The sequence below is a fragment of the Rhinoraja longicauda genome, chromosome 7, assembly GCF_053455715.1.
Source record: "Rhinoraja longicauda isolate Sanriku21f chromosome 7, sRhiLon1.1, whole genome shotgun sequence".
In the NCBI taxonomy this organism is placed as follows: domain Eukaryota; kingdom Metazoa; phylum Chordata; class Chondrichthyes; order Rajiformes; family Arhynchobatidae; genus Rhinoraja; species Rhinoraja longicauda.
In genome coordinates, this window is record NC_135959.1 from 61,882,779 (window position 1) to 62,004,746 (window position 121,968).

At 40.7% G+C, this 121,968-nt stretch overlaps 3 protein-coding genes across 6 annotated transcripts; 2 read left to right on the forward strand and 1 right to left on the reverse strand.

The window, feature by feature from the left end:
• The first annotated feature begins 10,306 nt into the window (after positions 1-10,306).
• On the forward strand, positions 10,307-65,573 carry cep295 (centrosomal protein 295). 4 transcript variants are annotated; one of them, XM_078402710.1, is made up of 29 exons: positions 10,307-10,376; positions 11,702-11,820; positions 16,404-16,604; positions 17,753-17,877; positions 19,981-20,074; positions 21,411-21,524; positions 23,692-23,832; positions 24,336-24,519; positions 26,844-27,017; positions 28,738-29,001; positions 29,234-29,340; positions 30,475-30,666; positions 33,523-33,623; positions 35,238-35,889; positions 37,509-37,734; positions 42,523-42,702; positions 43,964-44,209; positions 45,327-45,424; positions 47,690-47,834; positions 48,054-48,296; positions 50,158-50,315; positions 52,878-53,049; positions 54,437-55,095; positions 57,503-57,649; positions 59,607-59,667; positions 61,410-61,592; positions 61,677-61,785; positions 63,504-63,603; positions 64,991-65,573. In XM_078402710.1, exons 2-29 carry the CDS (start codon positions 11,704-11,706, stop codon positions 65,030-65,032), a joined length of 5,235 nt encoding a protein of 1,744 aa, XP_078258836.1. In that variant the 5' UTR covers positions 10,307-10,376; positions 11,702-11,703; the 3' UTR covers positions 65,033-65,573. The 4 variants fall into 4 exon arrangements, with proteins under 4 accessions (XP_078258836.1, XP_078258833.1, XP_078258834.1 ...); XM_078402707.1 differs by lacking the exon at positions 10,307-10,376 and having other exon boundaries at positions 11,553-11,820; XM_078402708.1 differs by lacking the exon at positions 10,307-10,376 and having other exon boundaries at positions 11,553-11,820; positions 48,057-48,296.
• A 3,688-nt stretch (positions 65,574-69,261) lies between these two features.
• Positions 69,262-92,781, forward strand: med17 (mediator complex subunit 17). The gene is made up of 12 exons (XM_078402711.1): positions 69,262-69,611; positions 72,785-72,951; positions 75,194-75,404; positions 78,103-78,239; positions 78,766-78,850; positions 81,697-81,849; positions 82,912-83,042; positions 84,491-84,675; positions 86,090-86,227; positions 86,678-86,795; positions 90,082-90,241; positions 91,863-92,781. The coding sequence occupies exons 1-12, from the start codon at positions 69,365-69,367 to the stop codon at positions 92,069-92,071; spliced, it is 1,941 nt and encodes a 646-aa protein (XP_078258837.1). The 5' UTR covers positions 69,262-69,364; the 3' UTR covers positions 92,072-92,781.
• A 7,030-nt stretch (positions 92,782-99,811) lies between these two features.
• vstm5 (V-set and transmembrane domain containing 5) lies at positions 99,812-112,212 on the reverse strand. The gene is made up of 4 exons (XM_078403138.1): positions 112,143-112,212; positions 105,266-105,592; positions 101,042-101,185; positions 99,812-99,843 (listed from the first exon to the last, which is right to left on the reverse strand). The coding sequence occupies exons 1-4, from the start codon at positions 112,210-112,212 to the stop codon at positions 99,812-99,814; spliced, it is 573 nt and encodes a 190-aa protein (XP_078259264.1).
• Between the last annotated feature and the right edge of the window lie 9,756 nt (positions 112,213-121,968).

Sequence of the window (121,968 nt, forward strand, 5' to 3'; positions counted from 1 at the left end):
GTGCCGCCCAGCGATCCCCGTACATTAACACTATCCTACACCCACTAGGGACAATTTTTACATTTACCCAGCCAATTAACCTACATACCTGTACGTCTTTGGAGTGTGGGAGGAAACCGAAGATCTCGGAGAAAACCCACGCAGGTCACGGGGAGAACGTACAAACTCCTTACAGTGCAGCACCCGTAGTCAGGATCTAACCTGAGTCTCCGGCGCTGCATTCACTGTAAAGCAGCAACTCTACCGCTGCGCTTTATTCACAAAATGCTGGAGTAACTCAGCAGGTCAGGCAGCATCTCGGCATCTACCGCTGCGCTACCGTTGCCCTTCACTCGAACCATTGCCCTTCACCGAGACCTGGCTGTGTGAGTCGGCACTGGACTACATGCTGCAACTGGCTGGCTTTCAATTACACAGAGCGGACCGCGAAGCAGAGGCAGCGGGAAAATAAAGAGGTGGAATATGCTTCTATACTAACCAGGACTGGTGCAGCCTCATCACGGTACTGTCTAACTTCTGTTCCCCCAACCTAGAATCTTTTTTTTATAAACTGCAAATCCTTTTATTCTCCGAAGGAATTTGCCTCTTTTATTCTCGCTGGACTTTACATCCACCCCCCCCCCCCCCCCAAGCCTGCGTACGTGTGGCGCAAACACAACTCGCTGACCAGATATTGAGGGTAGAGAAGGACTTCCCGGACTCCATGGTCATTGTTTTGGGGGTCTTTAACAAGGATAACCTCAGTCGTGAGCTCCCTAAGTACAGACATCATGTTATCTGCCCCACCAGAGGGGAGAGAACACTTGATCACTGTTATACTTCAATCAAGAACGCATATCGCTCTGTTCCCTGCAGCTCCGGGTCTCGCTGATCATTGTTTAGTTCACTTTATTCTGACCTACAGGCAGAAACTAAAATCTGCTAAGCCTGTGGTCAGAACAACGAAAAGGTGGACAAGCGAGGGCATTGAAAAACTACAGTCCTGCTTTAACTGCACTGATTGGAATGTGTTCAGGGAAGCAACCACAAGCCTCGATGAGTATACAGACACTGTGACATCATATGTCAGCTTTTGCGCGGACAGTTGCATTCCCACTAAGACCCAGATCTGGTTTAACAACAACAAGCCCTGGTTCACAGCAGAACTCGGGACAGCTTTGCCAGTCAAAAGATGAGGCCCACAGGAGCGGGGATGCAGACCTCTGCAGGTAGGCCAAGTACAAGCTGAGAAGAGGAATCAGAGCTGCCAAGGAAAGGTACTTTGAGAAGCTGAGGAGTAAGTTCTCAGCTAATGAATCCTCTTCAGTTTGGAAAGGCTTGCAAGAAATCAATAACTACAAGAGGAAAACCCCCCGCTCCTTGGACAAATAGCACTATATATATACACGGGACGAAGTGGACCCAATGGGCCCAAACCAGACTTTACACACGCATCCCCCTCAACTCCCTTCCTTCCCTCCCCCCCTCAATCCCCCCTCCTCCCCTCCCCCCCTCACCCACTCCAACCCCCCCTCAATCCCCCCTTGTCCCTCACCACCCCTCCCTCACCCGCTCCCCCGCCCCACCGGGAGGACGAGCTGCGTTTTTTTACATCAGACCGTGTGAGCACAGTTGGGGCGACCTACAATATTTCGACTTTGCGATGGTGCAAACGGCAGCGACCCGTAGCGAGCCACAGCTCGCTTCCGGCCACGTGAGTGGGGATGGAGTGGTTGAGTGGCGAAGGGGGGGGGGAGATAAGGGGGGTTGAGGGGGGATGGAGTTGGGTGAGTGAGGGGGGTGAGGAGAGGGAGGGATAAGAGGGGGTGATGAGAGGGGGTTGAGGGGATATGGAGTGAGTGAGTGAGTGGGGGATGGAGTGGGTGAGTGGGGGGGGTAGGGGAGTTCACAGGGGATGGAGTGGGTGAGTGGGAGGGAGGGGAGGATAAAGGGGGTTGAGGGGGAATAGAGTGTGTGGAGAGGAGGAGATGGAGATAGGGGTGGTTGAGGGGGATGGAGTGGGGGGGCGGTGAGGGGTGTTTAGTGGGTGAGTGGGGGGGGTGGGGGTTCAGGGGGGATGGAGTGGGTGAGTGGGGGGAGGGGAGGAGTGGGTGGATAAGGGGGAATGGAGGGGGGATGGAGTGGGTGAGGGGAGGGGGGATAATGGGGGTTGAGGAGGGATGGAGTGGGTGAGTGCATGAGGGGGGGATTGAGTGCGTGAGTGGGGGGAGGGGAGGAGGGAGGATAAAGGGAGTTCAGGGGGGATGGGGTGGGTGAGTGGGGGGAGGGGAGGAGAAGGGGGTTATGGGGGGGTTAAGGAGGGATGGAGTGGGGGGCGGGTGGGGGAGGGGGGACTGGGGAAGGAGAGGGTGCTGGTCCAATACAGGAGAGGTTTGGGGCCAATGAAGGGGAGGGGGCTGCTGAGCCAACGAGCTGCCGCTTACTTTAATAGATGCGCTCCCCCCCCCCCCCCCCCAGGAGGACCGGCGCCAGTCCCGGCATGCCCCGCACTTGACCTTCCTCCCATGGTGCAGCGCAGCGGCAGAGGGTCCAACAAGATGATCATCGCCGCCATGCTGCAGGGGAGGCCTCGGGTCCACGGCTCACTCTGGCTGCAGCGCTGGCGGCACGGGGCCGAAGTCAGTGGCTCCCTCTCCCCTTCGCCCATCCACCGCACCGGGGTCACTCCCCGCCTGCCAATGTGCTTCGACAGTTGGAGAGGGGTGTCGGGCCCGCAGGATATTCAGTTGGGGGACGGTTGCCCCAGGAGAGATTTGGACCCAACGGGTCCACCTCAGTCTAGTTTACTATATAACCACAATATGACATCTGAAATTAATTTATTACAAATGTATAAAGTTTAAATGCAGAAACAATTGCACAGTAAAAATAACATACAGCAAGTCTGCATAAATAACAATATAATGGCAACAAGTAATCAAGAAGAGGCATTCACTCATGTGATGCAGAGGGTAGCTAATGTTATTCCACTTTTTAAGAAAGGAGGGAGAGAGAATTATAGATCAGTTAGCTTGATATCGGTGGTGGGGAAGATGCTGGAGTAAGTTCTCAGCTAATGAATCTTCTTCAGTTTGGAAAGGCTTGCAAGAAATCAATAACTACAAGAGGAAAACCCCCCGCTCCTTGGACAAATAGCACTATATATATACACGGGACGAAGTGGACCCAATGGGCCCAAACCAGACTTTACACACGCATCCCCCTCAACTCCCTTCCTTCCCTCCCCCCCTCAATCCCCCCTCCTCCCCTCACCCACTCCAACCCCCCCCTCAATCCCCCCTTGTCCCTCACCACCCCTCCCCTCACCCGCTCCCCCGCCCCACCGGGAGGACGAGCTGCGTTTTTTACATCGGACCGTGTGAGCACAGTTGGAGCGACCTACAATATTTCGACTTTGCGATGGTGCAAACGGCAGCGACCCGTAGCGAGCCACAGCTCGCTTCCGGCCACGTGAGTGGGGATGGAGTGGTTCAGTGGGTGAGGGGCGAAGGTGGGGGGAGATAAGGGGGGTTGAGGGGGGATGGAGTTGGGTGAGGGAGGGGGGTGAGGAGAGGGAGGGATAAGAGGGGGTGATGAGAGGGGGTTGAGGGGATATGGAGTGAGTGAGTGGGGGATGGAGTGGGTGAGTGGGGGGGGTAGGGGAGTTCACAGGGGATGGAGTGGGTGAGTGGGAGGGGAGGATAAAGGGGGTTGAGGGGGAATAGAGTGTGTGGAGAGGAGGAGATGGAGATAGGGGTGGTTGAGGGGGATGGAGTGGGAGGGCGGTGAAGGGTGTTTAGTGGGTGAGTGGGGGGGGGTGGGGGTTCAGGGGGGATGGAGTGGGTGAGTGGGGGGAGGGGAGGAGTGGGTGGATAAGGGGGAATGGAGGGGGGATGGAGTGGGTGAGGGGAGGGGGGATAATGGGGGTTGAGGAGGGATGGAGTGGGTGAGTGCATGAGGGGGGGATTGAGTGCGTGAGTGGGGGGAGGGGAGGAGGGAGGATAAAGGGAGTTCAGGGGGGATGGGGTGGGTGAGTGGGGGAGGGGAGGAGAAGGGGGTTATGGGGGGTTAAGGAGGGATGGAGTGGGGGAGTGGGGGGCGGGTGGGGGAGGGGGGACTGGGGAAGGAGAGGGTGCTGGTCCAATACAGGAGAGGTTTGGGGCCAATGAAGGGGAGGGGGCTGCTGAGCCAACGAGCTGCCGCTTACTTTAATAGATGCGCCCCCCCCAGGAGGACCGGCGCCAGTCCCGGCATTCCCGGCATGCCCCGCACTTGACCTTCCTCCCATGGTGCAGCGCAGCGGCAGAGGGTCCAACAAGATGATCATCGCCGCCATGCTGCAGGGGAGGCCTCGGGTCCACGGCTCACTCTGGCTGCAGCGCTGGCGGCACGGGGCCGAAGTCAGTGGCTCCCTCTCCCCTTCCCCTTTGCCCATCCACCGCACCGGGGTCACTCCCCGCCTGCCAATGTGCTTCGACAGTTGGAGAGGGGTGTCGGGCCCGCAGTATATTCAGTTGGGGGACGGTTGCCCCAGGAGAGATTTGGACCCAACGGGTCCACCTCAGTCTAGTTTACTATATAATCACAATATGACATCTGAAATTAATTTATTACAAATGTATAAAGTTTAAATGCAGAAACAATTGCACAGTAAAAATAACATACAGCAAGTCTGCATAAATAACAATATAATGGCAACAAGGAATCAAGAAGAGGCATTCACTCATGTGATGCAGAGGGTAGCTAATGTTATTCCACTTTTTAAGAAAGGAGGGAGAGAGAATTATAGACCAGTTAGCTTGATATCGGTGGTGGGGAAGATGCTGGAGTCAATTTATTAAAGATGTAATAGCGGCGCATTTGGATAGCAGTAACAGGATCGGTCCAAGTCAGCATGCATTTACGAAGGGGAAATCTTGCTTGAATAATCTTCTGGAATTTTTTGAGGATGTAACAAGTAAAATGGATAAGGGAGAGCCAGTGGATATAGTGTATCTGGACCTTCAGAAAGCCTTTGATAAGGCCCCACACGGATTAGTGCGCAAAATTGGAGCACATGGTATTGGAGGTATGGTGCTGACATGGAGAGAAAATTGGTTAGCAGACAAGAAACAAAGAGTGGGAATTAACGGGTCTCTTTCAGAATGGCAAATAATGACCAGTGGAGTGCCGCAAGGCCCAGTGCTGGGACCGCAGCTATTTATAATATATATTTATGATTTAGATGAAGGAATTAAAAGTTACATTAGCAAGTTTGCAGATGACACAAAGCTGGGTGGCAGTGTGAACTGTGAAGTGGATGCTACGAGGATGCAGGGTGACTTGGATAGGTTGAGTGAGTGGGCAGATGCAATGCAGATGCAGCAAAATGTGGATAAATGTGAGGTTATCCACAAGGCGGCAGATTATTATCTGAATGGTGTCAGATTAGGAAAAGGGGAAGTGCAATGAGACCTGGTGTCCTTGTACATCAGTCACTGAAAGTAAACAAGCAGGTACAGCAGGCAGTGAAGAATGCTAATGGCATGTTGGCCTTCATAACGAAAGGATTTGAGTCGAGGAGCAAAGAGGTCCTTCTGCAGTTGTACAGGGCCCTGGTGAGGCAACACCAGGAGTATTGTGTGCAGTTTTGGTCTCCTAATTTGAGGAAGGGCATTCTTGCTATTGAGGCAGTGTAGTGTAGGTTCACAAGGTTAATTCACGGGATGGCGGGACTGTCATCTGATGAAAGAATGGGATGACTGGGCTTGTATTCACTGGAATTTAGAAGGATGAGAGGGAATATTATGGAAACATAAAATTATTAAGGGATTGGACACGCTAGATGCAGGAAAAATGTTCCCAATGTTCGGCGAGTCCAGAACAAGGAGCCACAGTTTAAGAATAAGGGGTATGCCATTTAGAACTGAGATGAAGAAAAACTTTTTCACCCAGAGAGTTGTGAATTTGTGGAATTCTCTGCCACAGAAGGCAGTAGAGGCCAATTCACTGGATGAGTTTAAAAGAGAGTAAGATAGAGCTCTAGGAGCTAGCAGAATCAAGGGATACGGGGAGAAGGCAGGAACGGGGGTACTGATTGTGGATGATCAGCCATGATCACATTGAATGGCAGTGCCGGATCGAAGGGCCGAATGGGAAGGGAAAGAGGGGGGGAGGGAAAGAGGGGGGGAGGGAAAGAGGGGGGGAGGGAAAGAGGGGGGGAGGGAAAGAGGGGGGGAGGGAAAGAGGGGGGAGGGAAAGAGGGGGGGAGGGAAAGAGGGGGGGAGGGAAAGAGGGGGGGAGGGAAAGAGGGGGGAGGGAAAGAGGGGGGAGGGAAAGAGGGGGGGAGGGAAAGAGGGGGGGAGGGAAAGAGGGGGGGAGGGAAAGAGGGGGGAGGGAAAGAGGGGGGAGGGAAAGAGGGGGGAGGGAAAGAGGGGGGGGAGGAAAGAGGGGGGGAGGGAAAGAGGGGGGGAGGGAAAGAGGGGGGGAGGGAAAGAGGGGGGGGAGGGAAAGAGGGGGGGGAGGGAAAGAGGGGGGGGGAAAGAGGGGGGGAGGGAAAGAGGGGGGAGGGAAAGAGGGGGGAGGGAAAGAGGGGGGAGGGAAAGAGGGGGGTAGGGAAAGAGGGGGGGAGGGAAAGAGGGGGGAGGGAAAGAGGGGGGAGGGAAAGAGGGGGGAGGGAAAGAGGGGGGAGGGAAAGAGGGGGGAGGGAAAGAGGGGGGAGGGAAAGAGGGGGGAGGGAAAGAGGGGGGAGGGAAAGAGGGGGGAGGGAAAGAGGGGGGAGGGAAAGAGGGGGGAGGGAAAGAGGGGGGAGGGAAAGAGGGGGGAGGGAAAGAGGGGGAGGGAAAGAGGGGGAGGGAAAGAGGGGGGAGGGAAAGAGGGGGGAGGGAAAGAGGGGGGAGGGAAAGAGGGGGGAGGGAAAGAGGGGGGAGGGAAAGAGGGGGGAGGGAAAGAGGGGGGAGGGAAAGAGGGGGGAGGGAAAGAGGGGGGAGGGAAAGAGGGGGGAGGGAAAGAGGGGGGAGGGAAAGAGGGGGGAGGGAAAGAGGGGGGAGGGAAAGAGGGGGGAGGGAGGGGAGGGGGAGGGAAAGGGAGGGGGAGATGGGGAGGGGGGGAAGGGGAGGGTGCTGCACCATGCAGAAGTGGTTTGGGCCCACTTGGTCTAGTACAAACCTAAAATTGCCCTAAAATTATCCCGGTGAAGCAATAATAGATGTTTGCCAGCATGTTTGTTGCAGATATAACCAAACATGTAATCAATAATTACAAAGTTTCACATTGCTGTTGTAGCCAGATGGCAGAAAATAAACTGTTGGAAGTAGTTCAATGAAAAACTATCCTCAGTGACAACAGGGCTCAGCATCCCATTGCAAAAACCGAACTGTTTGCAATACCGCACACATTTTGAGTAGATCATAGATTCTTCCCAAAGAACCCACCCTCAAAGTGGTTAGTTTTCAATTCATACATGATATGGCTATTATACAAGATGTCTATTGTACCTGATAACATCCGAGTTGTAGTGCTTAAGAGAAAAAAAGACACATCATGCTGAAATAACTCAGTGGGACAGGCAGCATCTCTGGATACCACAGATAGGCAAGGTTTCGGGTCAGGACCCGTCTTCAGACCGATTGTGGTAGGAGAGGAGAAAGGAGGAAGCAAGGTGGGGCAGAGCAAAGCCTGGTGAGTGATCGGAGGATACAGGGAGGGGGCAATGGTTGGACAAAGGCCAGAGGTGAAAATACAAAACGTGAGCTTAGTAGAGGTGTGAATTGTGAGGCTAATAGGAATACAGGTGGATGGGAAAAGTGAGAAATGTCTGCAAGTCCAGGTGGGGCATGTGGAAGAGGGGGAAGATCGAAAGGAAAAAAAAACCAAGGGAGTTTGTGAGTTAGTTACCTAAAATTGGTGACTTCATTGTTCATACTGTTACATTGTAAGCTACCCAAGGAGTATGAGACACTTGGTATAAGAAAATAACTGCAGATGCTGGTACAAATCGATTTATTCACAAAATGCTGGAGTAACTCAGCAGGTCAGGCAGCATCTCGGGAGAGAAGGAATGGGTATGCTGCCTGACCTGCTGAGTTACTCCAGCATTTTGTGAATAAATCGAGTATGAGACACGGTTCACTTCTTCTAGTTTACATATTGCCTCACTCTAGCAATGGAGGAGCCCAGGAGAGAAAGGTCAGTATAAGAATGGGAATTAAAATGGTTAATAGCTGGAAGAACCAAGTGTAAGTGTTCAGTGAAATGGTCAGAGTCTATGCTTGGTCTCTACTTTTGTCCCTTCCCCCTCACCTTTCACCTATATTCCTTTCTCTGGCTTCACATTTCACCTGTATTTCACACATTTTGTCTTTGGCCTTTGCCCAACAATTTTCCAAACACCCCACCACCACCACCTGTCTCCATCTTCAGTCACCAGGCTTTGTCCTGCCCCACCTTTCTTCCAGATTTCTCTCCTCCACCAACAGTCTGAAGGGTCCCATCCCGCAATGTCACCTATCCATGTTCTCCAGAGGTCTGACCCGCTGAGTTACTCCAGCACTTCATTTTTTCTTGGTAACCCATCATACGCAGTTCCTTGTATCTCCTTGCATTCGGACCAACTTCTCCCGTTGCCTTCCACTTAAACTCCTTCCTTTGGTTTATGACTTGTGCTCCAGATCAGCTAGACCGTAACAACAAAAAAACAAAACCAAGCTGTGCCTGGGATCTCCCCTTTCAAAGGATTGTCTCGTTTCGGGTCTTCTTCTGTACCATATTATTTTCTATGGTCAATGAAAGAGAATGTGTAGGAAGGAATTGCAGATGCTGGTTTACACCGTCTGAAGAAGGGTCTCGACCCCAAAAGTCACCCATTCCTTCTCTCCAGATGCTTGCCCGTCCCGCTGAGTTACCCCCCAGCATTTTCTGTCTATCTTCAATCAATAGACAATAGGTGCAGGAGGAGGCCATTCGGCCTCGAAAGAGAATGTTTTGTACCAGCTTTTCGGTCGAGGGTGGTATGAAGATGCTGGGGGGGGGGGGGGGGGGGGTGATCTCAGATAGTAACTGGAGCAAGAGGTGTAAGTGCTCAGCAGGTCGGCCAGCACCTGCGAAGCCGTTGGCCGGGCGCTAGCGCTCGAGCTCCGCTGCTTCCTCCTCCCGCGCGAGGCACCGGCTTGGCGCTTATTTCAAATCGCGGAAGTGACGTCACAATGCGTATGCCGTTATTAAATGGCTGCGGGCGGCGCTCGGTGCCGAGCCCTGAATCGTAGGGCAAAACCCTCGGAGCAAAGGGTGGTCTGTGTGTATAAATAATAATAATAATAATAATAATAATACTCGCTCGCTGTGGGCGCAGCTCCCTCGTAAATTATTCTGCTCACCTCGGGCGGCGGAAGCTGAATAGTTGGCCGCATCGCCACAGATTCTCTCTCTTTTGAGTAAGTTTACATCGAACACAAGATGCCGGAGCAATTCAGCGGGACGGGGAAGCGTCTCTTGACTTGGGGAGAAGGGATGGGTGATGTTTCGGGTCGACACCCTTCTTCAGTTCGTAGATGTCTGCCACAGGTCGAGCCGGCGAGAGCTGAAGTTGGCCGCACATTGTGCCACATGTTGAACCGGCGAGAGCAGCCGAGGGAATCGTCCGCTGCGCCGCAACTGTGCTGGCGATTAACACGCTGAGCGATTGGTGTTTGAAAGGCTTTCAGCTGGGCTAATAGAGACCTAATGTGTAGGAATGAACTGCAAAATGATGGTTTACACTGAAGATCGACACAAAATGCTGGAGTAACTCGGCAGGCCAGGCAGCTTCTCTTTCGAGATACTGCCTGTCCTGCTGCGTTACTCTAGCATTGTATGTCTATCTGTGTTGGAGACAATTTCCTTTTATGTCTGGGAGTGAATTATGAAGTTCCTACCCTAACTTTGGTTCATCTCGTATTGTGCCTCGGGATCTGGGTACTGGGCCCAGCTGGTGAATTTGTTGATTACACAGCTTCTCTTCCTTTCGGCAACATTTTATTTCTAAGAAACAAGTATTTTCTTTGGTTTTGGGGGGAAATAGTATGATTCTTACTAAAATGAAGACTGGATGATCTGTATCTTAAAAAAATATATTGTGATAATAAGTATCAATATTTTCCATAGGCAGTGAGTGTATGGGTAATTAGATAAATGTCGGTTCCCATTCGGTCAGTGTTCAGGAGGAAGAGGGTGTGACTTTGAGTGGGGCATTTAATGGGATTCAAGAGTCTGTGGAAGGAGGGTGGGTGGTACAGAGGGGACATGTAGTTGTAATTGTGGACAGTAGACGGGTGAATTGATACAATTCTCTGTCTCAAGGATCGAGAGTCCTGAAGGCTGGATTCCAGTTTCTCATCTGATCTGCAGAGAGGGATGGGGTAGATCCAGTAGTTGTGGTCCAGGTTGGTACTAATGACATGGGTAAAACAAGGAAAGAGGTTCTGCTGAGGGAACTTGAGCAAGTAGGAATTAAGTTGAAAAGCAGAACCAAAAAGGTAATAATCTCTCACATTGTTACCTGAGTCACAAGCAAATTAGCATTGGGTCGATGAGATTAGAAAATTAAACATGTGGCTTAAAGATTTGTGCGGGAGAAGTAAGTTTGAATGTGTGGGACGTTGGCATCAGTATTTGGGAAAGACGGAGCTGTTCTTATGGGGTCGATTTCACCTGAAACATGTTGGGACGAGGGTCCACGGGTAAATTTTATACAGGTTGCATAGCTGTCATTTGGAGGAAGGCAGCCGAGTTGTTCAATGGAAGACTATTCAGCTTGGTGGAGAAGGATGGTGGTAAAGGAAGACGATGATGATGTGGTGGAGGGAAACTGGTTGGGTGTGCCTTGAGGGAGAAAAAAAATGCATAGAGCTGTGGCTGAGGCAGTCAAAAGCTTTGTGCATGTAGGTGGGAAGAGAATAACCAAGTGAAGATAGAATAGTCAAGAAATAAGTTGTTTGAAATGAGAATGTGGGTCTATTGATTTTGCATCACCATGGATTACCAAATTAACTGCCAAGGGGGCGAGGACAATGCTGCAAATCCCCTTAACATCTTCCTGTATTCTGGCACACCTGGGTTTTTTCTCCTCCAATGCATGCCCAATCCTGCAAACATCCATCCTGTATCTGAGCAACCCTTAGTTTCTTGAATGGATGCCCAAGCACTTGTCATAATGTCTATAACAAAAAGCATCCCATTAAGTGATCTCTCAAAAAAGAATACGTGTTACTTTGAAGCTAAAAGCAAACTGCAGACAGTTTGCCAGACTCAACCTGCCAGACAGCATCTGCAAAAGGAAAGACAGATGGGTTTTCTTCAGACCAAGTTTAATAAATGTAATTATTACCACAAACACTTCTGCTTTGATCACCAGAGTACTGAAGTCAAGGCAACCAGTTTATCAGGTCTTTAGAAAGAATTGCACATTGACCCTTTTGGAAAAATATTTCAAATTCGCAATGATGTGTACTCGAGGAATTTGAGACTGAATAGATACATTTGAAGGGAAATTAGTTATTTTTCTGGAAGGAAAATGTTCTAAATCCCGACATAACTTTAAAAAAGTTTAAATACAATTCAAGGTGGTCTAAAAACATCTGTGGTTTAAATTGGACAGTGAACTATAAATGTACATTCAGAAACCGTTTTGCATTGATATTTTGCATTTTAAACCCTCTTCAAAAGATGGTGAATAGAAACTTATTTTCTAACTTTTTCCCCCCAATAGATATGAGAAAAATGAAAAGAAAAGTTGCCAAGTTGAGTGGCTTCCATCTTAGTCCAAATGAAGAAGCCCTTTTGATAAAAGAAGAACATGAAAAGAGAAGGAGGTTAAGAATAAAACAGGTATGATTAATTAGAGACACCAATCAGTTGGAAATTGCTAATCTAATTAAAATGAAGATTGATGTTTAGCATTTAAGTATTTGGTTCCTTTTATGCTCCTTTTGGGGGGATATTTAGAGTCAAAATGTTGTTTTTGTTTTCTGTTTTTGTTGTGGGGATGGACTGAAATCCAGATTTGAAATAGTTAAAATTATATTCTATGGTCTTATTCAAAATATGTCGATTTTCTATTTAGGCCTTTATTCACTTGAATTACAGGTGGTTCTACTGTAATGTGATTATTGCATTTTGACGAAACCCCATATTATAGAAAATAGTCATAAAAAAACAATTGTGTCAATGGGGATAGGGGGAGGATTTGGGAGCTGGGTGTTTCAGATTCTCATGTTATTTTTCACTGCAAGATTTTGAAAAATAAAGGTATTTTTTCAACAACTATAAATTGATATCTGTTACTACAAGCTAAAATGTTGAAGGTTGTACGTTACATTGTTTAAAAGTAATATTGCACAAGTGTTAATAGAAGCAGATGTGTGTCAATTTCAATATCCTCCAATGAAAGAACAGATGTGTTCTTGAAGGACAAGGGTGTCTGATAAGTGTGGGGAGGCTAAATGGAAACATTTTTAATTCAAGACACCTTGTTTTATGCCAACTTCCAGATTAAAATTTAAGTGGTTTTCCTGTTCTCGATCAAAATTTCATTATAACCAATTCAACGCACATAATATAAATAGTGTTTCATTATTTATCGATCACATTAAATCCAATTCATATTGTGGAAATTGTATTATAGCACTGCACAGGTAGTTCTGCTATCATCTGATAGTTGTGTGCCTAGGAAACCTCGTAGAAAATCATACATTTAAAGACAATGGTGCAAATGGGGGTTAGGGGCAACAGAATTTCTGACTCAATAACAAGTAGTTCTGCGGGATTTTCAAATGTAAAGGTTTTTACAGTAGCAATAGATTTGGGTTTCTAAAAGCTAAAATTACCGAACACAATGTTACTTTGTTTAATAGCATACTGTTTGTTGCATATGTGTCAATAGAAGTGATTGCTTGTCACTTTCGATTGCCACCCACTTTTTAAGTTGTAGCTATGTTCTTAAGATAGTGTCCAAAGATAATAGAGGAGCAAGATACACCACTCGACCCTAAAACCGTAGTAGGTCATGGGTAAATTTCAGCGCCATTTTAGTAAGCAGATTCTGTGTGCTAGACTGGGTAGTGTTCACAACTCTGCGATTTCTTCGTACATAAAATGTTTGCAAACATTTATTTTTGTTCAACTTCTTGGATAAGTTGCTGCTTCGTGATCTTTAAAATTTGGATGTTACTGATTGAATATTTGCACGAGAGATCCACTCTGTCTGTATTGTGTGTGTATATATGTGTGTATATATGTATATGTGTGTGTGTATATATATGTGTGTGTTAAATCGCCTTTATGGTTTATGTACATCATGTGAAAAATAAGATGAAGAGAGGAATAGAGCGTTGCTTCAAATCAAAGTTGTTTCTGATCCATGAGAAGGAACTTTGAGATCTATGTATCTCTATCTTGTCTCTCTCTCTCTCACACACACACATACACACACTATATATAATTAATTTGTGCAGCGTGTGTGTTAGAGCGATACAAGGGAAACTGCACAAAAGAGGGAGCTGGGGAGAGGAAGGGTGGGAGGGAAATGGGCAGAAACAGTAAGAAAGAATAAAATCAGAGCAATTAAGCGGGGAAAAACATTTAAAAAGACAAATAACAAAAAAATGTGAATTGATAGATGAGATATCTTATGCATTTTAATGGTATCATCACACATACTGTTCCCCACAACACTGATTACACTACGAGAGGCATAACGAATGGTGGGTTTTGCTTACGAAAATGGTGTACGTTCCGCTACGTTGCGTACTACATTTCAGTATACGTGATTTCGACGGAGTGGTCCATCTTAGAAAAACATAGAAAATAGGTGCAGGAGTAGGCCATTCGGTCCTTCGAGCCTGGACCGCCATTCAATATGATCATGGCTGATCATCCAGCTCAGTAACCTGTATCTGCCTTCTCTCCATACCCCCTGATCCCTTTAGCCACAAGGGCCACATCTAACTCCCTCTTAAATATAGCCAATGAACTGGCCTCAACTACCTTCTGTGGCAGAGAATTCCATAGACTCACCACTCTCTGTGTGAAGAAATGTTTTCTCATCTCGGTCCTAAAAGACCTCCCCCTTATCCTTAAGCTGTGACCCCTGGTTCTGGACTCCCCCAACATCGGGAACAATCTTCCCGCATCTAGCCTCTCCAACCCCTTAAGAATTTTATATGTTTCTATAAGATCCCCCCTCAGGGGGATCTTGCTCCGCTCTATTATCTTTGATAGTGTCTCATAGGTGCGGGATGTTATCTGGAAACAGGTTTATTTTCCCCATGGTGTTTAAAACTAGGACAGTTGTTTTCTGCTTGTGAATTTCCAAAGTAACCTTTAATGATTCTCTGTTCCCAATTGAAATCGCGTCATAACCAATTTGACCTGTATAATACTTAAGGAAGTGGCTCCAGAAATCGACGCATTGGTGATCATTTTCCAAAGTTCTTTAGATTCAGGATCAGTTCCTATGGATTGGAGGGGAGGTAACGTTATCCTACTTTTTAAGAAAGGAGGGAGAGAGAAAATGGGAAATTATAGACCAGTTAGCCTGACATCAGTGGCAGGGAAGATACTGGAGTCAATTACAAAAGAAGAAATTGCGGGACATTTGGATAGCAGTAACAGGATCGTTCCAAGGCAGCATGGATTTACGAAGGGGAAATCATGCCTGACTAATCTTCAGGAATTTTTTGAGGATGTAACTAGGAAAATGGACACGGGAGAGCCAGTGGATGTAGTGTACGCGGACTTTCAGAAAGCCTTCGACAAGGTCCCACATAGGAGATTAGTGGGCAAAATTAGAGCACATGGTATTGGGGGTAATTAACTGACATGGATAGAAAATTGGTTGTCAGACAGGAAACAAAGAGTAGGGATTAACTGGCCCCTTTCAGAATGGAAGGCAGTGACTAGTGGGGTAACGCAAGGCTCGGTGCTGGGACCGCAGCTATTTACAATATACCTTAATGACTTGGATGAAAGGATTAAAAGTAAGATTAGCAAATTTCCAGATGACACAAAGCTGGGTGGTAGTGTGAACTGTGAGGAGGATGCTATGAGGATGCAGGGTGACTTGGACAGGTTGTTTGAGTGGGCAGATGCAGTTTAATATGGATAAATGTGAGGTTATCCACTTTGGTGGTAAGAACAGGAAGGCAGATTATTATCTGAATGGTGTCAAGTTGGGAAATGGGGAAGTACAAAGAGATCTGGGTGTCCTTGTTCATCAGTCACTTAAAGTAAAGCAGGCAGTGAAGAAAGCTAATGACATGTTGGCCTTTATGACGAGAGGAGTTGAGTTTAGGAGCAAAGAGGTCCTTCTGTAGTTGTACAGGGCCCTAGTGAGACCACACCTGGAGTACTGTGCAGTTTTGGTCTCCAAATTTGAGGAAGGACATTCTTGCTATTGAAGGAGTGCAGCATAGGTTCACTAGGTTAATTCCCGGAATGGCGGGACCGTCATATATTGAAAGACTGGTGCGACTAGGCTTGTATCCACTGGAATTTAGAAGGATGAGAGGGGATCTTATTGAAACATATAAGATTATTAAGGGACTAGGACACGCTAGAGGCAGGAAACATGTTCCCAATGTTGGAGGTGTCCAGAACCAGGGGCCACAGTTTAAGAATAAGGGGTAGGCCATTTTGAACGGTGATGAGGAAAACCTTTTTCACTCGAGTAGTAAATCTGTGGAATTCTCAGCCTCAGAAGGCAATGGAGGCCAATTCTCTGGATGCTTTCAAAAGAGAGTTAGATAGAGCTCTTAATGATAGCAGGGTATGGGGAGAGGGCAGGAAAGAGGTACTGATTGTGAATGATCAGCCATGATCACATTGAATGGCGGTACTGGCTCAAAGGGCCGAATGGCCTACTCCTGCACCTATTGTCTATTGTCTATAATATAAATAGCTAATTTTGTATCCTATTTGTGTTATTGAATGCTCATTGCAGCAGAACCATCTACTTAGATGTTTGCCCTTTGTGACAAGATGATTAGTTACAACTATATGGCTAGCCACTGTAGCTGATTATAAGCCTGATAATTGCAGGGTTTAAGGATAAAAAGCTTGCAGCAATTGTAAATGTATATCCATTGTAATTTATTTATCTTGAGTTTTTTGGGAAGTCTGGAATAAGTGAAGTGATAATGATCCAATGAAATAGAGTCCCAATATGCTATACCACAGGTGTAATACGATACAATAGAACTTTATTCATCCCCAGAGGGAAAATTGGTCTGCCAACAGTCACAGCACACAAGTTACACGAAAACTTGAAATTAACATTAAATTAACATTAAATTAAAAGTGAAAAAGAAAGAAAAAAATCTCAGCCATGTACTTCAAAGAAATGTACAGAAATATGTATGGTAGCCATGGTTAAGGTGAATACTTTTAAAATTCCTTAATTGGTTATGGTACAGGTCAGAGAACAAGAGCGCTTCATTGCTGTACAGATCCGAGAGAAGGTAAAGCAGTGCCGCGATGAACAACTTGAGCAACTAGCAACTGAGTTGAAGGCTGACTGGCAAATGGCACAAGGAGAAAAAACAAAGTGTCTTGAGAAATTGTATCTTAGTAGTTTAAAGACAGTGGGTGAGGGGCACAGACAAGCTCAAGAAAATGTAAGTACATTTTCTTTCTGTCCTTTATCTGGAACTAATTTGACAAGTCTGCAGAAGAATCATTTTGGCATTTAAACTTAATGATAGCAGGGGGTGATTTAAATAATCGTCCATTTGACTTCACTTTTGACGTTTGACAACATTGGTATGTGGAATCCATTGACTTTTCATAGAGTTCATGAGTCATATGAACAGAGCTAGGCCATTCAGCTTATCGAGTGTATTCCACCTTTCAATTGTGGCTGATTTATCATTTTCTCTCATCCCTATTCTCCTACCTTCTCCCTGTAACCTTTAGCACCCTTACTAATCAAGAACCTCTCAATCTCCATTTTATAAATACCCAATTGCTTGACCTCCATAGTGTCTGACAATGAATCCCACAAATTTACAGCCCTCTCACTTACGAAATTGTTCCTTCTCTCCTTTACAAAGGTACGTCCTTTTATTTTGCGGCTGTGCCCTCTGGTCCTAGGCTCTCTAACACGTGTCTAACGTGTCGAGTTACTAGTTTTTCCCCATGCAATTAGATGGTAGCTCTATTAGATAGTACATTACAGGAATTGCATTCCAGTTTGTCATTGATCACTTTTTAAGCATTTAATTAAGCATTTACTGTTTATGTTAAATGACGTATAATCAGGTCCATGCACTTTTTATTAAGAATGCTTTACGTCTAAAGATGCATATATTACACTTATTTGAACTCAAACAACCACGTGGTTTTAAGATTCTAAAAGGCTGCATACCAGCATGACTTTTCAGGCATACTACTAAAGGGTCCACGTCTTCATTTTGGATTGTATCATAGGCAAGCTTGTCTATTTAACTTTTTTATTAAACAGAAGCAATTGTATTCTTATATCCATGATAAGATTGGAATTATCATTGCCTATTTTGTTAATCAGCAGTTTCAACTTTAAAATTTAATGTTTTTTCAATATTGTCAATTGGCTAAATTTATGGCTTTTATTCTAAGTTCTAAAAAGTAGGACTAATAAAGTGAAAGCAAGATGTGATTGCTTTGCATGAAATGAATTTCTTGATCTTCATCATTGATCTTCGCAAACTGCTTATTAATACTCACCGTAGAGAATGTGTGTATGTGTCCTCATATTTTTAATTTTTTAATATATTTTTCTTGTAAGGAACCAGACTTGAAAATGCAATCAATTCGGGTCGCAGTTAATAGAGAAAAAGCTGAGAAAAGGCATAGAGAAGCATTAATGGAGTTGAAGCAACAAAGAGAAAAAAATCATGAAGCTCAAACCAGGTTTGTTAATGTTTGTATGAATTGAAATGTATTGTTTCTGTTGTGTATTTTCTTCACTATTATTTAACAAACTCAAGTATTTTGGCAAAAATGTTCTATGACTTTTAATATACCACATAATGCATTATGAGTAATCTCCACATACTTATGACTTTTGTGCACCCTACTGCTTTCAAGAAGTGTTTTGGACTTCAGGCGTGTAATTTGATAAGGATCCCAGGGATTCAATTTTTATAAAAACATATAGTAGCTTTTTTTAAAGTGGATTTCTTCCTCTTCATATTTTAATGTATGTTGAATCAATATCATTTATATTGTCATGGTACTGAAGCACAATGAGGCTGAGATTGTTGTTCTAAGCAAGATTGCAGCCAAGCTCAGGTGTTTATAACTCTTGAGCTGTATTTTAATTGGAACATTAATTAGGAAGCCGGTTGCTCAAATGTTTTTTTTTATAAAGTAAATTAAAGATGCTCTGAAGAACCCAATATACCATGAATGGTAGATTTGATTCTCTCTGTTCTGCTACCAGTGCAGATTTTTTTTTAAAAGCTAGTGAGTTGGAGAAAGGATCATAAGGGAGTGATCAGGAGCCAAGTTGAATAGTGGTTTGGACAGATGCATTAATTGTAGTGGAGGTCTGCCACATGAGGATGATGATTTCATGCAGACAAAAGATGACTTCAGAGACATGATGATAGCAGACCAGCAGACAAAAGCTGCCAAGAGTGGGAATTGGTGGTTGATCAACAGGATTTTAGTTGGCAAGTGATTGAGAGGCTAATTGTGGGACTGGTGATAGAAACAAGGAATTGTAGATACTGGTTATGGAAAAGGACACAAAGTGCTGGAGTAACTCACAGGCAGCATCTCTGGAGATGATGTTTAGGGTCAGGACTCTTCTTCAGGCTGATTGTAAGGTGGGGATGGAAGAAAGCTGGAAAGAGGAGAGGCAAGACAAAGTATGGTAGGTAATTGGTGAAACCAGATTAGGGAGATTTTTGGTAGGAAGATAATTGTAACAAAGGCCAGAGATGAAAACAGATTGAAGCGTTGCATATTGTGAAGCCAGTTTGTTGGAGGTTACCTATTCTTGGAGGGTTTGATTTTTTTTTAAATATAGGAAAAAAACAGTGTGGGACAGATGATTTTGGCCTGGAAATGAGCAGCTGGGAAGAGGATAAAAACAGTAATCATGAATGTTTTGAAGTATAAGAGGACAACTAGCTACCTGAAGAATATATCCTTGTTTTACTTCCAGGCATGGTCTGAATGGGGTGGAGGTCCTGCATTAATGTCAAAATGCTTCTCAGCCTGCTGATTAGGAATGCATCAGTTTGAAATTGTGCTGTTTGCGGCCTTTGTCTATCGTAGAATTTTGGGTCCTGTTTGACCTCAATCTGCATGCGTAGTTTTATTTTGGCTATTAACATGTTCCACAGTCCCTTTGCATGTGCACACGCACACTCTATACGACCTATCATTACTCTAATTTATTTCAATTTTACTACACAGTTTGAGTTGAGAAATTACAATGCTTGGATTAGTTTAGAGATATAGTATGGAAGCAGACTCTTCTTGCAGAGTCCACATCGTTCATCAGTTCACACTAGCTCTGTTATCCCACTTCATTACTGTATTTCTACTTAATGTCAAACTTAAGTGATGTTTGAACCCCCCCCCCCCCAATGGCTCAACTGCTGTAGACCTAAATAAACATCTGAATTTTAAAAAGGGTGTTTTCAATAGAAATTATTAGCATTTGTTTTATTACCTTGGTCTTCTGCTGATCATTAGCCATATGCTAATGCTGTATGTTTCTGTTATAAATGGTTTGCTTGGGCACAGTGCTCTCCATTTACTACATTTTTGCCCTATCCCCACACCTCTTTTTGCTCTTAAGGTACAGCAGGTGGTCTAGTGTGCTGCCCTATTTATCTTTCAAGCTGAAGTGCATATAAAGAAAGAGTACCAATTTAAAAAAAAAAAAGTACTATAAATTCTTTAAATTAAAGTTTGGTTCTGGAAGGATTTTTACGTTTATAATACATTATAGACTCATTTTGTGCTTGCATTTAAAATTATTTATATCTCTTCATTCAGACATATTAAAACTCGCAAAAAAGCATTATTGATTGAGAAGAAAAGAGCAATGACAATTGCACATCTTCCACCACCTCCACCAAATCCCTTTGCTGTAAGTACTTCAACAAAAAATATTTTTCATTCATTTAGAAATGCAATCCAATTTGACACAACCATCTAATATCTCTGCTATCTAATATCTTTGTATTGAATTACAACCAAGACCAAACTGAATCTTAAGTCGTAACACTGCAACTTTTAAATGCTAGGTCCTGACAAATAGAATGCCAGTACATGTTGCAGGAGAATGTTATTTAAATAGATGGAGATATAATTTGTCCATTTATAAAATTAATTAAAAAATGTAAAGTTTTCATTTGCTTTCCTCCTGCTTGTGAAAGCATAATTGATCAATAGCATTAGACAGCACAGCGGTAAACTTGCCACCTCACAGTGCCAGAGACCTGGATTTGATCCTGACCTTGGGTGCTGTCTATGTGGAATTGGCATGGTTCTCCCTGTGACTACATGGGTTTTCTCCCTGGTTTCTTCCACATTCCAACAATGTGCAGATTTGGAGGTTAATTGGCCTCTGTATGTTTCCCTTTATGTTTAGGGGGAGGGGGAGAAAGTGGGATAACAAAGAGCCCGTGTGAACCGATGAACGATGTGGACTCTGCAAGAAGAGCCTGTTTCCATACTATAACTCTAAACTAATCCAAGCATGGTAATTTCTCAACTCAAACTGTGTAGTAAAATTGAAATAATTTATAGTTTTTCTGTATTTTTCTCCTTTCTGCCCTCTACATATAATATTAATAGTGTTTACCCACTCAAAATATGAACAGAAATATGCCAATTGGACAGTGCCTCGATTGCCACTTCAAAGACTTGGATTTCAAACTCATTCCCAATTCGTTATAGGAAGTTGCTATATTTGTTCTCTTTTAAATTTCCAAATGTTGTATGAAATGTTTAATTTTGATAGGTCTTGTACAAAAAGCATTGAAATCCCTTCAATGGATTTGATTTTTGCATGAGAGTTTAACGGAACTTCAAGTCAAAACCTTTTTTAAAAAAAATTTTAAAAAGAAGAAATGTGATGTGTAGTTGAGAATGAAAATAAGCAAATAGGGGTTGATGGGATGCTTGCAAGTAAAATTATTAAAGTTCACAATTGCGGATTGCATCACTGGGGATAACACTGGCATTGATTGAACTTTTTTGCCTGGTTGGACAGAAAATTACAAAATTAGTTTGTTAGAACTGGAACTGCTCGTTAGAACATTTAATTAGAACGGTGCGCAATTGAATTGTTAAGTGGGTGGCGCAAAAACATTTTGAGGTTAATTTCAACAGTCTAATAATGTATGTTTTTAAAGGTGATATCTAATTGCAATTATATAATGACCTCCTTGAGGCAGTTTTATAATATTTTTAAATTATAGGATCTTGAAGTACCAAAGTACCCAACAGTGAAGATGTATGATATTGACAGCTTCTCTGCCACACACTACCATCTGCCTGAGCCTTGCGTGAACAAGGAAATAACCACAAAGCAGGTATCTGATTAACATGAACACAAAGTGCAATTTAATAATAAAAGGCACAGTAGCTAAATATTTGGCCCAACCAGACCATGTTAGGATTTTACGCTTTATTTGAGATTTCATCTTTATTAACATGGCTCAATCAGCATAAACTACTATTCTCCGTATCCTTGTGTTTATCTAGTTATTCTGTAATTATTTCTGTTCTATTTTGCTGAGCCACTCCCTTTGGTATTAAGTAACAATTTCAGGGTAAATAACTTTTAACCTGAGGTATCTATTTGATTCCTTAATGATGATTTCTGTGGATTTTATCAAAACATATCATTTTTTAACGAGGCAAATACCCAATCTTTGTCAAGTGAAATGAAATAGCGAAGGTGCATCCCTTCTTGGTATCAGCTGAGTATAACTTCAAATCCTCCCTAATCCTCCATTGCATTTCTTATTCATGAGCAGTACATAATATTCCAAATGTGGTCCAAACAAGGTTTGATATAAATTTAACTTCAGTACATTTCAATCTTCTTTGGATATAAACTAAAGTTTTTGTTAGCTTTCTCATAGCTTTACTAACTTCTAATCTCATCATTGTTTGCTCCCTGGCAAATGCTGATACAGTATTATTTTCCTATTTTGTTATTTCTGCCTGTGATTTTTGTCCCTATTGATCACCTTCTGTCACTTATTTCCTATTGTTACTGCAGAATATTTTATTTGGGTGTATGTTTCTCTTCAATTACTTTATTTCAAAGATCCTTATTGAGAGAGGTATTTGCCCATGACAGAAATATACAGTAAACAATTGACAAAATGTTTCTTGAGAGGCTGAGTGAAAATTGGGGGAGTCTGGAACTCTCTGTCAGGCGGCATCTGTGAAGGAAAATGGGCATTTCAGACCACTTGCCTGGTTTAGATGCATAAAACTGATCTTGATGGCTCTCTGTGCACTTGCATTGGTGGCAAAACCCAGACACTAATTTAGCCCTAGGCAACATTCTGCAGACGCGATGCAGCCATAATGCTTCCGTCAGCCCTTGACAGGAAAGTTGGGTGCTGTGCTTTCCCTTCTGTCAAAAGTGCTGGTGATTTTAATAGTTTTGGTATTCGGAGACACAAAAGATATGAGAATTGATTAAAGACTTATTTTCAACATTTTTAATAATATTCAGACTTTGAACAAAAATTATCGTAGAAAAATTACTTGGTTTTCCCTTTTGGCTGCTTATCCACTGACTTGGAATTTCTATTGAAAGTAGAACTTCAGGTTCCATGTCTGGCCTATTATTAGTAATTATTCTGGGGAATTGTAGAAGTGCAGGTGTGCCATAGGATTATGTGTAGAGTTTGGTAATGGAACACCATCTGCCATCCCAGTACCTCACGTGAGTCCAGTACTTGTGTTCTATTTATCCCTTTGAAACCAACCACAGTCAGCAAGATTATTGGGCTCTGAAAAGATGTTTAAATGTTTTCTTAATTATTTCCCTAAACCATTATACTCTGATCATTATTGCCTTAATGTTCCTGTATTTTTCTTATCAGCTCTGTTTCATTCTTCATTGCCAGGTCTTGCCTAAATTTTTCTCTTCTCTAATTTGGAGACACATTCATATTGATGAAACTCTATTCCCATATCTACTTTGCTGAGCCAATTACGTCTGAAGCTATTGAAATTCTTCCCAATCCAGTTACGTCACTGCCCCGATTTTAATATATATTTAAAAATCATTCAGTTCCCTATCCTTTATACATATTTCTACCCCATCTCCTTTTGGGTATTAAATGGTTTGCAGATTATTATTTCGAAGAATTGGTCCTTTATCCATTGTCTCCAGATTTGTGGGTTTTATTTTGTGTGGCTGATGGTTGTCATTTAATAAAGATGACTTTTTTTTCCCCCTTCTGCAAATGGATGGAATTTTGCAATGTTTATTTGTAAATTGTGGGGTTTTTTAAGTAGCATTTCACCTACACTGTTTCAGTTGTCTTATTCATAATTTGTGTTATCCTTTTGGTGTAGCATGTATATTATTAATCAATATCTTTGCAGACGCAAAAGGATTTCATTTATTGTTCACTGTCCTAGGTCACAGTGACCCCTTGGTCACTGTTCTCCACTATTAGTGGAAATGTTCTCTACAATGTTCTATCTGGCTGTAACCATCCCTATTCGCAGATTAGTGCTCAACTGATTGCTGAAAAGGAAGAAAAGCGTTTGGAGGAATTGAAACAGGAAGCTGACGTGGAGAGGTGTGAACAATTGGAGAAAGCAAGATTGAGAGGCAGTCATGCTCTCCATTTAGTTCATTTGACGCAGGTAATGAAGGCACTACTGTAAAATGTAGGAAGAAGCATTGTACTATAAAGTACGTCATTGTGTGGTACTAAGAAATTCATGTTTATAGTGCAAGTCCCAAGCAAATATCTGATCAACGGAACAAAAGTTTCCTGACTATTTTCTTCCGTGGCACTCGTGCAACTAAATTTTATTTTGAAAACTATATGTGATGGAGTTGTTTGATACACAAATTGAAATTTAAAAAATCTCTGGTGTGGAACAATGGGCACCCAGAACAAATCACAGAACTAAATTTAATTTAATTTCTGATGCATTCAGCATTTTGATATCTTGGTCGTAAAAGGGTCTGAAGTGGGTGCTGAATTTTTTAACAATTTAAAAATAACTCATTACTGCACAGTTTTGCATTGGTGACTGTTGAAGGATAATAATGCATTTCATAAATGATTACTGTATCATTGAGGAACAATGTGAAATGTGCCAATATGCATTCAAAAGTATTCATTTAAGTATTCTCCTAGGACAAAGAGAGACTGATAAAGGAGCTGGAACAAATGCAGCTTGCAGACCTAACTCGTAGAAGACATGCAGTTGCTCAAATGCCACAGCAGCTGTTTGAGCCACCATACAGAAGAGTGGAGGTAAAAGAGGATCGACAGAGAGAGATGGAAATTGCATTTGAGGATATGTATGCTGAGGATAAAAGTAAGTTCAAGAATTCTTGAGCGTGGTTAGTTTGAAAGTTGTATCAGAAATGATTGGGATTTCAATTTTTATATATGTGCTACTTTGTTTAGTTGAGAGAATTGTTTGCTACTTTGTTTAGTTGAGAGAATTTTAACACTTATAAAAAAAACTGAACTGAAATCTGCAAGACAAAAATTTTGTGATTAAGACCTGTGGATAATTGTCAACATTGCAGAGTAAATAATTTGTGGATTTGTGAAAGGATGCAGGGCAGTTGGAAGGATGACAGTTTTACGGTCGTAATGTAAAACTTAATTCTTCTCAGTTTGATTTTCTGAACTTGTTTTTCTGAGATTAAAGAATTCATGTGAGATATTTGGATTGTGGGATACCTCGTAAAAATGACTTAATGTTTTGATGAGTGTGAAAATAATAACTAGAAATAGATTTGTTTAAAGAAACATTCTATGTTGGCATCACTGGTAATTCCTGCGTATATGATAACTTGGTGAGATCACACATAGTGTCTTGTGTACAGTTCTGTAGCCCAGCTATAGGATAGATATCGTTAAGCTGTAAGGATGCAGAAAAGATTCACAAGGATATTATTGAGACTGGAGAGCTTGAGTTAAAAGTAAAAACGAGATGGGCTGGGGCATTCGTCTTGTAGAGTAGGAGGCTGACGGTGACCTAATGGATATATAGAAAATTGAGGGACATACATAATTGAGGTAATAGTCTTTTTTTCTAGGATAGGGGAGTCCAAAACTAAGGGCACAGATGTAAGGTAATATGGGAAAGATTTAAAAGGGACACGGGGGAAACATTTTCACACAGGATTTGGGGTATATGGAAAGAACTGTCAGAGGAGGCTGTAGAGGCAGGTACAATTACAATGTTTAAGATATTTGGATAGATATATGGATCAAAAAGGTTTAAAAAGATAATGGCCAATCACAGGCATATGGATCTAGCTCGGGTTGGCACCTTGGTCTGCAGATGCTGGTTTACAAACAACAATACCTCGGTCTGCTTAGGTAGCTTACAACCTGACAGAATGAACAACGCATTCTCCAATTTTAAGTATCTTGCCAAACCTCCACCCTCAAACTTCCCTGTGCCCCACCTCGACTCGCACTCATTCTCCCTTTCCCTCTCTTTCTACCTGCATTCTTTGCTCTGGCTTTACAATTTGCAACTCTTCTATCCTTATCTCAAACCTTTAATTTTTTTTCATCTCTCGCCTTAGTCCAACCATCAGCCTATCCAAACTCCCCTTGCCTGTACCCACCTGTCCCATACCAGACTTTGTCCTGCCCCGTCTCTTTTCCAGGGTTATTTTCACAGACACACACACACAGACACAGACCCCCCCCCCCCCCCCCCCCCCGAAACATCACCTATCCATGTTCTGAACCTGACTCCCAGAGTTAGTCCAGCACTTTGTGACTTTGTCTGTTTCTGTGTTGTGTATTTTCATGCCTCATTTTTGCTACAATGTGATAATTAAAGCTGCATGCAGTATTCCAGCTAAGGCCTATTTAGTGTTATACAGTTATAACTCCCCTGTTCTTGTGTTCTGTAAATGCACACTGTTTTAACCAGTTTATTATCCAGTTTTTTAGCCACCTTTTAACATGTATCTGCAGTATGTAGACTCCAAGGAACCTTTATATACATGTGATATGGAACTGTGTAGAAAAAAATAACTAATCTGGTATTGATATGTACCTCTTTTTTTTAAATGATTTTTTCCCCTCATTATTTTGAAGAATCTTTAAATATTTTCTGCTTTCCTTGAATTAACGATTTCATTTGGGAAATAGTTGCCTTAGTTCAATGATTTGGACTTTCCTTACCATGCCTCTTTCTTCGTCCAAGATGCATTTTTTACTAAGCTTTCGCTCAGCTGGCCTTATACTACCTTATACTTGCATGAATTTTGTTTATTGCTATCATGAAGTATTTTGATATATTTTTGTACACTATAGATCTATATACATAATTTGGCTCGCACTTATTTTATTCAATTTGTTTGATGTGTTGTTTAATTCTAGGGAGAAATTGTGGATTTGCTTATGAGCGAGAATAGATATTTGTAAATCTTTTTAAGGTCTGCTTTTCCTACTGAGTTTAGTTTACATTTTTGTGAATAAAAATGTCAAATGTTTTTAGCCATAAAAATCTTTGACTTTTCTTTTTCTGCTCTAAGTACTTAATGTACTTTTTCTTGTACAAGGGATATGGGGAGCGGGGGTTGGAAGTTTGGTAAGATACTTTACCTTGTGTCTGAATGCAGACTTCCAAGTCAAATTTGTGACGTTACTATGCATTATTTTCAGAGATCAAAGGTGATGTGGTGTTGCGTCTTGAGCCTGAACCTTTGCCAACCCCATCTGTTGAAATGCAGGATGATGATTTAAATCTCACGGTAGAATCAGAGGGATTTCAAAAGGATCATTGTGCCAAAGGTGGTCGAGAGGAGTCTGAGATGCAGCATTTTAAAAAAACAGAAGGTAATAGAATCCTTGAAATGTGAATCTTATCTGTAAAGCAATATGGTCAGATGATTTGTGTTGCAACTTTTCAGGACCTGTAATGATTTTAGATCAGTCACCTGATAATATGTAACAATTATGATTTTTCTTAAATGGCTAGCAAATTAATCCATAGAAGTATAAACCCATGATTGTCTGAAGGTCTCGACCCAAAACGTCATCCATTCCTTTTCTCCAGAGATGCTGCATGTCCTGCTGAGTTATTCCAGCATTTTGTGTTTACCTAGTACTTAATGAATGTGATCTTCCATTGGATGCCTGTTGTGGAGTAAGTAACCCACGCCATTTAAGACCATTTAAGTGGTGAGGACGGCTTAGAAAATCATCGGGACTTCACTTCCTTCCATCCAGGACATTACACACAAACGCTGCTTGACCAAGGCCAAAAACATTATTAAAGACCCCACCCATCTCCATCATGGACTGTTCACCCTTCTGCCCTCTGGTCAAAGGTACTGCAGCATACGGAGCAGAACAGCCACGTTCTGCAATAGCTTCTTTCCCCGAGCCATCAGACTCTTGAATGCGCAGTCATCCGCCGCCATTATTTTATGTTCAAGTTACTTATATTTTAATAATTTTTTATTATTTGGTGTTACATGGTGAGCCAGATGCAACAGAATTTCGTTCAAATATGCACTCGTCTGGTGTATAGTTTTGAATGACAATAAAGTTATATTCATTCATTCATCATTCAAATGGACAAAATGCAGGCAATTCCTGGGTTACGTAAATGTTCATTTTTTGTGCGTTATCTGTTTGCATGCACATTTTTGCATTGTCTTCCCCAGCCTAGTTATACTGGAATAGAATTAGATTGTCACACATCCCATGGCCTTAAAATATCAATAGAATAGGTTGGGTTGTGTGTTTCCAAAGTACATTTCTTTTGGCCTCCTGCTGTAAACCAGCCCATGTGTTCTTAAAACGTGAAATACTGCGGGGAGATTATTGTAAACAAGATTTTAAGTTGTTGATTAGTAGAATTTTGAATCAACTAGCTACTACACCTATTCCAGAGCTCCTGAAGACTTGCATTTTTTCAATCTTGAAAAATTATTCAAACATTTATGGGAAAATTTGTGTATGTCTGATGTCAACAAACCATTTTTTTGTAACCCAAGGACTCCCTATATACAGAAATGGCATTAAAACAATGTAGGGTGCTACTGTGAGTTCTTTCTGCTCCTTCCTATCAACAGAAATGCTGCATTGGGTCGCTGCTGGGTCATTGAGCCCGAGTTTATGAATTGTTGATCAGGTTCCTGATGTAGTCATGAGCTTAACAGGATCATAAATATTTGTCAACATCACTTGTTGATAAGGAGACTCGTTGAGAATCTTTCATTTGTTATACCAATTAGGAGAAAATTGTGGGGTTTTTTACGTTGCACAGTGGCTGAATTTCTGGGAATGACTCCCACAGTAAATAATATAAATAATTCCAAGAGGAATTGAGTTAGTCTTTAAGTACTTATTTAATCCAATTAAGTTGTGTATAATAAAAAACAAGGAACGGTGCTAATCTTATCATTTACGACTTCTGTGCATATTGCTGTTTTATTCTGCAGATCATTTATGGAATAATTTTGTTATAGTTGGTAAGGGAAGTGGATATTTTAGAAGCTAGGAAATGTTTGCACATTGTAACCAATTTTACGGTTTTCTTCCTCTCAAGTTCCACCATTGGTTGTAACCAGTCAGTCCTCTGCAAGCCCATCTAAAGCTGCCTTGGTGAGACTCCTTACCAAGATAAGGAAACAAAAAGACCACGGTACGACAAGATCTGAATCAAGTGATGCAAACAAAGAGGTGACTATTGAGTCTGGCTCCATTACTAGTGAAGAAACCAAACAAGGAACGTCATCAAAATCTGCAACCAATGCAAGTGTAAGCAAAGAGCACCCAGAACTGCTTTCAGTGCCTGGTCATTACAATAAGTGTAAGTTTTGTTTCAAAAAAATATTGTTTGAGATTCTTTTTAGATTTTGCTTTCATCAAAACGTGTTTGTACCTGACTGTAATGTGGCCTGGAAATTTTAATTTTTTAAATATCAAAAGTAGGAATTTCAAGAAATGTTAATTGGTGCCCTGGGTATTATGGAACGTTTTCATGATAAAATATAGATAGTTTACATGATGTTTGAACCATAATCCAAGTTGTTTTTTCATAGTTAAAACAGAAACTTCTGAAGAGACCATAGTAGCTGGAAATACCACTTTGTTCCATCCAAAGGAGCAAGCAAATAGAATTCGATCTGATGTTGGCAGATTGAAGCAGGTGTGTATGTACAAATACAATGAAAGTATTTTACTTGGTTCAAGAATCATATTTTTGTCCACTTTCTTGGTTCTGTCTTTACCATCATCAGAAATGTAATATTTCTGGCTTACTAAAAAATGCATGTTAATATTAATGTATGCCTTGCAATTTATGCTGATGAGCTTGACATTTATCTAGAGTTCATTTTTTAATAAGAGTACAAGGAACCATTTTTAAAATCTTAATAATTGAGGAGGTATACATTTAGGAGTTCACCGAATATAATTTGTTCGTTCTTCATGAATAATGTTGTGATTTCAAATTAATACAACATGTTAGGAGCCTCCTGGCTCTTCAATTTTGTTCCTATATCGAGATCATGGCTAATATCTAATTCAATACCATTTTCCAGCACCATCCGCATATTTATTTATATCCATAATTTCCAGAAATGGAACATTGTCATTGTTGAATAAATTCCATAGCTTAATACCACGAGGTAATGTTTTGTGAATTGTTCATCTGACTAAGTCTCCAATATATAATTGCAGTTGAAATCAAACTGAGAAATTAGAGGAAAGCAAATGCTGGAAGAAAATTTAACGTTGGATTTTAGGCAGGGCAACATTGTTATCAGTAATGTGTTGTGACAATAATTTAATTTGCTCCTCCTGATTGATATTCCATTGATAGCTCACCAGGCAGTGTTTAAAAAAAATTGTTTTGTAGACTTATCTTTCCAAACCCCTTGCAATGGGGAAAGTTTCTCTCTCAGTAAATTCTAATTGTTTTTTTGGATTCAATGAGCAATCTGACTACTCTTAAACCCAAAATTGCATTGTTTTACATTTGGAATGAGCATTATTTTAGTGCAATATCAAATGCAGAATTTTGTGTGTTACTGTGAGCACTGCATTGTCCCCCCCAACCCCATCACCCTTGTAATTAGTAACATCAGGTTGTATGCAATAAAGCTGTATGCTCATAGCTCCAGAATTATAGATCTGTGAAAGGTTTCTGAATTCCTAGTTTAATCTGCTGTGACATCCATCTATTTTTTATTCATTAAATGTATATAGGAAGAAAGTGTGGAAATTAAATTCCTTAAAAATAGGTATTAAGAGAAACTATGCATTCACTTTTTATCATCAGTTGCATGACTTGGAACAACAGAAGCAACAGCAGATGGCTTTGCTATGGCAAACTGAACAGCAGAAACAACGCCTCGAAGCTAATTTGCGACAAGCTTGGTTACAGCAGCAGCACGGCGAAAAACAAATGCAAGAAGGACTGAACAGTGATGTTTGTGATTTGCAAAAGCAAATGAGGCAACAACATGAACAGGTAATAGATTGAGATATCAGGGGGAAAAGGACACTGATACTGCAGTAATATGACTAATGAGGGAATCCATGTGTACAAATGTTGAGGCGAGTGAAGGCTTTAACATGAAATTTATAGCCTTGTTCATTAAATAAACATTTTCATAATATCAAGGGTGAGGCAAGACGAACTTATCCTTACAAACACTTAATATAGCAATTTCTACGGGGTATCTATCATCTAAATGCAATTGATATTAGTTTCATAATTATGATGCCCTTGTCCAACAGTTATGAGGTTCTTCTTTCCTGTCTAGATGAGATTGGGGACGGCAGGTAGTATATGCAAACTGTTGACAGCACCATGACACTGGAAACCATTCAGGTTGGGAGGAGAAGAGAAAAGTTGCATAATTAGTGTTCTTTGCAGCCGTCAGAAAATCCTGAAAGCTTTGTTGGCTGCCTGGTGCTAGGGTTAAGGACATCTCTTGTGAATTGGAGAGAACTTGGAATGGGAAGGGAAGGATACAGTGGTTGTGGTCCATGTAGGCACTAATGATAGGGCCAGCATCAGGAAGCAGGTTCTGCTGAACCATTGTGAGGAGCTTGGGGCAAAATTGAGAAACAGAACTGCAAAATTGATTACTCTCCAGTTCACTACTGGAGCCAAGTGCAAATCAGCAAAGAGTAAAGTAGGATTCGAGTGGTAAATGTGAAGGTCGAAGCTTTGCGTGGAAGAAATCTGCTCCAATTCATGGGACACCGATACCAGTACTGGGAAAGTGGAGAGTTGTTCTGTTGGAATGGGCTCTATCCAAATCCTGAGTGAATTCCAGAAATAGGGTTACAGATAGAGCTATAAACAGGAAGGGAAGGGCTGCCACGATTGGAAGGAGAAAATGAAAGAACAGTAACACGGGACAGTGAGGTCAGATATATAGAAAAAAATCTAAATCCAGAGTTGTAATTTTTTTTTTTTTAACTCAAAGTTTAATGTTTTTTATTTAAAAACAAATATCATTTGCAACAAGACAGACAAGTTCTTAGCCCAGATAGTAACATTAGAATATATTGTAATAACTATTATGGAAACATGGTTGCGGGATGGCCAGAAATGGGTAGTCAATATTCCAGGTTATGCTGTTCTAAAACAACAGGAGAAAGAAAGTAGGTGGATTGGAGCTGTTAATCAAGGTAGGTCCCAGACCAGTGCTGAGCCATGATATAAAGGCAGTGGATACTAATGTGGAATTGGTTTGGGTGATATCAAGCGGATGAAGGAAGACACTTGGAGAGTAGTCTATACGTGAAATTTGGTTAGAACAGTCCAGCACAATTGAATCTTGGAAGAAATCCTCCATGCAGGCATTCGCTGAGTTGGGGGCAATATGTTTTCTGTAACTTGAAGTGTTATCTGTGCATGTATCAAGAAATGCAAGTTGATCAATGATTTACTACTTTTCGTACAGATTCTGCGAGAGCGAATTACATTCCATATCTCAAATCTTTGGGTAGTGTTTTGTGAATTTTGTAAGAGAATTTCTGTTGCCTGAATTGCCATAGCATGGCCATTAATATTGGGCTTCTAGAGTGAGGCTAGTGAATTAACAGCAAAGAAAGAAATAGTTGATATGTTGAGGCAGGTACAATAACAATATTTAAGACATTCAGACAGGAACATGGATGGGAGGAATGCAGACTAAGGGGACCAGTTTAAATGGGACACTTTGGTTTTTTGAATTGGCGGAAGTAGCTGATGATGGGCAGTCGGCAGAGTGGCAGAGCTAACAAGTAAGGATTAAAAACGTCCAGAGTTTTTCGTCCAGTGGTGATGGTTGTTCATTGGTAATTGAAGATCAGTGAAGAAAGAGGAAATAGTTTAAACTCTTTCAGTAAGTAGAGTTTTAAGCCAGTGTTCACATTTCATACTTAAAGAGTACTTCCCAACAAATGAATATGCAATATGTCTATACATTTATAGCGGCAAGCATCAGGCTGCTTTTCCCATCTTGCTTCCACAATTCCTTGACCATATGAAAATAGGAGCAGAACCAGAAGCCTGCTCCCAAGTTCAATAAGATTTTAGCCAGCAAATATTTAGCATTTTTTCCCACCCCATTAATATTTCCTCCCTCCCCTGCCCTAACTTGCTTTTCAAAGATGTGTCCATGTATACCCTAAAAATATTTGAAACTCTGCTTCTATCACCATTTGAAGAAGTTCCAAAGACTTGTGTTCCACTGCCGGAAAAATAATTCTCCTAAACTATGTTGTAAATGAGTGTCCTTTAATTTTAAATAATGATGCCCAGTTCTAGACCCAGATGGTATGGAATTGTTAATACAACACTCCGTATTATCAACTCAGTACAGATGCTGAACACCCTTGCTATAGGAAAGATAATTTTAACATAATTTGAAGTTGATGACCAGAAAGTTTCTTCTGTTTCTTGCAGTACACATTAATCCTGTACTGAATTTCTTAATTATGCTGTGTAAATCTTATTTTGCCAGTTTTTAAAAATAATCATAGTTCTAATATTATGGATATTTGTCAATATTTTTTGTTTTGTTTGGAGATATTACATATGATGCAGTGGGACAACATTTCGTCACTTATTTATTCATATCAATAGTAGGACATATTGCCAGTTTCATTGAACCTAGGACCAAAATGCCTCTTTGCATTCACAATACTTATAGTTTATGTAATCTAATTGCCAATATGTGTAAAGTGATTTTAGTTAAACTTTTCCAGCTGTAATTCTACCTTGTTTAAAAAATACAGTTTAAATATACATAATAAACAATTGTGATGATTTCTAAAAGATTGCTTTTTATCAGCTGGATACTGAAGATTCATTTTGTGCTTTCAACAGTTGAAACATTCAAATATTTTGGTGTCAAATATGGTTTCTTCAGAAGATGAACAAATGCTTGCTATCCATCAATATCAACAGCAACTTATTGAGCAGAACAGGTAAAAAAAAAAGCTCAGTGTAAATATCTGGTTATTTTTAAAAATTGAATGCTAATGTTATCCTTTTATTGTACAGTTGATGGCATTTATTGATTAAATTATTTGAATTAGTGATAACATCTATGGAAAGGCTGGTAATGTAATTGTGCAAAATAGACTTGGACTCTAATATGGGTCCAATTTAATTTCAATAATTTATCCGTACGAGTTAAATGAAAAAATGAGGTGTCCTCGTAGTAAATCGATAAATGTGGTAAAACACTTAATTTTCTAAATTTAACAGGCTAAATTTTCTTGGGATTTACAAATGGAATTAAGCTTTATGCAGGCAAGACCTTATGATGGAAGAAAGATAATGGCTAATTATAGGTTCCAGTCAATGGTACTTGTTCCTTCTCTTCCCGCTTTCTAGCTTTACCGAAGGTTCTTTATATTCCACTTGATCTAATTGTTCCCCTGATGTTAAGGGCAGCATCTATCACTCTGTCTCTAGAACTTAACTCTCCTTGTTCATGATTGAACCAAGCTGTAGTGAGGTCAGGTGCTGAATGGTTCTGAAGAATTCCAACCTGAGAATCTGTGGACAAGTTGTTATTAAGCAGGTATTTTTCTAAAGCAAGTTGTTAGCAAACAATGTTCAAAAACACTACATAACAATTTATATTACTTCAGTCATTACATTCCCTGTATACAGAGGGGATGGTAATTAGCAGCATTAGATTTGACCTGTTTGTTTAAAATAAGGCTCACCAAGGCAATTTCCAACATTTTCGGGAGATGACCATTTTGTAGGTGTATCGAACAGTTTGGCTGCAGTTGTAGCTGGTTTTAGAACACAGAACTATTGAAATCAGCTTTTCATTCAAGATTTTTGTGCTAATTGAATGAACTAAACTTTATATATCCAAGCTATTATAGACAAAGTTTGAACATGTTTCTGAGTAATTAGTCCAAGCTTTTGCAGGTAATTTGACATGATTTTTGTTTTCTGTTGTGATAAAGAGACAATGCAATATTTTTTATAAACTGGTAATGTTTCTGATCCAACTGGGAAAGGTTTTTAATCTAGTTGATAAAGCAGTTAACCACATAGTAGTTGAGCTTTTTCTGTCTTTATTTTAGAAATTCAGCATTTGCAGTTTTTGTTAATTTTCATTATTTCAGACCCACTGCTGATTGGTTTGGTAGAAGAAAAAAAATGAGACTTGTTTAGTGATAATTATAATAAGATGTAGTTTGAGATATTGACTTGGGTTCATTTTAAATACTTTGCTTGAGCGCAATGATGCTTTTTAATATCGGTTTTTGGTTTTAAGCTGATTTGTTGTTTGCATTTGCATTTTTTCTGCGATTTAAGTTATCAATTAAACCTATTGCACTGAATGCAAAAATAAAACGTGCAGGAGGTACTCGGTGCGTTGAGCAGCATTTATGGGGATGGAATTACAGACATTTTGGTAGTGATCCAGGTCTTAAATTTCATCAAATTCTTTTTCCCTGCAGTTGGTGCTCGACACACTAAGTTCCTCCAGCAGTTTGGTTTTTTTCCTTCCAGGTTACAGCAACTGCAGTCTGATGTCTCTGTTTAATCTTTGACTATCATTTTATTTTAAGGCTGCATAAAGCATCAGTGGAAGAAACTGGAAATCCATTACAAGAATATCAATTGGAAGGGGGATTGCTGCCTATTTTATCTTCGGTAAGATGCATCTCTGGACACGACTCTGTGCATCAGTATTGCCACAAGGAGTCTGGAGGCCATGTCAATGTTAATCAAAGATTATTTGCTGTGCACAGTGAAAGCAAAAGTCAACCTGATCATCCAAGATCTGAAAGGCATGGTTTTGAAGTGAATGATCTGGAAGTATTGGAACCTTGCACAAGGATTTTGGATGCAGTTGAACCAGAGCAAGACCCGACTCAAGTAGGTTTAATGGAGGATCGATCAAAATCTGTAGAAGTACAGCTAGTAACAGCTGAAAATACAGAGGAACGGTTGAAACAGTCAATGCTTTCCATACCCTTGACAAAACCTGTTGAAATCTTAAAGAATCCAGAAATATTGTCTGCACTATCAGTGGATATTTCTGTCCAACAAGAACACCTAAAAGGATTACAGCATCAACTGTGGAGGCAAAGGGAGGATCTTTTTGCCACAAAAAAGTTACAAGAAGAATTCATTGGTAGACAAAACAAACTAAAAGATGAGATGCTGCAACAACAACAGCAGCATCAAACTGAGGAAAAGATTTGGACTGAAAATCAGGTACATCTCTTCATAGTTGTACTTTCTTTTCATAGATTGAATGTGCTGTGGAACCAGACTTATTGGATGTATGTATGTATGATACAATGTCCTAGCTTTGGAGTGACGGGAGGTGAGTTGCTTACCATTAGATGCCCTGCCCTTGTCACCACAGTGTTTGTAGTTTCTGGTTACTAAGTTTCAGTTTCTGGTTACTAAGGCTTGAATGAGTGATTTTCATAGACCGTTATTTTACTTTGTGCAATCACTTGTGTATATTTCCCTTGATGCTCACTGACTTCTATTTTATCCAGGCTTCTTGCAACTGCATTTAATCAAATACAATGTGGATGGCATTTGTTCTCAACCTATTTATAAAATTCAGCTCTTGGGTTCTTGGTATAGTCAGTGCTGTGATGACAATTGTGGTTTGCCCACAAAATTGCACATTGGTGAATAAGCTGGCTCAGCCAATGACGCCTTCATCTCTTTGCTGATACTTGAGAGTCAGCAAAGAGGGTGGCAGTTACCAGATTGTATTTGGCCTGATTTTTGTGGATGGAATGTCTACAGGTAATTTTCCAATTGTTGCCCAGCTGCCAATGTTGTAACTGCACTGTAATACAGCTAGTTCTGGAGCTTTTAGTACTGCAGCTAGGATATCATCTAGTCTCATAGTCTTTGCAAAATCCAGTACAAGTTTTCCAGGTCAATTTTTCCTCCTGTGGCCCGGGCTCTGGCACTCGGCGGGTAGATCCATTCCCATAGCCGACTTCCGAGACAGACTTTGCAGGCCAGTAACTCGGCCACTCAGCGGCCTAGTTGGTCCGTTTGATGCCGTTGGACTTCTCTCAGAGGCTGCAACCTCTGCTGGTCTGGCAAAACAAATAATCCTGAAAAGCTCTGGAATCAAGAGTGCCGGAGAATTATTGGTGGTCTTGTACTTGAATATATATTTACGATCCTAATCTGATAGGAATGGTCAATTTGAAAAAATCGGTTTCTTGTGACTTTGTCAATATCTGGATTTGTTGTTCTTGGTACAAGGGGTGGGCAATCAACCCACTTCTAGGCAGCAAGTTGGTCATTCAAGTTATAAAATAACATTGACGGTCTCTAATTAAACTGCTGATCCACTTTGCCACATTATAAAAACCTTCCCAACTGCAGTCAGGCTTGTTGATTTGTACAGGCTGCACAAGAGTATTCTCTGCTTGACATAGCCATGACGAATTCAAAATATGGAGCATATTGAGTGCAAGGGACATTGTTTTAAATGTTCACAGCATGAACTTAATTCAAAACTCTGCTTTATGCCCTCAGCCAGGCCACAACTTTTACAATGTGAACGAGTGATGCAGCCCAAGCTCTTATTTAATATATGCTCCATAACAAATTAATCTGCAAGATTTCTGAATAGAGGAAATGCTCATTATCATTATTTGTAGCATTTATTTTTCACATTTCAAGTTTACAGCTTCAACAGGCTGGTGCTATTTTTGTAAAGATTTTTCATCAATGCAGGTGCTAATATACATTGAAGTGCAGTTAAATGTGGATTTTTGTGTTTTTTAGGCAACAGCTTAAAGGAGTTACAATGTGTTAGTTGAGGCATAACTTCTAAATGTTCTTAATTCTAGTCTGGAGGCTCGACACTGCATAAAGTAATGCCTGCAAATGAAAATGTTGAGCAGTTTACTCTCATATCAAACCTGCTGCGTTCCTTGGACCATTTCAATACTGATTCAACTGATGAGAACTCTCATTCAGACAATGAAGAGCAGCTGAAAGAACCAGTGCCATTATTTCAAAGAATTGAAGCATTATTGCCTTCATGGCATTCTGATTCCAAAACAGGCCAAGCTGGTAATTTTACTATAAATTGTTTAGCTATATCCTTAATGTTTGAATTGTTTCTTATTTTTATAACTACATTTTCAATTAGTGCACCCTTGCACAATTACTATACAAGATTTTATTTGCCTACCACTTCACTCATTACCTTTGTCTGCTTTTTTTTCACTGTTTAAACATTTCATAGATGGACCCCTCACCCACGTAACCACGTGCTCCATAGTTTTGCTCTAGCTTCCCCTTTGCCCCAGATGCAACAAGGACAGAGGTCCCCTGGTCCTCACATTTCACCCCACTAGTCTCTGCATCTAACATCATCCTTCCCATCTCCACCCCTTTCCTCCTTCCACAGAGACTGCTTCCTCCTCAACTCCTTGGTGTACTCATTCCCTTCCCACACATACCACGGCCTCATCAGGTACCCTCCCCTGCAATTGCAGGTGTAACACCTGCCCTTGTACCTCCTCCCTCACCTCCATCCAGGCACTCCAGCAGTCCTTCAAGGTGAGACGGGTTCATGTGCACCTTTTCTAATCTTATTTACTGCATCTGGTGTTGCTCCTGTACATCGGTGAGACCATGCGTAGACTCGGCAACCATTTCGCTGAACGCTTGCACTCAGTCCGTCAAGGCCTACTGGGTCTCCTGGGTACACGCCATTTTAACTCACTTTCCCTTTCCTACACTGACCTTGCTGTCCTGGGCCACCTCCATCACCAGAGTGAGGCCAGGCACAAATTGGACCGAAGCTCCTGTTCCACTTGGGTAGCTTATGAATGTTGAACTCTCCAATTTTAGGTGACTTTTATAAACACTTCCCTACCATCCCCCCCCCTCCCCATTTCTCCACTAAAAGTCAGTTAACTAGTTCCACAGTTCACAACTATGTATTGGACTTTGGCTCATAATGGTCGATAGCCAAAGTCAGCCTATCAGAGAACTATCTTGCTTGGGGCCATCTGTTGCCGGCTCCAATTAGGTTTCTTGCCTCAGTTCTTCCCCACACTCTCCCTACTACAGTTAGTCTGAGGAAGGGTCCTGACTCGAAACGTCACCTATCCATTTTCTCCAGAGACACTGCCTGACCCACTGAGTTGCTCCATTTTGTGATTAAAAACCCAAGTGCTCTGTAAAATGATGGGAGGAAAGCATCAGTGTCAGTAATTGGGCAAATGTGGCATTAAACAAAATGGAATGGGGGAAAATTAGGAACTGCAGATGCTGGTTTATATATTTTTTTAAACAAAGTACTGGAATAACTCAACAGGTCAGGCAGCATCTCTGGAGAACATCAATGGGTGTTGTCGGGACCATATATCCCAGAACTTCTAAAATGTTGGCTTTAGTTGCATCTAGAGGACTATGGTTACAAGCACCATTTGGTCAATCACGAAACTAAGATTTTTCTCCCTTGGCTATTTATGATTAATCATTAAATCGTCCGGTAAAATAGATACATAAGCAAGAATTGGTCCATGTCATTTGAACTTTAATCAAGAAGTTACACCTTCAAAAATAAGAGAATAAAGCATATACACTGATGAGCCAAAACATTATGACCACCTGCCTAATATGCTGTTGATCCACCGTGTGCTGCCAAAACGACGCCGACCCACCAAGGCATGGACTCTACAAGACCCCTGAAGGTGTCCTGTGGTATCTAGCACCAAAACATTAGCAACAGATCCTTCAAGTCCTGTAAGTTGCGAGGTGGAGCCGCCGTGGATCGGACTTGACAATCCAGCACATCCCACAGATGCCCAATCGGATTGAGATCTGGAGAATTTGGAGGCCAGGGCAACACTGTGAACACTTCATCATGTTCCTCAAACCATTCCCGAACAATGTGTGGCAGGGCGCATTATGCTGCTAAAAGAGCCCACTGCCATCAGGGAATACTATTGCCATGAAGGGGTGGGTGTACCTGGTCTGCAACGATGTTTAGGTAGGTGACACGTATCAAATTGATGTCCACATGAATGGCCGGACCCAGGGTTTCCCAGCAGAACATTGCCCAGAGCATCACACACCCTCCACCGGCTTGTCGTCTTCCCACAGTGCCATCACTGCCCACGCGCATCGATGAGCCTTGGGCGCCCAATACACTGTCGCCGGTTTGTGGTTTGTCCCTCCTTGGGCCACTGTCGGTAGGTACTCACCACTGCTGACCGGGAGCACCCCACAAGCCTTGCTGTTTCAGAGATGCTCTGGCCATAACAATTTGGTCTTGTCAAAGTCATTCAGGTCTCTACTCCTACCCATTTCTCCTGCATCCAAAACATAATAATAATATGCCTTTATTGCCATTGTACGAACAGTACAACAAAATTAGAAGTGCTACATCTGAAACAGTGCGACAGTGCAAATCTTTCAAAGACAATCGCACAAACATAGGAACCAACACAACAAGTACCAATATCAATAAAAACTAATAAATAATAAATGAGTTTTACATCTAAGATGCTGAAAATATTTTAAAAAGTGCGACGAAAGTGAGAGTCACATCAAATCAAGTATTTCCATTCACAGTTCTTATGGCCCAGGGAAAGAAACTGTTTTTAAGTCGGTTTGTTCTGGCCCTTAGGCTCCTGTAGCGCCTCCCAGAGGGCAGGAGAGCAAACAGTTCATATGCTGGGTGTGTGCTGTCCTTAATTATATTTCTGGCCCTGTTTAGACAACGCGAGCTGGAGATGTCCTTCAGAGAAGGTAGTGGACAGCCGATAATGTTCTCTGCTGTCTTAATAACCTTCTGGAGGGCCTTCTGGTCTGCAACTGAGCAGCCAGCATACCACACAATGGTGCAGTATGCCAGTACGCTCTCAATGGTGGAGCGGTAGAAGGTCACCAGCAGATTCTACTTCAGTTTGTTTTTCCGGAGCAGTCTTAAAAAGTGCAGTCTCTGCTGTGACTTTTTAACTACCGCTGTAGTATTTGCAGTCCAGGAGAGGTCCTGGGAGATGGTGGTCCCCAGGAACTTGAAGGTGGAGACCCTCTCCACTTCCTCCCCATTTATAAGAAGTGGGGTAGGAACTGCTCTGTGTCTCCTAAAGTCCAGTACCATTTCTTTTGTCTTACTGGTATTCGGTGCTAGGTTGTTTGCCTCGCACCATTTGGACAGAGCACAGACCTCGTCTCTGTATGCAGACTCATCTCCTCCAGTGATCAGACCGACCACAGTTGTGTTGTCTGCAAATTTGATGATTGAATTGGAGGGGTGGATAGGAGTGCAGTCGTGTGTATACAGAGCATAGAGGAGGGGGCTCAGCACACAGCCCTGCGGGGAGCCAGTGCTGAGCGTAATGGTGGAGGAGCTGTGGGGGCCGATCTTGACAGATTGTGGGCGGTTCATGAGGAAGTCTCTTATCCAGGCGCAGGTGGATGGGGGAAAACCCAGGTTATTATACAGCTTGTCCACTAGTATGCCCGGGATGATCGTATTGAATGCCGAGCTGTAGTCTATGAAAAACATTCTTACATAGGTCCCCGGGCTCTCTAGGTGGCTCAGTGCAGTGTAGAGGGCTGTATTAATGGCGTATTCTGTAGATCTGTTTGCTCGATAGGCAAACTGATGAGGGTCAAAGCTGGGAGGAAGGATGGCGTTGATGTGTTGTGCCACAAGTTTCTCAAAACATTTCATAACAACCGATGTAAGGACTATTGGTCTGTAGTCATTTAGACTACTGACAGCAGGCTTTTTGGGGACAGGGATAATAGTAGCTGATTTTAAGCAGGATGGGACGGTGGCTTGTGTCAGGGAGATGTTGAAGATCTTTGTGAGAACCCCTGAGAGCTGGTCAGCACAAGCTTTCAGTACTTTACCAAGTACTCCATCAGGTCCTACTGCTTTGTTTGGATTCACCGTCTTTAGTACACGTCTCACTTGGTGTTCCTGTAAAGTGAGCGTGTGGGGTGTGGTAGATGGTGGGGGCAGGATGGCTGTGTGTGGCACTGCAGTCACAAAACGGGAAATGATTTAGTTCCTCTGCCAGTGAGGTATCCACGCTGGGAGTCACAGATGTTTTGCCCTTGTAGTTGGTTATCTGCTGTAAACCCTGCCACATCTGCCGTGGGTTGTTCTAGGTCAGATGGTCCTCTATTTTCCTCTTGTAGTCCTCCTTGGTTGCTTTGATGCCCCTCCTCAGCTCAGCCCTTGCCGCGCTGTATTGTGCTCTGTCTCCAGACCTGAAGGCAGAGTTGCGTGCTTTCAAAATACACTGTACCACTCTAGTCATCCAGGGTTTGCTGTTGGGGTATACCCGGATGTGTTTGTTAACAGTCACATTATCAGTGCAGCTTTTTATATAGGACAGAACAGTTCCTGTATATTCCTCTAGGTCCTGGTGTTCAAATATAGTCCATTCTGTGCGTGCAAAGCAGTCCTGAAGCTCTGAGTGCTCCCGATGGCCAGGTTCTTATAATCTTTGTGTCTGGCTTAGTTTGCCTCCATCAACTTCAAGAACTGACTGTTCAGTTGCTGCCTAATATACCCCACCCCTTGACAGGTACCATTGTAACAAGATAACCAATGTTATTCACTTCACCTGTCAGTGGTCATAATGTTTTGGCTCATCGGTGTATATCATTAATGCAGAATATTTAGTAATTTTTACATTTTAATTGAGAGTAATTTCTTATTAAAAATAAAACACGCATGGTTTTCACAAAATTGCTTCTTCAACCAGCACTGCTCCATGAATAAATTTTCATTTATCAACCCTGTGCAATATAAATCTTTCGGCATATTCTTTGACAAATTTGACTAGAATAATGTTTTTATTGTAGTTTTCCTATATTTCATAGGTGATTATCCTGCGGATACTCCAAATGTTGAAGCTGTTACAGGAGAGGTTCAACATTGGAGGCCTTCTAAACCACCTGTAACTAAGACGAGGTTGGGGCTTTGTGGATTACTTGAACAGCATGAATTAAGCTCCATTCAGGAGGTGGAATCGCCAAAAAGTGACAGGCTGTCTATGTCTGGTATGGTTTTTCAATTCAAGTATGATAAAAAGAGCAATAAGAAGTAGTGCTCCATGGTCATAAGATCCCGAGAAAGCTTTCAGAAGAAGGAATTACTTATGACTTACCGACAAAATGTTATTTTCCAAATGTTGTAGACGAGGGTGGCACAGGAATGTTGTTATTAGTGTCCCTGCTTTGTGGTGCCAGAAACCCAGATTTAATCCTGATCTTTACCGTCTTCGTGGAGTTTGCATGTTATCCCCGTGATTGCGGGTATCTTCTGGGTGTTCTGGATTTCTCCCACATCCCAAAGTTATGTGGGTTGATAGGTTAATTGCCACAGTAAATTGTCTTTAGTGTAGATGAGTGATAGATTTGGGGAAAATTCTTTGTATAAATGGCACCAAAATATGGCGACATGCATCTGCAAGCTATACAAAAAGAATTTCACTGCAGTGCTTACATGACAATAAAGAACCATTTAACTGTTGTCGTTACAGACCTGATAGGCCATAGATATAGCAGGGAAGCAGGATCTATGTCCCTATGTTGTGAAGAAATCAAAGCTTGAGTTGATTAACTTAAGAATATTATTTTTATTTGTGCACTATGCAGTTCTATCACTTGATCTTACTATATTTTGTATTGTGACTGTTTTAATTACTTGTTTGTAAATTAAGCTGTATATATATTTTAGATTATTTCTATATTTATGGTCCTATTTTCCAGCCAAGAGCTGTAGGCATGTTACTGAAGGTCAGTCTTACTGCTAATCATTTTTTCCACCTTGCTCTATGTAATCATGGATATAGCCAAGCAAATTAAACATTAAACTCAGTTTTCAAATTAAAAGTAAAATACAGTTCCAGATTGCCTTGGGGAATAAAGTTCTTTTTTGAATGTAATTTTAGCAGGGGTTATAAATTAGTGAATACTTAATCTGACCTATGCACATAGAAAACTACTTTTTGCCAGTTTGTTTGCCGCTGTCATGCAAAAATGAATGAAGAATACTACTTTGGTCAGTTGTCTTGTTAGCTCTTACAAAGTGCTTTATACCTCTGACAAATTATGTTTGTAAAGCCTGGGACTGGCTAAATTTGGTCAAGCAGCACATGGTTTCAGTTAATTTTCTGCACTGTGGATGAAAACTTGTCACCTGCCTTTTTTGGGGGGGGGGGGGGGTTGTTGTAGTTATCAGATTGTGCACATAGTTTTTATTTTATGATGAGTGCCAGCTCGTGTTCTATGGTGTTAGAGATAGCTTGCTCTTTTTCAGTTAGCAGAATGACATCTTCACATTACTGCTGTAAGACAGAAGGTGGAGAATTAATATCAAGGAGAATGGATCCATCTTATTCCCCTGAAGTAATAGAATTGGATTTGTCGAACATGTCAACAGTCAGCAGTCAGCAAAGTTCTAATGTGCCAGAAAGTACGGCAGAATCCATTCAAACAGGAAGACTGACTTGGAGAGAGAAGCTAAAATTGGGAACTAGTTGTCTTCCTGGGCAAGGTAAACAATGTGAGTGTGTATTGTGTGGTTCATTAAAACCCCACAGCTTTCATTTCAAAGCTGGTTATTTCCAGTTTCATGTTATCTCCTGCTTTCATATCTAGCCTTTAAATTGTCAGATTTGCTGATCTGATATTTTGTAGTGTATGAGCAGAAACTCCTTTTCCTACACTCTAGGTCCTTAATCACAGGCTCAATTTCTCTTGGTAACTGTAAACTGAAACGAAGAATGTCCTATTTATAGCTCAAGATGAGTTTTCAATCAGGCGCCTGTCCTCAAATCGGCCTTCCACATTTCATCCATATAAACCTTCTTGCCCTTGCCTTAATGCTCACTCTACTCTCTCCCCTATCTCCTACCCCCAGAATTAGTTAATCTGTATGTATTTCTGAATTTACAGTCATTGTTAAGGGAGAGGAAAAAACTCATCATTGCCTTTGCACTTATCTGTGGTCTTAACCCATCCATAATCTTCACTAACCTTGCGACCCACTGATATGAACACTTCTGATTCCGGCCTCAAGGCACCCTTCTGTGCTTAATTGTTCTATCATTGATACAATATTCCAAAGTGTTCAGATTTCATTAATCCAAAGAAATTGTCAATTTAAATGTTTTAATCACCAGATTCACAGCTATGTACAGTTGTATTGTTGCTAAATCCAAAAGGTTATTAATCCACATTAAAAATATTAGAGTTGAAAACAAAGAAAATATATTAAGTTATGGAAAGTGCATGATATCAAAGACCTCATGTGAGTTTTGAAATTGTTGGTCTACTTAACGGGTTACTAGATTTTTACGCCAGAGTTTGAGTTCCTTAATGGAATTTAAGATGTCTGGATGAAATGAGATTTGAACTTATTTCTTGGTCATTTGCCCAAGTCCCTTGTTAACTAGTCCAATAATATTAATCATTATGCTGCACTATAATCATTATTAATCACTATGACAATCACCTGTATGCATTTAGAAAAAAATTAAGTTTATGGAAGAGCAGATAAAATAACGTTGACCTGTTGATCTATGATCTTGATAGACCAAAAAGCATACTCTTATTTTCATTCTGTCTTCTCATTTATCTAATATCTGGCTATAAATTGAGTCTCTTTACAATGCCTTCAGCTTCTCTTTCAAAGTCACCAAGTTATTCTACCAACGTTGAAAGAGATGTGCTTCAATACAGTGACCCAGCTTCATCACCATATAACATCACTAACATGGTAGGTCATTATTTTATTTCACATTTTCACTATTTTGGAATTGTGACATGTGTTCTGATGTTTGTTACTTTTTGACCATGCATATTAGAGTAATGGCAGGTTTATGCCAGTTCCTTTTAATAATTAACAAATTGTTATGTAAATCACAGAATCAATAGTAATTTAACTCTTAATTTCTGACCCATCTAATTCAGAAATGGTACAATCAGATCTGAGTCTTAAAATGCAACAAATTAAGCTTTCTTTGGATCTCTGTTGCACATTTTCTCAATTTTAGTCAAACGGTACAAAGGATAGAAAAAATACAAAGTGCTGGTGTAACTGAGTCGGGCAGCATCTCTTGAACATGGATAAATGATGTTTTGGGTCAGGACCATTCTTCAGACTAATGTGAATGGGGGGTGCAGAGAGGAAAGCTGGAAGAGAGAAAGGGCAGGTCGAAAGGAAGACACAAAATGCTGCAAAACTCAGCAGCTCAGGCAGTATCTTGAGAAAATAGATAGGCGATGTTTCCAGTTGGGATACTCCTTCAGATCAGAGCAGGTGATATCTTTTAAATGCGTATTTTTCTTTTTTTCTTTGATATTCTTTTTTATCTGAGCCTTCCACTTTTTTTACTGGAATCAGTGTATGTTTTTGCCTTTAATGTAACATGGATGACTTTAACGTTGGAATTGGGCGACATAAAGATTAATCTTGTATGTGAAAATGGCATGGTGGTGTGGAGCTACACTAAGATTGAGGTTGAGCACATTGTGCACTAAAGTTTTTTTTGTTTGAATGATGTCAGTTCCAGCCCAGTTAACACCATGCTTTTCTCCAAGTTGAATGTTCCGGGTGCAATTTTGACTGGAGACCTAAGCGCAATCCAAAGCAGGCATATCTTTGAGCAGGCATATCTTTCTATGTAATGAATGCTTTGTGTGAGTATGTGTGTCTATGTAATGAATACTTTGTGTGAGCAGTTCTATCCTCAGTACTGAGCAATGATGTAAATATACTTACACTGATTTCTAAAAGTCTCAGTGATGTTGACTACACTTGAACTGAGCTCAGTATGTTGTATAGTTTTACGAATGTAGTGAATGTTTTTGTGTGTGCAAAATGGTGTGGCTTGGTTGAGATTGTAGTTTTTGTGCAGAATGCATGATGTGCATGTGCAACTGGCTGTTGCTTGACTGAGTGTGTTTATGTGCTGAGCAATGATGTAAATATACTTACACTGATTTCTAAAAGTCTCCGTGATGTTGACTACACTTGAACTGAGCTCAGTATGTTGTATAGTTTTACGAATGTAGAGAATGTTTTTGTGTGTGCAAAATGGTGTGGCTTGGTTGAGATTCTAGTTTTTGTGCTGAATGCATGATGTGCATGTGCAACTGGCTGTTGCTTGACTGAGACTGTTTATGTGCTGAGCAATGATGTAAATTTTTTCATTGATTTTTAAAGAAATATTTAATGATATCTATTACACTTGAACTGAGCTCAGTATACAATGGTGACTCGTTTATGTGGTTTTTGTAAGTGCATGATTTAGTGCTTAAGCTATGTTATTCTTTGCATTCTCCAACTCCATAATCAAATGTTTGAAATCTATCCTTCCAATTGGCACTGTGATTCAAATAGTTGAGAAATCTCGGTGCATGCTGCACTATATATGGATGATCATTACTTGGTTTTATCCAACATTTGTGTGGCAACTCATTGTTCACAAGTGAAATGCAAGTGAATTTTAGGGGCAGTCTTTCTTTCAATTTATCTGTTTGAAATGGTATACTGTTGCAAGATTATTTTAATTTTAGTTTGTGGTGAGCTTATTTCTAACTTGCCATTCAATACACAGTTCCATACAGTATTTTAAATACCATAATATTGATAACTTGAGTACAAGATAATGAGTGTTATAGCTGTTGTCATTCAAATATGCTTGGAAATTAGTGGTGAATTTAGACAGAATTGAAATGGAGTACAGCAGATGCAGGAGATTCTGTTTCCTGCACATGCACTTGGCATTTTCTATCCAGCAACATTGGGGGTTTACCTTTGTCCTCACAAAGGACAAGTGCTGCAATCCATTTGGGAATGATTGATGTGCATTAAATGTGGCTCTTGCCAGTGACATCCACATCTCCCCAAAACAAGTGAATAAAATGGAAGTATGATGCATAATGTTTTATCTTAAATCTGCAGCTGTAGTGTATTTGCAACTAAGTTTTTTTTTAATGGTAATACCATGATTTAGCTTTACATTTTTCTTTGGTTTAGATATTTTATCACGATTCATCTGATGACACAAACAGTTTCAATGCCAATGAACAAACCTCAGAGACAGATCAAAAGTCTACCACAACATTGTCCACTGGAAGCTTTCCTTTGAGTGAACAAACAGCTCCTGATGCTAAAAGTTCAGGTATGCAGCATTTGATGTTGAAGTATCTGGTTTCTTGTGCAATACCAATAAAGAGTACAATGTAGATGTACCTTAAATTAATCTTAAGTACTCAATTTTTGAAAACCAGATCATTTTTATTTTGCCTTGGTGGTTTTTATAGTCCAAAGTGTATTATCATATGCACTGAAAATTAATGGACAGTTAATAGAATACTATTCATATTGTCTTTATTTTCAGCAGCTCACTATCAGTGTACCGTTCACGACATTCCCAGTAGACAATCAACTCTTACCTCGTCTTCCTGTGGATCAAGTTTGCCATCTTCGCTCCCTGTTTGCAAAGAAACAGTGAAGATCCAAAAAAATCTTTCTACCTCCAATGGGGAAACACGTACTGATAATGAAAACAAAACTCAAAAAATAATTGATAAGTACATCCAAGATTTAAATAAATTACTGTATTCGGGTGGAAAATATCAAGGTAAATGGAGTTTTGTTTTTAATAGTTGAAAATCAGAATGACTTAAAATATTGAAATTGTTTCTTCACCATGACAGAAAATAATGCATCGCCTTGCTTTATGTGGAAGGCTGGTGGATCACTTTGGGGAAGAGCCTTAGGTGGCAAGTCATTGCCATCTGAGGTTTGCTTGTCATTCAGATATTATTACACATTGCCTAATTGCCCCTTTCTGGAGGCCAGGGTTGCCTTGTCTGTCCTATCATCTAGCCCAGTTGAGCACAATCGAATGTCCTGCTCATAATAAATGGCTTTTTAAAATTGTGCTTATCTTACTGATTCTGGCTCATTTTTTAAGCATTGTAGAGATACAGTAAACCCTTGTTATAGCGGACCATGAGAGCGGGGGGGGGGAGGGGGATGGTGTCCTTTATTGCTGATTGGATGCTATAAACGAGTACGGTATTATCATTGTATGTAGTTGAAACAAAGAACTGAAAGATGATGGTTAATACATACAAGAGACAAAGTGCTGAAGTAACTCAGCGGGTCAGGCAGCATTGCTGGAGAACACGGATAGGTGATGTCAGGACCGTTCTTCAGACTGATTCACTCTTTGGAGTTACTTCTGCACTTTGCCGTTTCACCTTTAAAACTAGGCACTGATACTGCATGTCTGCACCACCACAAGAAACAGCAGCTGGCGAGAGGGCAGGGAGCCCCACAGTGAACCAGCTTGTTCTGGTGGTGGCAGCGCCCCCAAAAAAGCACTGTCCCCAGGGGTTATAATGTGAACTGCAACAACAGCCGTGTCACTGGACCACGTGGTGGGTGAAGAAGGGCTTTCTGGTGCACCTTGCAAGTCAGGGGTGGCATCAGAAACTGCGACTACAAAACATCCAAAGAGACCGTGCGAGCTGGGGGTGTGTCAGCAGGTCCATCTGCTAAATCCGAAATCCGTTATAAAGGGACCCGTTAAAACCAATGTTTATTGTATTTTTATGCCATCCTGCATCATCTATTTTTTGTGCAATCACGAGAAAGAGCAATGCATTCCTAAAGGTATCAATCCAGCATATTAAGCTTAAGCCTATTCTCCAGTGATGTACAGTGTTGCAGCACAAACACAGGACCTTCGGCTATGTTGTCCATGCTGATTTGATCCCCTCCCCCAAATGCCATTGGCCTGTATTGTCTTTATCCTACGCCTTGCCTATTTGTCCCTGTCTAAATGCCTCTTAATCATGGTGATTATGTGTTTTCGACACTTCTTCTGATCGCAGATATCTGCCACTTTGATTTTTTTTAAACTTTCTCCTCAGTTCGCCTTTAAAATTCCTTCCTTTAACCTTAAACCTATGCCCTCTTGTTTTTGTTACCCCTATCATGGGAGAAAGTTACTGACTTTCCATGCGCCTTATAATTTTACATACCTCAATTATGCTGGCCTCTTGCTCCAGTGAAAACTAACCAAGCCTATTCAATCTTTTCCTTTCCTCCAAACCAGGCAACATCGAGGTGAATCTCCTTTGCATGTTCTCCATCAGAATTACATCTGTCCTATTGTTGAGAAACCCGAAATGCACACAATACTCCAATGAATTTTGGGCATGTTTTGTGGAGTTGCACTCCCAACCCTTTTGTAATTTCTGCCCAGCTTATGAAGTCAAGCATTGATGTGCATTGCTACTTTTGAGAAACTGGATAGGAATCCTTGTTCAGAATGCTTGAACAGAGAATGCTTGTTTAATTTTTAACTACCCTGTTGCAGCACATTAACTTTTTTTGTGAGGTCTTTGTTCACTTATTTTCGTCCAATGATTACGTTTGCTAAGTTTTATTGCTGTTGCTCTGTATAAGGAATGTATTGTTTTATTTTACAGGCTCTACAACTAGTGATGACATTTCAGACCCGGAATTCCCTAGCCTCTTCCTTAAGTTCCAGAATTGCCAACAGGATTCAAATTTTGAATTTCAGCCTCCAGAGACTAGACCCGACTTTAGCATTTCCAGTTCTTCATTATCTCCTACCATCAGCAAGGTGCTCAGAATAATTTTGATCTTGAACCTAAGTTGCTGATTTTTATTTATGCACATAGTATTTTGTAGTGAAACCAAGATATCGTTTGTTGCTATGGAAAGCAAGAGAGAAATTACTCTGGCTCTTTTTTTTCTCAAATCTGATCATTGAAGAATGCCAGGTGATTAGAGGACAACAAATCTGATGCCTTTGTTCAGGGGTGGCAGTAGGGAAAAGGTCAGGTAATTTCAGGCAGGTGATTCTAACATTCCTATAGAAATTATTGGAAAAAAATCTGCACGGAATTCATCTGCAATTCTGCAAAACTACATTGTCATCAAAATCATTAATATAAACGAGAGTGGGCCCGCCACTGACTCTTGCAGCAAACCTCTCTAAAAACTACCCTCCATAACTATGCTTTGATTACATCCTCCAAACCAGCTTTGATTCCAGTTGGCTAGCTGATCTTGGATTTTATGTGATCTAGCCTTCCTCTACCTACCCTCTTGATGATCTCTTTGGACAGATCAAACACATTTGAGACACTCTTTTTCATGCACCAATCCATCCAGACTAATCCTAATCAATCTATGCCTTATCCAAATCCCCCCTCGCACTGCGCTCCTATCCAGGCAGATCAGGCCATGCATGAATACCACAGGTAATGCAAAAGAGAAACTAAACTGAGTGCAGAATATAGCATTATACAGCTGCAGTGAAAGTGTAGATATCGAAAGTGCGAGTGCCACAAGGAGAGAGATTGTAAAATCAGGGATATATCCTTAGCATGCGAGAGGTTTGTTCAAGTGTCTAATAGCAGCAGGAAGGAAACTGTTCTTAAGACTGGTGGTATGTGCTTTTGAGCTTTTGTCTGCTGCCTGTCGGAAGAGGGGGAAAGAAAAAGATTGGTTGTCTGGCCGTTTGATTATGTTGGCTGTACTTCTGATACAGTGTAGATGGTCTGTTGGGGAAGGGGGAGGGGTTGGTGGTGGTTTCCGTGACGGACTGACTTCATCCATGATACTGCAGTTTCTTAGGCCTTACCAAGATGTGATGCAACTTGATAGGGTGTTTTCTATGGTGCATGTATAGAAATTGTTGAGAGTAATTGGGAACATGTCAAATGTCCTTAGTCTTCTGATAAAGTAGAAGTGACGGTGTAATTTGATATTGTATCAATATTGCTGAATGTATGAAATGGGCAAAACAACTGAAAGGGCTAGAGAATCAACGAAAAATGCAAGGATTCCTTGTAAGGAGAAAGCTGCGGTAAGGATTATAAAATGGATCAGTTGAGATTATTTGAATTGGTTTGAGACTTTATGAAGAATGAAAACTTTTAATATTTCCATGATTGTTCAAACAGCTGTGGCCCTGCAAGGTCCATTGTCTGCTTCTAACATTACATTGCTATTTTTTAATGTTAAAATGGCATATAATGTCCCCCTGCATTGTGGAGTTGTTGCATTCCTAGAAAACCTAATTTTCAACAATGCAAACCTTTTTTCTCTCCATTGAATCATGTATATAAATAGCAATGTGTTTCTATGGGAAGTTTTTCTCTCCACAGGAATTCCACTGCGGGTCACTGCAGGTTAGGGAATTCTGACTGTATTGCAGAGTGAAGAGGAAGGGTTGTGGTTTTAAATTAGCTAGAAATGTATGTTGAAGAAATTGCCTTGTCAGTTTCCAAAGAAAATTCCCTAAAGTAGCCTTGCATCCCAACCAGCAGCCTGAGTTTGTTAGTCATACAGCATTATAGCAGACCCTATGGCCTTGCTTGTCCATTCCAAACAAATTACCCATGTAAACAAATTGCCCCATCTAAACGAATCCCAATACTATGGGGTGTTTAACCTTTATTCCTCTGACACTTTCCTATTCATGTATCTGCCTTTTAAATGTTATTATACCTGCCAAAACAACTTCCAATGACAATTTGCTCCATATACTCACTACCCTTTTTGAAAAAGTTGCATCTCGGAATATTATTAAATGTTTCCCCTCTCACTTTAAACCTATGCCCTCTTAATTCCCCTACCCTGGGGAAAAAGACTGCATTCACCCTTTTTGCCTTATGATTTTCTACACCTCTTTCAGACCACCCTCAGCCGTTGTCCTCCAAGGAATGAAGTCCAAATCTGCCCAACCTTATCTGTGCACCTTTCCAGCTTAACAGCATCTTTCCTTTAGCACTGTGACCAAAACTGAACACACTACTCCAAATGGGGCCTCCTTGATTAACCTGATTTGGTTATCGATACATTTTGAGTTTTTTAACATACTTTCTGAAAGACTGATTTTTTTAAATTCTGTATCTCAATGTTTTGGTGTTTTTGTGTGAATTCTGTCAGGGTAAATTTGTGTTATCTAAACTGCTGCAATGCTATGTCCTGTAGTTTTTCTGAATGTTAGAAATCGCAGTTTTATAAAGTCTATAGGGTCGGGATGAAATAGTCAGTATTCATCTTTGTTCCAAGGATTCATTGATGTTTTATTCTCTATAAGGTGCAAACTCAATGTTGGAAAAACTTTTTAAAGTGGAAAAGCTGACAGTAACTTTTTTTTAAATCATTCTAGAATTCTAATTTCCCAAGTATTGGCAACATTTCAGGAAATCTGCATGTTAACACAGCCACAAGCTCAGAGATGCAGTTCTTCAATGATGACATTGTACTCACTCCCGATTCTGGAAGAACAGCTTCAGATATGGATCAGATTCAGGAGTGCATTCAGCACTCCTATAGTGAGGGTGAGTGTCTTGGCTCCAAATGGAAAAAAAATAAAAACATGTCTGGATTGTTAAAAGTAAAGATGCAGATTAGTTAGACAAAAGATCTGCAGCGAGGGAAAAATTTACGCCCTACAGGCTGATTTTTAATTTTTTTCTGCTACCTTAAAGAAAGTGAAACCAGCTTTAAATCGCTGGTGGAAAAGCTATTTAATGCAACAAAATATTCTACTGTAACTCCTGGAAAATCCAACACTTAAAGTGCAGCCTACCTAAGTACACAAAATAATTTGTGAAACCTGCTGCTCATTTGCACAATAAAAATTGCCTCTGTACCTAATTGCATATTCGGCCATTATCATTGGTGCTAATCATTGAAATTTAATTATTTAAAAATAAAATTTAAATATGACCTAAAGGATCCTTTAACCTTTATGACCTTTAACAATAATTCTGGAAGTTCTGGAAAACTTCTGTAGATTTGAAATTGACATTCTTGCTATAAATTTAGGCTTTCTCATTTTAAGCAAGGCAATTTTAATAAGAATATTGAATCTTGACTTTTTTAATCAATGAGGCATTGGTGACTTCATATTCTTCAGTTTGTAGATACAGTTGTGAATCTTATGATCTTGGCTCTTAGACTGACCCACCCAATGCACAGAACGATTTTCATGAGACTATATCTCGTTCCTTCATAATACAAGTCTCTGACTATTTAGCAAAACGATGGCCGGGATTGCACTGGTAAATGTCAGAAGCATTGAATTGAACTGCTGGCATTGAAGTAGAAGTCCAGGACTTGCACGCATATGGTCAAATGTGGGGAGGCCCAAGTAAACCCTTGGACGAAGATAGTCTTTCTGAAGAATCCTCTGTTTGAACAGATGCAAGATTTGAGTTGAGTTCAGTTTGAAGGGCAAAAGAAAGCAAACTTTTCCTTTAAATTATTTTTAGTTTAATATTTTCAATTTGTGATAGGACATAGAACAGTACTGTGCAAGAACCGGGCGTTCGCCCACTATGTCTGTGCATAATGCCAAGACCACGTCTTATCTGTGCACATAATCCATAGTCCTCCATTCCCTCCATATCCATATGCCTAACCAAAAGTCTGTTAAATGCCACTATTGCATCTACCTCAACCACTCCTGGCAGCACGTTCCAGGCACTCACCACCTTCTAGATGTAAAAAATAACATTTTTTTTTAATACATTTTTTTTTTAAAACACTTTGCCCCACACATCTCCTTTAAACTTTGTCCCTCTATTTTTAGATGTCATATTTACTTAGAAATTATTAAAATTAGACCTTCTACTCAACATTGAATTTCAGGGATATTTAAAAGCTTTGTAAGCTATCAATTTTTTTTATTGTAATATGACTAACGAGAATCTCATTCTGCAGAAAACAGTGATTTGGAATCTTTTCATCCAATTCTGGAAATTACTCAAAGACAATATGGCTTAAGCGTGGACCACTCTAGTGAAAGTTTAAAACATGAATATCACAATGAAACTTCAATAAGCACTGAATACATTCCTCCATGTGACCTTTCAAGGACAGGAGCTGTAGGTGCTGATTCTTTGACTGTGGACTCCATAAATCAATCATCTTGTTCTGAACCAGCCATTGAAAAGTTGAGAACTGTCGATGAAGAAAATTCTCAGGAACATGCGGGTTCATTCTTCCAACAAAATGAAACATTGAATACAGTGAGTGAGTATGAAATGTCAAACCAAAACCAAAAATGGCCAGAGGACTACAAGCCTGAAACACAGGTTGTCACATTTACCAAAAAGATAAATTCAAATGATGCAAGCACTGTGGATAATCTATCTGTTGAAACCTCTAAGTTAATGTTGTTGGACAAGGGCACTTCATTTTTTAGTGAAATGCAGCAAATTACAGAACAAAATCCCATGATACAACCTAAGCAGTCACCTTGTACAAAAGAAGGAATTGACACTATGCTGGAACATGAATGTGAGTTGGAAGTTCAGTGGGATCAGTCTCGACCATCAAACTTCACACCAGGAGTTTGCCTGTTGCAGACAGTTATACAAGTAAGTTGAAACATGCATTTGATTTAGAGAAGCCTCTGGGCCAATTTATTTTTAATTTTTTTTTGTTTTTTAAATTTATAAACAAGTTGATACCTCCATAATGGGCCAGCTATTTGTTTCTGTTACAGGGATTGAAAGTTGTTTGTTTTTTTTAGTTAGTATTTTAAAATTTACTTCTGTAACTTGGAACAAATATCTGTCTCGTAGAACATGGATAGCTGATGTTTTAGGCGGGATCCTTTTTTGAGACTGATTAGTAGGGAGAGAAAACTGGAAGAGAGGTTCAGGCGGGACAAAGTCTGGCAAGTGCAGGTGTATGCATTGGGGGGTGGGGGCGGATTGATTGCCAATGTGTAGCCACAAAAATGGCAAAATTCGGGAGAGAGCTTAAAGTAAAAACTGACATCTGTGCCACACCATTGTCAAGCAGTCACCATCTATAGTATGTGACTTCCTGAATTCAAGATTCCTTCCAAACCCCAGGTCAAGTGTTGATAGAATACTTTATCTTTATCTGGATTAATGTTAAATACCACAGCTGCCTACTTGATTGGTATGTCGTTCACTTCTACCCAAAGACATACCGTGGCTAAAGAGTTTGCAATCAAGAGTGCCCTCCATAATGTTTGGGACAAAGACCCATCATTTATTTATTTGCCTCTGTACTCCACAATTTGAGATTTGTAATAGAAAAAAATCAAGTGGGTTAAAGTGCACATTGTCAGATTTTATTAAAGACCATTTTTATACATTTTGGTTTCACCATGTAGAAATTACAGCTGTGTTTATACATAGTCGCCCAATTTCAGGGCACCATAATGTTTGGGACACATGGCTTCACAGGCATTTGTAATTGCTCAGGCATGTTGAATTGACTAGTTAATGCGGGTATACGGGTGCTCTCGGCCACCAGTCTTTCCATCACCTTTGGAAATTTTTATTGCTGTTTATCAACATGAGGACCAAAGTTGTGCCAATGAAAGTCAAAGAAGCCATTGTGAGACTGAAAAACAAGAATAAAACCATTAAAGACATCAGCCAAACCTTAGGCTTACCAAAATCAACTGTTTGGAACATCATTAAGAAGAAAGAGAGCCCTGGTGAGCTTACTAATCGCAAAGGGACTGGCAGGCCAAGGAAGACCTCCATAGCTGATGACAGAAGAATTCTCTCTATGATAAAGAAAAATCCCCAAACACCTGTCCGACAGATCAGAAACACTCTTCAGGAGTCAGGTGTGGATTTGTGAATGACCACTGTCCACAGAAATACAGAGGCTACACTGCAAGATGCAAACCACTAGTTATCTGCAAAAATAGGATGGCCAGGTTACTGTTTGCCAAGAAGTACTCAAAAGAGCAACCACAGTTCTGGAAAAGGGTCTTGTGGACAGATGAGATGAAGATTAACTTGTAGGAGTGATGGCAAGAGCAACGTATGGAGGAGAGAAGGAACTGCCCAAGATCCAAAGCATACCGCCTGATCTGTGAAACACGGTGGTGGGGGTTTTATGGGCTGGGCTTGTATGGCTGCTGAAGGTACTGGCTCACTTATCTTCATTGATCATACAACTGCTGATGATAGTAGCATAATGAATTCTGGAGTGTGTAGACACATCCTATCTGTTCAAGTTCAAACAAATGCCTCAAAACTTATTGGCCTGCGGTTCATTCGACAGCAAGACAATGATCCCAAACGTACTGCTAAAGCAACGAAGGAGTTTTTCAAAGCTAAAAAATGGTCAATTCTTGAGTAGCCAAGTCAATCACCTGATCTGAACCCAATTGAGCATGCCTTTTACATGCTGAAGAGAAAACTGAAGGGGACTAGCCCCCAAAACAAGCATAAGCTAAAGAGGGCTGCAATACCAGAGAAGACACCCAGCAACTGGTGATGTCCATGAATCGCAGACTTCAAGCAGTCATTGCATGCAAAGGATATGCAACAAAATACTAAACACAACTACTTTCATTTACATGACATTGCTGTGTCCCAAACATGGTGCATTTTTTTGACCAAACAAATTTTTTGCACAAAAATGTACATTTTGTTCCTATTACAAATCTCAAATTGTGGAGTACAGAGGCAAATAAATAAATGATGGGTCTTTGTCCCAAACATTATGGAGGGCACTGTATGTGCAATAACCCAATGCTTTTTTTTGGCAGCAGATTTTTCCACATCTTGTAACATCTTGGTTAAAAAGCAAGACCAAATTGTATCTTACCCTAGATTAAAAAATTATCATGTTATCCAAGATGTTGTTCACCCTACAGTACTATAGGATGTTCTTTCAATTGTTTGTGATGTTAACATCAAAATTCAATAATAGTTGAACTAAGTTTATTTTTCTTTGATATGTATGTTAAGTTGTCAGAAATGGCTAAATATATATATACTGTCTTAGGGGATAGAATCAAATGTTGGAATTATGGAAGAACCGGAACTGACACAATTAACGATGAATGATTCGACTTTATTAGATGATGAACTAGGCCAAGAGTTTCCAGTTGAAAATTTGACTGCTGAAAATGAAATACAATCATTTTCTCAGGTAAAATTTCGAGCATTTTTCTTTGGCTTCACAGGTTTGATTTCCACAATGTCTTGCATTCTTACCAAGAAGTAACATTTTTGTGGTTGTGTGGTTCAGGTTTTCTGCTATAATTTTGTGTAGAGCAGCTGGAAGTTGATTTATCATCACATTTTTTATGTAATCTGATATTGGATAAATATTTTGCAATGAAATTTGAAGTTTGATGCCTTTAAAAGAATATCTATCTAATGGTATTTTAACCAGAACGTTTGCATAACAGTGAGAAATAAGCACCACATAAAACATGGCACATGCAGTACTAGTACTTTGTTTTTTACTTATTATGAAGTTGATATTTTTCCATTGTGGCTGTGCATTTTGGTACTTTATACTCAATGTACTTTGCTTATTAAATAATTGACTTGTCATGGGAATGGGTTGATCAATTGCCCTGCCTGTGTTTAAAACAGAAGTGGTGGTTGAGTTAAAGTCCGAATGTTTATATTCCACCTATTTTTGGATGTCAAACTTCACCTATGGAGTTGCATGAATTCATATGGAAATTGAGCCTAAATTAAATACAAAATATTTGGTAGAATAGACAAGCACTTCTGATCATCTTAAATCACAAAGGAACTAAAAATGTGGATATATTGCCTATCTAACAGGTGCTAGCTGGAGATTTTTGTCAAAGGCCACCAATTATTCTGAGGTGCTAAAGCAGAAATGGAGAAATTAAACATGAAGATTCAACAGGTGTGATTTCAATGAAAAATGTGAGCCAAATTGTTATTCACTGTGATACAGTAAAACATGCTGTTTTACCAAATATCGCTCCACACAATTTGAATTCCTAGTTGGTGCAAAAAAAGACCAATTGTAACATGAGAAAATGACGCAATGCAGGCCATGAATAAAGACCACATTTTGAAGTTTCCAGACAGCCTATCCAATATAAATCTGCTGACAGTATAACAGACATTGAGGCTGTTCACTTTCCTGCTCAACTTTGAATTCTCCGCCACCAACAAAATGTTTAACTAAAAGGAGGAGCTGCAATCATGCTACTTGGAAATTTGGATACACTATTACGGTGCAACAGGACAAGATTTTCACTTCAAATGTTATTATCACATGAAATTGAGGCAACAATAATAACGGGTAATGCTGTTGGGGATAATGTCTATTTCTCAGGTACCAATTCTTTATTTTTTCCAGTTGAAGTTGCACTATTCCCTGTTCAACTTAATTTTGTCAAGAATATTAATAAGGCACTAGAAAAATAATTTGAAGTTGTTGGCCTTAATCTTGAAACTCAATATTTTTCCCATAGCAAGCTATATATTGGTAGCTCAAGAATTGGAGATAAAAGTAATCTGTACTTTTTCACGAGATTAAGAATCTAGAAATACAGTGTATTCTGAAGTACTTTATTATTAAAATCAAGTAAATTTAGTTTGCATTGGTACATTTGCATTGATTTATTTTCAAGTGTACCAAGGTACAGTGAAAAACATTGTTTTTCATGCTATCCAGGCAAATCATACCATACATATGTACATCAGATATGGCAAAAGAGAAAATAAACAGTGCAGACTTTTTTTTTTTCTATCTGCACTTTCTCTGTAGTTGCTGGCACAGATAAAGTGCAGGAACTGCATTGAGGTAGATTGGATGATAGGGATTCATCTTTGACATACAAACTGTCCAGTCAAGAATCTGATAAAAGCAGGGACACTATCCTTGAACTTAATTATACATATCTTGCAGCACTTGTATCTTCTTCTGTCCAAAGGGAACGGATAGAAGGAGATGATTACTGTGGTGTATATGACCTGTGATTATGTTGACTATTTTCCCCAAGGCAGCGAGAAGTATTTATGGAGTTGCCGGGGGGGAGGTGGGGGAGACTGGTTTACGTGATGGACTGGGCTGCATTCGTGACTGCAATTTCTTTGCAATTTTTTTAATGCAGGCAAATGGAGCACAACCAGTGATCCTCGGGAACACAATTTCTGATACTCAAAAATCTGAAGGTAAAGGCAAATCATTTTAAGATACTAGTTCTGTAGTTTTAACATTTCAATTTTGACTTGCTGAACTATTTGATAGATCCAAGAAAGTTCTTTGAAGTGTGATTTAATTTATTGAACAACAAAATGTTTTCGAAACATTCTTTGCTCTAAGGAGGGAGGTAGCAATGCACATTTACTGTGTTGAAGTAAATATGAACCTAATGTTTAAATGTACATAAGTGGCAACTGCAGATATTAGAAATCTGAAATTTTAAAATAATCTGGTCAGTTATTACATGGTGGTAAAACAACAGAGTTAGTGCCGGATCAATTATCTTTATTCAGAATGGAAAACTTTTAAATGCAACAGACACACATTCTGATTTACCTGAATTCCAAGTTCGATCTGGTTGTCTAAAGATATGAGGTGTTGTTCCCAAAAAAATTAGTTAGCATTGAAAAGCATGTCGGGTACCGAGGGCAGAGCATGTGTTAAAAGAACATTTAAAGGACATCCAAAAAGTGTGCTTGTAGCTGTAAGTCCTCTTCAAAGCAGCCATACCAATCTGGGCTGTGTAGAGGAGACTGTATTTGTGAACAGCAAATAGAGTATATTTACTTCTAATATACAAGTAAGTTGCTGTTTTATTTGGAAAGAATGATTAGGGCCTAGAACTCGGAAGGGAAAATATAAAAGTAGAGATTTAACATCCCCAATATTTGCTTGGGAAGATGCTCCTCGCATAGAATGTGGCTGTGGTGTAAGGCACTATTAAGTAGTGGCCTGCAATAGAAATTGTCACTCAGAATGTTCCAAGGATAGTAAAATGTGTTGGGTGATAGAATCACTTTTGATTGCATGACTGACACACATGCTCTCTATTCCCATTTGGTGCCGAATACTTGGCATTCATAGGCCCTCATAACGTGCTCTTGTCGTATTTAGCTGGAAAGATGCCACTGATGTTGGAAAGAATGTAGAGAAGATTAATGAAGATGTTGCCAGATCTCAAAGGCCTGAGCTATAGGGAGAGGTTCAACAGGCTAGGACTAGGATTTAATAGGAATCTGGGAGACAACTTTTTCCACAACGGTCGGTGGGTATATGGAACGAGCTGCCAAATGAAGTAATGGAGGTAGCGACAATTACAACATTTAAAGATATTTAGACAGGTACATGAATAGGAAAGGTTTAGAGGGATATGGGACTAGCTTATGTGGGGCATCGATGTGTTAGGTTAAATGGTTTGTTTCTGTGTTGTATGACAGACTCTAACTTAAACTAGGCTTTCAACCACTCCATTTAGGAATCTATTTGGATGTCTATAAGCATTTATTTTGCCCGTTTTTCTGTTGGGAACAGCAGCTGTGCTTCATTAATTTCAGACTTGTGTATCCAGCTGTGGCTGCTGGTGAAGTGTAGAATTTGTGCATTGAGTTCTTACTATGGCCATGGTAATATGCAGGCAAATTTTACTTGCAACAGCATTCTAATCATGTAAGTTCATATACAGTGAATATAAAGGCCTTGAAATTACTGGAAAGTAAAGCTATATATTGTTTTTGCCTCTTAGAATAGCAAACATTTTCACAAGAAACTTAATCTTTCAACTGTTTACAACTATGAAACAATTATTTTCAGTAATTTAATTCCTCTTAAAGTGGCTGAATAGAAAATTCCACAAGGACATTGTAAATCTGCTTCAAATTTAACTACAAAAAATATTCATTATTATTCTTGATATTAACTACTTATTCACCAGTTATGATATTTGAATTTAAACCATCTGCAAAGATTTTGAATGAAACAATTCTGAAGAGAAAACAGAAATTTCTGACAAATTCTGCAAAACGAGTGGAAGACTTAAAGAGGGAAAAAAATGGAAAATTGAAGTCTGAACTACACACACAAATTCCTCTTAAAGAAGAACATACTTCTGCTTTTGGTAATAATTGTGCTGCATAATTTTTACTTTTCTTTCATTCATGAATAGATAGACTAAGCTATTTTATTTTATTTGTGTCCTAAGCAGCACCATCATCAGTGGCAGTTCAATTGAAGATGGTGGGAGAAGTAAAAGTCTCAACTCCGGAGGACAGAAAAGCTGCAGAAGTAGAGATGCGACAAAGGACACACCGGTACAGTAGTTGTGGTTTATGTTTTTAAAAAAACACATCTGTTCACATTTGGAGTTAATATCTTTTTGCTGTGCAGCATTTAGCTTCAATCACTTTTATAAATAGTTCAACCATATATGGAAAGGGGATGTACAACGAGATCTGGGTGTCCTAGTGCATCAGCCACTGAAAGGAAACATGCAGGTACAGCAGGCAGTGAAGAAAGCCAATGGAATGTTGGCCTTCATAACAAGAGTTGAGTATAGGAGCAAAGAGGTCCTTCTGCAGTAGTACAGGGGCCTGGTGAGACCGCACCTGGAGTACTGTGCAGTTTTGTTCTCCAAATTTGAGGAAGGATATTCTTGCTATTGAGGGCATAGGTTTACTAGGCTAATTCCCAGAATGGCGGGACTGTCGTATGTTGAAAGACTGGAGCGACTAGGCTTGTATACACTGGAATTTAGAAGGATGAGAGGGGATCTTATTGAAACGTATAAGATTATTAAGGAGTTGGACACGTTAGAGGCAGGAAACATGTTCCCAATGTTGGAGTCCAGAACAAGGGGCCAAAGTTTAAGAATAAGGGGTTGGCCATTTAGAACGGAGATGAGAAAAAACCTTTTCAGTCAGAGTTGTAAATCTGTGGAATTCTCTGTGGAATTCTCTGCCTCAGAAGGCAGTGGAGGCCAATTCTCTGAATGCTTTCAAGAGAGAGCTAGATAGAGCTCTTAAGGATAGCGGAGTCAGGGGGTATGGGGAGAAGGCAGGAACGGGGTACTGATTGAGAATGATCAGCCATGATCACATTGAATGGTGGTGCTGGCTCAAAGGGCCGAATAGCCTACTCCTGCACCTATTGTCTATTGAAATCTAAAGATGTATGGGTTTATCGGTTAATTGGCCTCTTTCAATTACCCGCTATGTGTAAGGAATGGATGAGAAAGTGGAATAACACAGAACGAGTGTGAATGGGTGAACGATGGTAGGCATGGACTCGGTAGGCAAAGGGCCTGTTTCCATGCTGTATCTCTAAACTAAACTACCTCCAGAGTGTGAAATGTGACAAGACCTAATTTCAAATAATAGTTTTTTTTTTTTCTATAATTGAAGTATTAAGTCAAACAAGATTTCAACAACATTTCTTGGAGGTAGGTTCCTGAGGAAATGAGTGAAGAGATTTAATGGAGGCACTTTTACTGCAAAGAAACATGGAAAAGGGGGCTTGCTTTAAGCTTGCCAAACATAAAATTAAGGTATGATTACTAATTACGTGCTGTTTGCCAGGCCGACTCTGCTACAAGTTGTCTTTTGCAATTAGACTCAATAGCTGAGGAGAAGTGGAGTTTTGTTGCTGGGTCTAGGCCAATGAAGGAATGGGCATGGAGGGATTGGATGTAGGAGAGGGCACAAACTATGGGGGGAGGGCTTCAGCTCTCTGAAAAAGTTAACATAATCACTCGGTCATTATGAAGCACTTTTGTAATTGCCGGCCTCCAAGCACTCCATGCAGCAAATAGAAAATGCGATTTCTGGACTTGCTGCTCATAAATGCTTCAACTAGAAAAATAAAATTTACTCTTAAGTCTACTTTTCTCTCAATACCGAGTTCACAATTAGGAACTCAAGAACCGCAACTTTAGATATAAACTTGTTTTTTTGCAAATTTAGTTTGAAATCTTGTGATGGTTCCATATTTAGATTTCAGTTTGTACCCTTGTATTTGCATATTTTATTTTCAGTCTCTACAATCAGCTTGCAGAAGTGAAAACCAAGAAAAAAGAAGTTACCCGACAAACAGTATGCGCTAGAAATCGGGAAAAAGCAAAAGAATTCCAGAGGGTAATTTTTTCAACCTGCCTCTATCCATATAAAGTCTGTCTAAATAAAAATCAATTTGAAGGAATTGTAACAACTTGTAGTAAAAGTAAACTCCTGCGACTTGCTCTGCATGCCTCTTCCACCTTTTTGTTATTAAAGCCCAGTGGGATAGTTTTTTGTTTGTTTTGCTAAATTTAGTTTATAATTGATTACCCTTGATGATCTGCTTTCTTTAATAGTGGCACAAACTGTCCTGTTCCATTGTCTCATTATACATCTGTCTAGATAATTACAGTGCAAACAATCCCACATTACAGCAGTTCAGGCTTTGCAGAATGCACAAATCGTGCAAAAATCTGAGATAGAATAAAACATTTGCTCTCAAGGGATTTTTATTTTCAACCCTCATTTCTTGATTCTTGTGCAGATGATATGTCTTTGTGTTACAAAAAATTGTGATAAGCAAGGTTTTCCAAAAAAGCAAACATTTCCTCATAATGTATGGGTTGCTGGTATTTATTAAGATGGATTTGCACTCCATGGGTTATGCTAATGTTGTTATGCAACAAGATTCAAACCTAAATATCTGGATGGATTAAAAATTGTCATTGAATCCGTTATTTGGCACTGTACCATGTTAGTAGTGTGGACCAATACATGCACTCAATTCTAGCCGCTGTTGAAATGCTGCCAAATTCATAGAGCACCTTTCTTTGGCCATATCCTATGTAAATTCTACAGCGAATCAACATTAGCAGGAGAGCTCCAACATAAATTAAGTTTGTATTGATGAGTCCTGAAATTTAATAATAGAGCGATTAGTGGTAAATCATAAAAGTAAATGGAAATATTTTACTGAATTTTCTGGATAGCCAAAAGGAAATTGACAGTCCCTAAAGCATCAGGATTCATGATAGCCCTAGCCCTAATCCTGTGCTCTCAAGGCTCCCTTAGGGTGCTTTGATAGTGAGATGGGCAGTTTGACTTTGAGCTCTTCGCATTATCATGCTATGGGGATATTTGAAGGCAAAATCAACATCACCAGATCATGCTGATGAGATCTCCATTTTTTATTGCTTGGACATAGTCTAAGTCTTGCCTACCCCTATATTTACCTTTATCTGACTTTTTGGAATGGATTACTGATCTGTAAGCTGTGCAAGGGTAGCTGATATTTCACTTCTTCCCGACTTTATCCAATTTACAATGGCCATTTGTAGAACACCATGTGTTGAGGTCCAGGAGCAATTCCCACTTCATTGGGAAAATATATATTTTATGCCTGTGTATACACATGTGCGTCATATAAAAACTGTGTGCTTTCAATTTTATATCTACAACCAGTTTATTACATTTCAGAATAGATTTACTAAAACCTTTTTTTTCTCTCCATTCCCTCCCATCAAAGAAAACACTGGAAAAACTGAGAGCAAATAAAGTGTGCAAATGATTCTTCAGCAATGTTTGAATCAATCAAGCATAATTACATCCAAATGTATATACATATTTGTATTAATATAAGTAATCTTAGCCTTTTTTTAATTAAAATTACCCTGTTTGACTATCTTTATACAGATCATTGTACAAATCTATTGGTGAGGTTAGAATGCCGGATGCTTTTATTTTTGTAAATTTTATATAATTCATTGTATAGAACTTCTAAACTACATTTCATATTTATTTTATAAACGAATACTGTTTTGTATGAAACTACACATCCTTTATACAATCTGTAAGGTTGTTACTTGGACTGAATCACTGGATAAATGTCAACATTTTTATTGCACTTAAACCTCGAGTTCAAGTTTAAACCTCATTGGCAATATTACAGTACATTTGTGTAAGGGAGTCTATTGCATCGACAACTATAAATTGACATTCTGTTCAAACAATACAAATATAAAATTAATAGTTAATATCAACTCACATTTTTGTACAGTGTGCTCTAATGTATTTGGATGAAACTCCACAAATAAAATTGATTTGTGCTGGACTGCAGACTGCTTCATGTTAATTCATTCTTTAAAAATCACATGACAAGTATAAAGCTTTGACTTCACTGACATTTACTTGACCAAAGATTTGTTGGTGGAAAAGTCCTTCATGCTTTTTCCGTTGGTGCTTTTGTATATTTTATTGTTGAATGGCATCAAAGGTGCTTTTTTTGCTTTAGAAAAAGCAAACTTTCCAGGTACGAGGATTTTTAATTAGAAATGTATCTGCCATTTTAAAATAAATTGTACTATAATTTCAGTATCATACAAATTTCGAAAACATACATACCTGTAGCCTGCCCAACTGAGATATTACCAAGAGACTTTTTTTCTTCTAATTGAACACTTTCATCTGTCATGTTTTATACTAAAAACAAACTGCTGGAGGAACTCATCAGGTCAGGCAGCATCTGTGAAAGGAAATAGACATATGGCATTTTGAACAAATGGATTCCAGCATCTCCACTCTTGTGTCTCCATTTTTTATGGTGGAACGTCACAAGGAAAATTCAATTTCTCTGTATCTTTAACCTGGAGTTTAGTTGGGATATTCATTCAATGCAGAGGGATTGTTCTGAGGTCAGGAAACAACTGGGTATCTTTAAATTATTTTGGGATTTGTACATGCAGTTGGCTTGATTAGGGTGGTGGTATCATTTAGAAACCTTCTATGGCACAAAGCCACCAAAAGCTAGAAAAAAAAGATAAGTGGATGTGGAGAGGTTGTAGGTGATGGTGAATGTGGGCCTATGAAATATTAAAATAAGGCTTGCTATCTCATTAACATTTTGAAGTAACTAACGTTGAATAAATTTAATCTTGTGATTGAATTGATCATTGGTGTCATCTTATTTCTATTAAAACTAGAATTCAGTGGGGGTGTGATTCAAGATCTACGGTTCCAATTTTTGCATTTTCATCTGATCTCAATCTACGCATTTTGGGAATTAAGAATCAGTTTTGGGTTGCATGTAGACATAGATGTGCGAGAGAGAGGGGTTCAGCTGGTGGTGCCTTGTACATCTCCATCATAGAGTACAAAAAAGTAAGGAATTTGAAACTAGGTGTGCAAAATTTCCAGGTAATCATTGAGAGACTCCATTTTGTTAATAAACCTAGCGGATTTTGACATTGGCAAAGTATTGCAAGTGGCTGCAATAGCTGTGACAAGTTAGCATGTTTATAGTATGTGATGATTCTAAGGTGTAACTAACTTCTGAAAGAATAAAATCAGGAACATGAATGTCATGCCTTTTGTTATTTATAGCTGCAATAGCCATTTCCATCTGTAGAACTACTCTTGGCCTCAACGTCTTGTGTACATTATGGTGCATGAATATTCTTCACTGGGTAAATGAGTAATAATCACATCTTAATTACTAGAAGCTAATCTCAAAACATTATTATGCACAATTTCAGTGCAATGTTGCTATGTTTCATGCATGTGTTTATATTGCTCACCTTCTAAGATGTGGAATTTTGGAAACTTAATTAGAAAAAAGTCAGTGACTGCTTTGTTTTCTTGTGCTATTGCATGGGATCCCTGTGCTTCTTTGTATCTTGTGCAGGCATTGGATTGTTCCATGAATAGAATTTAAAAAAACATCACAAACAACAATGTGGATGAGAATGAAGTCGTCTGGGGTAATGACTTTGGTGGAATGACATTAGAAATTATGTCTAAAAGTTATGTACAAGACAATTAAACTCCTCAATGTTAATTGCCTCTTATGTGATTGTGGGCAAATCTATTTTGTCCTGTCAATTATATTATTGTCAAAATAATAAAATGTGTTTAATTTATCATAAGTTTGTTATTAATTCTTTGTAATTGCTTGTATTGGTGCCAAATGAAGGCATATTCATAGCTCCATTCTCCGTGTGGTTTCAACTTTCTTGATGTCAACGATAAGGTCATGAAGCATTCAACCACTGAAAGAAAAGGTAATGGTAAATATGGCCTGCCTGAAGATTGTGGGGTTTCCCCCCCCCCCCCCCAAAAAAAAATTCTTGTTACAGGCTCCTTCCTTGGGGAATTCACAAACTAAAATGTATTTGATCTTGGTTCAGATTTGTGACATCTTAAATTTTACATTCATCCATTTTTTCTTAAGTTCTGAAAAAAAAATCAATTGTTAAAATGATCAACATGGAAAAATGTTTGAAACAGAACAAAGTCATAGGACAAAATCCAGTTTACTCACAAATAGCATGGACTTTAAATGAAACAAAATATTGGAAATGTTAAGTTGTTCAGGCACCATCATTGAATGAGGTTATCACATTTTTATGATGTGAACCTTAGAATAGGGATTCTGACATGTGGTGGGTCTGTTAGTGTCAATAGGGACACTTGTGTCTTCTCATAAAACCATCTGGGTTTTGTGGGAATTTTGAGGAGCCAACATCACATTCTCAACAGCAATCCATTGCAAGGATACATTCTCAGCCTTCAGTATATTCCTATACATTCAGGCCTGGCCAGCCAAATTCTGCAAATTTATTGATGACACCACTGTATTGGGCTGGATCTCAAACAATGACGAGACCGTATGGGATGGAGAACTTAGTTACACGATCAAGACAACAAACTCCCTCAATCAGCAAGGTGGAAGTGCTAGTTATCAACTAGTTATCAACTTCAGGATTATGAGGTGGTGTGCATGCTTCAATAGTGCAGAGGTGGAAATGGTGGCGAGCTTCAAGTTCCTCAGTGTAAATATCACTAACAATTTGTTGTGGACTAACCATATGGATGCTACTGTCAAAACGCAACACCCACACCTCTACTTCTCTGGGAGACTAAGGGGGTTCCAATGGCTCTTACCAACTTCTACAGATGCACTGTAGAGAGCATACTATTTGCTTGCATCTCTGCTTTCTTCTGTACCTGCTCTGCCCAAGCCTGCAAGGAATTGCAGAGTTGTAGATGTAGCTGAGTGCATGGCACAGATCAACTTTCTCACCTTTGATTCCATTTGTAGAATCAATGAGCTATTCACCTAAGATAGACACAAAGTACTGGAGTAACTCAGCAAATCAGGCAGCTTACCTGAAAATAAAGGATGGGTGACATTTCGGGTCGGAACCCTTCAGACTGGGAATCACATAGGGAAAGCAGTAAAATAAGGTCTCTCCGAACTCCGACACAAATTACTGGAGGAGCCTGGCTGGTCGGGCAGGTATGCCTACTTTGAAGACATTCTCTCCCCAACGGAGACCTTCTCTCACTGCTCCACCTCTGTGATTCCCACAGTCTGAAGAAAGGATCTGACCCGAAACATCACCCATCCTTTACATCCAGAAATGGTGCCTGACCCGCTGAGTTACTCCAGCACTTTGTGTCAATCTTTGGTGTAAAATCCAGCATTTGCAATTCCTCCCTGCACAGCTTTTTCACCCCAGTCATTTCATCATCTCTCCTCTGGCGGAAAATATGTGGAAGTGCGAACCTCCTTCTCTCCAGAGATGCTCATAAGGTCATAAGTGATAGGAGTAGAATTAGGCCATTCGGCCCATCAAGTCTACTCCACCATTCAATCATGGCTGATCTATCTCTCCCTCCTAACCCCATTCTCCTGCCTTCTCCCCATAACCCCTGACACCCGGAGATGCTGCCTGTCCAGCTGAGTTTACACCAGCATTTTGTGTCCCCCTATCCTCGGTGCAACAACCAGCATCTGCAGTTCCTCCCTGCACCAGCCCGAGGAGCAGCTCCAGCTCCAGCTCCAGCGCTGCGGCCTGCGTCACACGGGTTGACGGTCGGCGCGGAGCGGAGAGGAGCCGACATGGCGGCCGGCCCGCCCGTCACCATCAGCATCGAGGCGACCTGCGAGAATCAGGTGCAGGAGGTCGCCCTCGATGGCACCGAGGCCTACTTGCTGCCGCTCTCCATGTCGGAGAACCTGGCCAAGTTAGCGCAGAAAATCGACTTTAACCGCAGCGACTCGGAGGGCGAGGAGACCCCGGCCCAGGTCCAGGCCCAGGGCGGGGAAGAGTGGGCGCAGCGGCTGCAGGACAGCGACGACGATGACGGTGAGCCCACTGTACTGCTCGCTGGTGGTGCGGGGGGCCAAAGCTCTTCACTTGCCTCCTCGCTTTGTTCCCGTTGAAGCGGCTGTTGTGCCTCACTCAGCACAGCCTGTGCTGTGTGGGCAGACGCAGCCATTAATCTCTGTACTGGGGCAAAGCCCCACTCTGGTCACTGAGTTTGAGTTTAGTTTATTGGCACATTGTACAGTGAAAACATTTTTTGCATGCTAACGTGACAGTGGAAAACCAATACATGAATACAATCGAGCTATTCACACTGTACAGATGTGTACACTAAATAAGATAAACACTACACAATTGTAATCACATATTGTCTTTCCGCTGACTGGATAGCACGCAACAAAAGGCTTTTCACTGTACCTCGTTACACGTGACAATAAACTAAACCGAGAACTCTAAATAACATTTAGTGCTAGATAAAGCTAGTAAAGTCCGATTAAAGATATTCTGATGGTCTCAAATGAGGTAGATAGTAATTCAGGACTGCTCTCTGGTTGTGGTGGGATGGTTCAATTGCCTGATAACAGATGAACCATCCTACCACAACTGCGTTGCCCGGAGCAGAGCAGGCAGAACAAGGGTCTCAATGCCAGTGGCTTGTCAGTGGCTGCAGTGTAATCACTCTGTATCTTCGGAACTGCAGAAATATGAAGGTAGATGTTATTGCTGGAGAATTCGGGGAGGTGAAGTTCTTGAACGGACCAAATGCTGGAAGAACTAATCAGTCGAGCAACTTTTTGTGGAAAGAAACCAGTCAACATTTAGGGTCAGCAATTCCTCAGAACTTGCACTTGTCGTCTTATAGTTTTGAAAAGCCGAGGAACAAGACAAAATCCCATATGGATATAGGTGAAGGTGGGAAGGTGCATGAAGATTGCCTACTAGCAAGACATTCTAACGTTAGAGTGGGAGAAATGAACATAAGCACGATCATGGAAGATGATGTGGAATTAGAGGTAACACTAGCAAGTTTGCAGATGACACAAAGCTGGGAGGCAGTGTGAACTGGGAAGAGGATGTTAGGAGGTTGCAGGGTGACTTGGACAAGTTGTGTGAGTGGGCAGATGCATGGCAGATGCAGTATAATGTAGATAAATGTGAGGTTATCCAATTTGGCGGCAAAAACAAGGAGGCAGATTATTATTTCAACGATGTCAGATTAGGTAAAGGGGAAGTACAACGAGACCTGAGTGTCCTTGTACACCAGTCACTGAAAGTAAGTGTGCAGGTACAGCAGGGAGTGAAGAAAGCTAATAGCATGTTGGCCTTCATAATGAGAGGATTATGAGAAAGAAGTCCTTCTGCAGTTGTTTCGGGCCCTGGTGAGACCACATCTGGAGTATTGTGTGCAGTTTGACCTGCTAATTTGAGGAAGGACATCCTTGCTATTGAGGCAGTGCAACGTAGGTTCACGACATTAATCCCTGGGATGGCGGGACTGTTATATGAGGAAAGATTTGAAAGACTGGGCTTGTATTCACTGGAGTTCAGAAGGATGAGAGGGGATCTCATAGTGACATATAAAATTATAAGCTAGATGCAGGAAAAATGTTCCCAATGTTGGGTAAGTCCAGAACCAGGGGCCACAGCCTAAGAATAAAGGGGAGGCCATTTAAAACTAAGGTGAGAAGAAACTTTTTCACCCAGAGAGTTGTGAATCTGTGGGATTCTCTGCCTCAGAAGGCAGTGGAGGCCAATTCTCTGAATGCATTCAAGAGAGAGCTAGATAGAGCTCTTAAGGATAGTTGAGTCAGGGGGTATGGGGAGAAGGCAGGAACGGAGTACTGATTGAGAATGATCAGCCATGATCGCATTGAATGGCGGTGCTGGCTCGAAGGGCCGAATGGCCTCCTCCTGCACCTATTGTCTATTGTCAGATGAGTGATTGATAGAAATAGACTAGGGAAAAAAAGGCAAATGGGAGTGGGAGCAGGGTGGGGGGATTGGCGGGGAGGGGAGGAGGAAGGGCGATGAATAGGGGGACAAAGGCTATCAGTCCGAGTAGAGCTTGATAATGCTAAACTGATAATGGGATCAATCTAAGGGAGAGATAAAGGGTAGATGCAACAGATAGGGGAAGGGGAAGGTGTGGGTGGATGTAGCCAGGAGGAGAAGGGGGATGAAGATGGGTGATGAGGCTTGGGAGTATGGGAAAGGGAACAACAATGGGAGGACCAGAGCGGGAGGAACACAGGAAGTAGGGATTACCTGAAATTGGAAGATTCATATCTACATTTTGGTTGTAGATTACGTGGGCAGAATAGGAGATATTGTTCTTCCAGTTTTGCATTGGATCTCACCCTGGCAGCAGAGAAAGCCGAGAGAGAACCCGATTGAGGTACAAAAGCAGATCTTATGTTTTTAAGATAAGAAGACGAGATAATTTTTTCCAACAAGAAGTTGGTTGTAATCTGGAATGAGACAGGGTCTCCACAAGGATACATTTACGTATCTAGGTGAGCGCTTGATCGCAAGTGTTGAAAAACAGGATTGATGTAGTCAATGGACGGCTTCGACATGATGCGCTAAAGGACCTTCGGACTTTGATTCAGTGATATATCATTTGTACAAAAGGTGGCACCTGAAATTGCTTGTAGTGTATCAGGATTTCATGTATGCTGAGCTTCATCCACTGAATGTTGTAAATGCAAAGGGAGGGCCATGTCAAAGAGTTAGATTGGGCTTTGTGATTAACTTAAGAAAATTCCAGGCAGACTGGAATGGCCAAATATGTTTTCTGTGCCAGAATGTTCTATTATCATTCTTTTAGTCAAGTTGTAATATTAATCAGAAGATTGTTCCTTATTCTAATCCAAGAGTTCAAACATAATAGAACCAATGCTAAAGTTCAGTACAGTGAGCACAGATGTTGTATAGTTGTCTTGGGAATATGTACATACTCTATAGAGAGCAAGGAGATTGTATCTTTGTTGGTGTTTATCCCTGAAGTAGGGCTGCTTAACCATTCAAATTGCTGTTTCTTTTCCTGTTTTTTAAAAATGTGCATATCAGATGCTGTATTCCTACACTACGTGGTACCTTTATGTCAAAAGAACTTCATTACTATGGCGTGTTTTTTCGACATTTTGAGGTAATGAAAGACACTATATATCCGCGGTCTTCCTTTTAATCCTGCTTTATTTTCTAATTTTTAGCAATGCTGAAGTTTCAGCCCTCCTTGTGGCCATGGGACACAGTCAGAAATAACTTGAGAAGTACTCTGACAGAAATGTGCGTACTTTATGATGTACTTAATGTCCTCAAGGAGAAAAAGTATATGACCTTGGACCCAGTCTCTCAGGAATCACAACCTTCCAAACAGGTATTTGCACTTTGATCCACTACATCAAATTTACAAAAGTCTCTGTGTTGGAATGAACTGCAGGTTTAAACCGAAGATAGACACAAAAAGCTGGAGTAACTTAGCATCTCTGGAGAGAAGGAATCAAGACCCTTCAGACTAGTCAGGGAAAAGGGAAATGAGAGATATAGATGATGATGTAGAGAGATAAAGAACAATGAATGAAATATATGCAAACAAGTAACTATGATAAAGGAAATAGGCCATTGTTAGCTGTTCTGTGAAAACGAGAAGCTGGTGCGACTTCGGTGGGAGAGAGAGGAGATGCCGGGGTTACTCGAACGTGAAATCAATATTCATACCACTGGGCTGTAAGCTGCCCAAGTGAAATATGAGAGTCTCTGTATGTAGTAACATAAGAAAATAACTGCAGATGCTGGTACAAATCGAAGGTATTTATTCACAAAATGCTGGAGTAACTCAGCAGGTCAGGTAGCATCTCAGGAGAGAAGGAATGGGCGATGTTTCGGGTCGAGACCCTTCTTCAGACTGATGTCGGGGGCGGGACAAAGGAAGGATATAGGTGGAGACAGGAAGATAGAGGGAGATCTGGGAAGGGGATGGGGAAGAGAGGAACAGAGGAACTATCTAAAGTTGGAGAAGTCAATGTTCATACCACTGGGCTGTAAGCTGCCCAGGCGAAATATGAGGTGCTGTTCCTCCAATTTCCGGTGGGCCTCACTATGGCACTGGAGGAGGCCCATGACAGAAAGGTTAGACTGGGAATGGGAGGGGGAGTTGAAGTGCTCAGCCACCGGGAGATCAGATTGGTTAACGCGGACTGGGCACAGGTGTTGAGCGCAGCGATCGCCGAGCCTGCGTTTGGTTTCGCCGATGTAAATAAGTTGACATCTGGAGCAGCGGATGCAATAGATGAGGTTGGAGGAGGTGCAGGTGAACCTCTGCCTCACCTGGAAAGACTGTTTGGGTCCTTGGATGGAGTTGAGGGGGGAGGTAAAGGGACAGGTGTTGCATCTCGTGTGGTTGCAGGGGAAAGTGCCCGGGGATGGGGTGGTTTGGGTAGGGAGGGACGAGTGGACCAGGGAGTTACGGAGGGAACGGTCTCTGCAGAACGCAGAAAGGGGAGGGGAAGATATGGCCAGTGGTGGGGTCCCGTTGTAGGTGACGGAAATGTTGGCGGATGATTTGTTGGATAAGCTGGCTGGTGGGGTGGAAGGTGAGAATGAGGGAGGTTCTGTCCTTGTTACGAGTGGGGGTAGGGGGAGCAAGAGTGGAGCTGCGGGATGTAGAAGAGACCCTAGTGAGAGCCTCATCTATAATGGAAGAGGGGAAGCCCCATTTCCTGAAGAATGAGGACATCTCTGATGCCCTAGTGTGAAACACCTCATCCCGGGTGCAGATGCAGCGTAGACGGAGGAATTGGGAGTAGGGGATAGACTTTTTGCAGGAGACCGGGTGGGAAGAAGTGTAGTCCAGATAGCTGTGCGAGTCAGTGGGTTTATAGTAGATGTCAGTCACTAGTCTGTCTCCTGTGATGGAGATGGTGAGGTCCAGAAACGGGAGGGAGATGTCGGAGATAGTCCAGGTATATTTAAGGGCAGGATGGAAATTGGAAGTGAAGTGTATGAAGTCAGTGAGTTCTGCATGGGTACAAGATGTATGTAATAACATGTTAGTTGTGGATACCAAGTCAAATCAATGCAAATGGTCTGTGTCTTTAAGGTATAGTTGCTGAAAGGTTTCCATAACATAAATAGTATGCATTGAAAAGTTTTAGATTTTTGATAGATGAAAGTGAAAATCTTGGGTTTTTCCATAGGAATAGGAATACTTTATTGTCATATGTGACTAGGCACAGTGAAATTCTTTGCTTGCATACACAATGTATACAAATAGCAGCCACCTATGGCACTGATTGTACATTTTATCTTCATTTTATTCCTCTAGTTGGAAATGCTTATTCTCTCAGTAATTGATTACCTTTTTAGTAAGAATATTTGTTCAAATAGCATAAATGTTCTGGGGACATGAGCCTGCAGATGTGGTAATCTGGAGTAAAAAAACAAACAGGTGGAGGAACTCGGCAGGTTGAGGAGTATTTGTGCAGGGAAAGGAAATGTTAATGTTTCGGATGCTGCATCAGAACTGAAAAATGTTTGGGCATTTGATTTTATGGGATATTTACAGTAAAAGTGCTTTTTCCTTCCTGCATGTTGATTGCCATATATTTATTTTCCATCAGGGTTTGCAACTGTGTGGGAAGAAGAAATCCCTAGCTGGAGCTGCTCAAATTCTCCTGAAAGGAGCAGAAAGATTAAATAAATCAGTGTCTGAAAACCAGGAACATAAACATCAAAGAGACTTCAACTCAGAACTACTCAGACTGCGGCAACACTGGAAACTAAGAAAAGTGGGGGACAAGATCCTTGGAGATTTGAGTTATAGAAGTGCAGGTATGCAGGGTCACAGTTCTTAACTTCCGCCAGTGTCTAACAATCTGTCAGGCTTGGTCTTTGAGTCTATTCATTCACAATCCTCTAAAGTAAATGTTCTCTTGAATTAAGAAATTTCTAATGTTAATCCTAAATACTGACATTTATTCTTGTAGTTTTTCCGCTGCATCTCGACTCTATTTTGAGGAAATCACTTTTCTGCTTTAATCTCAATCCTTTTAAGATTGAAATGTAAGAGTGTGATATAGACAATAGACAATAGACAATAGGTGCAGGAGTAGGCCATTCAGCCCTTCGAGCCAGCACCGCCATTCAATGCGATCATGGCTGATCACTCTCAATCAGTACCCCGTTCCTGCCTTCTCCCCATACCCCCTCACTCCGCTATCCTTAAGAGCTCTATCCAGCTCTCTCTTGAAAGCATCCAACGAACTGGCCTCCACTGCCTTCTGAGGCAGAGAATTCCACACCTTCACCACCCTCTGACTGAAAAAGTTCTTCCTCATCTCCGTTCTAAATGGCCTACCCCTTATTCTCAAACTGTGGCCCCTTGTTCTGGACTCCCCCAACATTGGGAACATGTTATCTGCCTCTAATGTGTCCAATCCCCTAATTATCTTATATGTTTCAATAAGATCCCCCCTCATCCTTCTAAATTCCAGTGTATACAAGCCCAATCGCTCCAGCCTTTCAACATACGACAGTCCCGCCATTCCGGGAGTTAACCTAGTGAACCTACGCTGCACGCCCTCCATAGCAAGAATATCCTTCCTCAAATTTGGAGACCAAAACTGCACACAGTACTCCAGGTGCGGTCTCACCAGGGCCCGGTACAACTGTAGAAGGACCTCTTTGCTCCTATACTCAACTCCTCTTGTTACGAAGGCCAACATTCCATTGGCTTTCTTCACTGCCTGCTGAACCTGCATGCTTCCTTTCATTGACTGATGCACTAGGACACCCAGATCTCGTTGAACTCCCCCTCCTCCTAACTTGACACCATTCAGATAATAATCTGCCTTTCTATTCTTACTTCCAAAGTGAATAACCTCACACTTATCTACATTAAACTGCATCTGCCATGTATCCGCCCACTCACACAACCTGTCCAAGTCACCCTGCAGCCTTATTGCATCTTCCTCACAATTCACACTACCCCCCAACTTAGTATCATCTGCAAATATAGTGAATGTATCTCGTTTGCGTTTGATCTCTTCTTGTATGAAAACCTCACATCTTTAATTAATCTTTAATTATGCTGCGTCCTAAGCAAATACATCCCTTCTTGGGTACTAAAGTGAAAGTGACACATTATTCTAAGTGTTCCTGAAGCCTGGTGCAATTGCATAAAGACTATTTACTTATGCATTCTGGTCTCCTGCAATTATTTGCTTGCATGATTTAAATCTTTTGTTTCCTCAAACCGTGTACCCCAGCTGTATACACTATTTCTCATTATTTAAAATATATTTTAAATGTATTTAAATGAAGGGTCTCGACCCGAAACGTCACCCATTCCTTCTCTCCCGAGATGCTGCCTGACCTGCTGAGTTACTCCAGCATTTTGTGAATAAATCGATTTAAAATACATTGTTTTATCTATTATTCTTATAAAAAAAAGCTACATATTCCCATTCAATAATTCATCCACTGTCTTTTAGACAATAGACAATAGACAATAGGTGCAGGAGTAGGCCATTCAGCCCTTCGAGCCAGCACCGCCATTCAATGCGATCATGGCTGATCACTCTCAATCAGTACCCCATTCCTGCCTTCTCCCCATACCCCCTCACTCCGCTATCCTTAAGAGCTCTATCCAGCTCTCTCTTGAAAGCATCCAACGAACTGGCCTCCACTGCCTTCTGAGGCAGAGAATTCCACACCTTCACCACCCTCTGACTGAAAAAGTTCTTCCTCATCTCCGTTCTAAATGGCCTACCCCTTATTCTTAAACTGTGGCCCCTTGTTGTGGACTCCCCCAACATTGGGAACATGTTATCTGCCTCTAATGTGTCCAATCCCCTAATTATCTTATATGTTTCAATAAGATCCCCCCTCATCCTTCTAAATTCCAGTGTATACAAGCCCAATCGCTCCAGCCTTTCAACATACGACCGTCCCGCCATTCCGGGAATTAACCTAGTGAACCTACGCTGCACGCCCTCCATAGCAAGAATATCCTTGCCCATTCAATTATCTTTGTGTATTTTCCTCATTTTATTGGGTTGTAGTCAACAAATATGCGCATGTAAAATAACTGTCTTTTCACCCATGTTGTTAATTTGGATTGTAAATAGCCGAAAGACAGGTATTGATCTTTGCATATCCCATGCATAACAAGAGTTTGTTATCTAGTTTCTTAAATATTTTAATTAATTTATTTTATTATATTCCACGCTAACTTTTTGATGTATTTATTTCAATCAGCTTTCTCATACTTAACATTTTTATGTTGGCTTTGTACAAATGTCAACATGTCTGACATTCAACGGTATAATTTGGGAAACTAAAAATAAGCATAAAACAAATAATAAAAGTAAGTATCCTCACCATGCCATTTTTTTGTTTCTGAAGTAAACAAAAGGGAATTTTCATCATAAAATTCCAGCTAAATCACCATAAACTTCAATTGTCAGATGTAGAAATCCTTTTAAACAATAAAAGCACTTTCATTAAATTTGATTTTTCTTTTCCATAGGTTCCCTTTTTCCACATCATGGGACATTTGAAGTATTAAAGAATACCGATCTGGATTTAGATAAGAAAATTCCAGAAGATTATTGCCCTCTTGATATAATGATTCCTAGTGACCTGGAGGGATCAGCATATATAAAGGTAATAACTCGTAGTGTCTAGTCTTGGATGATTAATCGTTTGTCTTGGTCCCCCCCGTCCCCCCATTATTTCATCCACATCATTACAATTATTTAAGGATTTAATGAGTGATTACTGTCCTGTCATTGCTCACCATTTCCACTTGCAGTAATTGAATCAAGTATAATATCAATATTTATAGCTTGCTGTGAATTGTCAGAAGAGGTAAAAAAGTGGGGGCTTTGGGAAAAAGTGAGGGCTTTCTGAATTTTGAAAGATGTATGGAATAAATTGTGCATTCTGATAACAACTGGAGCATTATTATTTCATTGATTTCGATGAATACAAAATAGTGTAGGAGGAAGTACAAAGGAGTTATAAATAGAGATTGGCACACTTCATGATAACAATTTTGTTTTCTAAAGTTTGGAATGGAGGACATGTATCCTGAAAAATCAATGAATACTGGTGACAGCATTTCTTTATTGAATGACTTGTGCAATTGCAACATCAGGATTATTGTAAATCTATGAATTTTCTTTCAAAGGTTTCTATACAGAAGCAGGCTCATGATATTGGAGATCTTGGTACAGTCAACCTCTTTAGAAGACCTTCACTGAAGCCAAATCCAGGTACTTAGATGTTCAGAATTTAAAAAAATGTTTTTTATCGCTTGCCTCTGTGTTTCTGTTGAATGATAAGAATGCTGGTAATAGAATGATAAGAATGCTAGTAATAGAATGATAAGAATGCTAGAATGATAGAAAATATTAGCATTTTAACTACACATTTTGTGTTTATAAGGTAGAATGGTTCCAGGAATTATTTGTTTTCCTTTAAATGAAATGTCACAACAGTAATTTATATATCACCTACCCTAGTGTATCACCCTTTGTAATATTGGCAGGTTTAGAGTTCAATATCTGAGATGTGAACATAGAGATTTAGGAAGACACTTTGGCGTATTACTTAAACTTATTGTAACAGATGATCGAGCTTTTGGGGAAAATGTTAAAACTGAATTCACCTATAGTAATAGATCCCACATTGTACTTGTACTTATGCTTAAGTTACCTTCTGCATTTTCTCACTTACAATTACTGCCTCTCAATACAAAGTTAGCTGTGAAAAACTGAAGCTTCTTTGTTTTGAAGACCCCAGGATAAATGACAAGCAAAAAAGAATCCTAAGATGCAGTCAGATGGCACAACAGCCAGGGACAAATATGGATGGCACTTTATTTGGGTGGTTTCAGCAATGTTTGCATGTCATCATTTGTGTTGGCTGGCATTTATTTGTATTGACATGTCTTCAAATAGGAAAGATTAAGTTTAATGCAAGTAGTTGCTGGTGTCGGCACAACGTTACATGCTAGTTATGTATTTTCTTACAGCAGATGGTACAGTTTTGCATCTGATTCCCTTTTCATGATTAATGGATACATCACAGTTGAAGGGAGAAGTGCATGCAGTGTTTTTCTTTTACAGATACAGCATGGAAACGGGCCCTTTGGCCCATTGTGTCTAGACCGGCCCATTTTAATTACACTGACCATCAATCACCTATTCACACTAGTTCTATGTCATCCACTTTCTCATCCACTCCATACACATTTAGGGGCAATTTAATAGAGGCTAATTAACCTACAAACCTGCACGTCTCAGGATATGGGAGAACATTGGAGCACCAGGAGGAAAATCACAGTCATAGGGAGAATGTGTAAATGCCACATAAGACAGCATCTGAGGTTAGGATCGAACTTGGGTCTGCTGCTGTGCCAGCTGCACCAGTGTGCCACAAACAATCTATTCAGATATTCAGTGGGCAAAACCATTTGACACGGGGTGCGAGCCTGGTTTCAAGCATTACCACTGAAAGTTGCATGTGTTATAAACCGTGCTTTCAAAGTAACATCTAACATTGAAATGATTTTAAAGCAACTTCCAGCATTAAAATTTAATTGACCACTACCATTGAGAAAGTCACAGGCACTTGCAGGTACAGCAGGTAGTGAAGAAAGCTGATGGCATGTTGGCCTTCATAACAAGAGGAGTTGAGTACAGGAACAAAGAGGTCCTTCTGCAGTTGTACAGGGCCCTGAGACAACACCTGGAATATTGTGTGCAGTTTTGGACTCCAAATTTGAGGAAGGACATTCTTGCTATTAAAGGAGTGCAGCATAGGTTCACGAGGTTAATTCCCGGGATGGCGGGACTGTCGTATGTCGAAAGAATGGAGCGACTGGGCTTGTATATACTGGAATTTAGAAGGATGCGAGGGGATCTTATTGAAACATATAAGATTATTAAGGGATTGGACACGCTAGAGGCAAGGAACGTGTTCCCGATGTTGGGGGAGTCCAGAACCAGGGGCCACAGTTTAAGGATAAGGAGTAGGCCATTTAGAACGGAGATGAGGAAAAACTTTTTCACTCAGAGTTGTGAACCTGTGGAATTCTCTGCCTCAAAAGGCAGTGGAGGCCAATTGTCTGGATGCTTTTAAGAGAGAGATAGATGGAGCTCTTAAAGATAGCAGAGTCAAGGGATATGGGGAGAAGGCAAGAACGGGTTACTGATTGGATGATCAGCCAAGATCACAGTGAATGGCGGTGCTGGCTCGAAGGGCCGAATGGCCCACTCCTGCACCTATTGTCTATTGAGAGCGTCACAATCTGCCAGTACCAGTCCCTGTAGCACATCATTCTTACTTTGTGAAATGTCCTTCATTGCTGGGTATAACTTTTCAGTTCAACAACAATATTGAAGAGTATTTTCTCCAGAAGGATTGCAACAAGGTACCAGGATTTTTAAAAGAGAGAAACAGGTTGAACAGTAAACATTGGCCTTCGATGATGAATGAATTCCAAAAAGAGGCATATTTCATTAAAATAGGACAATCCTGGCCTAACTCAGGGGGCAGACGGATGATTTATGACATGTTTTTGAGCATGTTATGTAGCTTTTATCACATTAACAACTTCTAAAAATACTTTCTCCACATTCCAGTGTCGAAAGTATGTTGGAAAACTTTCATGCTTCCAATTAATTATAATGAAACGTGTACACCTGAAGAATATTTTATGCTGTTGATACATATCTCTTAAAAAATTAATATGTGTAGAGGATGTAGGATTCCCACATTTTTCTGCTTCTAGCTACCTGACTGACAATTTAACAGTTTTTGTCAAACTGTTTGCCAAATCCTCTATTGTGTATCAAAGATAGGAATGTTCCCCTTATTGCGCTAAATTTGTTTTCGTGTTGGAGTGCCAAATTTACAACCAGAAGTAAATTCATCTGGAAGAATCCATTATAAAAGTGAGACAAAAACTTCTATAAAGGAGTTTGCAAATGGCAAGTATTTTTACCATAATGAAGGAAGTCAGCGTAAAATAAATGTGTTTTTGAATGTGTCTTGACAAGTAAACTTTGCATCATCCTATGTTCTGAATAGCTTTCAATCTGCACATTATTTACAGGTACTGCACACTGGCAGACCAAGCTGGAAGTAGCACAAAATGTTCTGTTATGTAAAGAAATATTTGCACAGCTGTCTCGAGAAGCAGTGCAAATTAAATCACAGATACCGCACATTGTAGTAAAAAACCAGATCATCTCCCAACCATTTCCAGGTAAAGGAAATAATTTTATTGTAGCATTTAAAGTACCATTCCCTTTTTTTTGTTGTAGTTATAACCTAACTTTTGTGCAGAGATAAAGTGCAAGATTTCGATCACATATTTATTCTGTGTTTATTTTATTTTTCAATATTAGTAGATTCAAAATATTTCAATTTTTATGTCTCAATTTTTTTCAAATATAAATGATGCTTCATGGTTTAAAAAATTAAACTTTAAAAAAATCACAATCGCAATATTGCAATAGAGGAGGTTGTGAGGAGTCTGATAGATGTATTTAAAAATAGTGAAGGATACAGACAGCAGATAGGAAGAAACTATTCCCATTAGCGGTGATCAAAAACTAAGAAATGTTGAATGAAAATGATTGGAAAAAGAAGCAGACTTTTATTGCAGTTAAATCTTTTGTTTGGGGCGTAGTAAAGTTTGGAATGTGTTGTTATGTGTGATCGTGGAGGCAGATTCAACTGTAACATTCAAAAAAGAGTTTGAAAAGGATCGAATAGGGACAATTAGAGTGATTTTAAAATTATTTCTAATTTTATTTTTTTAGTACATTTTTATCAACCTGAAGAAATCAGGCGCAAAGTACAAAAGTGGTGATCTTTTTCTGACCAATGACCAATGTACTCTCTCTAAAAGATGTCAGTAAAACTGGATGTTCAAGTTGTTTAAAAGGGTCTTGTACAATAAAACCCCGATAATCTGGCACCCAGTTGGTTTGATTTTCTGATTGTCTGGCATGTGGCTCGGTCATAGTCCAGAATGTGAACTGGGGATTTGGGGAAGGGTTCAGAATGTAAGTAGGGGGTATGGCCACTGGTTGAGATCTGGACCATGAATCTGCTGTGCAGCCTGAGCCAGCGTTGGGATCAAAAATAGTAAAATTAAAATATGTTTGGGTTTTAATAGGAGTAACATTCAATAACCTGGAAAATCTAGTAGTTCAGTGCAACCAAAATCCTACGGGTACCAGATTAATGGCGTTTTATTGGAGTATGATCTGCTTCTTTTGGATACCATATACACATTCAGTTGTATTATGACACTCCTCAGGTTTGCAGTTATCCATTTCCTTGTGCCACTTTGTGAATGATAAGAAGGCTTCAAAAGTATGTGTTGAGAAGCAACGGCCTGATGACCATCTGTATGTGCTGGAACACAACCTGCATCAGCTAATGCGAGAGGTACTGAAGATTATTAAAACAATTTAATTTGAACATAATTATCATAACAACTTCGTATTTCATTTTAATATAGGTGACTTTTCCAAGTGTAAACTGACAATGTTTGGTGAGAATAGTTAATTTTAATAAAGAACTTGGAAGAAAAAGTTAAGTTCTAATTTTGGAGTGAAGTAAAGAACGACAAATCAAGAGGGTAAAAATGGTCCATGAAATATCCTTGTAACTAAAGTTAAGTCCAATTAGGAGCAAGAAGGCAGCCGGAGAAATAGTGGATCTCCTCAGGGACCAAGGGGGTAAACTATGTGTGAGCCAGGTAATTTGGGTAAGATCAAGTTCGAAGTTCCCTGAAAATGGCAACAAAGATAACAAAGAAAGTAGATAGCATATTTACTTACAAAATTGAAGCATAGAATATAAAGTTTAAGAAATTATGTTGCAACTTTACAAAACATTGTTTGCCTCAACTTGGGAGAATGTGTATGTTTCTGGACACCACACTACTGGAAACAAGTGGTTATAAAAGTGCTGAGAAGATTCACCAGGACATTGCCTGGATTGGAGGACTTTGGTTATAGGGAGAGGTTGGATAGGCTGATCATGATTTCCCTGGACCATAGGAAAGGGTGATCTAATAGAGGAATATAAAGTTGAAAGAGGCATAGCTAGGATAGACGCTCGGATTATTTCCCATGGTAGGGATAACAAAAACAAAAGGTGTAGGTTTAAGGTGAGAGGAAGCAGCTTTAGAGGGGATTTGAATAGAACATTTTTCGAGATTGGTTGATCTGGAACTTGCTGTCAGAAGAGGTGGTAGAGTCAGATACAATCCCTACAGTTAAGAGATGTTTAGACAGGCATTGAAATATGCAAAGCAAATGAAACCTAATGCAGTCAAATGGGATTGTTGGAGATAGACATACAGGTTGGCATGGACATGGTGTGTCTCTGTGCTGTATAACTAATTCAATGGCTCTAATGGAGGCTTACTGCATCTAGGCATGTTGGGTTGTGTAATAAAGACAGAAGTTGGGAAAGTTTGCGTCGATGAGGCTTTTATCTCTGTGGAAAGATTGGATAAGTTGCTATTTCCTTTGGAGCAGAGGAGATTGACAGAAGTATCAGTTGTGATGCATAAAACTGAGTGCCCTAGACAGTAAATTTGAAGGACCTATTTTCTTGACCTGAAAATTAAAATATCAGAGAGCAATAATTTAAAATGATTGGGCAACTTCTACGTTCTAATTATATGCAGTTCTTGGCTCGAAAAGGTTGTGGATGCTCAGTTGAGTATATTCAAGGCTGGGAGCAGTGCATTAGGAATTGAAAGAACTGCAGGTCAGATGGGAGTGCTTTCTTGAGGTGCTGTATTGCTGACGATTTTATTGAAAGATGAGTTGAGTTTGAGGAACTGTATGGCCTACTTTTATTGCTTAAAATTTATCTTGCAGTTTCATAAACAGACCTTGAGTTCTTCAATGATGCCCCACCCAGCTACTGCACCCTTTGGGCTGAAGAGAATGAGGTTAGCAGGACCCCAGGCGTATGATAAAGGAGAGATCAGTACTCTACAGCAGAATGAAGGATTATTGGAGAAGATAATAAAACAGGCTAAGCATATCTTTTTGAGACGTAGGTGAGTATGATCGGGGAGCATTGTGCAAGCAGAAAAATGTTTAAAATGTTGGAAGTATCAGGAGCAGAATATTTTAAAAAATATTTGAGGATTATTTTTTTAATGTTTTTAATTAATTTGGTGAAAGTGACACTTAATATGTTGATGAAGGTTATATTTAGATCTTTAGATATGTAGATTCAACACAGGAGAAATGGCTGTTGTACACTAGTGAGCAATATATGGGTATTGTAAACCTAGAATTCTTTCAATGTTAATGATCAACAGTAGAACAATAAGTTGGCATGTCAGTCCTTGTGGGGAAAATGAACAATGGGGAACAATCCAATTACTAAACATTGTGTCGCTTTTAATAAAAGGAAAAATAAAGGGATATAATTGAAAAGTAGGGAATTTATAATAGATCAGTATTCAATTAGGATCTGAACACACTTCAATTATTGCGTAGTTCTGGTTGCCAGATTATAAACAGGATATTGATACACTGGGAGAGTGCGGAGAAAATTTACAGGGATGATACCAGAAATGAGGTATGCATTTCAGGATAGAATGAACAGATGAGGTTTTTCTTTAGGAATAAAGGGAAGGGATGGGATTAAGGGATTAAGACACGTAAAATTATGAAGAGATTTGATAAAGTGGATGCAGAGTGAATTCTCCTTGTGGGGAAATGCATAACTCAAGGCCATCACTATAAGCAGTCACCAAGATATGCAAGAGGGAATTCAGAAGAGAGGTGTTTTATCCAGAGTGGTGAAAATGTGGCATTCTGTACCACAGACAATGGATAGTCAGGTTATTATCATATCATATCATCATATATATACAGCCGGAAACAGGCCTTTTCGGCCCACCAAGTCCGTGCCGCCCAGCGATCCCCGTACATTAACACTATCCTACACCCACTAGGGACAATTTTTTAAATTTTTTTTTTTACATTTACCCAGCCAATTAACCTACATACCTGTACGTCTTTGCACACTGAGGTACATGTGCAGTAAAAATCTTGCTTGCAGCAGCAGCAGCATCTCGAGTACATAGACTCTGACACAAAAAACGTGAATGATATACAAATACTGCAGGACAGTGTAAAGAAAAAGATATTAGTGAAATAATTAAAGAACAGGCAAATAGTCTAAATACATTTAATTAGAAGGGTTGAAGCAAATAGTTTAGACATTTAAAAGGAAGCTTCGAGAAGTCAAAGGGAGAGAAGGAAATGGTCAGCCAACTGGCCTATTTTGCATCATAAATCGTATGTAGATAATCTTGTGCAGCCCGAGGCATTTATAATGTTGCTAATTTGGAAAGTATACCAAAGCATTTCATAATATAATCATAAATCACAAGCAGCTTTCAGAAATATATTTTGGGAATGTATATAGTGAATATATTTTTATGTTTTTAACTTTAGAACTGCAAGGACAATTGACAGTTTGGCCAGTCGTATTGAGGATCCGCAGATACAAGCTCATTGGTCAAATATTAATGATGTGTATGAATCTAGTGTGAAGGTGTTGATAACATCTCAAGGCTATGAGCAGATTTGCAAGTGAGTAATTGTGCAATGATAAATTTGGTGTTTATTTTTCACACCAGTGTTGCTAACATTTGAATATTTAACATTTCTTGACACGACATAGAATATGTACTATTTTCTAAGCATCTGATATAAGTGCTTGAGATGAGACTTTTCTGATCTCAAGATCCTGCTGATAATTATTTTTCGGATGGGTAAGGGGTGGGTAGTCTGCAAGTGACCATGCCCCTCCTAATTGTCCCATTGAGACCTCAATATTGATCTTTTGTCTGATATTGATTAGTCTTTTAGATTTTTATAAACTGAACAAGAGTAGCCTTCTATTTATCCAGAATGCAATATGGATGAGACTTTAATTCTACTATTTCCTCAATTCTCAACATCTATAGTTCTGTGCGTAGGTTGTTTATAATAATTTGCATTTCTGCTTGGATTTGATTTATTTTTTTCTCCTTGTCTCAGATCAATTCAGCTGCAGTTGAACATTGGTATTGAACAGATTAAGGTGGTGCACAGGGATGGTAGAGTAATTACGCTCTCTCACCAGGAGCAAGAATTGCAGGACTTCCTTCTATCCCAGGTAACCATTTGAAAGAAACTGTATAATAACGATCAGGACACAGTGAATGCAATAAAATAATTTATAATGCATAAAGATGCATTAAAAGAACAAAGTTTCTGAGATATCAGCATGCTTTTAATTCTCCTGACTCAAAACGTCACCTATCCATTTTTCTCCACAATTCCTGCCTGACCGGCTGGGTTACTTCAGCACTTTGTGTCTTTTTTTGTAAACCAGCATCTGCAGTTCCTCGTTTCTACTGTTTATATATAAACTATATTTGGTAGCTTTTACTCTTTTGAATTTGAACTAAATTAGAACATTTCATTTTTGATGCTAGCAGTGTAAAACTATATTTTATGTTGTACCTTGCATAAGAGCTATATCCACAATATATGGGGCTAGATCTTGTTCATCAACTCACTAATGGATCTGGAAAACCATGTCTATTAAATTTACTTCCTAAGGTTGAATTGGTTCGAAATGGATTGGCTCTGGCTTTCTAAATCATAGCTCACAGCTTGGCAAATAATTATACCTCTGAATTACTTGGGTTATGAATGTTTTATGGAATTCAAACACATCTAAGGAGTACTGGAAATTAATAATTTATAACTTAAATGATTAAAAATGAAAGCAACACACTTGGAAAAATTTGAAACTTTTAAATTAACTCAATTCAAGTTTCCTAATTCCATTCTCCCTATTTTAAGCCAATAAACGAATAGTTAACCTGCTGCAGGTCCAGTGGATAGGAATTGTGACAGGTTTGTGCTCTGCTTCGAGTCCAACATCAAGGTACTTTTGGCGAATCAGCAGTGAAGCGTACCCAGAAAGTTTACAACCTTTGCATTTACAGTGCCCTCCATAATGTTTGGGACAAAGACGCATCATTTATTTATTTGCCTCTGTACTCAACAATTTGAGGTTTGTAATAGAAAAAAATCACATGTGGATAAAGTGCACATTGTCATAGATTTTCATAAAGGCCATTTTTATACATTTTGGTTTCACCATGTAGAAATTACAGCAGTGTTTATACATAGTCCCCCCATTTCAGGGCACCATAATGTTTGGGGCACAACAATGTCATGTAAATGAAAGTAGTCATGTTGAGTATTTTGTGACATATCCTTTGCATGCAATGACTGATTCAAGTCTGTGATTCATGGACATCACCTGTTGCTGGGTGGCTTCTCTGGTGATGCTCTGCCAGGCCTCCATTGCAGCCATCTTTAGCTTATGCTTATTTTGGGGGCTAGTCCCCTTCAGTTTTCTCTTCAGCATATAAAAGGCATGCTCAATTGGGTTCAGATCAGGTGATTGACTTGGCCACTCAAGAATTTACCATTTTTTAGCTTTGAAAAACTCCTTTGTTGCTTTAGCAGTATGTTTGGGATCATTGTCTTGCTGTGGAATGAACCGCCGGCCAATGAGTTTTGAGGCATTTAGAAACATAGATCATAGGTGCAGGAGTAGGCCATTCGGCCCTTCGAGCCTGCACCGCCATTCAATATGATCATGGCTGATCATCCAACTCAGTATCTCGTACCTGCCTTCTCTCCATACCCCCTGATCCCTTTAGCCACAAGGGCCACATCTAACTTCCTCTTAAATATAGCCAATGAACTGGCCTCAACTACCTTCTGTGGCAGAGAATTCCACAGATTCACCACTCTGTGTGAAAAAAAACTTTCTCATCTCGGTCCTAAAAGACTTCCCCCTTATCCTTAAACTGTGACCCCTTGTTCTGGACTTCCCCAACATCGGGAACAATCTTCCTGCATCTAGCCTGTCCAACCCCTTAAGAATTTTGTAAGTTTCTATAAGATCCCCCCTCAATCTTCTAAATTCTAGCGAGTACAAGCCGAGTCTATCCAGTCTTTCTTCATATGAAAGTCCTGCCATCCCAGGAATCAATCTGGTGAACCTTCTCTGTACTCCCTCTATGGAAAGAATGTATTTCCTCAGATTAGGAGACCAAAACTGTACACAATACTCCAGATGTGGTCTCACCAATGCCCTGTACAACTGCAGCAGAACCTCCCTGCTCCTATACTCAAATCCCCTCGCTATGAATACTAACATACCATTTGCTTTCTTCACTGCCTGCTGCACCTGCATGCCTACTTTCAATGACTGGTGTACCACGACACCCAGGTCTCGTTGCATCTCCCCTTCTCCTAATCGGCCACCATTCAGGTAATAGTCTGCTTTCCTGTTCTTGCCACCAAAGTGGATAACCTCGCATTTATCCACATTATACTGCATCTGCCATGCATTTGCCCATGGCAGATGCATTTGAACTTGGGCAGATAGGATGCGTGTATACACTTCAGAATTGATTATGCTACTACCATCAGCAGTTGTATCATCAATGAAGATAAGTGAGCCAGTACCTTCAGCAGCCATACATGCCCAGGCCATAACACCCCCACCACCGTGTTTCACAGATGTGGTATACTTTGGATCTTGGGCAGTTCCTTCTCTCCTCCATACTTTGCTCTTGCCATCACTCTGATATAAGTTAATCTTCGTCTCATCTGTCCACAAGACCTTTTTCCAGAACTGTGGTTGCTCTTTTGAGTACTTCTTGGCAAACTGTAACCCGGCCGTCCTATTTTTGCGGCTAACCAGTGGTTTGCATCTTGCAACGTTGCCTCTGTATATCTGTTCATGAAGTCTTCTGCAGACAGTGGTCATTGACAAATCCACACCTGACTCCTGAAGAGTGTGTCTGATCTGTCGGACAGGTGTTTGGGGATATTTTTTTATTTTAGAGAGAATTCTTCTGTCATTAGCTATGGAGGTCTTCCTTGGCCTGCCAGTCCCTTTGCAATTAGTATGCTCACCAGTGCTCTCATTCTTCTTAATGATGTTCTAAACAGTTGATTTTGGTCAGCCTAAGGGGTTTGACTGATGTCTCTAACAGTTTTATTCTTGTTTCTCAGTCTCATAATGGCTTCTTTGACTTTCATTGGCTCAACTTTGGTCCTCATGTTTATAAACAGCAATAAAAGTTTCCAAAGGTGATGGAAGTTTTTTTGGGAATAGTAAAATGAGTTATATCGTACATAGTTCATCTACATTGTCCTTAACTCTACAACAATTGAAAGATTGTATCCAGGTGGCCATGTTATCTGGTTTGTACGTGATAAAGTATAGGGAATCGTGTTGTGTCACATGATGATTAGTCTGAGACCTTTAATTTCATATTAATGTAAAGGAATAACTGTCTGCCTTTCAAACTGATTTTACAAAGTGCAAATTTGTTCATAACTAAATCCTTTGCTGTCCCCAATAGATGTCACAGCACCAGGTGCATGCTGTTCAACAGCTGGCCAAAGTAATGGGCTGGCATCTGTTAAGCTTCAGCAATCATGTGGGCCTAGGTCCAGTGGAGAGCATTGGAAATGCCTCTGCAATAACTGTGGCCTCACCCAATGGAGAGTATTCAATTTCAGGTATGTACATCTTGTCCCACAATGCAGGAACCATCCTGATTTAAGTCCAGCAGACATGGAAATTCGTCTGTATGATATCTGATAAACACCTAGTTCAGTTTATTTGCAAATCCACATGTGTTCTGTCTACAGGTGATGGTAAGCAGAACCATGCCTAGTAGTCTTAAGTCATTGAATGGCTGGAGTATTAGCTGCGAATAGTCCGTAGTTTACAATGCTGACTCAAATTAATCTTTCCTTTTAATTTTTAAAGATAAATGGTTTTCAATGAGTGGGCAAAATCTTCAACTGAGTCATCATTGAATATGGGTGAGGTGCCAGAAGACTGAAGGGTGGCAAATGTTGTGTCTCTATTTAAGAAGGGCTGCAGGGACAAGCCTGGGAACTGAAGGCTAGTGAAGCTAACATCTATGGTGGGAAATTTACAAGAGAGTATACCGAGGGATGATTATACATGCATTTAGATGGGCAGAGGCTGATTAGGTTTTGAAAGTGGGAGATCATGTTTCACAAATCTGAGTTTTTTTGAAGATATGACCAAAAATGTTGAGGGTTGAGCTGTAAACATAAATATGGATTTCAGCAAGGCATTTGATAAGGTTGGCATGGTTGGCTGCTCTGGAAGGTTGGTTCACATGGGATACAAGGAGAGCAAGCTGACTGGATAAAAAATTGGCTTCACGGAAGGAAGCAGAAGTTGATGGTGTATGGTTGTTTTTTGGACGGGAGGCCTGTGACCAGTGTCCCTCAGGGTTCGATGCTGGGCTCATTTTTGTTTGTCATTTGTATCAATGATTTGGATGCGAACATGCATGGCATGATTTGCAAGTTTGCAAATGACACTAAAGTGGGTGGTATTGTAGATTGCAAAGATGGTTGTCAAAAATTGCACCAGGATCTTGATCGGTTGGTCAGGTGAGCTAAGGAGTGTTTAATGGAGATTAATACAGATAAGTGTGAGATGTTGCATTTTAGGATGTCTAACCGGGGCAGGACCTACACACTGAATGGCAAGGCTCTGGTGAGTATAGGAAGGATGTTGTTAAGCTGGAAAGAGTGCAGAAAAGATCTATGAGGATGTTGCCAGGACTCAAGCCTGAGCTACAGGGTCATGTTGAGCAGGCCAGGACTTTATTCCTTGGTCCACCGGAGGATGAGGGGTGATCTTATCGAGGTGTATAAGTTCATGTGAGAAATCGATTGGGTAAATGCACAGTCCTTTACCCAGAATACGGGAATCAAGCATCAAGGGGCATAGAATTTAGGTGCAAGGAAAAAGATTTAATAGGATCCTGAGGGGCATTTTTTTAAAATACAAACGGTGGTAGGTATATGGAACAAGCTGCCAGAGGAGGTAGTTGAGATGGGTACTATCGCAACGTTTAAGAAACATTTACACTGCTGCATCGATAGGATAGGTTGAGAGGGATATGGGCCAAATGTAGGCAAGTGGAGCTAGTGTAGATGTTGGTCGGTATGGGCATGTTGGGCTGAAGGGCCTCTTTCCATGCTATATGGCTCTATGACTGTTAGTTAATGAGCAACATATTCATATGTTAACTGTTTTATGGAAATATTGTGAATTTTTATGAAAGTTCTTATTGTATCTCAACTATTACAGTACGAAATGGGCCTGAAAGTGGTTGTAAAGTAGTGGTTCAGTTTCCCAGAAGTCAATGCAAAGATCTTCCCAAGAGTGATGTGATGCAGGATAGTAAATGGAATCACCTTCGAGGACCATACAAGGAAGTACTGTGGAGTAAGATGGAAGGACGCAACTTTGTTTATAAAATGGAACTCCTCATGGCAGCTCTTGCTCCTTGCCCTTAATTTATAATTTTTGTACAAATCAGTGTCTTTCTGCAGGCGCGTTCCACTTGCATTTACAGTTTTGTGTAGAGTTCTGCTGTTTTAAATAATAAGATACAAATTTGAAACAGCCATGAAATGTTTTTTACTTAATTTGTAAAGGCGTATTGCATTGTTTAATGCAGATGGTAGATTTAATGGACACTGATTATTGACAGTTGTTATGATGTCAAATATCATTTCATTTTGTGTATAATTTTCTACAGTTTGTAAATAAAGTAAAATGTTTTGATTGCAAGTTTCCATATTACTTAATAAACCCATCAACATTCAACAATGGCCTTTCAATATGCTCTGAAAGTGAGCTACAAAGTTATGTAGTTTATAACGAAAGTACTATTAAACAAAATGGACACACTAAAAATCTTCATGAGCAAGTTAGCAAGACAGTGATACTTGCACACTAACTCTGTAAATGGCCAATGAAATGTCTACATGTGAAAAAGGAACTGTCCATTGATTGACATTTCACTAATCACCAAAAACTATTATGAGATTATTGGATAATGGTGCCACAAAAGGACATTTGAGTGGACCTCTCTAATCAACATTTGATATCATATAAATGCTATTGTGGCACCATTATCCAAGAATGCAATAGCATTTATAAGTACATTTCATCTTGGCTTTGACCATTTTGGTCAAAATTGTGATATTTAAAAATATCAGTATTTTCAACCAAATCCTGCTGTATATATAAAAAGGGTATTTATAATGACATTGCGATGTATGATTTTATTTCACCGAGTTTTATTTCACCGGTCTTGCACTGCTTTTCTGCTTGACTATTTATCTTTATTGAGCCACTAATTTTAAATTAGGCATCATGTAGATTGTAAAATATGTCATTTTTGTGTTTCTGTTTAATAATTCAGCTGTATTAGAGTAAATGCCTTATCCACCTCCTAATGCAGCACGATATATTATGTATTGAAGGTCAAGTGACTGGAATTAAGCTGAGCTGCTGCATTGAATAAATGAAGTTTCTGCTCCAAAAACATACCAAGGTTTTGCTTGTGTATAAATTTGCAGATGATGCACAGGCAAACCTTGGGAAATGGTGAGCAAAATACAAAGTGCTAGGGGAACTCAGCGGGTCAGGCAACATCTGTTAAGGGAATAGAGAGAGAAGATTTCGGGTCAGGATCCTTCGGAATTTTTGCTCAAAAATTCCAGCATCTGCAGTTTATGTGTGTCTCCATCTGGCAAATGGTAAATTTGCTTCAATCCCCAATCTTTGAATTCTTCAAGCCAGCCTTTCAATGGTCTCTTCAATGTACTATTTAGAGCATATTGCAACAAGGGTACCAAAGGTAAGTCTTCCAAGTAGTGGTTTAAGTTATTGGTCCAGCAGCTGATGGTCTGTATCATTGATCCAGAGCATAAGAGTTTGAATCCCATCTTGGCATCTGGGTAATTTAAGTTCATAATTAAGTTAAATAATTATGTTTTTTTTTTACAAAACTATTAGTTTTGTTAATGGCTCCTATGAAACCACCAAATTACAAAGATCCATCTCTGGCATATAACTGTATTCAAGTCTCATCTTGTAGTTTCTGAAACACACTTAATTGCCTCTGAACTTAGGAAGCAGTTAAGCATGAACAATAACTTCCAAATTGCCATCACGATCCATATCCTGGCATTGCTGTGCAATAACGACATACAAGGAAAGTTATTGGTCATGGAAGTTGTTGATCATTTTTCTCCTGATCCAGCAGTATGATTATCTAGCAAAGGTAACAATGATCATTAATAATTTAGTTATATCCAGTTATAAAACCCATCAGTTAGATTACAGTAGTGAAACATAAAGTGCTGGAGTAATTCAGCATGCCAGATAACATCTCTGGAGGACATGGATAGGCGATGTTTTGGGTCCGGGTGTTTCTTCAGACTGATTGTCATAAAGGGGAGAAAGCTGGAAGAAATGGGGGTGGCACAAAGCTGGCAAGAGATAGGTGGGAGGGGGTTGAATGACGGATGAATGGACAAAGGCTGGAGATGAAAAGGGGCCAAAAACAATACAAAAGGGTGTCTGACAAAATAAAAAGAATGAAATGTAAGGTGAAAGGATGGATGTACATGGACAACGGAGGGAGGGGGTGGGGGGATGAGGGCAGATAAGTGAGTAGAAGTGGGTGATGGCGGGGCACAGGAAAGGGAAATAAAATTAACAAAGGGTATGTTATCTAAAATTAGATTTCAGTGTCCATATTGTTGAGTTGTAAGCTTCCGATGAATAATGTGAGGTGCTGTCCTTAACGTTTGTGGTCTCACTTTGGCAATGAAAAAGGCCCGGGACAGAAAGGTCAGTATGGGAATGTGAAGAGAAAGAATGGTAGGCATCTGGGCCTTGGCGGACCGACGCAAGTGCTTAGCTAAACAGTGCCTATTCTATGCTTGCTCTCGCCATTGTAAAGAAGGCCTGAATGCAGTCAATGAGGTTGGAGGAGGTGCATGTGAATCTTTGCCTCACTTGGAAGGGCTGCTGGAGTCATTGGATGGAGGTGTTACATCTGCAGTTGCAGGGGGAAATATTTGGGGAGGGGGGTAGTTTGAGTGAAAGGATGAGCAAATCAAGGAGTTGCAGGTTTGGGAGGGGTCTTTAGGGAAGATGGAAAGGGGTGGAGACTGGAAGATGTGATTCATGATGGTATCATGTTGCATACACTTAGTCTTGCTGTTATAAGGGAGGCTTATGCTTAGTTTACCCTGTCCTCTAGATATGCTGCATGACCTGCTGAGTAACTCCAGCACAATGTTCCACACAAATTTCGCAACAACCTGGAGCTCAATGCTCAAGACAGTGGAACTAATTGTAGACTTTCGAAGAGATCCCCCTCCCCCCACTCACCATCAACAACACCATAGTCACATCTGTGGAGTCATTTAAGTTCCTTGGAACCATCATCTCCAGGGACCTTAAATGGGGGTCCAAGATCGACTCCACAGTCAAAAAGGCCCAACAGAGGATGTACTTCCTGCGGTAACTGAAGAAACACAATCTGCCACAGGCAATGATGGTCCAATTCTATACTGCTATCATTGAGTCCGTCCTCACCTTCTCCATCATGGTCTGGTTTGGCTCAGCCACCAAGCACGACATCCGGAGGCTGCAACGGATCGTTCGCACAGCTGAGAAGGTTGTTGGCTGCAACCTCCCCCCCCTATTGACGAACTGTACACTGCAAAGGCCAGGAAGCGAGCGGGCAAGATCATCTCTGATCCCTCTCACCCTTGCCACAAACTCCGAAGCACTTCTCTCTGGAAGACGACTCCGGACTGTCAAAGCAGCCGCAGCCAGACATAAAAACAGTTTTTTTCCACGAGTGATAGTTCTACTCAATAACCAAAGTCTGTAGTCTCTTTTTTGCTCTGGTTTATTTTCACCCACATGTTTAGACTGTAATGTTGTATTATGGCGAGTCCGGAAACTTGTTGGTTGTAGAAGAAGTTTATTGCAGCCGCAATATTCGAATACAGAGTTAAACAACAAGGTAAAGGACAACCATCAAAAACTTACTGTCTTCTTCGAAGACTTCGCCGAACTAACTATTTCGGGCGCCAAACGCGCACATGACATCGCTGGCCAATCAGCGATGTCGCTCCCTGGACCAATCCCCATGGTCGCGTTCACACGTGACCTCGCTGGCCAATCCGAGGGTTCGACGACCTGGACCATTCTCTATGGTCGCTACAGTATCCTTATTGTTTTGAAGTGTTTATGCTTTATTCTTAATTGTTAACTGTATGTTTGTGTTGTCATTTGTGAGTGGAGCACCAAGGCACATTCCTTGTATATGCATACTTGGCCAATAAACTTATTCATTCATTCATTCATTCATTCATTTCCAGCATCTGCAGTTCATTGTCTCCAGTTTGACAATCATAATTTGAGATATAAAAGAATAAATCTGAAGTAAATGGAAGAGCAACAACAAAAGACATCTGTTTTTGTTGCAGACACTGGTTTTGAAGGCATTCATCTCACATGCCATTGTCGAGGTGTGCAGTTTACATAACATTTCTAATGCTTTTGATGTATGATGTAACGCAACATTGGAGTTCTTAAAACAAGGGTATTGAGAGTAAGTCTGACTGGTTCACGACAAGTAGAGAAGGTGATAATAGGATATGTTATCATGCTTGCTGGTAATATTCCTGTCTTGGATAAAAGGGCATATATTATGTGCATAAACCACACAAGTGCCTGAGCGTAGTAAAGTGAGAGTAATGCATTTGGGGAGGTGTTGCTTTTTAGATATTAAATTAAATCAGGCCTCCGTCAGCCCTTTTGGATTATAGTAAAGATAACATGCCACTACTTGGTGAAAAGTAAACCTGTGTATTTATCCTCATTTAACATACCAAACTAGAGTATCTGATCATTTATGTCATTGTTGTTTGTGGGACTTTGCTGCTACATTTTGGAAATTGTGTGTTTTGAGTTGTTATGATCTTATAAAGATGAAAAAAGGTTTTTGCCTCTGACCAGTGACAAACTAAATTCAATACGAACAATTTATGTGATGTGAAGAACATAGCGATAATGCTGTCACATTTAATGCAATTCTATTTTTGCACGCATATTTTAGTATTGCATGTGGGTAATCTTTACAGATACATATTTCTATTCAGCAATTGTTTAAATTTAATTTCCTCGTATCTGTGTTGAAGCCAGGCAGTGCTTCTATTGGAGCACTACTGGAATGCTGAACACAGTTCTGGGTTCTATAGCAAAAGGAAGGCAAGCTGATGCAGGGATGATTAATGGGTCAAAAATTATGGAAGGGTAAATTATGTGGGAAACTTAGATGATAAAGTGGCTCCTCTGAGGTAATTAAGATATTAAAATCATAGAGAAGGTGAAAACATTTAATAATTTTTCAGATTTCCTAGTAAATCCTCTCCTTCGACAAACACATCAAACACATCACCAAGACAGCCTTCTTCCACCTCAAAAACATCGCCCGTCTCCATCCATCCCTCTCCTCCACAGCTGCTGAAACCCTCATCCACGCCTTCATCACCTCCCGTCTGGACTACTGCAACAGCCTCCTCTATGGTTCACCCTCAAAAATCATCAACAAACTCCAACACATCCAGAACTCCGCTGCCCGTCTACTCACCCACTCCCCGATCCGTGACCATATCACCCCCATCCTTTACAAGCTCCACTGGCTCCCCATCCCCCAGAGAATCCAGTACAAAATCCTCTTCATGACCTACAAAGCCCTCCATAACCTGGCCCCAGCCTACCTGACTGACCTCCTCCACAGACACACTCCAACCCGTAACCTCCGCTCTGCTGCTGCAAACCTCCTGTCCCCCCCCATCCGGACCAAACTCAGATCCTGGGGGGACAGGGCTTTCTCCATCGCTGCTCCCACACTCTGGAACTCACTACCCCAAACCATCAGAGACTCCTCCTCACTCACCACATTCAAAACATCACTGAAGTCTCACCTGTTCAGCACTGCCTTCAATCACTGACCGTTACCTCACCTTCTTTTTCCTTTTCTCTTCGTTTACTTATTTATCTATTTATTTTCTTTTATGTTTTAGTAAACCTTGTAAAGCGTCTTTGAGTGTTTAGAAAAGCGCTATATAAATGTAATGCATTATTATTATTATTATTATTATAAATCGGTCAAGGCTGCACAACCCTAATCCTACCTTGACAATGGAACACAACTGAATACTTCTTGCACCACAGATAGACACAAAAAGCTGAAGTAACTCAGCGGATCAGACAGCATCTCTGGAGAAAATGAATTGGTGATGTTTCTGGTGGAGACCCTAAGACGGATTTCGACCCAAAACATCACCTATTCATTTTTTCCAGAGATGCTGTCTGACCAGCTGAGTTACTCCATCTTTTTGTGTCTTATCTTTGGTTTAAACCAGCATCTGCAGTTCCTTCCTACACACTTCTTGCACCACCATGGACTTCGATTTTTTTTTTAATTGTTTTTTAAACTAATGTTTTTTTTCACAGTCCTGTTTTTTTCCTTTTAATGCCTTGCAGTACATCTTGTTTTTGTGTGTTGGCTGAGTCTTTAATTCTGTGATACTGCTGCAAGCATGATTTTCATGAAATCTGTGCTTCATCAGGGTTGGTACAGTGGCACAATGGTAGAGTTGCTGCCTCACAGAGACCTGGGTTCTGTCTGTAGGTGCTGTCTGCATGGTTTGTACGTTCTCGCTGTGACTGCATGGGTTTTCTCTGGGTGCTCCGATTAGCTCCCACACTCCAAAGACCTGTGAGTTTGTAGGTTAATTAACCTGTAAATTGTCCCTCGTGTGTAGGATAGAACTAGTGTATGGATGATCGTTGGTTGGTACGGTTTTGGTGGGCCAAAGGGCCTGTTGCCACGTTGTATCTCTAACAGTAAAACGAAATCATACTTGTGCATGTGACAATAAACATGACGTGAAGGTGATTAATAATTGAATCTGAATACCAGAAAGGAATCTGCTTCCTTGGTTCTACAAGATGGTATTAAGAATTGAAGAAATCAGTAGCAATCTTGAAATGTGGTCTTATTTGATTAACTTTTGAGTATCTTCTCGGATAGCATGTGTTCATTAGAATTTTGAATGATCGTGGCCATTGCAATAGGTGAACAATTTTGCTAATGAACAATAAGTTTTCATCTGCTTATTTTAAGGGAAAAGGAAGTTGTCGTATCTTATTTAATTGAAACGTGTAAATCAGCAAAGATTAGGAATCGAACTCTACTGCAGGGAACATTGCCATCTTGTTGATTACGGCTATCCACTGCAACTGAATTCTCCGACATTGTTGTTCACTTTTATTACTCCAGGTGTTTTCAATCACAGCAAATTAACAATAACATACTTAATTCTAAAATTGAAGCTGTGGTGCCTGGGAATTAGGCCACTCCCTGGATCATCCCCCTCAGCACTAGTTGGACAGGGCTGGGGGAGGGCCTGTTGCTACGGGGTTTGCCTGTTGCTACGGGGTTTGCTCTAAGGGGGAGTCAGACACTTGTGTGTTGGACTCAGGAGTGAGTGGATGTGCTGTTGCTTTATTAAATCACCTTTAATAGTTACCTGGCATCTTGCCTTATTCCGATCGCGGCCAGACCCACTACAAGCTACTTTTTAATTCAACGTACAAATGTAGATATTTTACAGATTCATAACATTATCGAATATCAAAATATCTAATTTGTAGGATTTACTTCCCTCTCAAAGCAAATAATTTTGACACTGGGAAGCATGCAAAGTTTGTCGTTTTCCTTAAATTTATTTTGTTTACCTAATCATTAAAAGATTGTCATTTTAAAGAATCCTGTGATCTACTTTTACACAGTTGAACAAAATATATTCAATAGAATCTACTTATTTTAATTTGAATTAATTTGTGCTTAAAGCATGTGCTTGATATTCTACTTACAAACACAATGAAAACAGTGAGTAACAAATGCCGTCTTCACAGTACACCTTTATAAAAGCTGTTGTCAATACAAATATCACAATAGCTGAAATCATTTACTTATTATTATTATTATTTACTTATTATTGCATGGTGATCAGCTCATCAATTTTGCATGAAAGTATAAATATGTGATATGTATATTTAAAGATGTTTCTTAGTGTGAGCATGTTTCTTTTGTTTGAAATTATTTCAGTTTTAATCCAACAAATAAACTGGAATGCATCTAATGAATTTTATAATGATGTTTCTTCCATTTCTGTGGAACCTTGCCAAAGGAGAAAATAAAACACAAAGAAAATATCAGGAAAAAAATCATGCTCTTGTCAACAGAGGGAAATGGATAGTTTTGAATAAACATTGAGGTAGAAAATATAAATGCCAAATTTTATCCCACATGAATATGAATCATGATTGCATATTAATTATTCTAGTGGGTTTCTATGTATAGCATGTATTGATTTTAAGTGAGACACGAGAATCTTCACTATTAAGCATTACTCATCTTTTACTAAGAGATAACATGTTAAACTAAAGTAGAACATAATCTGAAATATTATAAATGTGTATGCTTACAAGTGTGCATTAGTCAGTATTCATTTACATTACTTGACCCACAATGTTGATTAAGGCAATTAGATAATGTATAGTTTACAACTAACCATTTCTCCTCTTTCACCTCCACCCCACCCAAATTTAATACCATTTGACTAGCTGTATCTATTTTCAATGTTATTCAACAAAACATTGTCATTAAGAGGGAGATGCTGAAATCTTCAGCAAAATAAAAAGTGCTGGAGGAACTTAGCGAGTCAGGCAACATCTGTGGAGGGAAGGGGAAGATGGCATTTTGGGTCAGGACCCTTCTTCAGATAGATTGTATGCGGGAAAAAACTGGAAAAGAGAGTAGAGGAAGGACAAAACCGGGCAAGTGATAGGTGGATACAGGTGACGGGGCGGGGTGAGCGGTGATTGGCAGATGGGTAGAGTAAGTAGGTTTAAAGGAGTGTCTTAAAGGAAGTGAAAAGAGAGAGGCAGATATTTGTGGGAATTCCCCAGAGCTAAATTGTTGAAATTAGAGCTGCTCGGTGGTTATTAAAAGAAGGTATGTGAAAGAGGCCAGAAAAATGCAGAGACCTTAAAGGGCTTGGGGGCATTGGAAAGCATGAATGACAATTTTAAAATTGATACTTTCCAGAGAGTTGCTGTCAGATAGCCAGTACACGATAAATGAGTGAATTAGAATGTGTGCAGAAGGATTTTGGATGAGCTTAAATTAAAATTTGGGTGGCTGTCAAAAGATCAATGGATTGGGCATGAATAAGGATCTTGGCAACAGATGGAGCATGTGGAGAAATAAGATAAGGAGGGGAAACAGTAGGTTTTATAGCATTAATATGCATCACACAAAAGACTGATCATGCTTTACCACAAGGGATTCTTCTATCAAACTAAACTTAGATTACCATTTGCATTCCGTGCTCTCCGCTTTATTTTGCAGACTCTCACACTTTGATTGCAGATCCACAGGAAGAACATTAGAGCAGCAGATAACGTTACAAGTGCTGTAACAATGACAGCTACAAAAAGCAAATCCTCATGAACTGGTTCTGCAGAAAAACAAATGTCAAAAGCCTATGGAATTTATACATAGAATTTTTACTTCAGTTTGATTTCTTATTAGTGTATTGCTTATTTTGCAAATTGTTCCCTCTGAAATACAGAATAAAAGATGACCTGGGAGAAAGTCACTCAGGAGACTTCAATTTCTTTCACTTTGGGAGTGGTAATCCACTATGCAACTTCTCAAAAGCAATCTTATTGTTCCTCCACAAAGGATGAAGTTTAGGCTGTAATCTAAATATACAGCAACCTTGATGAGCAGGATAGGAAGGATGGACTGGCCCAATGCTGATTGTTTCCAAGCTCCAGGTTTTTATTGGCACTCAAAGTGCTGTAATTGGCTGAAACCACGTTGCTGGCCTAAGGCGCTCGGTGATATAATACTTTGGAAGACTTTTCCAAGGAAAGTTTGTAGAAATCAATGAATTATTGCAATACTGTTAGCATTACATTCAATGCACACAAGGATCAATACCATGTTAGAAAAGGGATGTCAAAGAAGCTGATGTTGAAAATAAGCTCTTGCTTTATATTTAAATATTGAAACACTGAGTAGGTCTGGCAGAATAGATTATGCTTGTTCTTTATCCTCAGTACTTATTTTAGAAATTTTATGTATCATTTGTTTTTTATATGTCATCTGAGTCAATGTGTGTTGCCACATTTGTGGAACAAAGGAACCCCTTAGACTCTGTTCTGCAATACTCCCTAAGGCCTTACCATTTACTGTGCAAGTTCTTTCCTGGTTTAACTTGCCAAAATGCAACATCTCGTATTTGTCGCTGCTAAATTCCATCAGTTTTTCCTTTCCCACTTTCCCTGTAGGTCTGGATCCAGTTCTAATCTTAATTACCTTCACTGTCCACTGTACCGCCAATTTTTGTGTCATTTGCCAACTTACTAACCGTGCCATCTACATTCTCATCCAAATCATTAATATTGATGACAAACCATAGACCCAGCACTGATCCCTATGGCACTGGTAACAGACCTCCAATATGCAAAACAACCCTGCGACTCCTTCCAAGGACCCCGACAGTCTTTTCAGGTGAGGCAGAGGTTCACTTGCACCTCCTCCAACCTCATCTACTGTATCCACTGTTCCAGGTGTGGACTCCTGTATATTGGTGAGAACAAGCACAGGCTTGTGATCGTTTCGCTGAACAGCTTCTCTCAGTCTGCCTAAACTTACCGGATGTCCTGGTTGCTCAACACTTTAACTCCCCCTCCCATTCCCACATTGACCTTTCTGTCCTGGGACTCCTCCATTGTTAGAATGAGGCCCAGCGCAAATTGGAGGAACAGCACCTCATATTTTGCTTAGGTAGCTTTCACCCCAGCTGTATGAACGTTGACTTCTCTAACTTTAAGTAGCCCTTGCTTTCCCTCTCTCTCCATCCCCTCCCCCTTCCCAGTTCTCTGGCCAGTCTTACTGCCTCCGACTACATTTTATCTTTGTACCACCGACTCCTCTGACAACAGTCAGAAGAAGTGTCTCGGTCCAAAACGTCACCCATTCCTTCTCTCCAGAGATGCTGCCTGTCCTGCTGAGTTACTCCAGCATTTTGTGTCTATCTTTGATTTAAACCAGCATCTGCAGTTCTTTCCTACACCTCTATTACCAGCCTTTGATTCCTACCTACAAGCTAATTTTGTATCTTATGATGGATACCTCACTCCGGATCTTGTGAATTACTTTTCCGGACCAGCATACTATGTGGGACCTTGTCAAAGGCCTTGCTAAAGTCCACATGGACAACGTCTATTGCCCTGCCTTGGTCAATCTTGGTCACTTTTTTTTAGAGATATAGCGCAGAAACAGGCCCTTCGGTCCATCGAGTCCACACCGACCAGCGATCCCTGCACGTTAACAGTATCCCACACTAGGGACAATTTTTGTTACATTTACCAAGTCAATTAACCTACAAACCTGTACGTCTTTGGAGTGTGCCAGTAAACTGAAGATCTCGGAGAAAACCCATGCAGGTCACGGGGAGAACGTACAAACTCCATACAGACAGCACCCATAGCCATGATCGAACCCGGGTCTCTGGCACTGTAAGAACTGTAAGGCAGCAACTCTACTGCTGTGCCACTGTGCCGCACTTCTTCAAAAAAAACTCAAATCAAATGTGAGCTAAAATTTCCCACATACAAGCCATACTAACTATCCCCAATCAGTCATTGTCTTTCCAAATGCTGGCAGATCCTGTCTCTCAGAATCACCTCCGGTAACTGGCACACCACTGACATCAGGCTCACCAGGCTTTGGCTCCCTGGCTTATTCTTGTAGGAAAACCTTGGCCAACTTCCCACAAGTCTGAGAATACACTTAGTCAGGCCCCGAGGATTTATTCACCTATATATACCATAAGAACTCCAGGACCACCTCTTCTGTAATGTGGATGTGTTTAAAGACATCACTATTTCCTTCCTTAGATTCCCTAGCTTTTACACCATTCTCCATGCTAAATCGGGTTGAGAAATATTCATTTAACACCTCAGCATCACCTGTGCTCCAGGCATCCAAGATGACCTTGATGATCTTAAGAGGCCCTACTCTCTCCCAAGTTACCCTATCGCTTTAAATATACTTAGTTAAGTTTAGTTTAGAGATACAGCGCGGAAACAGGCTCTTCGGCCACTGGGTCTGTGCCGACCAGCTTATTTCTCCATTTATTAACACTATCCTGCACCCACTAGGGACAATTTTTACATTTACAAAGCCAATTAACCTACATACCTGTACGGCTTTGGAGTGTGGGAGGAAAATGAAGATCTCGGAGAAAACCCACGCAGGTCACAGGGAGAACGTACAAACTCCATATAGACAGTGCCCATAGTAGGATTGAACCTGGGTCTCCAGCGCTGCATTCGCTGTAAGGCTACAACTCTACCGCCGTGCCATCATGCCGCCCATACTTATGGAATCTCTCTGGATTCTCCTTTCCATAATCTGCCAAAAGTCATTGCTTGCCCTCTTTTTGTTTAGGTGCACGAGTGTACTTCTTGAGGGTACCTTGCTTGGTATGCCAGTTGCATTCCCAGGAAAGAAGTGCTCATAGAGTCAGCGGTAAATGAAGGGGGAGATGCATTACTGACAGCAGTGTTGTGCCAGGAACTTAGCACATGCCCCCCCCCCCCCCCCCCCCCCCCCTCCCCCCTGCTCTCTCCACCACTGCACACTGTTGTGGAGGGATGCTGGTGCAAATCCCAGCCCTCCACTGGCATTCCTGCAGCACCGAATTGCCCCCTGGTCTCCTGTGAGCATTGGTGAGGTGATAGGCTGCCCATTGCTGAGGTGTAGCTCAGGGCAGCATGCCAGACAGCACAGTGGGTGCCGGGTGTTGCTGGGGTCAGCAGCGATGACCCCGAGTGAAGACACACAGATCAGCCAGTTCCTACAGTCACTCTTATAACCTCTGCTGGATGTCATGGAAGCTGCTGTCTCCCTCTTTATTTGGCTGAACTGCTTCCTGCACGCAGAGGATTTCTCTCCGGCAATAAGCTCAATTCCCGGTGACCACCTTTGATCTTGTGCTGTAGAGGAATATCTAGTCTGGGAGGCTCTGGGCTATTTGTCAACATATGGATCAGTGGCTACCAATCCCTGCAATCTCCATGCAACCTACTTCTCAGCTCCTGACCACACCGGCCCACTCAATGCCAGCCCTTACAGACGGCCTCTCCTCACTGAGCTGTGGGGCCATTCATTGTGTGGAGCACCAGGTTCCCAGCCGAGCTGCTTTCAACCTAAGCAGATGTATCTTTTAAAGTACAGGTCTATTTGTAGGAAGGAACTGCAGATGCTAGTTTAAACAAAAGATAGACACAAAAAGCTGGAGTAACTCAGCGGGTCAGACAGCATCGCTGCAGAAAAGGAATAGGTAACGTTTTGGGTCAAGACTGCCCGTCTATTTGTACTTGTGAGTGTTCAGACTAGGACCAAGAGTGAGATAGTGAATCGGTGATCTGAGAGGTAATGCCTGCAGAGCACAAGTATAACTAAAGGTGAGACCACGTGTTCTGCCTTCAGGCAAAATCAAAGCATGCTCACTGCACCTTACCATTTATATTCAATATAATAACCCCATCCTTGCTGCATCCTTCAGCATCTGCTACAGTCACAGCATAACAGCCAGCATCATAGATCTGAACATTTGAAAGCTGGATGGATCCATTCCTGAACACCAGAATCCGGTTTTCATAACCCTTTGAAATGTTTTGATAGGTGCCTGGTTTCCAGACGATGATGTCCTTCATTCCCCATGATGATAAGTGCTTCCATTTGATAGAAAGTGTTCCATTGCAGCGATAGTCCATTGAAAGAGTGGCGTTCTCATTCGCTGTGGCATTGACAATAGAGTGAGGTATTGATATTCCAATTCCATTAACTGAAAAATGATAGAAACAATGCATTTGTTATATTTACAAATATGCTTCTACAATTTGCGTTCCTTCAAACCTCATGAGCATCGTAAGTACCTAATGTGGCAGGAAATTTAAGAACAGTTGTGAAGTTGCTCATTGATGTCCTACATAAAACACAAAAGAGCCTAACTCACAATGGCAATCAAGCACCAAGCAATTCCTTCAGATATTGGGCTGACCTGTCAACCTGGGCTGTCAACCTACTGTGATTATAAAACATTTCTGAGGTAGTTGCTGCTTCAGCCATGGTTTTGTGACTTTTTGTGAATGGCACATTGTGATCTGTGCAAAAAGATCTGTGCAAAAATCCGTGCATGTGTGATCTGTGCATAAAGAATTTCACTGTGCAGAGCACACGTGACAATAAAGCACCATTGACCATTGGTTTATAGTTTTGTGTTGCAACTGCAATTGGGAACTGAGAATGTGGCTCGTGTGCTCGCATCAAATTGTGCCGAAATTTTATGCTGACCTAGCTTAGAGTACAAAGATAGACACAAAATGCAGGAGAAAATCAGGGGGACAGGCAGCATCTCTGGAGAGAAGGAATGGGTGACATTTCGGGTCGAGACCTTTCTACAGACTGATGTCAGGGGAGTGGATAAGGAAGTGTATAGTTTAGTATATATATAATATCTAAATGTGTTATTGTCCAAAATTCCTAAATCTGTTATTGTCCAATATTAATTATCAATATTAATGATCAAAATTATCAATATTGTCAAAATTAATTAGAGACAATTCGCACACATTGTTAAAAATGCACTACTATACTGTTTTGGCTACAGCCCTAAAATGAGCCTGTGACCTATGGAACACTGAAGATCTTGATGGCCAAAGTCAGTGCTGTCTGGTTGTTCTGGTTTGAGTTGAAATTATGGCCATGGCAAGAACTGGATGACAATAGACAATAGACAATAGGTGCAGGAGTTGGCCATTCGGCCCTTCAAGCCAGCACCACCATTCAATGTGATCATGGCTGATCATTCTCAATCAGTACCCCGTTCCTGCCTTCTCCCCATACCCCCTGACTCCGCTACCCTTAAGAGATCTATCTAGCTCTCTTTTGAATGCATTCAGAGAATTGGCCTCCACTGCCCTCTGAGGCAGAGAATTCCACAGATTCACAACTCTCTGACTGAAATAGTTTCTCCTCATCTCTGTTCTAAATGGCCTACCCCTTATTCTTAAACTGTGGCCCCTTGTTCTGGACTCCCCTAATATTGGGAACATGTTTCCTGCCTCTAATGTGTCCAACCCCTTAATAACCCCTTAATGCCAATATAATATTTTCTGCCTGGAATTGTGTGTGACATGATAAAGAGGCCATTTTCCAAAATAGGGGCTCTTCTTGTGAAAATAAATTCTATTCGATTGTCTCAAGATAAAGAAATGTATTTAAGGTACATTTGTCCAATAATGTTTTATTCAGAAAATAAATATTTGTGGGCGATATTGGTGCCAATCCTTGGTGCATACACTATTCCAGATAGGCAATGTAAATAGGTTCTATTATTTAAGCACAGAATGGCCAAGTAAATAAAAGGTAAGTTACAATAGATTTGGCTAAGATCGTATTAAATATTTTTTTTAGATTTGTGGAGATACAGCACGGAAACAGGCCCTTCGGCCCACCGAGTCCGCGCCGCCCAGCGACCCCCGCACATTAACACTACCCTATACACACTAGGGATAATTTTTTTAAAAACATTTACCCAGTCAATTAACAAACCTGTACATCTTTGGAGTGTGGGAGGAAACCGAAGATCTCGGAGAAAACCCACGCAGGTCACAGGGAGAATGTACAAACTCCGTACAGACATCACCCGTAGTCAGGATCGAATCTGAGTCTCCGGTGCTGCATTCGCTGTAAGGCAGCAACTCTACCGCTGCGCCACCGTGTCGATGAAATGTGAAATAAATTGTTGTTGAGCATTGTGTAAGGATAAATAAGTCAGCAAAATTATTTTCAAAACCTATCATGTTCATGATTAACATGCAAGTCAACACTTTTTACTCTAATATTTACATAACTAATTCACCAAATACAGCTGTATTGAATGAATGTGGAAATTAAAATGATTGCATTAGCTATATTAAGTGTAAAAAGGAACTGCAGATGCTGGTTTAAACCGAAGATAGACACAAAAAGCTGGAGTAACTCAGCGGGACAGGCAGCATTTCTGGAGAGAAGGAATGGGTGACGTTTTGGGTTGAGACCCTTCTTCAGAAGTTCCTTCATTAATGTAATAAATAAGATCATGCTTTCTTCTTATTACACCTGCACCAAGCAGTTTAATTTTTACAATGAAATGTCAGATTAGGATGAATGGTAATTATTTTTCCACCTTGATGTCATCTGATGGTAAAAGTAGTCTGGCATGTAAAGATGGAGATCTGTGATATCCATCCTGATGGCATTAAATGGCTGTGTAATGTGAGTAGAATTGATCACACAAGTCGTGCAATGATCAGTTCTGCTTATTTAACAGCTTTTGCAAAGCCACTGTAAAAAGAGAAATCAAAGAATTTGATTCTAACCAGTGAAAGTTATTTATTTACCATTTTCACTGTCACTGTCACTGCACTGAGTAGCTCCTTCAGTGACAGACTCCTTCGCCCCAAGTGCGTGAAGGAGAGATATAGGAGGTCCTTCCTTTCTGCTGCTGTGAGACTGCACAACCAGCACTGCTCCCAGCAGATGAGTCAACAATAACAGCTAAGAACACACAGAAAACTGATGACAAATTATGTATCTTTTATTTATAATGAATGATCTCTTGCTCTCTTGCTATCCACTTTGCTGCTGTAACACTGTAAATTTCCCTGGTGTGGGTCGAATAAAGGAATATATTATTATTAATTTTTACATGACTGGACTCCAGTCGTATATACAAATGTCATTTTAGAATGTGTGGCTGAATGAAGTAGTGGAAAATATAATTTAGCTTTAGCTTTTATAGTTAACATTTGAGCAAGAAATGTTGCTAATTAACCGTCCATGAATAAAATTCACATTTGGATATTTATGTATATTAGCACAAGGGCACATTCAATGTTTGGGACGATGCACTGCTTTTAGAAATCTAGATAATTTATCACATGAATCAATGCCAGTTGATATCATTGTAAACTATTTTTGAAAAATCAATATTGGATATTTATTCACCCTAATCCGTCCAGTGCATTTACATTTTTGAAGGTGTATCAGTTGACAAATGTGATTTCCCTGGTAATAAAAAAGAACTGCAAATGCTGGCTTATATCAGAGAGGCTCAATTGCTGGAGTAACTCAGTGGGTCAGGCAGCTTCTCTGGAGAAAATGGATAGGTGACGTGAAGAGGGTCTAGGCCCGAAACATCACCGATCCATTTTCTCCAGAGATACTGCCTGACCTGCTGAGTTAATCCAGCATTTTGTGTCTATCTGTGATTTCCAAGATGTCTCATTGTCCGGACCCTTTTTACGGATTGCATTTTCCTTATTACTAATTTGTGACAACTGACGTTTAGTTCCCTTTATTCAATCTAACTATTTTTGTGCTATATTTGCCACCTTCCAGTCTCCGATCCTTCGGCTTATGTGTTTTTTAAAAATCTCTGTTTAGTTACTTGTCCATGGAGGATGTTTGTTCAATCGCATGTTCTTTTGGTGAGAATTCAAAATATAAAGTAGAGACTTCCAAAATAAATATTTTATCTGTAAGAAAATAATTAAATCAGATGTCCTAAATCTACTGCCTGTTCACCCCTCAAACCTACCCAAAGGACTTTAAATCTGACAATCTAATCTGTGACTGAATTATGTCCCTTGAAGTTAGTGTTATATCCTCTCGCATTGCGATCATGTTTTCATTGACGATCCTTACAATCGTTCGCCTAATTAACTCTGCCTCACTATTCCAAGGGCAGTACATAATCTGTTTTACTTCCTTAAAACAGTAGGAATTTAAATTGGGGGTTAAGCTCTTAATGTATTTTTAATCGGTTTCAATCAGTGGTGGCGAAGCAGCCGCTGCAGGGAAGGCTAGGAACTTTAGTCTGGTTGGATTACATTAAATTGAACGGGATATTGTACCAGACCTCATCTACCCTACCCCCATTCCACTCATTTACAGAAAAAAATACATGTGAAACATGGATCTCTTTATCATCCTTGTTTAAGGGCCTATCCCACTTCCATGATTTTTAAGGCGACTGCCGGCGACTGTCAAAGTCGTAGCAGATCGCTGAAAAACCTTAGATTTTTTTAACCCTACGACAATGTATACGACTCCCCCTACGACAATGCCTATGACAAGCTACGACAACCTACCATCTAGGTGACGGCAAGCTGACGACAACCGGCGACCCAGTCGTCGCGACCTAGGACGTCCACCTACGACAGTGACTATGACAAGCTACGACAACCGAAGTCAACCTACCTCCACCCTCGACAAGATACGACCCTGTCAGGTCACAACTGATGACAACGGTAGCTATTTCACCTAATTTTGGCACAAAAATGGGTTTGGGTAGGGTCTCCGATCATTCAGCATCACGACTGCCAGAAAGCAACATATGATGGCATTGCCTTTACATCAAATGCAAGCCCTGCTGCTTGCAGTGGCCCTCATGCTTAAAATTCTGCAAGGCAGAAGGACAAGAAAAATGGGGAAGAAGAAGCCCAAGAAGAGGTCTGTGTGGTTGAAGCCCTTGTCCCTGAAGAGACCCAATGCAGTGCAATGTCAAAATAAATGAAAAGAGTTCGCTTTTCAATGCAGTGCAATGCTTGTGTTTGTTTTTGTTTTATCGGTCAAAATAAATGAAATTAAAATATTTGAAAGAGATGCCCTGAGAAACTACTCTGAAATACAATAACTTCAAACATCAATCTTTGGTCAAAATGTCCAAAATTTACTTTATTCAAACAAACAAAATTCTTATAAAAGGTGGATCAGCACCGGCGACAACTAAAGTCATCTAGCAACAACCTATGACGGCGCCCACGACAGGAGACGACAAGCTACCATCATTGGGGCGTGGCTGTGTTCTGCAGCTGCGGCTCACCGGCAGTCTCTCTGTCTTTTTTTTGTTTTTTGTCTATTGTCATCGTTTAATGTACGTTTTGTTCTATTTTTAACTCTATGTATGTGGGGGGGGGGGGGGGGGTGGTGGGGGGGTGGGGGAAACCTTTTTTTTTCTAATCTCTTCCTCAACGGAGATGCGACCTTTACCGTGTCGTATCTCCGTTCGTGCTACGGCCTAACATCGTGGAGTCGGCGGCCTCCAGCTGGGATCGACCTTGAAGACTCCGGTCGCAGGGCCTGGACTTACCATCTCGGAGGCTTCGGCCGTGGGCCCTGCAGATCGCAACATCGGGAGTTCGCAGGTCCCTGGCTGGCGACCAGTTTTTGGGAGCTCCAGCCGTAACAGCTTCGACCGCCCCGAAGCGCGAGGTACGATCGACCCGCTCGCAGGCCCTTCATCACCCTGCGTGGCTCGGCCGCAGCACTTTCCATCGCCCGGTGGGGGCTCAGGACTTTCATCGGCCTGCTCGGCTCGGCCCTGGGACTTTCCATCGCCCGGTGGGGGCTTCAAAAAGTTGGGAGCCTCGATCACCTCGTGGCACCACGGGAGACAAATGAGGAGGAGAAAAGACTTTGCCTTCCATCACAGTGAGGGTATGCCTAGAGCAATCACTGTGATGGCTGTTTGTGTAAAAATTGTATCTGTGTGTCCTGTGCTTTTTGTTGTCTACTGCCGGACCCTGACGTGAGAGGACGCTGGCGTTGTTTATTCGCCGCTTTTCCATCAGGATAGTTTGTCTGTTTGTTTTTATGTTAATTGTTTTTGTAAAGCGCTTTGAGCACCCGATAAGGCGCTATATAAAATAAATGAATTATTATTATTGTTATTATTATTGGCGTCAAGCCAGCTGTCGCCGAAAATTTTCGAGCAGAGAGAAATTTCCGAGATGACGCGAGAACAGCTACGACTCATTGCAGTCTACTCACGACCGTGCCCGCGACACCCCGCTGCACTACAGCAACCGTGCGGCGACAGCCTGGTCGCCGGCAGTCACCTTAAAAATCGGCAAAGTGGGACAGGCCCTTTAGAAACAGCTTCTGTTAACATGCAGACTCGGGACTGCAGGTATTAAGCAATGTAGAGCAAAACAACTCAGGAACTCAGCGGGTCAGACAGCATGTGTGAAGTCAGATGGTGTTCTACTGCATCGGATCAACCCGAAATTATCATCCTCCTGCCTCCGCAGAGGCTGCCTGACCCGCTGAGTTCCTCCAGCACTTTGTTTTTTTTTTGCTGCTGCTTGCGCTAACTTTCTTTTCCCACCAAACTAACTATCCCCCATCCTCCACATCCCAATTCAATGGCTACCGACCCACTTCCTTTCCTACCTTCCTTGTTGGCTGATGCTTCACAGTCAGCATGAAAGTTTGGAGGGGAATCTACCCTTATTTCAAAGAAGAAGCAACCCTTCTACATCACCAAATATATGAAAATGATTACTTACTGTGTAACCCCAAGCCGAATAAAGATAAGATTAAGAGAAGACTGTTGTGATTCCAGCTGTTTGCCTTCATTAGAAACACTGAACCATCCATGAGGAATAGGATCGTTAGCGCAGCACCAGCATTACCTACTGTGCCTGGCTCTGCCAAATGCTTTTAATTGGACTTCGGACGAAATGTTTAGTGAACAAACCGGTTTCTGTTTCATCTGTATATCAGCTGGCACACCACCTGTCACAAGAAAGGTTGGGACACGAGAGACGACAGATGGTTGAGCAAAGATCGACACAAAATGCTGGAGTAACTCAGCAGGACAGGCAGCATCTCTGGAGTGAAGGTATGGGTGACGTTTTGGGTCCCGACTCCAAATCTCACCCATTCTTTTTCTCCAGGGATGTTGCCTGTCCCGCCGAGATACTCCAGCATTTTGTGTCTATCTTTGGTTTAAACCAGCATCTGCAGTTCCTTCTTACACAGATGTTTGAGCAGGTGTGGGTCGGCTCTGTCCCAGTGGATGCATGATGAGAAATGCAATGCCTGGTGCCCAGCTTATCCACACCTGTATGATTCTGCAGCTTAAAACTGCAACCATTTTTTTCATTTTCTCCTTGATCCTTAAACACAGAAGCACGCATTACTTAAAGACTCTTTAGGCGTGGAATTGGGTCTGGTGACTCAGGAAATGTAAACACTATGGGTGCTATGAGTAAAGACGATACTGTGACTGAATACAATATTGCAACACATCTTATTGATTTGACGTTGTACAATTTAAATACTCTGTTAAAGAAAACAGGTATCAGATATTTTAGACAGAAACAAAGTGCTGGAGTAACTCAGCAGGCCAGGCAGCATCTCTGGTGAAAAAGGATGGGTGATGTTTGGGTCCTAACCCAAAAACATCACGCATCCTTTTTCTCCAGAGATGCTCCTGACCCGTTGAATTACTGTGTGAGTATCTTTGGTATAAAACAGTATCTGCATTTCTTTGTTTCTACATCAGATATTTTAAGAGTCAAGAATCAACAGTGTTTTATTGTCATTTGTTGCAGGTAGAACAATGTAATTCTTACTTTTAGGCTATTTACATCCCTGGAGTTGGGTTTTAACAGCAGAATGTTAGGTCTTGGTATTTTCCTCAAAAGACAATTCATTTATTTTTCTTCTTTACTCTAAGCTGTGCTAAGATTAAATTTAAAAACACCTTTGCTTAATCAACTAGCTTTATGAAGCCATATTTACACATTCTCTCACCCTAAACTAACAGATGTGTTAACAGTTGCCACAAAGGTGTACTGTATTTAGTCAGCTTATCTTGCTCAGGTACATTACGAAACATACATGCATTATTCGACAATCATTTCACTCACTCACTCACTTGAGTTTAGATGCAATCCAACATCCTGATGGTCAGAGCTACACAACAAATGGTCTTCAACAAATGGTTAGTTCATGAAAGTCAGGGTGAAGTACCATATTCTGCTCTCACCACCTGCAATTATCAGCTTCTGCTGTATATTGCTCACCAACTAATAGCAATATAAGAGGTGACCATTGTGATTTGCCATCAGGCAGATTAAATCTGCTAGTAGTTCTTCACTTTAAGAAAATTGATAATACTTATTTTTTAAGTTCAGAATCTATATCGCTTCGTGATACCAAAACCCTTTGGACAGTGACTTCATAGAATGATTTCTTCTCTTCAACCCCTGGTGGAAACTTTGAAGAAGGTCTCCCCCTCTCTCCGACGAGAGTTGTGCAACACCCTCTCTCACTGCACTCCCTCGGAGCACACCTTATCCTATATCTCTTGTCTCACTCTCCCCTGACCCTCAGTCTGAAGAAGGGTCTCGACCCGAAACGTCACCCATTCCTTCTCAACAGAGATGCTGCTGGTCCAGCTGAGTTGCTCCAGCATTTTGTGTCCATCTACAGTAAACAAGGTTGGAGGAGCTGCATGTTCATTTTGCCTCACTAGATGGTGATGAGGGAGGAGGTGTAAGGATGTGTTACACTTCCTGTGGTTGCAGGGGAAAGTGTCAGGGAGTTGGGGAGGGGTGGAGGGGGACAGGTATGAGTGGACCGTGGATTCACAGAGAGAGCCATCCCTGCAGATGGTGGAAATGGATATGGAGGGAAACTGGTGATGGGATTCAGTTGCAGTTGGCAGAAATGTCGGAGGATGATGTGTTGAATGTGGAGACGAGAGGGGTGAAAGGACTTGAGGAACTCTATCTCTGTTCTGTCTGATGGGAGGTGGGGTAAGAGCAGCAGTTTGAGAAACAGAGGAAATGAGAGGGCTCCATCAACAACAGTAGAAGGGAAGCTATGTTTCCTGAAGGAGGATATTTCAGATGTCCTGGAAGCCTCATCTTGAGAGCAGATATGGTGGAGACAGCGTAATTGGGAGAAACGGATGATATTCTTACAAGGGAAGGGGTGGGAAGAACTGTAGGCAAGGTAGCTGATATTGGTATTAGATTATTGTCATGTATACCGAGATACAGAGGAAAGCTTTGTTTGCATGCTATCCACTATACATTGAGAATAATCAAGCTATACACAAATATAATGGGCAAAATATGGTGTTACAGCATTATAGCGTCACAGTTGCAGAAAAAGTGCAAGGTCTGCAATGTGGTAGGTTGGAAGATTGGGACTAAAGTAGCTTATGGGAGGATGATTCAGTATCTGATAACACCAGGGAAGAAGCTGTTCCTGAATCTGGTGGTACGTGCTTTCAAACTTTTGTATCTTCTGCCCATTGGAAGAGAAGAGAAGAGGGAGTGACTGGGGTGAAAATGGTCCTTGATAATGTTGGCTGTTTTCCCAAGGCAGGGGGGAGTGTTGATGGAGTTGATGGTGAGGAGGCATGCCTGTGTGATGGACTGGGCTATATCTACAAATCTCTGCAATTTCTTGCGGTCTTGGGCTGTGCTGTTGCCTCACCGAGCTTTGATGCCTCCCGACAGGATGCTTCCTGTAGTGCATTTGTAGAAATTGAATTGAATTGAATTGAATAAATTTTATTAGCCAATTATGTATACATACAAGGAATTTGCCTTGGTGCTGATTGGTGAGAGTTGGAAACATATCAAATTTTCTAGGCATTCTGAAGAAGTAAAGGCATTAGTGGGCTTTCTAGTCTGTCACTTCAGTTTCAGGACAGACGGGTGGTGTTGGAACTTGAAGCTCTCAATCATCTCCACTTCAGCACCACTGATGCTGATCAGGGCATGTACACTCTCCCCTGACATGTACACCAGTCTAAGAAAATAACTGCAGATGCTGGTACAAATCGAAGGTATTTATTCACAAAATGCTGGAGTAACTCAGCAGGTCAGGCAGCATCTCAGGAGAGAAGGAATGGGTGATGTTTCGGGTTGAGACCCTTCTTCAGACTTAAAGTCAATAACTAGCTTCTTCATCTCGTTGACTGTGACTGTGTTATTTCCTCTCAGCTCTCTAACGCCTAATATTTCAAAATGTATCTACTTCTTTGAATACTCCCGATAATCTAGCACACCCCCATCACCCCCCCCCCCCCTTCCCCCAATCATCTGGGGTAAAGAAATCTAGAGGTTCATCACCCTTTGCCAGAAGTGCTTCATAATCATTTCAGTTTTACATGGTCTTCCTCTATTCTTGTAACCTTGTTTAAGATTCTCCAGTACTGGAAATATCCCAATATCTTGGTAAATAACTGAGGGACAAGAACTAATCCTTGGAACTCTCCAATTGTTACATCCTTCCATCCTAAAAAAGACTTACAAGAAAACAAACAGCAAGAGGTTCTGGTATGAAAAGGAAGAGAGTGTCTAAGATAAATGTGGAACCCTTGGAGAGTGAGAATGGAGAATAATGGTAAACAAGGAAATGGCGGAGAATGCAGTAGGTTTTGATTTAACAGTTGCCTTGGCTGCTTCTTTTGATTCACCTCTCTCATTTGAATCATTACATAGAAACATAGAAACATAGAAAATAGGTGCAGGAGGATGCCATTTGACCTTTCGAGCTAGCACCATCATTCATTATGATCGTGGCTGATCATCCACAATCAGTAACCAGTGCCTGCCTTCTCCCCATATCCCTTGATTCCACTAGCCGCTAGCGCTCTATCGAACACTCTTTTAAATGCAAATTTCTTTCAGTTCCTCCGTCTCCCTAGATCCTCTGTCCTCTAGTACTTCTGGGAGAATGTTTGTGTCTTCCTTAGTGAAGACATATCCGAAGTACCTGTTCAAATCTTCCGCCATTTCTTTGTTACCCATAATAATTTCACCCGTTTCTGCCTTCAAGGGACCCACATTCGTCTTTACTAATCTTTTTCCCTTAACATACCTAAAGAAGCTTTTACTGTCCTTCTTTATATTCTTGGCCAGCTTCGCTTCGTACCTCATCTTTTCAGCCCGTATTGCCCTTTTTGCTCCCTTCTGTTGTCCTTTGAAAGTTGCCCAATCCTTTGGCTTCCCGCTACTCTTTGCTATGTTATATGTCTTTTCTTTTAATTTTATTCCACCTCTAACTTCCCTTGTCAGCCACGGTTGCCTCTTACTCCTCTTAGAATCTTTCTTCCCCTTTGGAATGAATTGATCCCGCATCTTCTGGATTATGTCCAGAAATTCCTGCCATTCCTTCAAGGTGATTGTGACAAATTTCTACTGAGAATTATGAAATAGCGGAACAGCTATTGTTGCTGCCTCACAGCGCCAGAGACCTGGGTTCAATCCTGGCTATGGGTGCTATATCTATGGAGTTTGTATGTTCTCCCCATGACATGCGTAGGTTTTCTCTGGGTGCTCCGGTTACCTCCCACACTCCAAAGACGTGCAGGTTTGTTTGTTAATTGGCTTGGTATAATTGTAAATTGCCCCTAGTGTGTGTAGGGTCATGTTACTGTGTGTGGGTCGCTGGTTGGTGTGGACTTGGTGGGCTGAAGGGTCTGTTTCTGTGCTGGAAACTAAACTAACCTAAACTAAGCTGCTTAATTATCAGCTACTGCTCATCTACTGACCCTTCCACTGCCCTACTTTCCCAGTACACTCTAAGCAACTCTTCCTTTACACCTTTACAACTGTTCTTATATAAGTTAAATACAATTGTTTTGCCCAAAGGTGTTTGCCATTGAACTGGTTTTGGTGATATACCATGTTGTGATCACTATTCCCGAAAGGATTTTTAACCGCAAGATCTTTTATTACTCCTATCTCTTTACACATGACCACATATACAATTATTTATCCTCAGTAGATTCTGTAATGCATTGCTCTAAAAACAATTCACTCACAAATTCTCTGATGTGATAATCTTGCAGTTTGACTGGCCAATCAAAATGCAGATTAATATTGTTTATCATAATAATATTCCGATTCTTGCCCATGGTTGATTTTTGCCCATTCTCATTGATCAACTCTAAAGCAACTCTTTGAAACCTTCAGACCAATCCCACCGGCATAACCCTAATCTGTCCTTGGTAACAGGAACACTATGGACCTATTGTACTTGTTCTAATTCTAATCAAGTTTTGCGCAAACCATGGTTTGACTGTCTTGTTTTTGGCACAGCCTTTTTCTTTTCACTGTCTACAGAATTTATGTATAAGGTATGGGTTTTCTTTTGTCTAGTCTGAGTCTATGCTCCTGTGTAGCTGCTGCCTCTCCACACCTGTCCATATGACAATAAACTTGACGACTCCCCATTAAAAGTCTTCAACAACATGTGTCTCAGGCTGAAGAATCCACAGGCAGGAATTGACTTTATACTGGAGGTCATCCTTGTTCATCGCATAAATGACCTGGGGACAATGGAATCTGTCACACTTCAGGCAGTCTTCAGCTTTCAGTGATGTTGAAGAGACAACTCAAGGCAAAGATTAATGAAAAAAAAATCTGTTTTTTAACTTAAAATTCCCTATGAATCACATGCACAACTGGAGGTCCCCCCAGATTGTACAAGATTTTACGAATTAAAACAGATGAAGGTTACCAGTAAGCACCTGATAATGCCATGATACACTCTAATCCCGGGCAATTGCATAAAACTGTTTTTCTATCTAAGAGAAAAGAGCATGCCTGGCAGCTCAATTAATGCCTTTGATTGACTCTGCCAAGTGTTCTGGCAGAGATGGATTGTCAAAGTGAAAAAATATGTACTAATGCAACAATAAAAGAAGGCTGGTGAAATTCAGATAATCCAGTAGCATCCATGGAGACAAAAAGTGTAAATTGATGTTTCAGGTTGAAACCCTGCATGAGGACTGAGGAGGATATGGAAAGACAGCCAGCACTTAGCAATATGAAGAAGCTGGTGGGTGGTGGGTGAAACATTTTCCCTTCCCCCTCTGACTCCACCTGTCACCTACCAGCCTCTCATGGTCCTTCATCACTGTTTGATCGCATCATGGCCTGGCATAGCAATTCCAATATACAGGAATGTATGAGGCTGTAAAGAGTGGTGGACTCAGTCCAGTCTATCATGGGCACAGCCCTCCACACCATCGAAAGTATCTACATGAGGTGTGCCTCATGAATGTAGCATATATTATTACAATCCCCCACCATTTGCAACGAGCTCTCTTCCAGATAGGCACAAAATGCTGGAGTAACTCAGCGGACAGGCAGCATCGCTGGATAGAAGGAACGGGTGATGTTTTGGGTTGAGACCCTTCTTCAAACTCAAGCCCTCTTCACACTGCTACCATTGGAAAAGAGGTACAGAGGTCTGAAGTCACACAACATCAGATTCAGGAACAACTACTTTCCCACAACCATCAGGATTTTGAACCGATCTCTACGACCCTGATCATCCCATGGTAATGGAACTCTATGGACCACCTCTTGCACCACCAAGAATTAAAAACAAATAGTTTGCACTAATGCCTTGTTTTTTGCAGCTTTTTTCTTTTACTGTCTTGCTGAATTTATGTCTAATTTTATGTAAAATTTACGTGTAATTTATGTTATAATTTAATATTTGTTTGTTGTCTGAATCCATGTGCCTGGGGTACTGCTGCAAGCAAGATTTCCATTGTACCTGTACTTCACCGTACATGTGCATATGTCAACAAACACAACTTGACCTGATTCCAGCATCTGCAGTCTCTTTTGGCTACATACAGATGTAAATGCTTTAATTCGCTTTATAAATGTAAATAATTCACTCTTTGCTGCTTCTGTAAGTACATTTTTAATCAATCTATCCCTCAAATCTCAAACAGGTCAAAGTAAAAAGTTCACGTTGCAATGGAATGGCTGATACTTTTTGTGATTCCCAGTGCAAGGATTTGATGCAGTATTTACTCTTCCTTTCTATATGTGCAGCTTCAGTCTGAAGAAGGGTCTCGACCCGAAACGTCACCCGTTCCTTCTCTCCTGAGATGCTGCCTGACCGGCTGAGTTACTCCAGCATTTTGTGAATAAATACCTTCGATTTGTATCAGCATCTGCAGTTATTTTCTTATGCTATCCTTAGCCTAGCTCTAATGTGCAGTTCCATTGTATCTTATCCCAATTAAATCCTGTGGTGTTCGGGCAGACAAATGTGTTCTGAACTTGGGTGTGGCTGCTCAGAACTGAGAACAGCCATGTGTTCCCATCCACCTAGATCACATATTTAGAGCAATGTTGTACTCTGCTAAGTGTTCTCCCTGGTGCACTGCCATGTTCTCAACATACCGTACAGCAAGGATTCAGGGCAATGAATGCAGGTAGGATGCTGTAAGGTAGTGATTTATCTCGCCCATTTATTCTGTCCTCATCACAGTCTCTCGTATGACATCGGACCCAATATACATACATTATTTTTCTTGTAGATAGAAACAAAATGCTGGAATAACTCAACAGGTCAGGCAACATCTCTGGAGAAAAGGAACAGGTGATGTTTCGGGTCTGAACCCTTCACTGAGTCCACGCCGACCAGCGATTGCCGCATTCTAACAGTATCCTAAGGCCAATTTACATTCATCTTTGTAGTGTGGGAGGAAACCAAAGATCTCGGTGACCCACGCAGGTCATGGGGAGAATGTACAAACTCCGTACAGACAAGCACCCATAGTCAGGATCAAACCCGGGTCTCTGGGGCTGTAAGGCAGTAGCTCTACCGCTGCGCCACTGTGCCACCCATAGATCTCCTTTAGCTCTAAATTACTCATTTCATGTAGTACTTAGACATTTTTCTGACCTCCATTTTAAGGATTTATCGTCATGGGGTAAATCAAGGTAGTCAACAGTGGAGTCGCAGTGTTAAGCACAGTCTCGCTATCATTTATTGGCCCTCGCTTCCTCGTTCCGCCTCTTTAATGAAAGGTTTAATACCATTATCAAACACTTATCGCCCTCTACTGCCCCCTTATAGGATCTCGCTCTCGTACTTGCCTATTCCCAAAATCCTCTAACTAATTCCCACATCATTCCCTGGTAAAGCTGTGCCATTTCAGGTTTACATTAATCCAGCAATCACACTTCCGTTAACTCCACCCACTAAGCTGCACCCACCCAGGGATCATCCAACTAGTGCCCTACACGCCCATCAGTACTCCATCCACTTCACACCTACCCACCCGCACCTATGACCCCACACACCCATCCACCTTTTCCTATTCTTTCATCTTTGGGATATATGTTACGTCTCTCACTGGGGAAGGTCATTCCAAGCTTTTTGGTTCCTTGTGAAGACTCTGAAAGAAGGATAATGCAAGCTCGGATTTCATTTTTCTTATCTGACTTTTAAGCTCATGTTTTTTTTGTTTTGTAATTGATACAGTAGAGAGAGAAAGTGTCGGATTCCACACTGGTTTCGAGGCTTCCGAGATGTCATCGTGTCAGGTGTGTACGTGCCTATTTCTGGATTCAAGATTCATATAATATAGTAAGAAATTGGCATTTTGAGAAATTGGTGATTGGTGAATTTTTAAACTGGGATTTGAAATTGGTGTTTTGGGAGATAGTTTGGAAAAACTGGGGATAATCTTAATTATTACTTGTTTTCAACATGAATGTTTTTCAAAAAGGTTAAACGAGTTTGCTCTTGACTTTTTGACATACAGATTTTGGGGTTTTAGCATTCTGTGGAAAGATTGTTTCTGGCATATTCACAGAACTTTGTCTGATAAAAAGCAAATGAAGCTACATTGCAGGAAATATTCACAGTGCATTGTTTCATTTAAAAAAAACCAAATGAACAGCTACATTGCAGATACTATGTAAGTAGGCTGGGACTTATTTCCACAGAGCAGAAGAGGCTGTAAGGTAAAATGAAAGAGATATCAAAATGAGTGGCACAGACAGAGTAGATAGCCAGTCTATAATACCCACAAGAATTATTGCAACCAACATTAGAAGCAGCAAAAGTCCACATATATGGGAACAGTTTTTCTAAAGATCATGCCAAGCTGTTAAAAACAAAATCCAGGCCTACAAATATATATCCTTTCAACAAATGTGATATTCTACTCTTATGTAACATTAAATGACAAGACAAAATGTAAAGTTAAATACCCCTGTCCACATTCAGTAACAGCATTATTAATTCCAGCTTTTATAATTATTCACCTTATTTTGCTTGTTTGATTGCATTGATGAAAGAATATCAACCATCCATTCTAACGGATGCTTTAATACAGAGTGTATAAGAAAATAACTGCAAATGCTGGTACAAATCGATTTATTCACAAAATGCTGGAGTAACTCAGCAGGTCAGGCAGCATCTCGGGTGAGAAGGAATGGGTGACGGGACAAAGGAAGGATATAGGTAGAGACAGGAAGATAGAGGGAGAACTGGGAAGGGGGAGGGGAAGAGAGGGACAGAGGGACTATCTAAAGTTGAAAGTTG

What these genes read in the sequence shown, in the direction of transcription:
- cep295 (XM_078402707.1), top strand. Translation starts at nt 11,659, where the DNA reads ATGGTGAATAGAAACTTATTTTCTAACTTTTTCCCCCCAATAGATATG. An exon ending in CATATAACATCACTAACATG is followed by an intron (nt 45,425 to 47,689) that starts GTAGGTCATTAT and finishes TCTTTGGTTTAG; the next exon opens with ATATTTTATCACGATTCATC. An exon ending in TCAGCACTCCTATAGTGAGG is followed by an intron (nt 53,050 to 54,436) that starts GTGAGTGTCTTG and finishes CTCATTCTGCAG; the next exon opens with AAAACAGTGATTTGGAATCT.
- med17 (XM_078402711.1), top strand. Translation starts at nt 69,365, where the DNA reads ATGGCGGCCGGCCCGCCCGTCACCATCAGCATCGAGGCGACCTGCGAG. An exon ending in CATATCTTTTTGAGACGTAG is followed by an intron (nt 84,676 to 86,089) that starts GTGAGTATGATC and finishes TTTTAACTTTAG; the next exon opens with AACTGCAAGGACAATTGACA. An exon ending in TGGAGAGTATTCAATTTCAG is followed by an intron (nt 90,242 to 91,862) that starts GTATGTACATCT and finishes CAACTATTACAG; the next exon opens with TACGAAATGGGCCTGAAAGT.
- vstm5 (XM_078403138.1), bottom strand. Translation starts at nt 112,212, where the DNA reads ATGAAGGCAAACAGCTGGAATCACAACAGTCTTCTCTTAATCTTATCT. An exon ending in ATTCGGCTTGGGGTTACACA is followed by an intron (nt 105,593 to 112,142) that starts GTAAGTAATCAT and finishes ATCATTTTTCAG; the next exon opens with TTAATGGAATTGGAATATCA. An exon ending in GAGAGCACGGAATGCAAATG is followed by an intron (nt 99,844 to 101,041) that starts GTAATCTAAGTT and finishes TCCTTTGGCAAG; the next exon opens with GTTCCACAGAAATGGAAGAA.